This window comes from Rhinoderma darwinii, chromosome 1 (genome assembly GCF_050947455.1).
Source record: "Rhinoderma darwinii isolate aRhiDar2 chromosome 1, aRhiDar2.hap1, whole genome shotgun sequence".
NCBI lineage: Eukaryota > Metazoa > Chordata > Amphibia > Anura > Rhinodermatidae > Rhinoderma > Rhinoderma darwinii.
The window spans coordinates 208,848,624-208,992,802 of NC_134687.1; the positions used below are offsets into that span (position 1 = coordinate 208,848,624).

A 144,179-nucleotide genomic window follows, 5' to 3' on the forward strand; every position below is an offset into this window, starting at 1 on the left:
TGCAGAGCTCCTGTGTATAAGGCTGGGTTCACACGACCTATTTTCAGACGTAAACGAGGCGTATTATGCCTCGTTTTACGTCTGAAAATAGGGCTACAATACGTCGGCAAACATCTGCCCATTCATTTGAATGGGTTTGCCGACGTACTGTGCAGACGACCTGTAATTTACGCGTCGTCGTTTGACAGCTGTCAAACGACGACGCGTAAAAATACAGCCTCGTCAAAAGAAGTGCAGGACACTTCTTTCAGACCTAATTTGAGCCGTACTTCATTGAACTCAATGAAGCACAGCTCAAAATTTACGGCCGTCAGAGAAGCCTCGCAAAATTCGAGGAGGAGGAATTACGGCTGAAACGAGGCAGCTGTTTTCTCCTGAAAACAGTCTGTCATTTCAGCCATAAAAGCCTCTCATCGTGTGCACATACCCTTACTGGCATCTACCACTATATGGTGGTAATATTGTTCTTTGTATAGTGGTTTTTATTCAGTAAGGGTACATTCACATGGCTTATTTTCGGCCGTTTGTCGGGCCGTAAACAGACGGAAATTACACCTCCAAACGTCTGCCCGTTGATTTCAATGGGAAAAACGGCGTTCTGTTCCGACGGGGCGTTTTTTTAGGCGGCTGTTTTGAAAATGTCTGAAAATCCAGAGCTGTTTTCCTTTGAAAACAGCTCCGTATTTTCAGTAGTTTTTGATTTTGCATGTGCACATACCCTTACAGTATGGGGGGTATTGTTCATTCACTATGTGGTTGTGGTGTTGCGCTATTATTCAGTAACAGTATGGGGGGTACTATTCAGTCACTGTGGGTATAGTGTGGCGGTATTATTTGGACCTTATATTGTGTTATTATTAGTAATCTTTATCTTATAATAGTAAGTTATGTTCAGTAACAGTATGTAGGTAATATTTAATCTGGTATAGTGGTATGATATAATAACTGTATATAGATAATGTTTTTTGTGTGAGAGGGGGGACATATGCTTTGGGTCTTGCAACACTCCTGGTCGCGTTAGAAATCAGCAATGCAGTTCTCTGCACACTGCCTTCTGAATTGACTGCATTATTGATACAGTAAGGGTGTGTTTACATCAGCGTTTGGTTTCAGATTAATGGGTTCCGTCAGACCTTTTAGTCGGAGGAGCCCATCAACGGAAAGGCAAACGGTAACCATGGCGTCCGTTTGCATTACTATTGATTTCAATAGTAATGCTTCCGTTGCAAATGCTTTCCGTTTGTCTCTTTTCCGTTAGGTTTCAGGTTTTTTTTTACGGAATCAATTACGCAGTAAACGGCGCTATTGTTTCCACAAAAAGAAAAAAACCTCTTACGGAACGGAGACAATCGCAAACCATTTGCAATGGAAACATTACCATTCAAACCTGTGGTAATGCAATCAGAAAGCTATGGTTGGTTTGCGTTCATGGGTTGTCCTGACTGAAGCCGACGCAGATGTGAACGGGCCCTAATTCCGCATTTGGTTATCAACTTTTAACTTTGCCTAGGGCCGCACTTTCTAAAACCAGCCCTGAGCTCCATATCGAGATACAGGATTTGTCAGGGAGGGCAGTTAATCAGCTATAACGTGCATGCTTGGACACTATAGAGACATCACTGTGATAATATTCAATGCACAGGCGAATGGTTCGTCACAAAGAGACATGAAACTACGCATGCACGGCAAGGGAACCAGAAGCCTTTGGAAGGACGTAACTAATAGTTACCACTGCTGAGGATTTCATAGATCATTGGACAGAGGTAACTATAGATTTAGCAAATATTTGTTTTACATAATGTAGATATGTTTGTTAGCAAAAAAATGTAATCCTAGTAAACTACCTTTAAGGGCTATGTAAACCTTTGCACCCAATTTGTATGTTTTAGGTGATTTGACACACTTAAATTGATACGTAAAAATTCTCTTTAGTTTTTCTAATGCAGTGTCTATGTATCTTTTATACAGATCAGATGGTTCTGCTGAAAGTACTTCTAATGAAAAATTATTATGCACTGTATGGACAAAAGTAATGTTACACCTACAGGAGCTTTTATGACATCCTATAGACATTAATATGGAGTTGTTAACCCCCGTGTAGCTAAACCGTTTTTGTTTTTTTTCTACAAGACTTGGAGTGTGTCTCTGGAAATTGCCCATTCATAGAGCAGTTGTGAGGTCAGACTCTGATTGGGAGCCAGGCCCTCTCATCCAAAATCTGTTCTAATTCATCCTAAAGGCCTCATGCACATAGTATAAAACACATGTTAACCTATGGGCTAATGCACACGACTGTGGTTTGCCCAGAGCGCAAAAAGATAGGACATGTAACTATACGGTTCTGATTTGTGATCCGGGCTCATTGAAATCAATGTGTGCACGGTCCGTGAAATGCAGACCCCCCCCCCCCCCCCCCCATGCCCGTCTGTGTGCTGTAATCACGGACCGTGCACACAGCTCCAGCTGTGTGCATGAGGCCAAAGGTGTTTGATGGGGGTTAAGATCAGGGCTCTGTGCGGGCCAGTCAAGTTCTTCTACACCAAACTCACCCAACCATTCCTTTATGGACCTTTCTTTGTGCACTTAGGCACAGTCATGCTGGAACAGAAAAAGCTATTCCACAAAGTTGGGAGCATAGAATTGTGCAAAATGTCTTGGTATGCTGAAGCATTAATATTTTCCTTCACTGGAACGAAGGGGCCCAGGTAAACCCCTGGAAAACAACACCATGGCATCCCTCCTCCACCAAACTTTACAGTTGGCACAATGCAATTCGGCAGGTAACGTTCTCCTGGTATTCACCAAACCCAGACTCGTCCATCAGAGTGCCAGATAGAAACGGGTGATTTGTCACCACATTTCCACTGCGGCAGAGCCCAGTGGTGGCATGCTTTCCATTGCGCCATACGCTTGGCATTCTGATTGGTGATGTAAGGCTTGCATGCAGCTGCATGGTGCCTTGTTTCAGTAGTGGAATCCTATTACAGTACCACGCTCAAATTCAGTGAGCTCTATAGAACAACCCATTCTATCACGCTTGTAAAGGCAGACTGCATGACTAGGTGCTGGATTTTATACACCTGTGGCACTGGAACTATAAAAACACCTGATTTCAATGATTAACCCCTTCATGCACCTGGATGTAACTGCACATCCTGGTGTGGGGGTAGAAGTATGAAGCGGGTGTCCGCTGTGTATTACAGCAGACACCCAGGACTAATGGCCAGGAAGAGCGATCCCACTGTTCCTGGCTGTTTAACCCCTTAAATACTGTAGTTAATTGCAGCACCTAAGGAATTTGAAAAAGGAGGCAGCCCCCTCCAACAACCATCTGATGCAATCACAGGGTGCTGATGGTTGTCATGACAGCCTAGGTGCCAGATCGCTCCGATCCCAGCAGTTTAACCACTTAGATGCCGCGGTCAATAGCGACCGCAGCATCTAAGCCATTAGTAAGAGGGGGGGAGGCGATGAGCAATCGCAGGGTGCTGATGGTGGTAATGGCAGCTTCTTTGTCTGCCTCTGTTAAGTGCTGCCTCTGGCAGGGCTGAACAGAAACCTGTAAAAATGACAATATGCTGCAACACCTTAGTATTGCAGCAGTGATCTGATGAGTGCTGGTTCAAATCCTCAAAGCTGTCTTAAAAATAAAAAAAAAAAGAATCAGTTGAACAAAAAAAAGCCTTCCCCTATTTTTCCTCGACAGTAGTGTAAATAAAAAAACACTGCATTCCTAAAAGTTACATTTATTACAATATAAACATTTAACTCGCACAATGAACGCCATAAATATATAAAACACCAGAATCGCTTTTTTGGACAACTGTCAGGCTGGGTTCACACAACCTATTTTCAGACGTAAACGAGGCGTATTATGCCTAGTTTTACGTATGAAAATAGGGCTACAATACGTCGGCAAACATCTGCCCATTCATTTGAATGGATTTGCCGACGTACTGTGCAGATGACCTGTCATTTACGCGTCGTCGTTTGACAGCTGTCAAACGACGACGCGTAAAATGACTGCCTCGGCAAAGAAGTGCAGGACACTTCTTTGCAACGTAATTTGAGCCGTTCTTCATTGAAGTCAATGAAGAGCAGCTCAAGATTTACGAGCGTCAAAGACGCCTCGCATTATGCGAGGAGGAGCTTTTACGTCTGAAACGACGCAGCTGTTTTCTCCTGGAAACAGTCTGTCTTTTCAGACGTAAAAGCCTCTCATCGTGTGCACATACCCTTAAAGTGATCAAAAAGTTGTATGTACCAAAAAAATGGAACCATCAAAAACTCGTCCTGCAAAAAAATAGCCCTCATACCGCTCAGTTGACAAAAAAGAAAAGCTATGGCTCTCAGTATGAGGTGACAACTTTTTTTAAACAAAAATCTTTCCTTGTAAAAGTAGTAAAACAAAAAATATTTATATAATAAATTTGGCTTTGCCGTAATCATATTGAGTCACAGACTAGACCAGGGGTCTCAAGCATGCGGCCCGCGGGACACAGAGCCGCTAGTATCTGCTCTGCTCCGAGACTCTGGAATTCCCTGACATCGCTGTCCACATATGAACAGCGATGTCCGGGTCTTCCCCAGAGCCGGAGTCCCGTGCAGAGCGCTAGTATCGGCCCTGCTCCGGGACTCTGTGGAATTCCCTGACATCGCTGTCCATGTTTGGACACACGATGTCTGGGGCTTCCCCGGAGTCCCGGGCAGAGCGCTAGTATAGGCTCTACTCTGGGACTCTTGGGAAGCCTCTGACATTGCTGTCCATACATCGACAATGATGTCAGGATCTTCCCCAGAGCAGGAGTCCCAGTGATGTCAGGAGCACAGCTGGAGTCCCAGGAAGAGCCTACTAGCGCTCTGCCCGGGACTCCAGCTCTAGGGTTGGGTTGCCCCTGACATCTCTGTCCATATATGGACAGTGATGTCAGGAGCAGAGCTGGAATCCCAGGCAGAGTGCCAGAAGCAGCTCTGCTCCGGGTCTCCAGCTCTGCGCAAGCCCCTGACATCACTGTGGCAGCATCTACAAGGGGTGTGTGGCAGTATCTGCAGAGGACACTGTGGCATTATCTAGGGGTGTGTTGCATTATCCACTGAGGGCACTGCCCAATCTTGACATGTGCTAACTGAGCCGCCGGACTGCATTTAGCTACACTTAAACTGGAAAGCTGGATTGTTGAAATAAGCACTGGAGAGATCTAAAATTTTAAAGCTAGCGGTATTATAGTAATGTAGTATTATTATTATATTAATATAGTGTTATAGTAGTTCAAATAACTAATTGATTAACAATAATTTAGTATTGTATTTAATTTGAAAGTAATGCGGCCCGTCAACTTCCCATTTTTTCTATATGCGGCCCACTTACCCGGCCGAGTTTGAGACCCCTGGACTAGACCTAAGTTGTTATTTTACCATGCTGTCAAAGCTGTAAAATCGAAATCCAGAAAAAACAAGTCAGTTTTGTTTTTTTTTCCATTCCACCCCACAATTTCAGGATTCCTATTACGTTATATGGTACTTTAAATATTGCCAATAGAAACTACAACTCATCCTGCAAAAAATAAGCCCTCGCCACTACACATACAAAATAAATAAAGTTATGGCTCTAGGAAGGTAGGGAATGAGAGAACAAAAAAAATGTCTTAGGGCCCGTTCACAGCGTTGGCTTTCCGTTACGGGGTTCCGTCGGGTGAACCCCACAACGGAAAGTCAAACTGAAACCACAGCTTCTGTTTCCATTGATATCAATGGTGACGGAAACATTGCTAATGGTTTCCGTTCGCCACCATTCCGGCAGGTTTCCGTTTTAATGACTGAATCCATAGCACCCCCCCAGAATAAAGTGAATGTCATAGTGCACAGTGAGCGCGGTAAAGAAAGTAAAAAAAACAAACAGCAATTCTACTGTTATTAGTCACCACGCCTCATAAAAAATAAAATACGGAACAAAAACTAATCAAAAAGTTGCATGCTCCCCATGAAAACTACAATTCCTCAAGGTGTCTAGTTTCCAAAATGGAGTCTCTTTTAAGGGGTTTCCCCTGTACTGGTACCGCAGACGCTCTGCAAATGCGACATGGTACCCAGAAACTAATCCAGCAAAATTGGCATGCTAAATAGCGCTCCTGCCTTTCTGAGCTCTGCAGTTTGCTCAACCAGTGGTTTATGACCACTTTATAGGGGTATTGCCGTAATCGGGAGAAATTGCTTTACAAATGTTGGTGCTTTTTCTCCTTTATTCCTTGTAAAAATTTGTACCTTTCATCGGAAAAATGTGATTCTTAATTGCACAGCCTAATTTCACAAAATGCAGCAAAAACCTGTAGGGTCTAATATGCTCACTATACCCCTCGATAAGTTACTTGAGTTTGCCAAATATGGTCTCTTTTGGGGAGTTGTCACTGGTCTGGTACCACAAAACCTCTTCAAAACTGACATGGTGCCTAAAATATATTCAAATAAAAGAGGCCTCAAAATCCTCTAGGTGCTCCTTTGCTTCAGAGGCCGGTGTTTCAGTTAATCACCACAGTAGGGCCACATGTGGGATATTTTGAAACTACAGAATCTGGCTAATAAATATTGAGTTGCGTTTCTCAGGTAAAACCTGTTTCAGGCCTCATTTACACGAGCGTAATATACGCGCGTGCTTTTCACGCGTGTCGTACGCACCTATATTACTCTATGGGGCAGTTTAGACGATGCGTGAATTTTGCGCAGCGTGAGTGCGTTGCGTAAAACTCACGACATGTTCTATAATCGTGCGTTTTTCACGCAACACGCACCCATTGAAGTCAATGGGTGCGTGAAAGCAACGCATGGCACACGGACGCTACTGCGTTGCATGCGCGAAAATCACGCAAGAGCTGTCAAAAGGATGAATGTAAACAGAAAAGCACCATGTGCTTTTCTGTTTACAAACATCCAAACGGAGTGTCAAATTAGAGATGAGCGCACCGAACTTAACCGGGTTCGGCCGAACTCGTTTTGACCGAACCCGGCAAAAAATGTTCGGGTACGCGACGTCAGGAGACAGTCACTGCCCACGGTGCTGAAAGACTTAAACTGTTTCAGCACCATGGACAGTGACTTTCGATCACAATATACATATACGTGTAAAAAAAAAACAGAAGTTCGGACTTACCGATAAGTCCCGGCTCCTTCCTCCAGTCCGACCTCCCGGGATGACAATTCAGGCCAAGTGACAGCTGCAGCCAATCACAGGCCAAGCACAGCCTGCAGCCAATCACAGGCTGCAGCGGTCTCATGGACTGCCGTGTCATCCTGGGAGGTGGGGCCGGATGACGAGAGCGACGCGTCACCAAGGCAACGGCCGGGAGACCGGACTGGAGGAAGCAGGCAGTTCATGGTAAGTTTGAACGTCTTTTTTTATTCACAGGTTGGTGTATATTGTGATCGGAACTCACAGTCGAGGGTGCTGAAAGAGTTACTGCCGATCAGTTAGCTCTTTCAGCACCTTGGACAGTGACGGGCGTCGACTAGCCTCATCTCTATGATGGCGGCTGCGCAAAAATCACGCAGCCGCACATCATACACGGATGACACACGGAGCTGTCAAATGCCTTTTGCGCGCGCAAAACGCAGCGTTTTTTGCGCGCGCAAAACGCACACGCTCGTGTAAATCAGGCCTTACAGAGAATAAAGTATTTTCTGACAAAAAAAGGAATTTGTAAATTTCACCTCTTTACTTTAAATTCCTGTGAAATGCTTAAATGAACAGTGTCATGATTTTTTTTATTTGTTTTTATTTAATAAAATATATTAACTTTTTATTTAATTTTTCACAAAGTTTTTTTTATTGACACTTTTACTGTACTGGGGCCTGCCGTGTTTTATTTAATCTTTGTATGTGTCTGTTAACGACACATACACAGATGGAATACGGCAGCACAGTGCATAGGACACAATGAACGTGAGCTGTTCATTGCTTCTGCTATCTGGCTCTGTACTGCGCAGACACAGTTCAGTCACACAGCAGAGCAGCTGGTTTGTAGGGAGATAGCAGGCACCATTATGAAGACCAGCTGCAGTGTGTGTCTGTGTCACACAGACCTCCCCTCTCGTGACCCCTGTAAAAGTCCCGAAATACGGCTGAAAAATCGGAAGCAGGACGTCTACAAACATCTGCCCAATGGTTTCAATGGGAAATACTGCGTTCTGTTCCGACGAGGCGTTTGTTTTTTACATGGCCATTTTCCAAAAATGGCTCGTAAAAAGATGCCCACCAAAAAGAAGTGCATATCACTTCTTGGGACGGTTTGAGCGGTTTTTCATTGACTCTATAGAAAAACAGCTCCAAAAACAGCCATCAAAAACACGAGTTTGATTAAAAAATGGCTGAAAAGCAGGAGCTTTTTTTCCCTTTTAGTAAGTGTGTGTCCTACAGCCTCTGCCAGCTGCATTTCAATTATCACACCCAAAATGGCAGCCAGACACTGCTTAGCAATTTGAAGACACCTTTTTGTGGCTTGGGGGGGGGGGGGGTGAGATTCCCTCCCACATTTACGGCAGCTGTGAGTCAAAGTATTAAAAATTACATAATTTGACATGTTTTCCTATGTTGGCCACCAAAGGGAGCACTTCCCAGAATTACAGCAAGGTGAATAAGGCAACGCAACCTGACTCACAGCTGCTGTAAATGTGGGAGGGAATCTCACCCCATCCCTATTTTTGGCTACAAGCCAGGAAAAGGGGTCTTCAAATTGCTAAGCATTGTCCGGCTGCCATTTTGGGAGTGATTGTACAAATGGCTGCTGGCAGAAGCTGTAGCACAAACCAAAAGGCTAAGGCTATGTTCACACACTTACTAAAAAATAAAAAAAAAAGCTAAAAAGACTTCTGAAAATCAGGAGCCGTTTTCCTTTGAAAACAGCTCTGTATTTTCAATCAGACTTGCGTTTTTTCACGGCTGTTTTTGGAGCTATTTTTCTATAGTCAATGAAAAACTGCTCCAAAAATGTCCCATGAACTACTTTTTCGCAGGTGTCTTTTTTACGTGTCGTTTTTTTGAAAAAAATAAGAGTCGGAACAGAACGCTTTTCATTTATATAATTGGTAAAGTGCGCTGTTGGTACATAAAACGTGCTTTTTTTACACATGCAGTTTTAAAAACCGCATTGTGTAAATAAAGACGTGTCGAGTCAATTCCTTTGCACGTAAAACGTGGCAAATGTTCCCATCGTCAATGGGAGTCCTAATTATGCGCCAAAATGCGTCAAAACACGCGAAAAAAAGCATCAAACGCTTGATTAAACTTCCCATTTACATCCATGGGAAAGAGTAGTTTTTTTTTTAAAAACGCTTGCGTAAAAAAGAACAGTGGGGTGGGGTTGTGGCAAAGTTGCACGTTTGTGTGTGGTACGCTCGCCACTGGTTCTTCAAAACAGCTGATAAGCGGCTATGAAGGATCAGTGGTCCCCGTGCATACTCCGCTGCACAAAAATAGGACACAGCTCTGCAACACCTCCGCCCGCGCACTGCGCTGCACCAATACACGCAAAGCTCCGCTCGCGCATACTGCTTCGGGAGACGTTCATTGTGTCCTATGCACGGTGCTGCCGTATTCAATCTGTGTGCGTCTCGTTAAGAGCTATACACAAAATAAAACATGACAGCCCCCAGTACAGTAAGAAAGCGTTAAAAATAAAATGTGTGAAAAAGTCAATATATTTTATTACATAAAAACACAAAAAAAAATCATGACACTGTCCCTTTAAAGGGGTTTTCCCATGACATATCCACAGGAAGTCAGATAGATGGTTGAACAGCAGCACACGTCTCCCAAATTTCAATCATTCTTTTATTGGTCAAATGTCCAGTAAAAAAATGGCAACGATTTGAACCATGACAAGTGGAGGGTCTTTCGCAAAGACGCTCCACTTGTCACAGGTCGAAACTTTGCCATTTTTTACTAGATGTTTGACCAATAAAAGAATATTGCTTTTTCTGAGGATTACATTACGTCAGACTGGGTTTGTCTGATTTTACAGCATGAAACCGCTCCTGATGTTGGGATTTGTGCTGCTTCAAATACTTTATTTTTTGGATTATATCCTGTGGATATGTTAAATGTCTCTCGTGGGAAAACTCCTTTAATGCCCAAACTAGGCCGTATCATTAAGGGGTTAACATTTAAGAATAACCTTAGCTAGCAGGTTTATATAAATTTCAGAGGCAAAGTATACGTAGTATTAGCATACAATGTTGGCAGTTGCTTATTGGCAAAAGCTACACTACATGAACATACCTCTTAACCCTTTTAGGACAAAGGGTCTGTTCACATCAGCGTTGGCTTTCCGTTCCGGGGTTCCGTCGTGTTAACCCCGCAACGGAAAGTCAAACTGAAATCACAGCTGTGTAGTGCAGTGTATTAGATCGGTCAGCTACTCACTGACAGCAGTCATATTGGGTCCTGACTCAGGACCCACTAGGCTTACTTAGATGGCATAGCCAGAGACCATTGCATATGCCATAGCAACGATGGGTTCCCGCGAGGTCAATTGTGGTTTAACCTAGGAAGCCAGTTAACGCAGCCTCTGAGTGGTTAATCGGCAGCGACCGCTGCGATCGGTCCCTGCACACTGAGCGGTGATAGCAGGTATCACAGCTCAAACACGCTTTGTTAAATCAGGTCAGTACTATTATGAAGCTGAGTACGAACGATGCGCTCAGCCCGACGTAATAGTTCTTAGCGGGAAGGGGTTAAGGTACCTTTAAACGTGGTGAACGCTTGTTCCTGATAATTGTCCTGTGTAAACAGGAGGATTAGCTTATAAACAAGAATTTCTTGCAGCATAAACTATAAAATCTGCCAATAAGCATTTTAGTGGTCAGTGGCAAGTCTCCCTGTGTACACGGAGATGTGCTGCCAACATGATCGAACTGTATGAGTAACTAACGCTTGTCACCATACATAGCTCTTGTGAAACAAGCACTGCCCAACAGGCCAGTCTTGCCATGGTGGACCGTGGCTGTCTTTGCTACACAGTTGGTGGAGTTTGGCTGTTCCTAACCCATTTTTAAGCCTCCTACACAGTGGCTTCTGTTAGTTAATGATTTTCATATGCAGGTTGAAACAATCACCTGTTTGGTATAATTGAGTAATCACACACTAGACTATAATCTCACAAAAGCCATGACTTTGCATGAATTCTTCTAGGTACACTTGCAGAGTGGCAAAGGCAGTCACACCAAATATTGGTTTGATATTGTCCAGACACCTTCCCGTTTATTTACAGGATGATATTGGGGCCGTAGATGTGTACCGCAAAAGATAAGACATGTCCTATCTCTTGCTTTTTACAGCTGCGCTCCCATACTTTGTATGAGCACGGGCCCAAAATGCGGGTGGTTGTCCACGCCTACAATCACAGCCTGTGATGCATGGGGCCCAACATAAGACTGTCACAAATTTGCCCCGTGTGGCTCTATGCTAGGTGGAACTTTAAGGCTGGGTTCACACGAGCATGTTACGTCCGTAAAGGACGGAACGTATTTCGGCCTCAAGTCCTGGACCGAACACACTGCAGGGAGCCAGGCTCCTATCATCATAGTTATGTACGATGCTGAGTCCCTGCCTCTCCGTGGAACTGCTGTCCCGTACTGAAAACATGATTACAGTACGGGACAGTTGTCCTGCAGCAAGGCAGGGACTCCTAGCATCGTACATAACTATGATGCTAGGAGCCCGGCTCCCTACAGTGTGTTCGGTCTGGGATTTGCTTATGCAACTTTCCTGTGAAATTTTTCTGAGGGGGGTGAGACATGAGCTGCACTCAGAGCAGCATAACCAATTTTCACCACTAATTCCACATGCACAGGATATGTGCAGACTTCACACATCCAAATCTAACCGGGATCAGCTGCCATCTAAGTGTGGCTTATACCAGTGATTTTGGGGGTAACCTTTTACATGGTTAACATCCTTAACACCTTAATGATCAGGCCATTTTGCACATTAATGACCAAGGATTTTTTGTTTTTTTTCCTGGTCGCATTCCAAGAGTCGTAACTTTTTTTTTTCTATTCCGTCGACAGCTGTTTAAGGGCTTGTTTTTTGCAAGACGAGTTGTATTTTGTAATTGTACCATTTAGAAGCTTATAATATATAGATTAACTTAACTTTATTTTAGGAGAGAATTGAAAATCAGCAGCTATTCCAGCATTAATTTTCACGTTCTAAATTTACACCGTTTACTATGCAGCGTAAACATGTTAACTTTATTCTTTGGGTCGGCACGATTAAGGGGATACCAAATATGTGAAGGTTTGCGTTTTCCTATGTTTGCTCAATAAAAAGCCTCTTAGGAAAAAAAAACAACTTGTTTTTGCATCGCCACACTCCAAGAGCCGTAACTTTATTTTTCTCTCAATGCGGACGTATGTGGGCTTGATTTTTGCAGGCCAATGTGTCATTTTAGTACTATTTTGGGGTAAATAGGACTTCTAGATTAACTTATTTAATTTTTTTTATGGGGGAATCGGAGAAAAGAATTGCCGTTTTTTTTGGACGCCTTTCATCCGGCGGTTTAATTAATGTGTTCATTTTATTGTTCAAGTTGTTATGCTCGTGGGGATAACATATATGTGTGTTATTTGTTTTGACACTAAATAAAACCACTTTTTGGGCAAAAAAATAAATAAAAAAGTTGTTAACTTATACTGCTTTATATTTTTTTTTTTTGTCCCACCAGGGGACTTCACTATGCGATCTTCTGATCGCATATATAATGCTTTGGTATACTTAGTGTCAAAGATATTTTAATATCTTTTTTTAAAGTGTGAACCTAAAATTGCTCAACATGACAGACAGTTGTAACTCTGAAACAGCCTACATAGGAAGATGAGTATTCTATTCTTAGGCTGGGTTCACACTACCTATTTTCAGGCATAAACGAGGCGTATTATGTCTCGATTTACGCCTGAAAATAGGGCTACAATACGTTGGCAAACATCTGCCCATTCATTGAATGGGTTTGCCGACGTATTGTGCCGACAACCTGTAATTTACATGTCGTCGTTTGACAGCTGTCAAACGACGACGCGTAAGTTGACTGCCTCGGCAAAGACGTGCAGGCACTTCTTTGCAACGTAATTTGAGCCGTTCATTGAAGTCAATGAAGAGCAGCTCAAGATTTACGAGCATCAAAGACGCCTCGCATAATGCGAGATTTTACGTCTGAAACGAGGCAGCTGTTTTCTCCTGAAAACAGTCGGTCTTTTCAGACGTAAAAGCCTCTCATCGTGTGCACATACCCTAAGACTTCTGCTATATGACCTTGTAATCAGCTGATACCAAGGCTGACATGACAAAACCTAATGACACTTGCAATCCATTTTGCTAAATATATATACTAAGATAAGCTTGGAACTCTGTATTTTACCATATGTGGTATGTATATGATTAAGTATGAGGGGTTACCACCTACTCATTTTCTTATAAATAAAGATGGATCGCCCCCTGGGGGCAGAGATCGTTTGAACACCGACGCTGCGTGTCATGGTCTCTCCGGCCGGCCTCTCAGATCCACCATTGAGAGCGCATTCATTAATTTGGAACTCAGACAAATGCAGATAATATCCAACGTTAATTCTGCAGCGACATTAGTATACCAAAGCATTATTGCCTAAACAGTGTAAAACTGGTAAAACCGGCATGGCCTAACAAGCATTTGCTGAAGACAGACCTTGGGGGCCTTTGTTAGGCCCCCGGCTGCCATGGAAACCCGACGGCAACCCGCAATTTTACGGGGGTGCCGATGGGGTGAAAGAGGGAGCTCACTGTCAAACACAGATGTCACTGTTGACATCGGCATTTAATGGGTTAAACTGCCGACATCGGAGCTAGCTACGATTCCGGCAGTTGCAGCAGGAGCCAGCTAGCAGCTGCTATATCCGTCCATCGGCGTTGAGGTTAAAGCCATGTAAAGTGTCATTTGGAAAAGGAGTGACCATTATACAGTATAGTCTTTAACCGCTTAAGGACAGCCAATTTTGGCCTTGAGGACAGAACAATTTTTTTTTTAGATTTCCCTCTTTGCATCCCGACACTTAACTTTTATTTTTTGTATGACGTAGTTGTATGAGACTGTTTTTTGCGAGACAAGTTGTACTTTATGTATGTGTAACAAAAAAATGGTACCTACATAATCATTTAATTTCTATCAATTATTTCGGGGGAAAAAAAAAAAAAAAAAGCAGTTCTGCATCAGTTTTAATATGTTTTTTTATGCCCTAACAGGAAATAAGTTCAGACAGCCCTGGGGTCCTTCAATGGACCCTGGGCTGTCTGGCCATAAGAGTTGTGGGCTTTGATCGCATCAGTTATCTTCTGTGACGCGATCAAAGTGCAGTCCCCCCCTCCTTGAACATCGCAATCAGCTTTCATCGCAGCGTTCAAAGGGTTAACGGCGGAAAGAGGTTTCTCTCCTCTCCGCTGTCAGAGCGGGGCCGTGGCTGTGTATTACAGCCGTTGCCCCGCTCTCGATCACGCGCACAGACGGCTGTCACACAGGACGAGAATGCTCGCCCTAGCGCGAAGTACCCGCCGCTCAGGAGGAGCATTCTCGTCCTGTCGGCAACCAGTTAAGCTGGATTAGTTTGTAAAAGATGAATAGCATAATATGTAAAAGTGAAGAAAATGCAGTTCATTTTTATAAATTAGAATTTTAATGTTATATTATTTCTATTAGCATTTAACTTGTACAAGATAAACATGCAAAGAAAATTCATGTCCGACATCAGTCCGTGAAATTGACAAACGCTGGCATCAGTGTTTCCTTTTAAGATCAATCTGGGAAAAAAAAAGAAATAAGTTATTAACCACTGTACTAAAGATGTTAGAAAGGTTTAAAGCTGCTAAATTATGAATTCTAGGAGGACAGATTCTAAACTAAGGACTTTTTCCACCATCTTCTGGCATGTCAGAGGACCGCATCCCACACTGGCATGAAGACAGACAATGGAGTCAGAGACTTTAACCCAAAGGGGAACAGTGCTATGTCAGACTCAGGCAAAAAGCTCAGTTTTACTTGCTCACTTAATGCAGATTTATAAAAGCAAAAAAAAACAAAAAAAAAAACAGTTGGATTTGTGCAGATAAGGATTTCGGAGCCTAATGGTTTCCAACTTAAGTCTAGTGGGCACTTTACAGTGTAGTACTGATGGAGCGTAATATACTCAGATTGGCCAGAGCGCATACATATACTTTAAACATTTGTAGGGGGATGCTTGAGTATTTAAATTACCTGTGATTCTGTGAGATAGTCAATGCTTCTTTTTCACCCTATGAAACAGAACAAATTTAAGAGTATATTAAAACTGAAAAGGCTTAAACAAAATAAAATAAAATAATAATTTGTCCTCATATGTGAAAAATAAATAATCATGTACATCATAATGTGAACAGCAGTAAAAGGGTTTAATCACTGGACAAAGGTAAAGAGCAATGCGTATAATAATGTTCTCCATGTAAAGCTGCACAATATTCCATCGTGGTTTTATTAAAGATCAGGAAATAATTTAGTTATTTTATTACCTTTATGGACCAGGATTTTTCCAGTGATTTCTGCTTCTACATCCCTAGGATTGACCACCACACATAGAAGCCTAAAACACAAAGGCAACAATTTAGAGCTCAACTTACATATATGAAAGAGAACATTCACAGAATATCATGTTGCAAACCTATCCATTATGTTAGGATACTATGCAAAAGTTTCATGTGCAGTTGAAAATATCATCCACCACCATTAGTGTGGAAAGCTTTCACTTTCCTTCCAGAAACCGTGCAACTTGTATCCTTTGGCTGTGTTGTGTATTGCAGAAAATCCCCGTCAAGTGAATGGGCCTGAACGGCAATACCACTGCCAATGGACAGGCACGGTGCCACTTGAGAAAAAAAAAAGCAAGACTAACAAACAAAGACCAGACTGGGAAGGAAGCAACAGCAGAAGTGGATTAAAAAGGAATGCCGCTTATATAATTTTATGCCATTTCCCCCAATGTCCTGTTTGCATACATTACTGACTTTCCTAAAGGGTTGTCTAGGATCAAAAACAAAAGTAGTCATTTTAGCTCCTAAAGTGACCTGTCAATAGGCAACTCTTTCAAATACCCAAAACAAAAAAAAAGTTACAGGTTGGTCAGCCGAGTGAAGTGACTAAAGCCTGGCCTTATAGGCTAGTATATAGGACTATAAATATATAGAACTGTTTGGGTCCTTTCACGCATTGAATAATTAATTTTCCCACGAGGCCAATTTCTACTGAGCAACACTGGTGAAATAAAATTGAAAGAACTGCACACCCAAAAACAGCTGCAAGTCATGTTAAAACATTTTTGCAGACTGCTAAACAGTCACAAAAAACTGCCATGTCACATGTGAAAGCGCCCTTAGGCTATGTTCACACAGGGTATTTTGCAGGAAGAATATCTGCCTCAAAATTCCGTTTGGAAGTTTGAGCCAGATATTCCTCTCCCTGCGCGCCGATTTTCAGAGTTTTTCGCCCGCGGCCATTGAGCGCCGCAGGCATAAAACAGCGCGAGATACGCTTTCTCTGCCTCCCATTGAAGTCAATGGGAGGTCAGAGGCGGAAACACCCGAAGATAGGGCATGTCGCTTCTTTTTCCCGCGAGGCTGTTTCACTGCTCGCGGGAAAAAGACGCCGACGCCTCCCATTGAAATCAATGGGAGGCGCTTTCGGGCCGTTATTGCAGAGTTTTGCGACGCGGTTTCCGCATAAAAAACTTGGCAAAATACCCCGTGTGAACATAGCCTAAGGCTATGTTCACACTGTTTTTTGTAGGCGGAATTTCTGCCTCAAATTCCGTTTGCGCGCAGACAGATCAAAATCTGCCTCAAACTTCCAGATTTTTGCTGCGTTTTTTGCCTGCTGCCATTGATCACCGTGGGCATAAAACGCCGCAAAATACGCTTTCTCTGCCTCCCATTGATGTCAATGGGAGGTCAGAGGCGTAAACGCCCGAAGATAGGGCATTATCTCTTTTCCGCAAGGCGGTTTTACCGCTCGCGGGAGAAAACCGCCCCCGCCTCCCATTAATTAATGGGAGGCATTTTAGGGCTGTTTGACGTTTTGCGGCACGGTTTCCACATTAAAAACTCTGTGAACATAGTCGGAACAGAATGACGTTTTCCCATTGAAATCAATGGGCAGATGTTTGGAGGCATTCTGCGTCCGATTTTTCGTAAGTTTACGGCCTGAAAATCGGTGGTGTGAACATACCCTTAAAGAAGGTAGTCTCAGCAGTTTTGACCCCCTCAAGCAGCTGCTGACAGTGCTATATACAGGACGTGAAGAGCAGCGTTACTGAAGAATCTAAGCTTGGTCTCTGGTGCCACAATCGCATGTGCCACGAAGGTGGCCCCTGCATGTTAAATGTTCAGGGATATCTTCACTGAATGCTGCCAGACCGTCCCTTGAGACAGCTCTAGCATCCAATCAGGAGACTGCTGAGTTAGTATTTGCGATTGCAGCGCAGGAACATTTAAACGTAAATTTCACGATGCTGCAACTCTCATGACTGATCATGGGCCAGCCTAGCTTGCGGCACCAGCAGCAAACGGATTTCGCATTAACTGCTCTCACCGTCCCAGTAAGGGGTAAAAACTGCTGACAGCTTCCCTTTAACCTGTTAACGCTGAAGGACTGATATATCCGTCCTCTGCAGCTGCTAGTTTGCGCAGGACGGCGGATATATCCATCCTGTGATCGCGTGGGTACTGCCAGTGTACCCACGCGATCAGCGGCAAGAGAACGGCTGTTATACACAGCCTGGCTCCTGCCGGAATCGAAGCACGCTCCGATTCCGGCATTTTAACCCATTGAATGCCGCTGTCAATAGCGACCGACATCTAATGCGTTTGACAGAGGGCGGGAGCTCCCTCTGTCACCCCTGCAAAGAAATTGCGAGGCACCGTCGGGTTTCCATGGCAGCCTAACAAAGGCCCCAAGGTCTGCCTTCAGCAAATGATGGAGGCATGGCCTAATAGATTACCTGTCAGATTTACACTGACAGGCAATAATGCTTTGGTATACCAAAGCATTATATCAGCGGTCAGCAGATCGCATGGTGAACGCCTAGTAGGAAAAAAATTAAATGAAAAAATATTACAGTAAAAATAAAACCACTTTTGTATCCTGATACATAGACGTTGTAACAGCGCAGAAACCAGAATCGGTCAGGTCAGCAGGACTGACTGGTTCAGTGACAGTGGGTCCTGTGTTTGACATGCAGGATCCAGCTGTTACCGATCACATCCAAGTTATGAACATAGATGTTTAAAATATAAATAAATAAAAGCCCAGTTGGGCTGTTACAAAAAATGTTGCATAAATGTTAACATGATCGTAACGGTCACCAATAAAATAAAAATAAATAAAAAGTTATCTACAACAGCAGTTATTAGTTTAGGTAGGAGATAGGAAAGTATGAAACTGAGCCTCTTTAAAGGGATTGTGTCGCTAGAAATTGTTATTTTTTTTCCAGTTAACAATCAGTATTTAACCCCTTAGTGACCAGCCCATTTTAGGCCTTAATGACCAAGCTATTTTATTCGTTTTTCTATAGTCGCATTCAAAGAGCTATAACTTTTTTATTTTTTCGTCTACATAGCTGTATGAGGACTTGTTTTTTGCGGGATTAGTTGTGCTTTTTAATGGCACCATTTTTGGGTACATATAATTTTTATATTAACTTTTATTAACCTTTTTGGGGGGGATTATAAAAAAAACCTGAAATTCCACCATTGTTCTATGCGTTTTTAAATTGACGCCGTTCACTGTGCGACGTAATTAACATGTGACCTTTATTCTATGGGTCGGTACGATTACGGCGATACCACATATGTGGAGGTTTTTATGTTTTACGACTTTTGCACAATAAAAACACTTTTGAACTAAAATTATTTGTTTTTGCATCGTCGCTTTCCAAGAGCCGTAATTTTTTTATTTTTCCATCAATGTAGTGATTTTTTGGGCTTGTTTTCTGCGGGACAAGACGTAGTTTTGAATGGTACTGTTTTGGGGTACATGGGACTTATTGATTCATTTTTATTATGACTTTTTTTGGGGGGCAATGGAAAAAAATTGCAATTTCGCCATAGTTTTTGGCGTTTTTTTTTTACGGTGTTCACTTTGCGGTTTAAATTACATATTAACTTTATTAATGGAGTCATTACGGTCGCGGCGATACCACATATGTGTACTTTTTTTTATTTTTTACACTTACTAAATAAAACCACTTTTTATGGAAAAAAATGGTTTTATTTATTTTTTTACTGTACTTTTTATTAATAATCTTTATTTCACTTTGATGACTGATTTTATTAGTCCCACTAGGGGACTTTACTGTGCGATATTCCGATCGCTGCTATAATGCTCTGGTATACTTCGTATACCAGAGCATTATTGCCTGTCAGTGTAAATCTGACAGGCAATCTGTTAGGACGTGCCTCCGGCGCGTCCTAACAGGCATATGTCCAGGGCAGACCTGGGGGCTTTTATCAGTCCCCCGGCTGCCATGACACCCCATCGGAGACCCGCGATTTCATTCGCGGGCCGCCGATGGGTGACGGAGGGAGCGCACTCCCTCTGTAAACAAAGTTAAATGCCGCGGTCGCTATTGACGGCGGCATTTAACGGGTTAAACGGCCGCGATCGAAGTAAACTTCGATCGCGGGCGTTGGAGCAGGAGCTCAGCTGTCATCAGACAGCAGAGCCCCGGCTCCTGCCTGCACGGGAGACCCGTGCAGGACTTAGACTAGGCTGACGTGAAAAGGCGTCAGCCTAGCCTAAAGCCCAGTAGTGAATCACGTTAAAACACGTATTAGTGGTCACTAAGGGGTTAAGTGATTACACATTGTTTTAATTTTTTCACAAGTCAGGAATTATAACTTAGATTCTAATTTATAACATTTCCATGTGCTGGCCACTAGAGGGAGCAGTTCCCAAAATTGCAGCATGGTTACTGTGGTAAAGCAACCTCATTGATCCTCTAGTGTCCTCACACAATCCCCCCTCCCTTCTGGCTGGTGCCAGGAGAAGGAAGGGTTTGAATGTCTTCAAACCTCCTACACTGTGTGCTGCCATTTTCTGAGCGACTGCAGTGTAGGAGGATTAGATACAGAGCTCAGCAGACATCACACGAACATAATACACACATCACATACACGAACATAAAATTACCTGCTCCTGTCGCCACCTCCGCTGGTTTACGCTCCCCTTTCTTGCGCCTTCGCTTCGTTGAACATATGGCCGAAAGTCATCTTACTGTCTCGGGCAGCGACTTCCGGTCCACATGAAAATGGCGCCGGATTTCACTCGACGAACGAGCTTCGTTTTGGTCTGTGTGGGAGCGGCGCATCCACATATAATCACTATGGTAACAAAAGAGCATCAAACATTATTTGAATACAGATTAAAAAGATGCACATATCATAGGATCAGGGGGACAAACTAAAAAAATTGGGGTATGTAAACAATGCGGCAGATTTACTAATACTAAGTTTTAAACAGTATAAACTTCGACAAGCCAGTCAGAAAATGTACCAAATTTATCAAAGTGGTGCATACTGGATGATAAATTTGGCACTTCACTTCCTTATACTACCTATTAGTTCGGTGCACGCTTCTGAGAATGTAACGGCTCCCGTTCGCATTCGCTATGGGGCTGTATGTGCCGTATAGCATCTCTGTATGTGTCGTTAATTGACACATACAGAGATTTTAAAAAATGGCAGCCCCCATAAAGTAAAAGTATTCATAGAGTAAAAAACAATAATTAAATAAGGTGTCATATTAAAAGCAATATAATGAAGAAATATGAACAGATTTCTTCATTGTCTGAACCAGATCTGCAGTTTATAACCTGCTCCTCGTTTCATGTCCCTCCCAGTAATAAAGGTTGGATGTGAGTTCTGTGTCCAGGATGCTGCTGTCTTCACTGGCTCATGTATCAGCACAGCTTCATTCCGATACTGCTTTCCCCTTCTACAGCCCATGAAAGGACCTCTTCTCACCTGTGCTGACACGGCTTTCCCCCCTCCCCCGGCAGTCTGATTTGGGAGATCTTCTCTAGACAGATACAGCCGGTGTGATTCACCCCCTCGTCCTGTGTGCTTCTCTCCCCAGCTACACTTTGACACAGTACAGCTTGTGTGATTTTTTAAGGGAATCACTGGATGTAGGCTTCAAATAACTGAACTAGTCATCCTCAGCCAGTCAAATGCTAATCACAGTAAAATCATGATGTGAACAGCAGTAAAAAGGCTTCATCACTGGATGCTGGTTAACGTGAAATCTGTGCGTATTTGGACGTCACTGGCAACACCACTTGGCATATTCTTGGAAATAAATCAGCAGACAATTTCTATACCTCATAACATGCAACATACTTACTCATTTTGGTCCCATGCAAGGTGCCATAACCAATCACGGAGGCTTCCATAATTCACAGACCTTCTCACGTAACATCAAAGGATGCTTTTTCATATCTGGCATCCACCGGAAAAAAAACAAAAAAAAAACAAACACATTACTCTAATCTCTTGACATTTTTAAGATCAGTTTTTCACCAGATCACATCCTCATAATTAAAGAGATCTAATCACAGCAGTCATGATGTGAACAGCAGAAAGAGTTTAATCACTGGATGTGGAGGGATCTACAAGTGCCAACGGTACAGAGGCCGATTCCCATAGTATTACACTAGCAAAAAGGCCGGAGGCTACATGTCGAGTCAGATAATAAATAGTCACATCAGCAATGTTAGGGCCGTTTCACAGCCATTATTATACAAGCGCTCCTTGACCGTGTGCGGTCCGTTGAAAGAATGGACAGCACACGGACCCATGCAAATCAATGGGGCTATTCAGTCACGTGATTTACCACGCAGCGTCTGCCTGTTGCGTGAAACTCACTGCATGTCCTATATTGATCCGTTTTTGCAGACCCTCCCAGCGTAAACCCCAAGGACCAGATAATAGGGGGGGACTAGTCGGCAGCGCACCGCCAACATGCTGCAGATGTATGGGGAACAGAGACAAGCGGTATTGTTAATCAGCACTAGTTTAAGACGGTAGACACAGGTGAATATCTTACAATTCTTAAGGCTGGGTTCTCGTTAGTCAATATGCATTTGTTTGCCGCAACAATCCGGTGCACGAAGTGTTTTGCCACAGGAAAGCAATGCATTTGCCCATAACACGTGAACTCCGCCTAATGGACCGACAAATCCATCTAAGACAAGAACACAACATACGGCATGGGAGCTCGCACTACATGCTGCAAAATAAAGCTCAACCGAAATCCGGCCAACCATAGTTGGAAAGTTCGCCTGACTCGCGATGGCAGAGGCCACTGTCTGGCAATCGTGATCGGTCAGTTTGGATTTTGTCCAGCCGTAGTCAGCAGAAAGGACAACGTTCGGCTGAGTTACAAAACATAGGTCACCCTGCAGCCCTGGGCTAAATGCGATTCTGAAATAAAATGGGTAATATTTACATTTCCCTAGCAAAAAAAAAAAAAAAAAGCCGTAAAACACAGTGCAGTAGAATACAGGCCTACGTTACCTCAAGCTCACGGATCACTAATCACCAACAAGAAGGCGAGTAGGCCATAAAGAGCGCTGACCTACAGAAACCACTCACCTCCTACTCCGAGAGCCAGGCTGAAATGGCCGGACCGTCCTCTGCCACGAGGTTATAACGTATAAACGTAAAAGGTCACGTGCGCAGCGGCGGCGCGCCAGGATCAACGTTTTACGGAAGTTGCTGCATCACTTCCGGTCTACACACGGCAGCCATGTTTGTTTCTGGCGCTAACATTGTTTATTTATATTTTATACCGCTAATAGTACTGAGGTTTATGTACCGTGAATTGATGGGCAGTGAGGGCTGCTCGATAGTGTGAACAATAGTAAATAAACAAGAGACGTGTAAGAGCGGGGCAGTTACCCTATGAATGGCTGCGCCTGCGTGTACATGGGCTGCTGTACGGTACTACCGTAGTCTTACTGGCGCTGTAGGCCTTTGTGGGCGGAGTTCTTGTTGCCACGTTGAGCTGGACGTGGAGGGGAGGCGCTGGGAACTGAAGAGCCGGGCAGGGAAGAGGCCGAAGGGACGTAAGCACTAGAACAGCCGGAGTGAGCCGTACTCACCTGTCGCCCCTTGAGAGGGTATTACCCGGGGACCCTCCTTCATACCCCGGTTTTATGACATTTCCTGTGCCAGCCTCTACCCTGTGAGCCGGCTTTATCAGAAGTCGTCGTAGTGCCTACGTGTGTAGAAGGCTAGTCCCCTTCCTTTCCTGTGGTGGAGACTGGTCTAGAGACAGGTGAGTGTGTGGGCATCAGCGCAGGTTACCTCAGTGCTCCGGATGTACCCGGCTGGCACTTTAGAGTAGAGGGGCAGTAGTGATTGCTGCTCTGGAGACGTGCAAATGTGTCAGCTGCTGGTGCTGGAAGATGTGCTCGCATGTGGGTTATGTTATGTAGGGCACAGCTCAGGAGTATGTGTAATAGCTATGAAATGTCACCAGGCTATACAGGTGGGTACATTGGTAGAGTACCCAGATGTTGTGGCGACCCCATCCCGTTCTATTAAAGTTACTCATGGATCTGCCACATCTGTACCTGAAGAAGTCTTTTTATATAAACCTTTCAATAAAGGTACAATTACACAAAGTGATCCAAAGCGCCAGAGTCGCGGATGTCGGAGATCATCGTATAAAGTGAAGAAGAGCAAAGATTGACCCTGTGATGGGAAACCGCCATGTGTGATCGGAACACTTTATTCTGCAGAACGTGTGTGTGTGACGGCGTACCTGGGATTACGTATATAACACCCAACATCTGTACATTTAAATCCAGCATTATCGGGGGGGCCAATAATGCGCTTTAGGCTAGGGCTACGTGGCGACTTTGGCCTCGCAAAGATCGCTGCATAATCGCAGTATTGCGTTGGTTGCATCACAGTTATAAAAAGTAAATGTGGCTGCGTTGCGAACCGCAAGTTACTGCAAAACTGTAGTTGCAAGAAATACATCAATGTGGATTTCTTGCGGCTGTCGTGTCGCGGCAACCTGCGGGTCGCAAAGCATCCGCTTTCGACTCTAGGATAATACATTGATCTTTGGCCGTGCGACCTGTGTTGTCGCTGTGTAGACCTAGTTTTAATTGTATATAGCCGTATATATCGCGTTGCCGTATATTTGTATTATTCGTAAGAATCGGATAATAACATTGAGGGGATTTTCTCACCAGAAAGAAGCCCTTTCCATATGCCCTATTAGAGTGTATGGATATTAGAGAAAATTCCCGGACCCCTCTATTAGCCAAAGCAGAGAGCCACTAACAAAGAGGCTCTGACACTGGCGGACCTGGGTTGCCCATGTATTACATGGTCGGGCGTTCATTAGGTCACTAACCGCTGCAGCCATCGATGAGACGATCCCTTTACCATGAGGGCCGTTGCTCACCAAGTCCCAGATTAGTTATCATCTCATTAATGCCCATCCTGAGAGTGTTTTCACAAATCTGTAATAGGCCCCAACACGGATACCCTCGCGGTTCTCCTGATTCAAACTTAGATTAGCGAAGTACCCTATGGTGATCTAAGGTGCTTGAGTAGAACCGCGGGGGGCTCGGTGTTTGCCACAACTTGAATGAAATATCTTAAACTTTTGGATTCATTTACATGGAACATTTTAGGCCGCACGGTAAAGAAACTCCCCAAAAATCGTGGCAATGCGGTTTTCGTCTGGGTGGTTTTTACAAGTGCACGGGCACGAAGAAGGATAAAACCATGTGCGTTTGTTACCTCTCGGCCAAAGACATCTCCATGCGCCCATACAAAGATACTGACATGGTGCTTAAGTGGATGCCAATAAAACATGAATGTTACAAGGCCGCCGTGTGCCACCTGGAATTCTATTGACCTTTGCATCAGGCTTTGGCCTAACTTGATTCTCCGAGCTTGTGAAACCCATGAAACCTCCATTACTAATCTGCAGTCAGACTGCGGAAAATTGATCCCACGCACGGTTCTATCCGTTTACTTTACATAGTTATTTTTTTTTCACTTTGTATGTATAGGTGTGCGATTTGCTGCAGGCATTTTAACATTGTCAGTTGTCCATTATAACAGTAATGCCTTATTCACACGAGCGTATGTCACGTCCATGATACGCGCGTTAAAACAACGGACGTCACACGGACCTATGCAATTCAATGGGGCCATTCAGACATTCAGTGTTTTTCACGCAGCGTGCGTTCGCTGCGTGAAACTCACTACCTGTCCTATACTTGTGCGTTTTTTGTGCATCACGCACCTATTGAAGTCAATGGGTGCGTGAAAATCACGGACAGCACACGAATGTCATCCATGTGCTGTCCGTGATTCACGCAACAATTGCTAAAGAAAACCACCTCCTTAAGTTTGTATTGCTGGCGTAAAAAACGCGTGACACACGGATGACAGACGCGCACCATACACGGATGCCACACGGAACTGCAACGCAGGAAAAACGCGTTGTTTACGCGCGCAAAACGGACACGTTCGTCTGAATAAGACTTAAGGCTACATTTACGGAACGTCTCCCATGATTGAAATGATGTTTTCTAGGCGGAAACCTCCTCAAGATAGGTCATGTCGCTTCTTTTTACCGCGAGGCGTTTTTTCAGCTCGTGGTAAAAAACCGCCTTCGTCTCCCATTGAAATGAATGGGAGGTATTTTCGGCCGTTTTTGACGAGTTTTGCGGAGCGGTTTCCGTCAAAAAACTCTGTGTGAACAGGGCCTTAGAGCACAGTTTCCAGTAAAAGGCAATTGTACGTTTAGATCCCTAAAACGTTTGTTTTTTTTACCCTTCTAGATTTTGTGTTCAAAGATTGGTACATTTTAACCCTTTCCCACCGCAGCAGCCATTATTTGGATTTTCGCTTTTGTTTTTCCTCCCCATCTTCCAAAAGCCATAACTTTTGTATTTTTCCATCAATATTGCCGTATGAGGGCTTGTTTTTTGCGGGACCAGTTGGAGATTGTACCATATAATGTAGTGGGAAACTGGAGAAAAAATATTTGTGGGGTGGAATAGTAAAAAAAACTGTGATTCCTCAATCGTTTGGGGGGTTTTGTTTTTACGGTGTTTACTGTGCGGTAAAAATGACACGTTAACTTTATTCTGGGGGTCAATACGATTACAGCGATACCAAATTTACATCGTTTTTTTTTATGTTTTACTACTTTTACAAGGAAAAAACTGATTGTTCAAAATAAAATCAGATCAGCCGATGATTGAGTAGAGAAGCTGATCACATCTTGTATGCAGCTAAAAGAAACGGCTGCTAGTCAGTAGCGCATCTCCCTGTGTAAGCGGAGATGTGCTGCCGACGTGATGCAAATGCACGGGGACGAGCGATCCGAGTAACGATTGTTCATCCCCATACTAAACGTGAGCGACGATCGACAAGCTGTAATGTCGACTCGGTTTACAAGTGCTATACACGGGCAATATCTGCCGGTCTAAAATCAATAGGCCGCCAACGACAAGCGGGCAATGTCTTGCTGAACGTGTTTACACTGGCCAGTGATTGCCATCTTTTACTCGATCTTTCAATGTTTTTTATGATCTTGGTGTTTTAATCCTGTGTAAAAGGTCACAGTTGAGAAAGGAGGACGTTGACTATTTTTTTCCCCGGTTAGGTGCGTTTACAAATATGCTTAATGCGTATCGCTGATAAGTTCTGCTCTAGCAGATCAGGTTCAAAGTGCAAATTTCAGTTTATTCTTTAGGGCATGTCCACGTGGATGAACTGGAAGCCTTTTACCTGCAATCCCTTTGTATTCTAAGAATGGTATCTAAGACACCTAAGGGTATATACACATGTTGTTTCTATTGCATTTTTTATTTTATTGCTTTTAATATAATATTAACATAAATTGTATTTATTTGTGTTCTCATTTTTTACTTTTTACTATATTCATACTTTTAGACCCCATGCACACGACCGCAAAAAACCTCCGTTTTTGCGGACCGCAATTGCGGTCCGCAAAAACGGAGCCATTCACTTTCATTGAACACTGACACCTTTCCGTAGCACTACGGAAGGGTGTCAGTGCCGTGGAAATGTTCCGGGAATTATGGAACATGTCCGTTCTTTCGCATTTTGCGGGCCGTGCTCCCATACTTTGTATGGGAGCACGGCCCGAAAATGCGGCTGTCAGTCAGCGGCCGGCCGTGCCCGCAATCGCGGGCCGTGATTGCGGGCACGGTCATGTGCATGGGGCCTTACTTCTCTATGGGGGCTGCCTTTTTTTTTTTAAATCTCTGTATGTGTGGATTAACGACACATACAGAGATGCTATACGGCACATACAACCCCATAGTGAATAGAGAATGCGAACGGGAGCCGTTCCATTCTCGGAAGCGTGCGCCGAACTAACAGGTAGTATAAGGAAGAGAAAAGTGCCAAATTCATCATCCAGTATGCACCACTTTGATAAATTTGGTACATTTTCTGACTGGCTTGTCTAAGTTTATACTGTTCAAAACTAAGAATTAGTAAATCTGCCACATTGTTTACATACCCCAATTTTTTAGTTTGTCCCCTGATCCTCTACTTATGACCCTCCGCGGGGGGAAGAGCTGTGTGGACCGATGGCTGACAGTGTGTCCATCACAAGTCTTAGTAAGCCTAATAATTTTGGATTGTTTCTATGTAGAATGAAGCTAAAAGAAGTTGACCGTACTGCCATGCAGGCCTGGAGCCCCTCTCACCAACATCCCATATACCTAGCAACAGGTGAGTACCTTTTAGTATTTTTTATTCACCAAAGATTGTTTTTCTGCCTGCGTTCTTATATGTACTTGTGTTTCTGTAGAATCTTCTAAGGAAGTTGTATTGCAACATTTCATTATTGTGCATAGAACATTTATTCATACGTCCGCTCCCCTTCTATGAGGAAGCACTTTTAGGGCACATTTGTTTTGCATCAGTTTAACTCATATAGTAATAAGTGGGACCTGTTGAAGGATCGCTGTCTTTAGAATTTGGTAAAATATGAATATGATATATTTTTAGATATGTGCATCTTTTTAATCTGTATTCAAATAATGTTTGATGCTCTTCTTTTGTAACCATCGTGCTTATATGTGGATGCTCAAGCATATTTGAGCCCTAAATACTAAGGCTGGGTTCACACGACCTATTTTCAGGCGTAAACGAGGCGTATTATGCCTAGTTTTACGCCTGAAAATAGGGCTACAATACGTCGGCAAACATCTGCCCATTCATTTGAATGGGTTTGCCGACGTACTGTGCAGACGACCTGTAATTTACGCGTCGTCGTTTGACAGCTGTCAAACGACGACGCGTAATTGACTGCCTCGGCAAAGAAGTGCAGGACACTTCTTTGCAACGTAATTTGAGCCGTCCTTCATTGAACTCAATGAAGAGCAGCTCAAGATTTACGAGCGTCGCAGACGCCTCGCAAAATGCGAGGAGGAGCATTTACGTGTGAAACGAGGCAGCTGTTTTCTCCTGAAAACAGTCTGTCTTTTCAGACGTAAAAGCCTCTCATCGTGTGCACATACCCTAAGTCTTTAGGACACCTGGGCGTCCTCAGCATTAAATTATTTTTTTTATTTGGACATATAAAGCTGACCTTCCCTTTAATATCGTAGCCGTGTCGTTTGTTTCCTCGCAGCTCAGTTGCTTCCATACATTATAAAACTTTTCATTATGAAAAGCAGTGTCATGTGATCTGTCTGACCACCAGCACAGAGCTTCTTTTTCTGTGTAGACCGGAAGTCGGTCTCCCCTATGTGGAGAACTTCCTGTGAACTACAGGATTACATCATCACCTATCAAATCCCTCCTGGCAGTTCTCACAGACCTCCCCTCCTTTTCGTCTGTTTGTTACCTCTTGCACAAAGTTCTGCTAAAGAGTATTTCTGCCCTATTTAGCCCCTTTACGACGAAGGACGGATATATCCGTCCTGTGCAGGAGTTAGTTCCCGCAATAGGACTGATATATCCGTCCTCTGATCGCGTGGGTACTGCCAGTGTACCCACGCGATCAGCGGCAGGAGCACAGCTGTTATACACAACTGCCAGAGTCGAAGCGCGCTCCGATTCCGGTAGTTTAACCCATTAACTGCCGCTGTCAATAGCGACATCTAATGTGTTTGACAGAGGGAGGGAGATCCCTCTGTCACCCTATCATCACCCCCGCAAAGAAATCGAGGGGCGCTGTCGGGTTTCCATGGCAGTCGGGGGCCTAACAAAGGCCCCCAGGTCTGCCTTCAGCAAATGCCTGTTAGGCCAAAAAAAAATACAAAATTTACAATCAAAATATAATAAAACTACTTTTTTTGCCCAAAAAGTGGTTTTATTTAGTAAGTGTCAAAACAAATAACACATACACATGTATGGTATTCGCTGCGATCGTAACGACTTGAACAATAAAATGAACACATTAATTTAAACCGCCGGCAAAAAACAACGGCAAAATTCTCTTTTCTCCCATTCCCCCCATAAAAAATGTAATAAAAGTTTAATCTACAAGTCATATGTACCCCAAAATAGTACTAATGAAAACGACACCTGAGGCCGCAAAAATCAAGCCCACATATGGCCACATTGACGGAAAAATAAAAAAGTTACGGCTCTTGGAATGCGGCGATGCAAAAACAAGTAATTTTTTTCTAAAAGGGTTTTTATTGTGCAAACGTAGGAAAACATATAAAACCTTTACATATTTGGTATCCCCTTAATTGTGCCGACCCATAGAATAAAGTGAACATGTTATTTACACTGCATAGTAAACGGCGTCAATTTATAACATGAAAATCAATGCTGGAATAGCTGCTTATTTTCAATTCTCTCCTAAAATATAGTTAATAAAAGTTAATTGATATATTATAAGCATCAAAAAATTGTGCAATTTACAAAATACAACTCGTCCTGCAAATAACAAGCCCTTATACGGCTATGTCGACTGATTAAAAAAAAAAAAGTTCAGACTCTTGGAATGCGACCGTGAAAAAACAAAAAATAATCCTTGGTTATTAACGTGCAAAATGTCCTGGTCATTAAGGGGTTAAGGAAGCAGGAGTGCAGTGATATAATAGGTGACTCCATACAATGATTGGCAGCAGAGTTATAAACCCCACTGACTCACACTAACTGTCTATACGATCTGTGAGTGCTGTGTGAGAGTCCACTATATTTCTATGAGATGCTGCTCTCCCCTGCTTCCTGCTTGTAGGAGCTAAGAGGGAGAAACTTCTCAATCATAAGCAGGAGGTAGAGTAGCATAAAGCTACATTTCATATAATCCACTGGACACTGCACACAGCACTAACAGATATAAGAGAAAAGCAGTGTGTGTGTCAGTTTTATAACTCATTATCCTAGGCTTCTGCGTCCTACTTGTGATAGGTTTCTCCCTGTCAGCTATTACAAGCAGCAGAAAGCAGTGTGAAACTGCATCTCATAGGATACATTGGAGACTGCAGTGTGAAGCTGCATCTCCTAGAATACACTGGAGACTCTGAGTGTGAGTTAGGGGAGCTTTTTTTTTTACTAAAGGACAATAGTTCTATTTAACTAAGCTCGATCACTTGCTGCACTTCGGTAGTGTGATAAGACTGTGCCCCTCTGCTCCTGAAGAGCCAGAGGGATAATGGGAAATATAGGCTGCAGAGCTACACATGAGATTGTTAGGGATGCCACATCAGAGGGGAAGAAGGATTTGAGATGGTGGACGTCACATAAAGATCAGCTAAAACAGGTATACACAAAACATGCACAAGAGCCTATATATTCTGTAATAATAGCCTATTCTGCACTATATAGGCATACCAGAGTTCTTCTTTAACCTCAATTGCAATTTTGTAGTGCAGCTGCAAACAGACCATTTAGGCAACAATTCTGATCTGAACTACTAAGCATCTCACTGATGGAGAAATATGTAGCATTGTATATTTACAACCAATTATTTTATTTTCCTGGCTCTCAATTTTGAATATGTCCAGATGGCATTGCAAGTCGTCAAATGGTCTTCATAGGCGTGATATTGATCTGCAGTGAGTGTCGTTTCAGTGTGGACCCCTCTCCGGAAAGGATAGATGTGCTGAAAGTCTATGTATATTTTTCAATCATATTTTAAGCAGTCTAATGCCATATTGTAGCACTTTCTATTTTCTTGAATGAGGCTGCATTTAGATTGTTGTAATATAGGTTCTTGCAGGAGCCATACATGTAGTGAATGGGACAGTGCTGTAATACCTTGCACAGCCTCTTTGAAAGTAATGGTGTGTGCAAGTACGAACAGGTATGTAACCCAAGGTAATCATTGAAGAGGATGCAGCGCTCATACGATCAGTGGGGGTGACAAGAGTCAGACCCCCACCTATTCAATATTGATGCCCTATCCTAAGGATAGGTCATCAATGTTTAAAATTCTGGATAACCCTTTTAAAGGGGTTTTGCCATCTCATGAAGTAATGGCGTTTCACTAACATATGCCGTCAACTCCTGGGGCCCAACCGATCCTGAGATTGAAGGTGCTGCAATGCAACAGGTTTCCCTGCAGAGCAGCGCTCCCGGGCACTGGCTATGCAGGGAACTACAGCACAGCCCCGTTTACCTGCAGTGAGGGGATTGCAGCGCTAAACTACTGCTGTAGCTTCTTTATTCTCCGGATTGCTGGAGTTCTGGCAGTTGGACCCTCACCGATCATAAAGTGATGGCATATAATACTGATATGGCATCGTTTTATGAGATGGCAAAACCCTTTACATTGTTTTTTTTTACCGTTTTTACATTTTTCGGGTGGAAAAGCTCACAAAAACAAAAATAGAGTATGCTGTGCTCTGAAAATAAAACAAATGTGCTATGCCCTGAACACTGCCTGGTTATCAACCACAAGTGTGAACAGGAAATGTAAAAGTCTCGTTTCTAACTATGTAACACCTGCCCACAGTTGTTAAATGCCACATAGCAAAGCTTCCCTTATAAATACACTGTATTCCCTGTGGTGCCACATCTGCCAGCCTGTGAATATCTCTTTTGTGATCTTCGCTAATAACGAAATTTACTTCTTTTTTTCCTATATTTCTAGGTACCTCTGCCCAACAGCTAGATGCCACGTTCAGTACGAATGCTTCCTTAGAGATCTTTGAACTGGATTTGGATGATCCATCACTGGATATGAAGTCATGCGCTTCCTTTGCATCCTCTCATCGGTATTCAGATTGACTTTTCTATGAGTACATTTGTTACTATGTCTCTCCGGCCATAGTTACGTTATCTATAGCTGTCTATTGTTCGTTTTGTGCAACTGCCATCAGGTCTTGACTATATTTTGTTTCACGATAAAGTGCAATATGCAGTATAGACATGTTATCCTGGAGAAAGCAATTTCTCTGAAGGATTTTGCTCCGTCCTGGACAGGCAGCCACTGAAGGGTAGTGTATGCCTGGCATCATTCATATCTGAAATAATTGCCCCACCAAGTCAAAAAGTCTGATGGCTTGAATGGATGTTATCTCTACTAAATATATGCAGAAAGGAGTGAGCAAAATTACCTATTGGGATGGCAACAACCATTGATTTTCAATATCTTGATGATTTTTCTGATGTTAACTCTTTGGCTGCCAGGCGTTTTCGGAACAATTTCCACACTTTTGAAATACACAAATGAATCCCGAATTATAAAATTAAAAAAAATTATATTATCCCCTAATATAATTTATGAAAGTAGACCCTTCACATTTTGTTGAAGTGACACTCGACACATTACACTCATGGACGTCCTTCATCCAATTAAAGTTTAACGCTTTGTAATAAAATGTATGAAAATTCATGTTTGTAGCTTAAAGCATAGCCTGAGATGCACAACACGTCCTATAAAGAAAAGTTCAAGATGTGCAGCATTCATACATGCAACTTATGCCAACTTCACATATCTTCTCAAAACTGATAAGACCAAAAATCTCTGCCATCCAGATTTTAGTAAATAAATGGGCTGATTAGGCGCAGCGGGTGAATGGATGTGCAACTGGGTGAAAAAAAACAACCCTATATGGGCACATATCCTCCCTGATTGGTAAGGGGGTTATAACATGAAGAAGTAGAGCCCCTATATCACTCCCCTGATGCCACCGGAATTGGGTACATGGGGATACATGAAGGCCAAGTTCAAACGGTACGGATTTGCCGTGGGCAAATTTGCTGTGGATTTTTTTAGAAAATCTGTAATGGAAACTCTGTTTCTGCCTTGGATTAACCGCACGCAGATAATTCAATAGGGCTGATCCGCAACACACTTATTATTCCGCACAGTTATTTTCTTGAACATGTGAATGGGGTATCAAATATTATATTCACATGCATTGTCGGCAGACAGTTAATGGATTCTTTCAGGATAGAGGTGGGGAATCCGCACCTGAATCCTGACAGAATCCTAGATGTCTGAATATGGCCGAACACCCTTCCACCCCTTTCATTACACGTACACTGAACCAGGCAGTGAAACTTTTCATCGTGCTCCAGACTTCTATCGATTATGGTTCTCGGAATATTGCACCTAGAGCTTTTATCCGGGTTTCATTTGAAATCTGCCTCTACCCTGTATATCGTATGTATGTATGTAGTGGTTGAGAGCGCACGAGATCCAGTAGGTGCACGAATAGGGTCCCAACCCAATTACGTAGTAAAGAAATATTCGGCACACAAGGTGATGATTTTAGCAAATCTTTCGATTTTATTTGATCAAAATTGATGCCAGAGGTTTAGTGCGACGTTTCGGTCGTATATTGGACCTTCATAGTTCAAACTCCTGACGTATTACATAGGTCGTAAAAGGGTTAATATGTGTAACTATTAATTTTTGCTATTCGTTAGCCACCTATAGCCGTATTTTGATATAATTGTGTATTTCTCCCTTTTTCAGGTACCATAAGCTTATTTGGGGGCCAAATATAATAGACTCGGAAAGCAGCGTTTCGGGTGTTTTAATTGCTGGAGGAGAGAATGGAAATGTATTTCTGTATGACCCAGCTAAGATTATGGCTGGTGACAGTAACGTGTTGATCGCTCAGCAGGATAAACATACCGGACCAGTTAGAGCTTTGGATGTGAACCCATTCCAGGTAAGGTCTTATAACTACATGTACTGTAATCTGTCTCTAATAAGCATCATTTGTACTGGTGAGCTAACACTCCTTGTTTATGGGTATTAAGTGACACACCTAAAAATTAATAGAGTGTGTGTGTGTGTGTGTGTGTGTGTGTGTGTGTGTGTGTGTATATATATATATATATATATATATATATATATATACACACACATATACGTATTTGATCTTTATCAGTAAGGTAATCATATGTGTTTTTCTCCCATTTTATAGACAAACCTTTTTGCATCTGGTGCCAATGAATCTGAAATTTACATTTGGGATTGTAATCATCTGGCTGTCCCCATGACACCTGGAGCTAAATCGCAGGTAAGATACAGCGTTTACCCTATGTTCATTTATATCCATATCTGTGCTTAATGTTTTATTTGTTTAAAGTAATTCTAAGCCTAGAAATGAATGATAAAACTAAACGGCAAATAAACTTGCCAACACAGTGTGTAAGGCCTCATGCACACGGCCGTATTTTTGTCCACCCGTAAATACAGGCGTAAATACGGGTCCTTTGTCACACGTATTCGACCCGTATTGCACCAGTATTTACGGGCACGTTTTCGCTGCAAAATTACACTGCACTAATCGGCAGCCCCTTCTCTCTATCAGTGCAGGATAGAGAGAAGGGGCAGCCCTTTCCATAATAAAAGTAAAAGAAATTCATACTTACCCAGCCGTTGTCTTGGTGACGCGTCCCTCTCTTGACATCCAGTCCGACCTCCCTGGATGACGCGGCAGTCCATGTGACCGCTGCAGCCAGTGATTGGCTGCAGCGGTCACATGGGCTGTAACGTCCTCCCAGGAGGCCGGACTGGAGGAAGAAACGGAGTTCTGGGTAAGTATGAACGTCTTTTTTCTTTTTTTTACAGCTTTATCTATATTGTGATCGGTAGCCACTGTCCAGGGTGCTGAAACCGTTACTGCCGATCGTTTAACTCTTTCAGCACCCTGGACAGTGACTATTTACTGACGTCGCCTAGCAACGCTCCCGTCATTACGGGTGCACACACGTAGTCACCCGTAATTACGGGAGCCCCATAGACTTCTATGGGCTGCCCGTGCCGTAATTACGGCCTGAAATAGGACATGTTCTATATTTTTCAACGGCACGGGCACCTTCCCGTAAGCATACGGGGAGGTACCCGTGGCCAATAGAAGTCTATGGGCCCGTAATTACGGGAATTTTTACGGTCGTGTGCATGGGGCCTTAGTCTGCAGATTTTTCTGCAGGTTCCCGGATTAGTCTTGTAGAAATATTGCTGTGGGGGAGGTCACCTAATGCAGCCAGGTCCCTTACACCCCTCTGACACCGAAGCCGTCAGGTCCGCGAGACTCACGTATTCAGTGAATAGCACTAGATACAGCTGCTCTGTATAGAGAATACAGAGCAGCTTTAGATAAAAAAGTAAAGTATTTTTAAAGATGTATTCCGGAACTAAAAAATTACATTTATTTAAATAAAACAATGAAAATGATATAACTTTACAATGTACTTACGTTTCATCAGATGGCTGTAGCGTCGTATATCCTCCTCCGTCACCGCCCCCTTAGTAAAGCAAAATCTGCACTTCCTGTGCAGACCCGTCCATTTAGTCTTCTGCCTTGCTTCCGGTTTCCGGCTTTCACACTGTACGGTTACGTCACAAATGACGTAACCGTACCACGTGCTTCTTTATCTCAGAGCATGCGTGGTTAACACACACCACCGCGCATGCTCTGTGAAATTATAACCCCTTATAAATTACCGACGGAACACGAAGTTGCGGGAATAACGGCCGTTTCGGCCGTCTTCCCGACAGGTGCAGGAGCTGTGACAGCTGCTGTCTCGTACAGCAGCTGCCGCAGCTCCTACAGCGGGGACCGATCGCTGTGTCCCCGCTGTCTAACCCCTTAAAAGCCGCGTTCAATAGAGATCGCGGCTTTTTAGGGGTTAAGTTACCATCGCCGGCCGGCGATGGTTACTATGGCAACCGGACACCAAACAATGGCGTCCGGCTATGCCATCGACGGAAGCCTAATGGGTCCTGACAAAGTCAGGACCCACTATGCTTGCTGTCAGTGAATAGCTGACAGTTCTAATACACTGCACTACGCATGTAGTGCAGAGTATTAGAATAGCGATCAGGGCCTCCTGCCCTCAAGTCCTCTTGTGGGACAAAGTAATAAAGTAAAAAAAAGATGTGTAAAAATAAGAAAATAAAAGTTAAAAAAAATCCCCTTTTTTTCCCTTATCAGTCCTTTTTTATTAATAAAAATATATAAATAAATAAACTATACATAATTGGTATCGCCGCGTCCGTAACGGCCTGAACTACAAAATTATTTTGTTATTTATCCCGCGCGGTGAACGCCGTAAAAGAAAATAATAATAAACCGTACCATGAATCACAATTGTTTGGTCACTTCACCTCCCAAAAAATGTATTAAAAATAGATCAAAAAGTCGCATGTACCTAAAAATGGTCCTGATCGAAACTACAGTTCGTTACGCAAAAAATAAGTCCTCGCACGGATTTATTGATGGAAAAATAATAAAGTTCTGGCTCTTAGAATAAGGCAACACAAAAAGTGAATGATATTTTACAAAACGTATTTTATTGTGCAAACGCCATAAGACATAAAAGAACTATAAACATATGGTGTCACCCTAAGGCCGAGTTTACACGAGCGTGTGCATTTTGTGCAAGCAAAAAGCGCGGCGTTTTGCGTGTGCAAAAGGCACTTAACAGCTCTGTGTGTCAGCCCTTTATGATGCGCGGCTGCGTGGTTTTCGTGCAGCCGCCATCATTATGACACTCTGTTTGGATGTTTGTAAACAGAACAGAACGTGGTGCTTTTCTGTTTTCATTCATCCTTTACAGTGCTGTTGCGCGAATCACGCGCGTCCCACGGAATTGCTTCCGTGCGACATGCGTGGTTTTCACACACCCATTGACTTCAATGGGTGCGTGATGTGCGAACAGCGCACAAATATAGGACGTCGTGCGTTTCACGCAGCGGACATACGCTGCGTGAAAATCACGCCCACCTGGCTGCACGGCCCCATAGACTAACATAGGTCCCTGCGACGCGCGTTGCACGGATGTATAACACGCTCGTGTAAATGAGCCCTAATCGTATCGCCCCGCAGAATAAAGTGAATATGTCATTTATAGCGCACGGTGACGCTGTAACAAAAATAGAATAAAAAACAATAGTAGAATTGCTGTTTTTTAGTCACCACGCCACTTAAAAATAGAATAAAAACTGATCAAAAAGCCGCATGCACCCAATGAAAACTACAATGAATTCCTCAAGGGGTCTAGTTTCCAAAATGGGGGCACCTTTTGGGGGTTTCCACTGTTTTGGTACCAGAAGACCTCTTCAAACCGTTTAACCCCTTAATGACCGGGCCATTTTGCACGTTAATGACCAAGGATTATTTTTGTTTTTTTCACGGTCACATTCCAAGAGTCGTAACTTTTTTTTTATTCCATCGACATAGCCGTATAAGGGCTTGTTTTTTGCGGGACGAGTTTTATTTTGTAATTCCACCATTTTTAGATGCTTTTAATATATTGATTAACTTTTATTAACTTTATTTTAGGAGAGAATTGAAAATAAGCAGCTATTCCAGCAATGATTTTCACGTTATAAATTTACGCCGTTTACTATGTAGCGTAAATAACATGTTAACTTTATTCTATGGCTCGGCACGATTACGGGGATACCAAATATGTAAAGGTTTTATATGTTTTCCTACGTTTGCACAATAAAAAGCCTTTTAGAAAAAAATTACTTGTTTTTGCATCGCCGCATTCCAAGAGCCGTAACGGTTTTATTTTTCCGTCTATGTGGCCGTACGTGGGCTTGATTTTTGCGGGACAATGTGTAGTTTTCATTAGTACTATTTTGGGGTACATAGGACTTAGATTAATTTTTATTTAATTTTTTATGGTGGGAATGGGAGAAAAGAGCGAATTTTGCCGTTGTTTTTTTGGACGCCGTTCATCCAGCAGTTTAATTAATGTGTTAATTTTATTGGTCAAGTGGTTACGATCGCGGGGATACCATATATGTGTATGTGTGATTTGTTTTGACACTTTTACTTTAAAAAAACCACTTTTTGGGCAAAAAAAGTAGTTTTATTTGATTTTCACTGTAATTTTTTTTTTGTTTTTTCACCAACTTATTTAACGGATTGACATTTTTTTTTTAGTCTCACAATGGGACTTCACTATGCGATGTGCCGATCGCATATATAATGCTTTGGTATACTTCGTATACCAAAGCATTATTGCCTGTCAGTATAAAACAGAGGGAGCTCCCTCCCTCTGTCAAACACATTAGATGCCGCTGTCACTATTGACAGCGGCATTTAATGGGTTAAACTGCCGGAATCGGAGCGCGCTTCGATTCCCGCAGTTGCAGCAGGAGCCAGGCTGTGTATAACAGCCGTGCTCCTGCCGCTGATCGTGTGGGTACACTGGTAGTACCCGCGCCATCACAGGACGGATATATCCCTCCTCCTGCGCGAACTAGCAGCTGCAGAGGACTGATATATCCGCCCTTCGGCGTTAAGAGGTTAAAAACGCAGATATCCAGTGATTTCAGCTTGTGCTATCAGTAATAGAATGAGAGCACCAAAATGAAGACTGAGATTGCAGAAGTTAGTAGAGCTGGGTGTAGTAGGCGGAGCAAGTGCACTGCTGCATGCACATTGCATGCTGGGACTAGAGCAGTGCATGCAGGGAGGAGAAACACAGGAAGAGAAGAGGAATGAACTTACTGAGCAAAACAAACCTCTCAAGGTAAACAATAGGGAGTTATGTTACTAAAACCATTTATTATCAGGAAAAAGATAGTCAGAGTGCACTAATATATTAATAGAGGAACATTGCATTGATTTAAAAAAAAAAAAAAAAGGATTGGAAAACCCCTTTAATGAAAAGTATTTCCAAAGTTACACGAAACACACTGATACACCTTTTTATTTAAAAAATAAATAAATAAATGTCTGCCTTTTCAAAGTTTACATAGCATTTAACCCCTTCCCTCTTTAGCCACTTTTGACCTTCCTGACAGAGCCTCATTTTTCAAATCTGACGTGTCACTTTATGTGGTAATAACTCCGGAATGCTTTCACCTATCCAAGCGATTCTGAGATTGTTTTCTCGTGACACATTGGACTTTATGTTACTGGCAAAATTTGCTCGATATGTTCAGTATTTAATTGTGAAAAACACCAAAAATTAGCGAAAAATTGCAAAAATTAGCATTTTTCTCAATTTAAATGTATCTGCTTGTAAGACAGGCAGTTATACCACACAAAATTGTTGCTAATTAACATCCCCCATATGTCTACTTTAGATTGGCATCGTTTTTTGAACATCCTTTTATTTTTCTATGACCTCACAAGGCTTAGAACTTTAGCAGCAATTTCTCACATTTTCAAGAAAATTTCAAAAGGCTATTTTTACAGGGGCCAGTTCAGTTGTGAAGTGGTTTTGAGGGCCTTATATATTAGAAACCCCAAAAAAGTCACCCCATTTTAAAAACTTCACCCCTCAAAGTATTCAAAACAGCATTTAGAAAATGTCTTAACCCTTTACACATTTCACAGGAATTAAAGCAAAGTAGAGGTGAAATTTACAAATTTCATATTTTTCTGCAGAAATACATTTTTAATACAATTTTTTTTTATAACACAGAAGTTTTTACCAGAGAAATGCAACTCAATATTCGTTGCCCAGTTTCTGCAGTTTTAGGAAATATCCCACATGTGGCCGTAGCATGCTACTGGAATGAAGCACCGGCCTCAGAAGCAAAGGAGCACCTGGTGGATTTTGGGGCCTTATTTTTGTTAGAATATATTTTAGGCACCATGTCAGGTTTGAAGGGCTCTTGCGGTGCCAAAACAGTCAAAATCCCCCAAAAGTGACCCCATCTGGGAAACTAGACACCTCAAGGAAATTATCTAGGGGTACAGTGAGCATTTTGACCGCACAGGTTTTTTACAGAAATTATTGGAAGTAGGCCGTGAAAATTAAAATCAACATTTCTTCAAAGAAAATGTAGGTTTAGCGATTTTTTTTCTCATTTCCACAAGGACTAAAGGAGAAAAAGCACCGCAAAATTTGTAAAGCAATTTCTCCCGAGTAAAACAATACCTCACATGTGGTAATAAACGGTTGTTTGGAGACACGGCGTGGCTGAGAAGGGAAAGAGCACTATTTGGCTTTTGGAGTTCACATTTAGCAGGAATGGTTTGCGGAGGCTATGTCACATTTACAAAGCCCCTGAGGTGACAAAACAGTGGAAACCCCAAACAAGTGACCCCATTTTGGAAACTATACCCCTTGAGGAAATTATCTAGGGGTATAGTGAGCATTTTGACCCCACAGGTTTTTTGCAGAAATTTTTGCAAGTAGGCTGTGAAAATGAAAATCTACATTTTTTCAAATAAAATGTAGGATTAGCTAATTTTTTTTCATTTCCACAAGGACTAAAGGAGAAAAATCACCATAAAATTTGTAAAGAAATTTCTCCCGAGTAAAACAGTACCCCACATGTGGTAATAAACGGCTGTTTGGACACACGGCGAGGCTGAGAAGGGAAAGAGCGCCATTTGGCTTTTGGAACTCAAATTTAGCAGGAATGGTTTGCGGAGGCCATATCACATTTACAAAGCCCCTGAGGGGATAAAACAGTGGAAACCCCCAACAAGTGACCCCATTTTGGAAACAACACCCATTGAGGAAATTATCTAGGGGTATAGTGAGCGATTTGACACCACAGTTTTTTTGCAGAAATTATTGGAAGTAGGCCCTGAAAATAATAATCTACATTTTTTCAAAGAAAATGTAGGTTTAGCTAATTTTTTCTCATTTCCAGAAGGACTGAAGGAGAAAAAGCACCACAAAATTTGTAAAGCAATTTCTCCCGAGTAAAACAATACCCCACATGTGGTAATAAACGGCTGTTTGGACACACGGCAGGGCTTAGAAGGGAAACAGCACTATTTGACTTTTTGAGATCACATTTAGAAGGAATGGTTTGCAGAGGCCATGTCACATTTGCAAAGCCCCTGAGGGGACAAAACAATGAAAACGCCCAAAAAGGGACTCCATTTAGGAAACTACACCTCTTGAGGAATGCATCTAGGGGTGTAGTGAGCATTTTGACCCCACAGATGTTTCATAGAATTTATTAGAATTAGGCAGTGAAAATAAAAACAGTCCTTTTTCTTCAATAAGACGTAGCTTTAGCGCAAATTTTTTCATTTTCTCAACAAATAAAGGAAAAAAAGAACCCAACATTTGTAAAGCTATTTCTCCCGAGTACGGCAATACCCCATATGTGGTCATAAACTGCTGTTTGGGCAAACCGCAGGGCTCAGATGGGAAGGACCGCCATTTGGAGTGCAGATGTTGCTGGATTGGTTTCTGGGCACCTGTGGGCCCAAAACAGTGGAAACCCCCCAGAAGTGACACCATTTTGGAAACTACACCCCTCAATGCATTTACCAAGGGGTGTAGTAAGCATTTTAACCCTGCAGGTGTTTTGTAGAAATTAGTGTGCGCTCAATGTTGCAGAGTGAAAATGGGATTTTTTTCCATAGATATGCCAATATGTGGTGCCCGGCTTGTGCCACCATAACAAGACAGCTCTCTAATTATTATGCGGTGTTTCCCGGTTTTAGAAACACCCTACATGTGACCCTAATCTTTTGTCTGGACATATGACAGGGCTCAGAAGTGAAGAGTACCATGCGGAGTGGAGGCCTAATTTGGCGATTTACAAAGTATTGGTTCACAACTGCAGAGGCTCAGATGTGAAATAATAAAAAGAAACCCCTGATAAGTGACCCCCACTATGGAACTGCACCCCTCAAGGCATTAATTAAGGGGTGTAGTGAGCATTTTCACCCCACAGGTCTTTTCCATAAATGAATGCGCTGCGGATGGTGCAAATTAAAAATTTATATTTTTCCCTAGATATGCCATTCAGTGGCAAATATGTCATGCCCAGCTTATGACGCTGGAGACACACACCCCAAAAATTGTTAAAAGGCTTCTCCCGGGTATGATGATGCCATATATGTTGAAGGAAACTGCTGTTTGGGCACGCTGTAGGGTTCAGGGCCGAGGGAGCACCATTTGGCTTTTGGAGAGCGGATTTTGCTTGGTACTATATTTGTTTGAGTATTGCTGGTGTTTTATAATGTGGGGGTACATGTAAGCGGGGCGGAGTATATAAGGGGCATAGTCAGGTGGTATAAAAAAATAAAAATAATCCATAGATGTGTGTTACGCTGTGAAGCAATCCTTTCTGCACAGGCCGGTGTCGCACTGATAAATGGTGTCATTTCTTATCCCCCTTTTGGTCCACACTCCGCGCCTTTGTAGTTTGGGGAATTTTGCTGGGAAAGTATTATCCTGGTATAATACGGGCACCGTCGCTTCCAGCGGATATGTTTGGGCCCTCCCCTTCCTGGTTCCCTAATTTTAGGTCCTTGATAAATCGCCTCTTGAAACAGAAGAAATGTTCCCCTCGGGCACAACTGCATATTTTTTTATTTCCTGACTTATTGGAGCCATAACTAATTTTATTTTTCATAGACGTAGCGGTATGAGGGCTGGTTTGTTGCGGGACGAGCTGTAGTTATTATTGGTACCATTTTGGGGTACATGCAACTTTTTGATCACCTTTTATCCTATTTTTTGGGATGCCAGGTAAACAAAAAAACGCAATTCTGGCACAGCTTTTTTTGTTTTTTTTTTATACAGCGTTCACCACGCATTATAAACTACATGTTAACTTTATTCTGCGGGTCAGTACGATTCCGGCGATACCTAATTTATAGAACTTTTTTATGTTTTACAACTTTTTGCACAATAAAATTACTTTTGTAAAAAGAATGTATTTTTTCTGTCGCCAAGTTGTGAGAACCATAACTTTTTAATTTTTTTGTCGACGGAGCTGTATGAGGGCTTGTTTTTTGCGGGACGAGCTATAGTTTTTATAGGTACCATTTTTGGATACGTGCGACTTTTTGATCACTTTTTATTGTAATATTTGTAGGGCAAAGTGACCAAAAAACAGAAACTCTGGTAACGTTTTTTACGGGTTTTTTTTACGCTGTTCACCGCGTGCAATAAATAATATAATATTTTGATACCTCAGGTCGTTACGGTCGTGGCGATACCAAATACATATGGTTTATTATTATTTTTCAATAATAAAGGACTTGATAAGAGTAAAAGGGGGATTGTGTGTTATTTGATTACTTGAAACTTTTATTGTTTTCAAACTTTTATTTTTTTGCACTTTTTTTTACACTTTTTTTATACTTTTTTTACACTTTTTCTCAAGTCCCACTAGGGGACTTGAAGGTCTGACGGTCAGATTTTTATTTTTCTAATACATTGCACTACCTATGTAGTGCAATGTATTAGATCTGTCAGTCATTCACTGACAGCAAGCCGTTTATGCTTTGCCTCCCGGCGGGGCCTAAATCGGCTTCCGTAATGGCAGAGCAGGAGACCATTGTGTCTCCTGTTGCCATAACAGCAGTCGCCAGTCCCGATTGCCTGTCAGGGCTGGCGATCTGCTTGTAACCGCTACGATGCAGCAATCGCTTTCGATTGCTGCATCGAAGGGGTTAATGGCAGGGATCGGAGCTAGCTCTGGTTCCTGCCGTTACAGGTGGATGTCAGCTGTACAGTACAGCTGACCTCCACCGCTGATGACGCCGGATCAGCTCCTGACCCGGCGCCATCTTGCCGGCAGCTACGGAAGCCGATCAGGCTCCGCCGCCGGGCGGATCTTGACCGGCTTCGGTGCTAGGCAGACCGGGAGGCCAGTATTAGGCCTCCGGTTGCCATTGCAGCCACCGGAACCCCGGCAATTTCATTGCTGGGGCTCCGATGAGCTGCAAACACCTTAAGTGCAGCGATCGCGTTTGAGCGCTGCACTTAAGGGGTTAATGGCGGGGATCGAAGCTCATTTCGGTCCCCGCCGTTACAGTCGGATGTCAGCTGTAAGATACAGCTGAGATCCGACGATGATGGCACCGACTCAGCTTCTGAGCCGGTGCCAAACGTTTGACGTACATGTACAGCATTTTGCGGGAAGTCAATGCTTTCCATGACGTACATGTACGTCAAATGTCGGGAAGGGGTTAAAGGGTAACTGCACTTTTAAAAAACGTTTCACATGTCAGAGTGACATGTCAGAAGTTTGATCGATGGAGGTCCGAGTACTGAGACCCCCATCGATCGCTAAAACGAACTGGCAGAAGCCTGGCCACTGGCATAGCTGCTCTTCTCATGAAAGATTGGTTAGCGTGAACCGTGCCGCAAAGCAAACAACTTTCATAAGACCTTAGAAGACGTGTTCTAGAGATGCATGAGGATGGAAAAGGCTACAGAACCATTGCTAAAGACCTGGTGGACAACAATCCACAGTTAGTCAAATCGTCTACAAATGTAGAGAATTCAGGACTGTTGCTACTCTCCCTAGGAGTGGACGTCCTCTTCAGATCACTAGAGAGGACCCATGGGTAGCATCAAAGACCTACTGAAGTCTCTGCAAACTGCAAAAACCTCTGTTCATGTGTCCACTGAACAAAAAGGGTGATCATGAAAAGACATAACAAAGGAAGGAAACTGTTCTGTGGACAGATGAGACAAAAATGTAACTTTTTTGCACAAATGCACATTGCTATATTTGGAGGGGGGAAAAACAAACTGTAGAACAACACCAAAACCTCATACTAACTCATGGTTTGGGGCTGCTTTAGGGCCCGGATGCCATGCAATCATTGAGTGAACAATGTATTTAAAGGCGTATCAACACATTTTACAGGATAATGTAAGGGTAGCGGTCCATGACCTCAAGCTAAAGAGACATTGACTGATGCAACGAGAAAATGACCCAAAGCACACAAGTAAATGAACAAGAATGGTTCAAAAAGAAAGATTTGTGATTTGAAATGGCCAAGTCAGATTCTTGACGTTTTTAAAGGGGTAGTCCCATGACCGCCTTTTATCGTGAACTCTCCCAAAGTGCTAGACATGGTCACAGGAAGGGCTTAAAGAGGCTCTGTCACCAGATTATAAGTGCCCTATATTGTACATGATGTGATCAGCGCTGTAATGCAGATTACAGCAGTGTTTTTTTTATTTAGAGTTATGACCTATATTAGCTTTATGCTAATGAGTTTCTCAATGGACAACTGGGCGTGTTTTACTTTTTGGCCAAGTGGGCGTTGTGGAGAGAAGTGTATGACGCTGACCAATCAGTAACCAATCGGCATCATACACTTCTCCCCATTCATTTTCATAGCGATATAGCTAAATCGCTATGTGCAGCCACATAAACACACAGTAACATTACTGCAGTGTCCTGACAATGAATATACATTACCTCCAGCCAGGATGTGATGTGTATTCAGAATCCTGGCACTTCGCTAGTACAATCCCGACACTACAGCACAGCAAGCGTAATCTCGTTTGAAATGACAGTTTACAGCGTAATCTATATTCATTGTCAGGACACTGCAGTAAAGTTATGGTGTGTTTATGTGGCTGCACATAGCGATATAGCTATGTCGCTATGTGCTGTGTAAATGAATGGAGAGAAGTGTATGACCTAATTGGACAGTGTCATACACTCCTCTGTACAATGCCCACTTGGCCAAAAAGTAAAACACGCCCAGTTGTCCATTCAGAAACTCATTAGGATAAAGCTAATATAGGTCATAAAGCCATCAAAAATGATAGTTTTTCTAAATAAAAAATACCGCTGTTATCTACATTCCAGCGCCGATCACATCATGTACAATATAGGCCACTTATAATGTGGTGACAGAGCCTCTTTAAGAATGTGTATCATTGTGTAACTTTTTTATTTTTTTTTAATATTTAATATTCCCTCGCGGTGCCGCGCCAAGTGGTACACTTTGTATGAGGGATGCAGTGGAGACACACGTGATGGCACTTTAGAGGCTATTTACTACAAGCTCCATAATGCCTTTTGTGTGCCTCTTTTTGAGGAGTCAGCTGGGGAAGGCCAAACGCTCCATGCAGTCTCCTTTACCCTTTGCTGCTGATTCAATTGAACATACATCCGCCCCAGACAATACTGCGATAGCAAAGTGCAGTATGTAGGTTCCTCCAGGTGACCCTCCAAAGATGAAAAGTATTGGTTTTAGGTAAGCAATAATTTTAGGAACACTTTCATTCATGGGACAACTCCTTTAACCCTATCAAGATTCTGTGGCATGAGCTGTAGAGGGCTGTGCACGCATGGCATCCCAGAAACCTTGATGAACTGAAACACATTATGCTTTAGAATAATTGAAGGAATTTTGAGGCAGATATTTTCTGCCTGCAAAATACTCCATGTAAACAGGGAGGAAAAACAAAACCTGGACCACATATCCACTTTATATACATTGATCTTTAGCTGCTAAGCAAAATTTACAAACATGAGTTTTTTTTGTTAACCCCTTAAGGACATGGACTAGTTGGCACGTTCAGGATGCAGCCCCATTTTTAAAATCTGACGTGTCACTTTATGTGGTTATAACTCTGGAATGCTTATACCTATCCAAGCGATTCTGAGATTGTTTTCTCGTGATACATTATACTTTAAGTTAGTGGTAAAATTTTGTCGATACGTTCAGTATTTTATTGTGAAAAACACCAAAAGTTGGCGAAAAACGGCAAAATTAGCATTTTTCTAAGTTTAATTGTATCTGCTTGTAAGACAGATAGTAATACCACACAAAATAAATGCTAATTAATATTTCCCATATGTCTACTTTATGTTTGCATCATTTTTTGAACATCCGTTTATTTTTCTAGGACGTTACAAAGCTTAGAACTTTAGCAGAAATTTCTCACATTTTCAAGGAAATTTCAAAAGGCTACTTTTACAGGGACGAGTTCAGTTGTGAAGTGGTTTTGAGGTGCCCATACAATGCAAATCCCCATAAATCGCCCCATTCTAAAAACGGAACCCCTCAAAGTATTCAAAACAGCATTTAGAAAGTTTATTAACCCTTTAGGCGTTTCACAAGAATTACAGCAAAATAGGGATGAAATTTACAAATGTAATTTTTTTATTTTTTTTGCAGAAATTCATTTTTAATCCTTTTCTTTTTGTAACACAGAAGGTTTTACCAGAAAAACGCAACTCAATATTTATTGCGCACATGTGGCCCTAGTGTGCTAATTCACTGAAAAAAAAAACCTCAGACGCAAAGGAGCACCTAGAGGATTTTGGGGCCTTCTTTTTATTCAAATATATTTTAGACACCATGTCAGGTTTGAAGACGTCTTGTGATACCAAAACAGTGCAAACACCCCCAAAAAGACACCATTTGGCAAACTACACCCCTCAAGGAATTTATCAAGGGGTATAGTGAGCATTTTGACTCCACAGTTTTTTTTCTGAATTTAGTGGAATGAAGCCGTGAAAATGAAAATAATTTTTTTTTCCAATAAAACGTAGAATTGTTCAATTTTTACAAGGCATAAAGGAGGAAAAACTCCCCAACATTTGAAAATCCATTTCTCCCGATTACGGCAATACCCCATATGTGGTGATAAACTGCTGTTTGGACACACGGCAGGGGTCAAAAGGGAAGGATCACCATTTTGAGCTCAAATTTAGCTGGAATGGTTTTCGGGTGACATGTCACGTTTGTAAGGTATTTTGGTCCCGCAGGCCGTTGGAAAAGTGACCCCTTTTGGGAGACTACACCCCTTAAGGAATCTATCTAGGGGTATAGTAAGCATTTAGACCCCACTGGTCTTTTGCAGAATTTATTGGAATTCGGCTGTAAAAATGAATATCAACATTTTTTTCCCACTAAAAAGTTAAATATTTTTATTTCCTCCGGGATAAAAGGAGAAAAGGCACCCCAACATTTGTAATGCAATTTCTCGAGAGTACGGAAATACCCCACATGTGGTCATAAACTGCTGTTTGGACAAACGACAGGGCTCGGAAAGGCAGGAGCTCTATTTGGCATTCAGATTTTGCTGGATTGGTATTTGGGCGCCCTGTCGCATTTTCAAAACCCTAAGGTACCAGAGTACAGTGGAAGCCACCAAGAAGTGACCCCATTTTAGAAACTACACCCCTCAAGGCATTTAACATTTGCCTGGACATATGACAGAGCTCAGAAGTGAAGAGCAACATGCGCATTTGAGGTCTATTTTTGGTGATTTTCACAGCATTGGCCCACAATTGCAGGGCTCGGAAGTCAAATAGTAAAACAAACCCCCAATTAGTGACCACCATATTGGAAACGACACCATTTGAGGCATTTTAAGGGGTGCAGTGAGCATTTTGCCCCACAGGTGTTTTTCCATTAATAATTAATGCGCAGCGGATGGTGCAAAGTGAAAATTGCAATTTCCCGCCGATATGCCATTTTAGTGCACAATATGTTGTGCCCTGTTTGTGCCACAGAAGACACACTCCTCGTAAACTGCTAAGCTGGTTCTCCCGGGTATGGCGATGCCATATATGTGGAAGTAAACTGCTGTTTGGGCACGCTGTAGGGTTCAGAAGGGAGGGAGTGCCATTTGGGTTTTGGAGTGCAGGTTTTGCTTGGTAGTAGTTTTCTTTGGCGTTTTGCTGGTATTTCAGTTTATAATGTGGGGGCATATGTAATCTGTGCGGGGTACATCAGGGCATAATAAGAGGGAATAATAATGCGGTAAATAAATAATATTTCAGAGATATTTGGCCAGTGTCGCACTGATAAATGTTGCCCGATCTTATCCGCTTTTGGACTCTCTGCACATATTTTGTCGCCATATTCTGAGAGCCAGAACTTTTTTATTTTCCAGTCAAAAAAGCTGTTGAAGGGCTTGTTTATTGCGAGACGAGTTGTAGTTTTTATTGGTACTATTTTGGAGTACATTGGACTATGATTTCTTCTTTTTTTTTTTTTTTTGAGGTGTTCACCGTCTGGGAAAAATAACATTACCGTTTATAGATTGGGTTGTTACGGACGCGGTGATGCCAAATATGTGTAGTCCTTATTTTTATTTTTTTTTCCCCCCTATAATAAAATACCTATTATAGAGGAAAAGCAGTGTTTTGTTTTTATTAACTTGAAACTTTTCTTTTTACACTTCTATTCAACTTTTTTTTTTGTCCCATTAGGGGACTTGAGGGTCTGTATCTCTGATCTTTACTCTAATGCATTGCACTACCCACGTAGTGCAATGCATTAAAGCTGTCAGTCATTCACTGACAGCAAGCCCATTAGGTGCCGTCTGTGGGCGGGGCCTAATAGGCTATCGAACGTGGCAGACCAGGAGGCCATTATTATTAGGCCTCCGGTTGCCATAGCAACGATTGGCATTGTCACGATCACATCGTGTCGATACCGATCCCTACAAACCACTAAGATGCCGCGATCGCTTTTGATCGCAGCATCTAAGGGGTAAATGCAGGGATCGGAGCTAGCTCCATTCCCTGCCGTTACAGCACGGTGTCCGCTGTAACATACGGCTGATGTCGCAGGCTCATCTTCTGAGCCTGCGCCATCTTTTTACTGCGGCCGGACGCCTTTTAGGCCCCGCCTCTGGGCGGGACCTAGCAGGTTTCCGTACTTGGCAGACAGAAGGCCATTGTTAGGACCGGAACAGTCATCGGAACCCCACAATTTCATTGCAGGGTTCTGATCTGCTTGTAAACACCATAGATGCAGCGCTCGCTTTTGAGCTCTGCATCTAAGGGGTTAATCGGCCGGATCGGAGGCTAGCTCTGGTCCTGGCCTTGAAGCAGTGATAGCGTTAAGCTATCACTGCTTTAAAACTGTCTGCAGACACCGTACCCTATGACGTAATAGTACGTCAGTTCGCGTTAACAGTCCACCGCCCGTGACGTAATAGTACGTTAAGGGGTTAATATTTTGATCAAACTGTATAGGCATTCTTGGCGGCACTGCAGAGGTTATTTTCTCTATTTAGTATTCCTTTAAATATTACCTTTAGCATTTCACACAATTCGTTTTAGTTTGCTTTTTTCTACTGTTTCTCTGTTTAGACCCATTATGAATTTCTATGTTGGCATGTTTTATTAATGCCTATGATATTACATTTTCAGCCTCTGGAAGACATCAGCTGTATTGCATGGAACAGACAAGTTCAACACATTCTGGCTTCGACTAGCCCCAGTGGACGAGCCACCGTGTGGGACCTTAGGAAAAATGAACCAATTCTTAAAGTCAGCGACCACAGCAACAGGGTATAGTGAATACATAACTTCCGTGTCACCTCTCTTTAAACATGGATGTATTATTAAATATAAATGTTTATTTTAACCCTATCTCTGGGCAGATGCATTGTTCTGGTATGGCTTGGCATCCTGATGTTGCTACACAAATGGTCCTGTCTTCAGAGGATGATCGCTTACCTGTAATACAAATGTGGGATCTTAGATTTGCCTCTTCACCATTACGCGTGATGGAAAACCATACAAGGTATGTAACCATAGGTACTCAACCTAAATGTAAAATTTATACTGGACAATCTAAAGAAAACACTGTGGGGCCTCATTTATCAATACCGTCTATTCGTAAAACTGGCATTGTTGCCCATAACCAATTATAGCTCAGCTTCCATTTCCTTAAACAGCTTCTAGAAAAAAAACAAATCTGCTCTGTGATGGGTTGCTACGGGCAACACAGCTAGATTTTCTGTTTTGATAATTGAGATTCTGTGCATGATCTGTGCTTACAGTGGTTGTCACATTCATAAACAGCATTAAGACCGACTGAGTTCTCCTAACCCACCCAGGCTAGAAATTTTAAAGGGAACCTGTCATCCATATTATGCGGTCTTCACGGAGGACAGCTTAATGATTTCAGTGGTCTGTCACTTATGTCCTAATGTGAATCCTTTTATGAGAAATTACATTGAGCCCAGGCAGCGGCACCAGAGATGAGACCGGCTTATTCACGAGTTGCCGCTAGCTCTTCCCACTCACCGCTAATCGACAGATTTCTCCCATGCACAGTAATAGGAAGACATCTGTCAATCAGCAGAAAGTGGGCAGAACTAGTGGCAGCTCATGTATACAGCGGACTCCTCTCTGGCGACGCTGCCTGGGCCCTGCATGTCACTTCTCATAAAAAGATTTACATTCGGACATAAGTGATAGACTGCTGAAATCAGCGTTTCTGTCACTATATTATGCTGCCCTCAGTGAGGACCGTAACATAGGGATGACAGGTTCCCTTTAAATTGCTATGTAAACTGTATCTTTTGGCTCTTATACAGTTGAGTCTTTCACAGTAATACACAGAGGTTACACAAACAATTATTTATTGGAGCATGAGCTTATACCCAAGATGTGGGGACATTTTTTAAGACTAGCGATTCATATGCCAGTTTTAATATAAAAAGTGCTGGAGTAAGATGCGCCTCATTTATTAAATAAATCTCTGTTCGTACACCAGAAATGGAAATCTACGTCCGCTGTGAGCTATACTGTATGGCAGTCCCTGCCTTGCCCACTTAAAGGAGGCATGCAGAACAGCAAAAAGTCACAAATTATGGTGCAAATATGGCATGCGCCTTAATTTTTAACTTGACGCCACAAAACTGGCATAATGCCGTTAATACATTTCCCCTGAAGTCTGTAGATATAGGAATCGATTCACATCTCACATCCATAGGTGCTGTAGGCAAGTTGTACACAATCCTTTACAGCCACATTCAGTTGGTAATAGGGTTTGTATGATCTTTCAGTATCCATGGAGGCAATATCACATTAAGCATCGCCATTACACACTGCTTCTTAGGCCTCATGCACACGACCGTGTTCGGTCCGTGATATACGGTCCGCATGTCGGCTGCATGTCCCGGACCGAACACAGTGCAGGGAGTCGGGCTCCTAGCATCACACTTATCTATGACGATAGGGGTCACTGCCTGTCCGCGGAACTACTGTCCCGTACTGTAATCATGTTTTAGTGTGTGACAGTAGTTACGTGGATAGGCAGTGACACCTAGCGTCATAGATAAGTATGATGCTAGGAGCCCGGCTCCCTGTACTTTGTACGGTCCGGGACAAGCGGCCGACATGCGGACCGTATATCACGGACCGAACACGGTCGTGTGCATGAGGCCTTACTCGGGTATTTCGTTCAGCAGCACAAGATTTCTGACTATCTGATGCTCTTGCTGCGCATCCTGTTACTGGAGGGACATGTACTCTCTGCCCACACCTAGCCAGCACGTCCTTCACTTTGTCTCTACTCGCACCAACTGACATCCTTTTTCAGTTGGGAAGCTTTATCCAATCCGATAACAGGCTTCACCAACATGGAGGCTGCCCACACAGAAAGTACTGACAGGAGACACTGGCTAAGGCCCCATGCGCACGACCGTAAAAATCGTCTGTAATTGCGGTCCACAATTAAGGACCCATTCACGTCTATTGACCACCGAAACCTTCCCGTATATTCGCGGGAAGGTGTCCGGGCCGCAGAAGTGTACCGCAAAAGATAGGACATGTCCGTTCTTTGCTTTTCACGGATTGTGCTCCCATACTTTATATGGGAGCACGACCCGCAAATGCGGGTGGCTGTCGGCGGTCAGCTGTCCCCTGCAATAGCGGGCCGTTATTACAGGCACGGCCGCGTGCATGGGGCCTAACAAGTTAACAAGGCACACAAAGTAAAAGGAGGATTACATCCATTAACCCGTATTCATCCTCCTTACACGTGCCTCTATACAAAGCATCATAGTTCTTCATTTCGGCACCATGATAAATGCTTTAGGGTATTTAAACCCATTTTGTCCCCCGATTTTGGTAATCGATTTATTATTACTTTTCTGTGAGTATATTTTTAGTTATTTTTACTCAAGTATATTCTTTTAATATTAGGGGCATCGTGGCTATTGCTTGGAGTATGGCAGACCCAGAACTGCTACTGAGCTGTGGTAAAGACTCGAAAATACTCTGCTCAAATCCAAACACCGGAGAAGTAAGTTACTATATTTTTAACATTTTAACCTTATTAATAATGTAGCTTTTTGCCTTAAATGTTGGAGATTATATATGTCTATGGTAGGTTGTTTACACTTTTTTTTTTAGATTCTTTAATGATGCAATAGAGTATTCATTATAATAATCTTTTATCTGTATTTTTGTTCAATAAAAGAGCATAAGGTCTCACTTAAGTTGTCAGTGGTGATGGGTATGACAGTAAGTGTGCATCTAAAATCCTTAGAGCCCCTTAAAAGAGTGGTCCAGTTCCAAAAACCCATTTCCATACAGTATTTTTTTTTTTCCGTGGAAATCTGAGTTAGACGAGGGGCATACACTGTTCAGGATCCTTATCTCTTGGCAAGAGTAGAGAGTGGTTACAAATAGGGGTGCACGATGCTTGGTAACATCGATGCTGTGCACCCTGAAACTGTTCAAAACCATGAATTCATGTATTTTGATACTAAGCTGTATCTTCAGCGCTGCCACTCATTAGTGCAGCGCTAGCGACATCACTTCATGCTGTTTTGGTGCCCGCGCGATCAGGAGCAGGGCAATGTCTGTAATACACATCCTCGCTCTAATGGCGGAGATCAGAGAAACCGCTGTTATCCCCTTGAATGCTGCGATCAAAGTTGACCGAGGCATTCAAAGGGTAAATAAGAAGGAGGGACCCTCCTTTGACGCATCACAGGGAATCGCGATTGAGGGACACACCTTATATGGATAGACAGCCCAGGGTCCATTGAAGGATACTAGGAAGTCTGACCATATTTCCTGTTGTTAGCGCATACTTAGGTATGCCTTAACAACTAGTACACAGGCTAATGTACTGGCATATAGCATATGCCACTACATTAGAGTTAAAAAAAAAAAATCGAAAAGTTAAATTAATGAAAAAAAAAGTAATGTTAAATAAAAAAAAATCTGTAAAATAAAATACACAAATGCACATTTATTAATAATAGAGGTATTTCTATTTTTGCAGATGACCCCCAAGCTATGTAGTAATGTTCAGTTTATGGAAGATGTTCGTAAATTTCAAGCTGATTTGAACACACTTAAGGGTATGTGCACACGGCTTATTTTCGGCCCGTAAACCGCCGAAAAACGTCCAAAAGAAAAATCTGAAGCAGAACGCCTCCAAACATCTATCCATTGATGTTAATGGGAAAAACGGCGTTCTGTTTCGATGGGCCGTTTTTTTCAAAACGGCCACGTTAATTAACGCCTGCGAAAAAGAAGTGCATGTCACTTCTTGAGCCGTTTTTCATTGACTCTATAGAAAAATAGCTCCAAAAACGGGCGTGAAAAACGCGAGTTTGAATAAAAAAACGGCTGAAAATCAGGCGCTGTTTTACCTTTAAAACGGCTCCGTATTTTCAGACGTTTTCTAGTAAGCGTGTGAACATACTCAAGTGTTTGGGCGTCCACTTGGCAAATGAGGTTTAACCCCTTAGTGACCACCAATACGCCTTTTTACGTCGGTCTCTAATGGGCTTTAGGCTAGGCTGACGCCTTTTCACATCAGCCTAGTCTAAGTCCTGCACGGGTCTCCCGTGCAGGCAGGAGCCGGGGCTCTGCTGTCTGATGACAGCTGAGCTCCTGCTCCAACGCCCGCGATCGAAGTTTTTTTTTTAAAATCAAACCAATTTTTATTGATAATACAACATACATTATACATCTCATGTACATTAACTTGCGTCCAACAGTCAATACATTTTCAGTTTTGTACATCATATACAGTTATATGTAACATAACTCCCCCTTCCCCGAGATCGAAGTTTACTTCGATCACGGCCGTTTAACCCGTTAAATGCCGCCGTCAATAGCGACCGCGGCATTTAACTTTGTTTACAGAGGGAGTGCGCTCCCTCTGTCACCCATCGGCGGCCCACGAATGAAATCGCGGGTCTCCGATGGGGTGTCATGGCAGCCGGGGGCTTGATAAAAGCCCCCAGGTCTGCCCTGGACATATTCCTGTTAGGACGCGCCGGAGGCACGTCCTAACAGATTGCCTGTCAGATTTACACTGACCGGCAATAATGCTCTGGTATACGAAGTATACCAGAGCATTATAGCAGCGATCGGAACATCGCACAGTAAAGTCCCCTAGTGGGACTAATAAAATCAGTAATCAAAGTGAAATAAAGATTATTAATAAAAAGTACAGTAAAAAAATAAATCCATTTTTTTCCATAAAAAGTGGTTTTATTTAGTAAAAGTGTAAAAAAAAAAAAAAAAAGTACACATATGTGGTATCGCCGTGACCGTAATGACTCCATTAATAAAGTTAATATGTAATTTAAACCGCAAAGTGAACACCGTAAAAAAAAAACGCAAAAAACCATGGCGAAATTGCAATTTTTTTCCATTGCCCCCCAAAAAAGTCATAATAAAAATGAATCAATAAGTCCCATGCACCCCAAAACAGTACCATTCAAAACTACGTCTTGTCCCGCAGAAAACAAGCCCAAAAAATCACTACATTGATGGAAAAATAAAAAAATTACGGCTCTTGGAAAGCGACGATGCAAAAACAAATAATTTTAGTTCAAAAGTGTTTTTATTGTGCGAAAGTCGTAAAACATAGAAAAACCTCTACATATGTGGTATCGCCGTAATCGTACCGGCCCATAGAATAAAGGTAACATGTTATTTACGTCGCATAGTGAACGGCGTCAATTTAAAAATGCATAGAACAATGGCGGAATTTCAGTTTTTTTTTTATAATCCCCCCCAAAAAGGTTAATAAAAGTTAATATAAAAATTATATGTACCCAAAAATGGTGCCATTAAAAAGCACAACTAATCCCGCAAAAAACAAGTCCTCATACAGCTATGTAGACGAAAAAATAAAAAAGTTATAGCTCTTTGAATGCGACTATAGAAAAACGAATAAAATAGCTTGGTCATTAGGGCCTAAAATGGGCTGGTCACTAAGGGGTTAATCTAGACAAATGTAAAGTTATGCATCTGGGTAGCAACAATCTGCATGCATGATATGTCCTAGGGGGAGCTACACTGGGGGAGTCACTTGTTGAGAAGGATCTGGGTGTACTTGTAAATCATAAACTAAATAACAGCATGCAGTGTCAATCAGCTGCTTCAAAGGCCAGCAAAATATTGTCGTGTATTAAAAGAGGCATGGACTCGCGGGACAGGGATGTAATATTACCACTTTACAAAGCATTAGTGAGGCCTCATCTAGAATATGCAGTTCAGTTCTGGGCTCCAGTTCATAGAAAGGATGCCCTGGAGTTGGAAAAAATACAAAGAAGAGCAACGAAGCTAATAAGTGGCATGGAGAATCTAAGTTATGAGGAAAGATTAAAAGAATTAAACCTATTTAGCCTTGAAAAAAGACGACTAAGGGGGGACATGATTAATTCATATAAATATATTAAAGACACATACAAAAAATATGGTGAAATCCTGTTCCATGTAAAACCCCCTCAAAAAACAAGGGGGCACTCCCTCCGTCTGGAGAAAAAAAGGTTCAAGCTGCAGAGGCGACAAGGCTTCTATACAGTGAGAACTGTGAATTTATGGAATAGCCTACCGCAGGAGCAGGTCAGAGCAGGGACGGTAGATGGCTTTAAAAAAGGGTTAGATAATTTCCTAGAACCAAAAAAATATTAGCTCCTATGTGTAGAAATGTTTCCTTCCCTTTTCCCGTCCCTTGGTTGAACTTGATGGACGTGTCTTTGTTTCAACCGCACTAACTCTGTAACATTTTTTACAATAAACAAACATTATTAAAATAAGTCCCAATACATAAAATAATATAGCAATATTTGGTATAATTGTGACTGTAATAAACTGCACAACAAATTCTAGTGTAATTTATGATGATCGGTGGATGCTGTAAAAAAAAATGAAGAAAAACAGTTATTTTTTCTGCATTTTTGCCAAAATAATAATTTTATAAATGTAACGCTTATAATAAGTTTATGGAGAACAACAGGCACTACAGCGGCCAGTCTTTGGTGAATGGTACTGGCAGAACTACATTTCCAACTCTCCTTGGGGCAGTAAGCTGGAGCCAAGCAACTGCCACTGAGAAAAATAACTGACATTTTAGATGTGTAACGGGTTTTTGGGAGAGGAGAGACGGCCATCTACAGCAAGACTGGAAAGATTGACATCTAAGAGAGAAAGGAGAAGGACTGAGGGAAGAAATGATTCACCAACACTAGTGGGTCTCATGAGAGGAGTCTCATCTCAGGGTGGTCATCAGAAGAGGGTCCTTCCATTTTGTCTTCTTGTAAACTAACACTTAAAGAGAACTTTTTACCTTGTCTCACTATAAAAATATGTCCTACCTTTCTCCGTTATTTAGATATTGGTGCCGTTATATTTAGTGCCTGATATGTAAGTAACCCCCTGAGCTGTCAATGGGGCGTGTAATTGGCAAGGGGGCATGTAACATCGCTGTGACACTTTCCAATCCGCTACGGACAGTATCATAGCAAGAGCTGGAGAGAGGAGATCGTGTGCGCGCGCAGCTCCGCCGCCACCACCACTGAGCAGAAGAGGAGACGAAGAATGTGAATTCTTCTGTTCCATGGTGGTGGGAGTATCTTTGGCAGCGGCATCGGAGCTGTGGGCGGGTGCGTGCGCATACTCTCACTCTTCAGCTCTCGGCAGACCAGGTCAAGACTGATCTCTTGCGAGAGATCACACGGTCTTGTTCAGCTTGTCTGCCGAGAGCTGAAGAGAGCGTACGCTCGCATGCTCGCACAGCTCCGAGCTGCGCGTGTGCGTGCACCCTCTCCAGCTCTTGCTGTGACACCGTCCGTAGCTGATTGGACCGTGTCACAGCGATGTTACGCGCCCCCTTGCCAATTACACGCCCCATTGACAGTTCAGGGGGTTATTTAAATATCGGGAGCCAAATATAACGGCACCGATATCTAAATAACTGAGGAGGATAGGACATTTTTTTTAAAGTGCCCCAGTGTTTGTTAAACCCTGCCCATTACATGCTGCGCTCAGCTGCACATGTATGGGCAGGTGAAAGGTTCTATTTAACCGCTACTGCACATAGTTACATAGTTGGAGGCCTGAACCAAGCTTGATTTCCAGGTCAACAGAAGAGTGAGTAATCTACTGTGTCACCCCTGATGGTTGTGATACTCCTGGACGTGATAAATAAAGACTCCCAGCTTTGTAACTACTGGAATCAATCTATTTCTCAAGCAAGAGTTACTACTTCACCTAATGTTCAAATTATAAATCCTTCCCTTGTTATTAAGTGCACCTACGATTTCTAAAGCTTGTCAACATCCGCGGCAACGGCGCCCCAAAATATTGAGAAACAAACTGTAGCATGATATATTGTTTATTGCATATATTTAGAGTGTGCCCATGCATATAAGTAGATTGGTAGAAAGTGTGCGGTGGCTGTGTATTAGAGAATAACCCGAGTCATCCTATAGAGTTTATTATATTAATGTGGTCACACTATTAATATTTTATAAGATTGTTACCATTATTCCTTTCCGGATGTGCTAGGTGGTTGTATCCAACTGTCAGGGGGAGAGAATTGTATACTACCATATTTGTGTTAATGCTATATTCCCTTACCTTTGTTTGGTTACTCACAACCAAGTTGTTACTTTACTTAATCCAAAATCTAAATATGAAATAGTTTCCTGGTTCCACGTTACCTTTCTCTGTTAGTATATAACTTCATAGTGTATCAAGTGTGTATCAAGCTTGGCGGGGGTTTCCTGCGTCAACCACTGACAAGAGACAAGCCCTTCTGTATACCTCACAAAGAGCTACATTAAACCCCTATTGCGTAAAAGACTTAATTAAGGGGTGTTACATAGAAATTAAATGAGAATGTAAATGTACCAAAAAACGACACCTTCATAAACAACAACTCATCCCGCAAAAAACAAAGTCTCATACAGCTACGTCGACCAAAAAATTACGAACGCCAAGATACAAAGAGGAATTTTTTTTCCGTCGTCCAGTATCGTTTTGGTATCGAGAATCGCAACACTATACGATGTATCAGCATTGAAGTCCAAATTCTGGTATCCTGACAACCCTAGTTACAAAGAGTGTCTCTTGCTTTGGATGTTCTGTCTTGCACTACACAGCCACCCATTTATGTGAATTGGCACTGTAATGCTAAATTTCCCCTGTGGTGTCACTGCAGGGAAATGAAACGAAACGCCTACTGGCAGGTTTCCCCACAGATTACAGATGGTCACTGGGGGTCCCAACATTTGTGATATGCTTTTTGTCAAGGTACCCTTTTAACAAGTATGGATTGTCCAAAGCAGTGAGCCCCTTTAACATCATGAACGTATTATTGTCTTCCTAGCCTGTTGACACCTTTGCAACAGGACAGGAGCAGGGAAGAATAGAATTCTCTATCAGTTTGTACTCTGATCCACTAGCATTGGTAGGGCACCAGTGAGATTACTTAATCTAAAGCAACACTATAACTATTAAATGGCATCTGGACTATAAATATAATCCTTGTGGGTACAACATCTGTGAGATACAACCACCGGGCTTCCGATACTCTTACCTGGGGCTGTTTAAACCACACTGAGCAGAAGGCCCTTTTGAGTCTGTTTTGCCAATTCAGAATTGAGAAAATGGGTGAAAACTGTGGATGTATCCATACGTCATGAAACAGCCCTTCATACTCCCAATGGGCTCGTTTAGCTGTAGCTCTCCCCTGTGTATAGTCATTAGTTTGTGAATGAAGTTACTGACCAGCCAAGAGGATTTAGAAGCGCTTCTTTGCATTCAGTGTGGAAGATCAATAGCCTCCTTGATCAGAGTGTCGGCAGGCTTTTTTGGTGGATTCTAATGCACTTAAGCAGGAATTCACCTGGTGAAAAAAGTTACCCTAAAAACGAGGCTGGTGAAACTGGTGTCAGATACCCATTCAACTTTTACCAGGACAATGTATGTAAAGTTACCAATTCCTTCCTGAAATGATTATCCGTCCAACTAATCATCCTGACTTGAGCCAGATGGCTTTTTACATATATATGTAGTTACATTTCTCTATAGAAGTGAATCGTTGATGTTCTTGGTTGAAAAGCAACAAATTAAGTGGACGATACATTTTGATAATATTCCTCTCCTGACATGTCTATCTTAGTAAATAATTGTATTCCCCATTAAATGACAATTGTGATACATTTTCTCAGAACTTTTCATTGTGCCTTTCCTGTGTTATATCACTTAGAAATGTATGAATTAATTAACAACTGGTAATACCCGGTTATCAATTTATTCATAAATTTCTAGGAGGAATAAAAGAGGAATGGTACAATGCAGAGTGCTAAGAAAAGATGCTCCAGAATTTTCATTTTATGGGTAATACAATTATTTACTAAAACAGTAATGTCAGGAGAGATGACTGGTCCCCTTTAAAAAGGACCTGTCACCTCTCCTAACATGTCTATTATAGTAACGACTTGTATTCCCCATAAAATAACAATTCTGGAACAATCCTAGAAATGTATGAATAAGGCTGGGTTCACACGACCATGTTACGTCCGTAATGCACGGAACGTATTTCGGCCGGAAGACCTGGACTGAACACAGTGCAGGGAGCCGGGCTCCTAGCATCATAGTTATGTACGATGCTACGAGTCCCTGCCTCGCTGCAGGACAACTGTCCCGTACTGTAATCATGTTTTCAGTACGGGACAGCAGTTCCACGCAGAGGCAGGGACTCCTAGCATCGTACATCACTATGATGCTAGAAGCCCGGCTCCCTGCACTGTGTTCGGTCCGGGTCTTCCGGCCGAAATACGTTCCGTACATTACGGACGTAACATGGTCGTGTGAACCCAGCCTAAAATTGACGACTGGGTGTTACCATTCCACTTGTCAAAGAGATGTGTCCCTACATAATCTCACTGTCAACACTGATTGGTCATTGTCAGTCTGTGTAGGGAAACACCCCCAACTAGTTACACCCAGTTGTCAATTTATTCATACATTTCAAGGAGGAATAACCGAGGGAACTGCACGATATAAAGTTCTAGAAAAGATGCTCTAGAATTGTTGTTTCATGGGGAACACAATTATTTACTCAAATAGACATGTCAGGAGGGGTGACATGTTCTCTTTAATAAATAGGACAGGGAAGTTAGGCTTTGGGAACAATAATACATTTACTGATTTGTCTTGTGTAGACTTGGGCCTTTGTAATGAATAACCTTGTTTTCTTTTCATGTTCTTAGATTTTATATGAGCTGCCAACAAACACACAGTGGTGTTTTGATATCCAGTGGTGTCCGCGTAATCCAGCAGTTCTTTCTGCAGCTTCATTTGATGGACGTATCAGTGTTTATTCCATCATGGGTGGAGGCAATGACAATCTTAATCAAAAGCAAGTGGATAAGGTAAATTGCACCCAGTTCAGTTTTCTAAATAGCAAGGTGCAGATGATACATTTCCTATGTTTTAGCCTTTTACCTAGTTCTAATCTACATTAACATTATATTTGACCCAAGTCTGCATCGCATGACAATGTTACATTTATAAATCAATTTTCCTGCTTTGGGAATATTTTTTTTCTTAAAGGTTTCAGGTCTCTACATGTGAATGTAATGCATTTGGTTATGGGTTATTTCCTGTGCAGCTTTCTTCATCTTTTGGGAACTTGGACCCATTTGGCACTGGACAACCTCTTCCTCCTCTGCAGCTTCCTCAGCAGACCACACAACAGAGCAGTGTTCAGCCTTTGAAAAAACCACCAAAGTGGTTGCGACGACCTGTTGGAGCCTCATTTTCTGTAAGTGATTGCCAGTGGCAACAAATATCGTAGATGTTGGAAGACACTTTAAATATTACAGTCCTGTGCTTTGCATCATTTTCCTCCTTAGTAGGGTTTAGTGCTGCTATATGAGATTCTCTCCTTCAATGTTATATTCTGTTTGATTCTATTTGAAATCGGAGTCGGTCTCCTCTTCGTTCTTTTTGCATTGTGATAAAGAGATTTAATTGCGAAATGTCTGAAAATTCCGGTAATTGTCTATACACCTATTGTCAAAAGCTGAGGTTTTCTGAACAGTTAAAGGAAACCTGTCGCCAGCATTTTACCTATTGAAATCTACTCACCCCTCGCTGGCCACTGCTGTCAAAAGTTCATTACCGTTATCCCCTCTCCTAAACTCCTCCAACCGTAAATATCGGTCTACAAACATTTTGCACCTTTTAGGGTAATAATCCAGCAGTCTCGTCTGTTGTTCTTATGTCCGCCCACCGCCGAGAACTGACCCACCATGAATGCTGTCAATCAAAAGTAAGCTGTCGCTCAAAAGTAAGGAGGCGGGGTTAACTCGGGAAGACTTGAGGAATGAAGATTGGACTCTTTTCGAGCGAAGATTGGACTCTTTTCGAGCAAAGATTGGACTCTTTTCGAGCAAAGATTGGACTCTTTTCGAGCAAAGATTGGACTCTCCGAGCGAAGATTGGACTCTTTTCGAGCGAAGATTGGACTCTTTTCGAGCGAAGATTGGACTCTTTTCGAGCGAAGATTGGACTCTTTTCGAGCGAAGATTGGACTCTTTTCGAGCGAAGATTGGACTCTTTTCGAGCGAAGATTGGACTCTTTTCGAGCGAAGATTGGACTCTTTTCGAGCGAAGATTGGACTCTTTTCGAGCGAAGATTGGACTCTTTTCGAGCGAAGATTGGACTCTTTTCGAGCGAAGATTGGACTCTTTTCGAGCGAAGATTGGACTCTTTTCGAGCGAAGATTGGACTCTTTTCGAGCGAAGATTGGACTCTTTTCGAGCGAAGATTGGACTCTTTTCGAGCGAAGATTGGACTCTTTTCGAGCGAAGATTGGACTCTTTTCGAGCGAAGATTGGACTCTTTTCGAGCGAAGATTGGACTCTTTTCGAGCGAAGATTGGACTCTTTTCGAGCGAAGATTGGACTCTTTTCGAGCGAAGATTGGACTCTTTTCGAGCGAAGATTGGACTCTTTTCGAGCGAAGATTGGACTCTTTTCGAGCGAAGATTGGACTCTTTTCGAGCGAAGATTGGACTCTTTTCGAGCGAAGATTGGACTCTTTTCTGCTCATTGGCATATGGTGCAGGAACACTGAAAAACTGAATACTAAAGCTACAGAGTCGACTTGGAAGATAATTATAGGTTACATAGAAATATATTTTTCACCCACTTCCACCAGGTATTGCTGGTTTAATAGGTGAAATGCTGGTGACAGGTTCCCTTTAGGGTTGCAAGGTTTCCTGAACTTGCTAGTTAGCATTTATGTTATTTTGTTTATCTATCTGTTTCTTTGAAATTCCCATTTATGTCATGGAGACTTGTCAGAGCTTCTCATCAATCAGTTAGGGGTCCATGAGCCAGGATTCTCATTGATGACTAGAGCGAAAGGACACGCGTCTCTGAATATTGACAGCACTTTTATTAAAGTCTATGGTAACTCTATCAACCAAGCCTTGGTTATATCAGTGGGGATTAAGCTCCTGTACCTCCAGCAACAAAAACTGATATATGTTAAGCAGGTGAACTGTAGTATATTGTAAAGGTCTCTTTGTTTGTTGGTTTTTTTTAGTTTGGAGGGAAGTTGGTCACATTTGGGTCTGAGAAGACTCAACCAACCCAACAGCATCCACAAGCTGAACATTTCCACGTGTATGTCAGTCAAGTGGTCACCGAGGAGGAGTTCCTGAACCGCTCTAATAAACTGCAGGATGTGGTCAGCACATGTGCATTTCTTGAATACTGCCAGAAAAAAATTGATGATGCAAAGAATGACTTTGAGAAAAATGTGTGGTCATTTCTAAAGGTTAGTTTATTACCTGTTTTGCACTTGCTCTTATTTCATGGTCTCCATGCTGAATTAATATATTTTTGAAACGACACTATTTACTATGATGATGTAATTTTTTAGTTGACCTTCTGGAATAGACTATGAGCTCATTGAATCCCTAGTGTGTGCTGGAGAACATTTGTAGGGAGCTGCCCTGGAAATGTTTGGGAAATATGATGAATCATTATGTAAAGCTAGATGTTTTTTTTTATTTCTTACTTAAACTTCCTATTATTATTCTTAGGTTAATTTTGAAGAAGATTCTCGGGGCAAGTATCTAGAGCTTCTAGGATTCCGAAAGGAAGATCTTGGAGCAAAGGTAACAATCTATCTAGGGGTCCTATTACACGGCTGTGTAAACAAGCGCCATTCAACAAGGCAGCTCGTTGATCGGTGCTCGTTTGTTCTTTTCTCAAGGAGCTGTGATTTCTTATGTATAGGGGCGAGCGCTCGTTACTCCGAGCGCTCGCCCCTATACATTTTCATAATGTTGGCAGCACATCTCCCTGATTACACAGGAAGATGTGCTGCCGACAACAATAACTTTTATTGTTGCATAAAAGATCAGATCTATTTCTCCTCTTGCCTGTATTGTGCCACAAGTTTGCATGCTGTTTTTATTTCTCGGCGGCAAGTAACTGGATTACTGAATTATGGTTATGTTCACATGGCGGGTTTTCTTCCTGAAAAATCTAACGTGAGTTTGCAATAGTATCCACGGCAGAAATTTGAGTCTGACCTTCGGATTTCTGCCGCGGATTTGCAGTTTGATCTGCCATGGATCCACGTTTGAATTAGTTCCATTAAATAAGGCTAAACCACGTGGCAACCCGCACAGAATCCACTTCAAGACAAGTTACATAATTTTTTCTTTTTTTTTTCGCTGGGAAATTTCCGTTGTCTGAATGACACGGATTTCGGCACAGAATCCATGGAAAACTTCTGCCTAATTCTATATTTACTACAGTATCTCTCCCTGTTTAAAGGCAACATAGACCTTTAAGTCATTCTGCAACTGCCTTCCACTTTTTCTGCAGGTTTATGAGCCTTTTCTTTTGTGGCACTTTTTTCAATGGACTGTAATAGTGGGGACCATATCTAAACTATACATGCCACGAGGTGGTTTTTTGACCCATTTGTAGGTACAAGTAAAATTGAAATACTTAATGTTTCTTTTTCTGTTCCAGATTGCATCTGTTTTAAGCCATAAAGATAGAACGGATCAGGTAAGTTGATATAAAATGTGTGTGTCTGTGTGCACAGAAGAAATATTTTAATAAAAAATTTATTCTACATGAAACTTTTGCTGTGATTTATCACAGTTTGCATGTTAGAAACCTCATCTACATCTGTCAGCCAGTGAATAAATAAAACCACTATAGAACAACTACTGAAATAGTGTGCTTTAATTTTCTAACCATCAAAATGACAGCAATTGTTTTTCCCATGTAAATTCTGTGTAAAGTTTAGGGCTCATTCAGACTAGCGTAATACTCGTCTGTGTGCTGTCTGTTGAAATAACTGACCGCACACGGACCCATTAATTTCAATGGGGCTATTTAGACATGCGTGTTTTTTCACGCAGCGTGTGGCCGTTGCGTGAAACTCACTGCATGTCCTATATTGGTGCGTTTTTGCGCACTTTGTCACCCATTGAAATCTATGGGTGCGTGAAAAACACGGAAAGTACACGGACAACATCCGTGTGCTGTCTGTGTTTCACGCATCAGTTTCAAAGAAATACAGAGAAATAACAGTTACATAGGCTAAAAAAGACACCGGTCCATCAAGTTCAATTAATAATAATTTAAAAAAAAAGTGCTTGCACGGTCGTGGAAAATGCATGCCACACACAAAGCACACTGATGGCACAAGGATATGAACAGCTGGAAATACTCTGCATTTTTTACGCACGCAAATCAGACATGTTCGTGTGAATTTAGCCTTACTGTAATCTACTGCTCTATTGTCAAGCAAAATCAGTTTTTACTTACATAGCAGAGAGGACGGACTAAAGGAAGTGGGGCTTTGTCTCTTCACTACCTGCCTATACAAGTCTATGGAGAAGGAAGGGGGTAAGCAGGAGTAGGTAGCAGAGCGAGAAAGACACCGACATGCTGCCCATATAAGTCTATGGAGGGGGGAGGAGAGAGAAACACAGACAGCTGCCCATAGAAGTCTAAGGGGAAAAGAAAACAGGAGACTGGAGCAGAGAGAGGAGACACAGGCTGCCTCTTAGAGTAATATGTCGCCCCAGTGCTGGATTCTCAGCTACACTGCTCATTGCTGTATAATGTCCTCCATGTTGCTTCATCTTCTAGATAAGTAGATATATATATTTATATATATTATGTGATAGATAGAAGAGCAGGATTCTCCTCTACTCTGTGTGTAGTATATAGTAGACCTAATAGCGGTTAGGCTCCACCCACTAGCTCAGAGACAGCTGAGAATTAGAGAAAGAGCCTGCAGAGGTAAAATCTCCTAAATAATGCAGATTATAAGTCCTATAGTGTCCAGAAATAGTGTTATTCCTCATGTACACACATATGACTGCTATTGTGGACAGCTTATTCTGAAAAGTTAGGTACACTTTAACGTATTAGCCAGGAGCTTTTTCCGGAGTATACGTCAAGCGTAAACCAAAAATGTGATGTGAATGGGGCATATGCTATTGCTTGGTAAGTAAGTAGAATGCCTTTAAGCTGTGTCCCTGCAGAATTTACTTTGTCCCTTAGCTTTGGACATTATCTGCATTTGTCTATGAGTTCCAAATTAATTAATGCTGTCTCACTGGTGGATCTGAGATCTGACACGCAGTGTCGGTGCTCAAAACAGTCTCTGCCCCTGCGAGGGGCAAATGCATCTTTATTTGTAAGAAATAGCCAAAAGAAATACAATGTCATCAAGTCTTGTCACGTTGCCTTTGTATGGCTGGGTTCACACGAGCATGTTACGGAAGGCAAGGACGGAACGTATTTCGGCCGCAAGTCCCGGACCGAACACACTGCAGGGAGCCGGGCTCCTAGCATCATAGTTATGTACGACGCTAGGAGTCCCTGCCTTTGCGTGGAACTACTGTCCCGTACTGAAAACATGATTACAGTACGGGACAGTTGTCCTGCAGCACTTTTAGGTTCACACATATAAAGATATTAAAATATTTTTGACAGCTATTATAAATGAAAATAGATACTGACTGAAATATAATATTCGGGCTGATCACTGATAAACATTAAGGAAAATGCTTCCATAATCCACATGGTTGCAGTCATTTAAAAAGTTTGTTGTTGTCATTCTGCTTCTTTAACCCCTTAGTGACCACCAATACGCCTTTTCACGGCAGCCCACTCTAAGTCCTGCACGGGTGTCCCGTGCAGGCTGGAGCCGGGGCTCGGCTGTCTGATGACAGCCGGGCTCCTGCTCCAACGGCCGCGATCAAAGTTTTTTTTGTTATTTTTAAACTCTTGTTTATTGAGAACTGTTGCATAAAACCAGCCAGACATTCTTGACTGTAGAATAAATCACATGGATATACAACGTATACATACATAGTCATATAATCAAAGTACTTTAAATTACATTCCACCTTGCAAATGAGATATAGGAACATAAAAACATCAGTGCTTGTAATTGTGTACAAGGAGGCATTATTCACTGTGCAATAGTAAATATACGTGATTTTTCCCTTGAGTAATATATATGTTTCACTGGATAAATACCAGTGGGAATTTTTTGGTTAGAACCCAACCTTTAATGTGAGATTTATTTCACTTTTTAGCAATTTAAGATAGTGATACAATTGTATCTATAAAGTTTGTTCACTAGTGCTTGCGCACTTTACATTGACATATGTAATAAATTCGGATAGGACAAGGATGCGTAATGAGATTTAAATGGGTAATACCATCACACTAGTATTTATATTTTATTTTAGACTTTTCCTGGTTTTTATTTATTTTTATATATTTTTTAAAATTATTATATTTAAATATTTTAGTTCCAAGTTGGGACCGGTACCCCCCCCCCCTGTCACAAAGTGTGTACCAGGAACTGATGCAACAACTGCAGCTGCTGCTGTGAGTTCCTTTATGAATCTCTTGTATTTCAGCTACTGTTGCTATAGATATCTCTGTGCAGATTAAAGGATAGGTTCTAACCAAATATCCCATATATGAGAGAACGTATTAACGTATTACAACCACGATTCTCATAGATAATCTTTTCAAAGGGTATCACAGAGTTTACTAAGCCTTTCCGTTGACTAATGGATGGGAATCGATCATTCATCCAATGTTGTACTATAGTTTTCCTTGCTAAAAATAAAGTTTCTCTCAAAAAAATTCTAGTGTGGCGTCTCCATGTCTCTTCATCTAATATAACAAACAAACAAACAAACCTTAGGACATAAAGGGACATTTTCATGCAACATGGAAGATCATGGGGATATTATGTCAAGCCAAAAGTCCCAGATGAAGTGACATGCCCATATCATGTGCCAAAAATCTGCTTCTGGAGCATGACCACGTAAACATTCTGTAGAGGGCAATCTTCCCATCTTAAATATCCTAAGGGGGGTTAAATATGCCTCGTGTATTATACATAACTATCATTTTATTGTTTGCGGAAGGAGAAACATGGATGTGGGATTTTAAAATATCCCTCCAGTCATCTGGTTGAATGTCAGGGATCCATTGGTTTCATCTACTCTCCACCATAAGCGGTGATGAATTTACCATTATCATATCATAACCCAATTGTTTGTGTAAGGGCAAGGGTGTAATAGAGGTACTTAAAGTAGTCACTTCGAGGGAACCAAGCTAACACTACCAATGACATGGGCCAAATGATGTTCCGAATTGGGAAGAACCTCTCCAGGCATCCGCGACTTCATGGCCCTCAGCTGGCAGCAACTTGGGCCTTTTGGAGCTTGAATAACCCAAGCTTGGGTCTAGAGCTACCCCATATAAATGGAGATAATAAGGAGTTAAGCGTTTTAAAAAAATGTTTTACAACAACTGGGCTGCGTTGGAGTTCATAAAGAAATTTGGGCAATAGAATCATTTTAATCAAGTTTATACGGCCAGATACGGAAAGCGGCAAGTTACTCCAGACATTAAATTTGGAGAGTGTGTAGCCCAGTAGTGGTAAAATGTTAAGGGAAAGGTCTAAATCTGAAAGTTTGGTTATAAAAATGACCAAATATTTGAAATTGTCTACTAGAGGTAATGGGGACAGCTCAGACAGTTCAGGGGTTGGTACTTTAGATAAGGACATTAAGGAGGATTTCCCCCAATTAATAGAAAGACCAGAATATCGTCCAAATTGTTCAATAATATTTATAACTGAAGTGTATCACGTACATTGTCCATGAAGAGCACCATATCATCCGCATATAGGCCAATGGTGTCTGTGCGATCTGCTATAGTTATACCTGTAATAAGTGGAGAGGAACGGATCCTCAGAGCCAAGGCCTCGATCGGTAAACTAAAAAGAGCTGGTGACGGGGCATCCCTGACGCGTACCTCTCTGGAGAGTAAATGATGGAGACAACATATTATTCACTAAAACATTAGCTCGAGGTGAAGCATATATTATTTGAATCCATTTTCTAAACGTAGGGCCAAAACCAAATTTCTCAAGGCAAGCAAAGAGAAAAGGCCATTCAACTGAATCAAAAGCCTTTGTCGCATCTAAAGATGCCAAAGCCCAGTTATTGTCTTGCAACGTGCTACACTGAACTATAGTCTGTACTCTCCTAATACTTCTAGAAGTACTTTTACCTGGCATGAACCCAGTTTGGTCAGGGTGTATCAAGTCGAGGATGACACTATTTAGTCTCATAGCAAGAATTTTGGTCAATATCTTATAGTCCACATTCACCAAAGATTTGGGACGGTAAGAACCGCAGTCCATAGGATCCTTATCGGGTTTAAGCAAAACCACTACGGAAAATGGGACAACGCTGATGGCCTGTCCGCTACTAAGTATGGGCCATCAATTTTAAAGTCCTGAAAAAATCCTTTAACCCCCTTCGCGCACCACGTAGTAATAGCACGTCCTGGTGCGGGGGGTGATGTATAGAGCGGGCTCACTCTGCGGGTATCAGCTGTGTATTACAGCTGACACCTGGGACGAACGGCCAGGAACAGCCTAATGAAGGCTCCCAGCTTTGCCTTCACTCTGCCTCTGTTAAACCGTGCAGGGCTTAACCCTCTCCCGTCGCTAAACTAGCTATTTACGTCAGGAGAGGGTTATTTAAATAATGGCACTCGCTCAGAAGCAGAGACCCAGCGGCAATGTTTGTGACCATAGACATCTCTGTTCGCAAACATTTAACCCCTCAGATGCCGTGGTCAGATGGTGGAGGAGTTTTCTTACTTTCACTTTCAGTATTGGGCTGGTCAGTGGCTCCCGAGCAGCGAGATCGCTGGAGCGGGTCGTTACAATTGCGAAGATACCAAATTTATATAGTTTTCTTATGTTTTCCTACTTTTACACAGTAAAAACACTTTTTTTTATTTTTTGTAATCGTTTTATAGTTGACGATCATTACGGATGCAGCGATACCAAATATGTGTAACCCTTTTTTCCTTTTCATAATAAAGCGTTTTGTAAGGGGAAAAAAGGTGGGTTTTTTATTTTTATTTTTTACTTGGGACTTTCATTTATTTATTATAAACTTTATTCAAATTTTGTGGTGGTCCCGCTTTTGCAGTGAGGATGGCCAGGGTCTCGAGAGCAAGCCTGCTAGCGCAAGCGTGTTAGTTCCCTGCCCGGCCCTATAGGTCTATAGATGACTTCAGGGTATGCAAAGTAGCAGCCCTGGTGCCGTTCATTAGTGCTGCGCACCTTCTACATTGCCGATGCTGCTATAAGGATTGTATTTAGCGGCATCAGGAGCATGATGTCACCTGATGATGTCCAGGCCCCTCCTGAGCCCGTTCCAACACTCATTTGGGGGGGCGGGGTTTACCATGGCTTAAGATATTGGCATAAATTCTAGTTCAAGTCTACGCTTGCTCATAGCAAGTGTAGATTTCATGTTTTGGCGCCTGGACAGGCAAAGAAGTGCCAAATTTATTGAGAGGCGTGCGTCTCTTAACACATTTGTCACATTTTACTCTTGTACAGTTCAGTTTGAGACGCCAGTCTTAATAAATTCCCCCGATGGTGTGTTGCCAATATAAGGCTATGACATCAGAAACTCCTTTCCAGTTACTTGTACTCAGACAATGGTCACATTTGTAGAATAGAGAGAGCTTGAGTAAGTTAAACTGTTTCCTATATTGGACAATAAGTAATGGGCTGCATTGTAAGCTTCTAACCTATAAAAAAAAACTAAAAGAATTCCAGCTGATAAGCTTAAAGGCAGTTTACACCAAACAACCAATCGGCGGTTTGAATTTTTTTTCTGAGAATCTGATAGACATTTTCCATCAGTACAATCATCTGGGAAGAGTTTCCTCACGCCTGGCGGACTGTGTCATTGTTTCCTAGTGATCGCTATCAAGAGAGCCGCGTGCTAGACAGGCTAAAGTAACGTAAATGTGACTGTGCTGATCACTATACGGTCTTATAGTGGGCAATATATCATTGTGATCCTTCGGAAAGGAACAGAGCTAATGATCATTGCATTGATAGATATGGAATCTAGCAATGAATTATTTTTCGGGTGTCTAACTGCGAAGATCTGTACACTTGCTAGTCTCTGCGTTCTTCACTGCCCATCACTTTGTTTGCTTTTCTATAAATGAGAAATCAAATCCATTTTTTTAACCAGAGCAAGATTTAGTTCATGGTGGAAACCTTTTTTTTCGGAAAAAAACTCTTGTTCTCTACCTTTTTTAAATGGGCTTTGCGGTTATTTGTTAAAAAAGTTTATCATTGTGTAATGAACAATGAACGGCTATGCATCTTTTTGAAGCACTTTTTTTACATCCAGAGGCTGAAAATCTGAACAAACCTAAAACTCTTTTTGCTGAAAACATCCTATGTAGACAATCCTCTGTGAGCTAAATACATCATTCTGTCACCTGACTTGTTACAATATATCGGTGTTCTTAACATGTTTCAGCCTTAAAGGGAATGTGTCGCTAGAAATTATTATTATTTTTTTTTTTTTCAGTTAAACAGTATTTGAGTGATTACACATTGTTTTTAAATTTTTTTAATTTTTTCACAAGCCAGGAAATATTATAAATTAGATTCGAATTTATAACATTTCCATGTGCTGGTCACTAAAGGGAGCAGTTCCCAGAATTGCAGCCTGGTCACTGTGGTAAAGCAACCTAATTGATTGATGCTGCAAATTTGGGGTGGACACACTCTTTCTAGTGTCCTCACACAATCCCCCCTCCCTTATTCTGGCTAGTGCCAGGAGAAGGAGGGGTTTGAATCTTCAAACCTCCTACACTGTGTGCCGCCATTTTCTGAGCGAATGCACAGTGTAGGAGGGTTAGATACAGGGCTCAGCAGACCGTATCACACAAACATAAATTACCTGCTCCTGCCGCCACTGGTCTACGCTCCTATTCCTTGCGCCTTCACTTCCTTGAACATGCGGCCGGAAGTCGTCATCTTACTGTCCGGCAGCGGCTTATGGTCCACATGAAAATGGCGCCGGATTTCGCTCTACGAACGAGCTTTGTTTTGGTCTGTGTGGGAGCGACGCATGCGCCATTCCCACACAGACGGCGTACGTTTCAGAGAATGGAACGGCTCCCTCATTCTTTATGGGGATGTATGTGCCGTATTCCGTCTCTGTGTCGTTAATCGACACATACAGAGATTAAAAAATAAATGGCAGCCCCCATAGAGAAGTAAAAGTAAGAACACAGTAAAAAGTTTAAAGTCACGACACTAATAAATACAATTTTTGTTTTATATTTTATTAAAAGCAATATAATAAAAAAATAAATAAAATTCATGACACCTTCCCTTTAAATCCAGTCTGTTTAGCTCACAGAAGATTGCCTAGACTGGACGCAATTATAGAAAACGCTTGGCTTTGGGTCTGTTGCATACGATTACTTTACACGTCAATTAAAGGGGCTGTCCAGGATTAGAAAAACATGGCTGCTTTCTATAAGAATCATCGCCACACCTATCCATAGGTTGTCTGGTATTGCAACTCAGCTCAATTGAAGTGAATGGGGCTGGGCTGAAATACCACATACAACCTATGGACAGGAGTAATGCTGTTTTTTGATTGAAGCAGCCATGATTTTCTAATCCTGGACAACCCCTTTAAGATTTATGCTCATAGACCTTGGAAGCCTGCATGTTTTTATGATCATTTGAAGCGCCATGAACTTTGTCTTCTCCACGTTGATTTCTATCTAAACGGCTTTTTTTCTGGTCTTTAATTCTTCTGTACTTTGTTTTGCATTTCTTACTGTATTTACATAAAAGACTGTCAAAGAAACTGACCAGGCTCTATCGAATGATGAGGAAGAAAATGATCCGTCAGAGGAGCTGATCTTGGGGGAGGTACTTTTTACCTTCTATAATGCTACTGTGCTCTGTCCTGTGGTCTCCACCTCCGTATTGTCGCAGCTGCCCTGCTTGCAAGATGCTTACTAACAATCAAAAACCTGAAAAGTGGATTTCTAGGATTGCGTGTTTCAAATTGTTTCTGCTAATAATTTTAAAGCAATTTTGTTTGTGTAAGTGCTTTGCTCTTTAGTTGCTGAGAATATCATCCAGGAGTGTGCTGCGATACCTCCATGTGAACAGTGTTTAGTATGGGCAATGAATTCGGTGTTTTTCTTACTGTTGTTTTTTTTGTTTTTTAAGAATATAAACGCAGATAGAGGAGAAGGTGGCGACGCCGTCCCGTCAGGTGAAACGTTTAATATATCAGTGAGCGGAGGTAAATTTATTACCACCACAGTGCATGTTGTGACAGTGATTTTGTTCCTTTGTGACAGTGGACAGCTTAATGTGTAAATTCATGTCATCAGAGGGACCGCGTATGAATCGCAGACTAACACACATTTCTAAATGTGTGTGCCTAAGGCTACATTCACACAAACGTGGCCAACCTCGGAGGTGGAAAACTGCAGATTTTCACGTCGAAGGTGCACTTGTGCGAGATGCGTTATCACGCATCCCTCCATAGACTAGAGTCTATGGAGGGATGCGTGAAGCGCAAAAAAATAGGACATGTCCTATTTTTTCACGGACCCTTCACACGCTCCGTTGAAACAAAGGTCATGTGAACGGCCCCATTGAAATACATGAGTCGGTGTGACGGACGTTGTTTTAACGGCCATCACACAGACGACATACACGCTCGTCTGAATAAGCCGTAGAGTATGAACACGGGTAATGCAAAGCCTTTGCTTTCTCACTTCCTTGGAAGAATGTACAGATACTTGAAATGACAAATTCGTTCTTTGCCCAGTAATTGCCCAACCAATATCAGTTACTGCAATGAGAATGCTCTGTTTCCTTTGGCAGTTTATATCTTCATCTGTATAAGTAAATTATTAGTAGTTCATTACACCATCAATGTCTACACTTAAACTAATAAATCTTGGTGTCCTTTTGTAAACATTTTCTCTGCTGGTTATATCTAGCCGGGGTTGTATTTATTTATTCAGATGCCTGGCACAGACTGGGCAATGAAGTGCATTCTAAGTGCACTTGGTAGCATGAATTGATTTAAAGAGGCTCTGTTACCAGATTTTGCAACCCCTATCTGCTATTGCAGCAGATAGGCGCTGCAATGTAGATAAGAGTAACGTTTTTATTTTTAAAAAACGAGCATTTTTGGCCAAGATATGACCATTTTTGTATTTATGTAAATGAGGCTTGCAAAAGTCCAAGTGGGCGTGTTTAAAGTAAAAGTCCAACTGGTCGTGTATTGTGTTCGTTACATCAGGGCGTGTTTACTTCTTTTACTAGCTGCGCGTTGTGTATAGAAGTATCATCCACTTCTCTTCAGAACGCCCAGCTTCTGGCAGTGCAGACACAGCCGTGTTCTCGAGAGATCACGCTGTGACGTCACTCACTTCCTGCCCCAGGTCCTGCATCGTGTCGGCCACATCGGCACCAGAGGCTACATTTGATTCTGCAGCAGCATCAGCGTTTGCAGGTAAGTCGATGTAGCTACTTACCTGCAAACGCTGATGCTGCTGCAGAATCAACTGGTTCCAATGTGGCCGACACGATGCAGGACCTGGGGCAGGAAGTGATGTCACAGCGTGATCTCTCGAGAACACGCTGTGTGTCTGCACTGCCAGAAGCTGGGTGTTAACGAACAGAAGTGGATGATGCTGATTCGTCCGCATCATACACTCCCATTCCCAACGCCCAGCTAGTAAAAGAGGTAAAAACGCCCCGATGTACGCACATAATACACGCCCAGTTGGACTTTTACTGTAAACACGCCCAGTTGTACTTTTGCAAGCCTCATTTGCATAAATACAAAAATGGTCATAACTTGGCCAAAAATGCTTGTTTTTTAAAAATAAAAACGTTACTGTAATCTACATTGCAGCGCCTATCTGCTGCAATAGCAGATAGGGGTTGCAAAATCTGGTGACAGAGCCTCTTTAAGCAGGTTGGAAGAAAACTGGAACTATGAGCCTGACATGACAACATCTGAGTGGACGTCTTCAGCCCCATAAATTTGTAGACCGCCCAGTCATTGCATGACCTTTTACAGCTATCACTGTATGGAAGTTCGGGGCTGAGGTCAAGTTTTATGATGTATTGTCTTTAATCAGGTTGACATTTTCTAAGTAAAGTATTTGAAAGCTTTTTAATATTGCATCACTGCCTAACCTTACTGGTATATTTACTTTGTGTTGATAGATGTTGATGGACTTATCACCCAAGCTTTGCTGACGGGTAACTTTGAAAGTGCAGTCGATCTTTGTTTACATGATAATCGTATGGCTGATGCAATCATTCTGGCCATTGCTGGAGGATCTGATTTATTGGTCAAGACGCAAAAAAAATACTTCGCTAAATCTCAAAGCAAAATAACAAGGGTATGTTTTTTTTTTTTCTACTTTTTTTTTATATATAATTTTTCTGGTGTGTGTCTTTACGCATTGCTGAAAAAAGTGCTCGGCCATGCAGTTGAGGTATAAATGTTGTTCATAACTCGGACAGAAGGGAAGAAAACAAGTGTGTAAGTTGGGTTGTGCATCAGGGATCCCGTCTAGGGAGGTCTGGTGGATTTGCTGTGCTATTGAGGGTTCTGCCAGGAAGTCTTGGACCTGGCATCTCCTGCTCCTGATCCATTCCCTAAAAAAAACGTACCAGATATTTAGCACCTTAACCCGTTAGTGACCATCAATACGCCTTTTCACGGTGGCCACTAACGGGCTTTATTCTGATGCATACGCCTTTTCACGGACAGGCAGTAATACACTGCAATGCAGAAGTATTGCAGTGTATTATAAAAGTGATCGGACTATCGCATAGTGAAGTCCCCTAGTGGGACTAGTAAAAAAGTTTCATAAAGATATTAATAAATAAATAAGTCTGCCTATAGTAGAGGTCTGCCTCTGGCATGACCTAGCAGATGCCTGTCCGTTGTAAAAGGACAGGCAGTAATACACTGCAAAACAGAAGTATTGCAGCGTATTATAAAAGTGATTGGACGATCGCATAGTGAAGTCCCCTAGTAGGACAAGTAAAAAAGTTTTAAAAAAAAAGTTTAATAAATAAAGAAGTGAAAAAAAATTAAAAACCAACTTTTTCCCCTTACAAAATGCTTTTATTATGAAGAAAAAAAGTTACACATATTTGGTATCGCTGCGTCCGTAACGACACCAACTATAAAGCTATTATGTTATTTAACCCGCTCGGTGAACGCTGTAAAAAATAAAATATAAAACAATGCCATCATTGCTGTTTTCTGTTCATCCATCCTTCAAACAAATTTGATAAAAAGTGATCAAAAAGTCACATCTACTCCAAAATGGTACCGATAGAAACTACAAGTCGTCCCACAACAAAAAGCCCTCATACAACCGCATCGGCCGAAATATAAAAACGTTATGGCTCTTCAAATATGGAGACACAAAAGCACATAATTTTGAAAAAACTGTGTTTTTACTGTGTAAAAGTAGTAAAACATAAGAAAACTATATAAACTTGGTATCATCGCAATCGTAACAACCCGCTGAATAAAGTTATGTTATTTATACCACACGGTAAACGGCGTAAATTAAAGACGCATAAAAAGAGTTGCGAAATTGCTGTTTTTTTTTCCCCCCAAAAGAAGTTAACAAAAGTTAATCAATAAATTATATGTACCCCAAAATAATTCTATTAAAAATACCAATTGTTCCGCAAAAAACAGGACCTTATACAGCCATGTCGACACAAAAATCAAAAAGTTATAGCTCTTGGAATGTGACGATGGGAAAACATAAAAAATAGCTTGGTCATTAAGGTTTAAAATAGTGCAACATGTAGAGGTAGTAATGGTTGGCACTACCTGTAGCTTGCAGCATCACAGATTCCTGTGCTTGTGCTTACTGGGACTTGTGGTTCGACAGCCTTTATGTAGCGGTGTTCAGTGCGTATGAAAGCAAGACTTTAGGAAATGTCAACATGTAGAAAAATAGACAGCACGGCACTCACCACTTGCAAAAAAGGTTTCTTTTTATTCTATGTTGAGGCAGGCAACACGGGATTAGAAGACAATATAGCCTACGACCGTTTCACGTCCTCCAGATGCTTTATCAAGGCATCTCACTCTTCAGCTCTCGTCAGACGAGCACAAGACTGATCTCTCGCAAGAGATCACAGTCTTGTCCTTGTCTGCCGAGAGCTGAAGAGGGAGAGCAGGCGCGCTCTCCTCTCTCCATCTCTTGCACTGTCCGCATCAGTGACACGCCCCCTTGCCATTGCAGGCCCCCTTGCCAGTTTGGCAGCCAAGTACAAGACTGATCTCCCGCGAGAGATCAGTCTTGTCCTGTCTGCCGTCAGCTGAAGAGTGAGAGCGTGCGCATGCACACGCTCTCCTCTCCAGATCTTGCTGTAACACTGTCCGTTGCTGATTGGACAGTGTCACAGCGATAGTAACATGCCCCCTTGCCATTACACACCCCCATTGACAGTTCAGGGGGTTATTTAAATATCGGTCGTCAAATATAACGGGACCGATATCGAAATAACGGAGATGGGTAGAAAAAAAATGTAAAGTGCCCCAGGGGTTGTGCAGCCCTGCCCATTACATGCTGCACGTGTATGGACAGGTGAAAGGTTCTATTTAATAAAGTGATAAGTGAAGTTGTGCAAATAACAAATATGTCCTCTACCTTTTCAGCCAATCAGATTGCAGTATTTTGCTAACAATATACTCTTTTAACATGACAAGATGCTCTTGCAAGTTTTTGATTCTGTCGCTGCCTTTGTTTAGATACTGATTGGATACAATGTGTTTTTATTTAGCTAATCACAGCTGTCGTTACCAAGAACTGGAGCGATATTGTTGAATCATGTGATCTTAAGAATTGGAGAGAAGCCCTAGCTGCAGTGCTGACCTATGCAAGGCCGGAAGAATTTGCTTCTCTATGCGGTATGAATATGTTTTTTTTTTTGTTTTATGGGTAATTTTTTCAAATAGAAAAACAAGTTCTTGTGTCTTCCATAGCATAGCAAGAAGCCAAATTATTTGTTTTATCTTGCTTAGAGCACAGCAGAAATTGTATATCCAGACTCTCTATATTTTGACAACACCACGGTTTTACTTTTAGGCGGGATTCACACGAACGGGTTGTTCCCGAGCCCGAGTGCCGGCCGGTAAAATCGGCCATTCTGCCAGGCCGGCTTGCATAAAGTTTTGCATCCGTGCCGGGCCGGGCAGATCCGGACAGTGACATCAGCGGCAGAAGTACGTGACTTTGCTGTGTCCATATATTGACAGTGTAGTCATGCACTTCTCCTGTAGCGGCATCCCCGGCCATAGAGTCGGGGATTCCGCTGCAGAAGTGCGTGACTTCGCTGTGTCCATATATGGACAGTGTAGTCACTCACTTCTCCTGTAGCGGAATCCCCGGCCATAGAGTCGGGGATTCCGCTGCAGAAGTGAGTGACTTCGCTGTGTCCATATCTGGACAGTGTAGTCACGCACTTCTCCTGTAGCGGAATCCCCAATCCCCTGCCGGGGATTGGGGATTCCGACTCCTACAGCGAGCAATAAAAGACCCTCCTCCTCACATGCACTCTGCACTGTGAGGAGGAGGAGAGAGAGTGCGCGAGCGACGGTAGACCCGGCCATCACTCGGGACACATTCCGGTGATGGCCGGGTATTACCCGGCCCCATAGACTTCTATGGGAGCCGGGCGGCCGGGCACCCGGCTGAAAATAGAGCATGTCCTAAATCGGTCGTGTGAATAGCCCCATTAGGGGTCTATTATTCCTAATGCAGCCGGGTGCCGGCCGATTTATGAACGGCCGGCTCCCGGCCGGGAAACCCTGTCGTGTGAGTCCCGCCTTACACAATATTTGAGAATATAACATATAACAGCTTAACGTAGATGAGTTTATATATTTTTTGCACTTTTTATAAAATATAGGTTATGTGCGATAACAGTATAGGAATTACCTTAGAGATTATATTATTTGGACTATGAGTGTATTCCACGTGGCAAAATAAGCACATGGGTGCAGCAATATTTGGCTGAATAAGCTAATATATAGATATGGTTATTTTTTTATGGCTAGCTGAAGAAAATGCTGTTGACCATGATCTAAACCCTCTTATTACAGATCTTTTGGGCTCCAGACTTGAAAAGGAGGGTGATCAGTCTCTTCAGGCACAAGCCTCTCTATGCTACATCTGTGCTGGAAATGTAGAAAAACTGGTGGCCTGCGGGACCAAAGCTCAGGATGGAGTCAGCCCACTCTCTCTTCAGGTGAATGTTTTCAACTCTTTATCCACAAATTTCTTAGGATTATGCTCTCCACTCTTTAAAACCCTTCGTCCTAGTTGTTAAAAGCGTTTGAACAATGCTGACAATGTCCATTTTTCACATCAGAAAGCTATGCTTTGTGGTCACGATTAAGTTAGATAGTTTTTGCTCTTGTCTAGTTAGGATTACAGTAGCTACAAGTCACCCAGTGCAATTTCAAGAGAACATATTCAGACCTCATTCACACAGGGTTTTTGTTTTGGCATTTTAAGCTGCATGAAAAATATGTATACAAAAACTCGTGTCTTTTTTAAATTTTTACTGGTTATTTTTGAGGTCCTGTTGAAAAACCCTGTGGATAAAAAAAAAAAAAAAAGCCAGAAGCACGCACCATAATCTTAGAGCATGCTCCCTTTTATATAAAAACCAAAATGCTTTTTATGTAGGCTTTCTCATATTTTACCATAGACTTTAAGCTAACATCTGGCCACAGCGGATTTGCCCCCAAAAACGTGCTGAAATATGCCACCTAAAACGCTGTGTAAAACAAGTCTAAAGAGTCATTTTAATCGCCATCAGGGCAAAACACGAGAAGTTACATTTATACAAAATATGTTGCCATCTAAAAGTTCATTGTTTAGTGCTGCAGTGTTGTGAAGTTAACCCTCTGGCAACTTTAATAGGGTTTTCCGGGATTAGGTAAGATTGATGGCCTATTTTTAGGATTGGCATTAACCCCTTAAGGACGCAGCCTAGTTTGGGCCTTAAGGCTCAGAGCCCATTTTTCAAATCTGACATATTTCACTTTATGTGGTAATAACGTCGGAATGCTTAAACCTATCCAAGCGATTCTGAGATTGTTTTCTCGTGACACTTTGGGCTTCATGTTCGTGGTAAAATTTGGTCGATATATTCAGTCTTTATTTGTGAAAAATTGCAAAATTTAGAGAAAATTTACAAAAAATAGCATTTTTCAGAATTTAAATGCATCTGCTTGAAAAACAGACGGTTATACCACCCAAAATAGTTACTAGTTCACATTTCCCATATGTCTACTTTTGATTGGCATCGTTTTTTGAACATTCTTTTATTTTTCTTGGACGTTACAAGGCTTAGAACATAAACAGCAATTTCTCATATTCTTAAGAAAATTTCAAAAGCCTTTTTTTGAAGGTGCCAGTTCAGTTCTGAAGTGGATTTGAGGGGACTATGTGTTAGAAACCCCCATAAAACACCCCATTTTAAAAACTAGACCCCTCAAAGTATTCAAAACAGCATATAGAAAGTTTTTTAACCCTTCAGGCATTTCACAGGAATTAAAGCAAAGTGGAAATTAAATTTGCAAATTTCATTTTTTCTGCTGAATTTCAATTTTATTCAATTTTTTTTTAGTAACAGAGAAGGTTTTACCAGAGAAACACTACTAAATATGTATTGTCCAGATTCTGCAGTTTTTAGAAATGTCCCACATGTGGCCCTACTGCGCTCGTGGACTAAAACACAAGCCCTAGAAGCAAAGAAGCACCTAGTGCATTTTGAGGCCTCTTTTTTATTAGAATATATTTTAGGCAGCATGCCAGGTTTGAAGAGGCGTTGAGGTATCAAAACAATGGAAACCCACCAGAAGTGACCCCATTTTGGAAATTACACCCCTCAAGGAATTCATTTATGGTTTTTGTTATCATTTTGACCGCACAGTTTTTTCACAGCACCTATTTGAATTGGGCTGTGAAATGAAAAAAATGATATTTTTTCCAATAAAATGTCATTTTTGATCAAATTTTCTTATTTTCACAGGGAACAACATACCCCATTTTGTTGCCCAATTTGTCCTTAGTGCGGCAATACCCCATTTGTGGTGATAAACTGCCGTTTGGGCCCATGGGAGGGCTCAGAAGGAAAGGAGCGCTATGTGTTTGTTGGAGTCCAGATTTTGCTGGATTGGTTTTCGGGTGCCATGTCGCATTTGCAGAGCCCCAGAGGTATCAAAGCAATGGAAACCCACCAGAAGTGACCCCATTTTGGAAACTACACCCCTCAAGGAATTCATTTATGGTTTTTGTTATCATTTTGACCGCACAGTTTTTTCACAGCACCTATTTGAATTGGGCTGTGAAATGAAAAAAATGATATTTTTTCCAATAAGATGTCATTTTTGATCAAAATTTCTTATTTTCACAAGGAACAACATACCCCATTTTGTTGCCCAATTTGTCCTTAGTGCGGCAATACCCCATTTGTGGTGATAAACTGCCCTTTGGGCCCATGGGAGGGCTCAGAAGGAAAGGACCACCATTTGGCCTACTGGAGCTTTTCTGGTGCTAAGTCATGTGTGCAGAAGCCCCTGAGGTACCAGTACAGTTGAAACCCCCGAGAAGTGACCCCATTTTAAAAACTACACCCCTTAAGACATTCATCTAGAGGTGTAGTGAGCATTTTGACCCCACAGGTACTGTGTAAAAGATAATGCGCAGCAGATGGTGCAGTGTGAGATTTGCAATTTTATATATGTATATGCCATTTCAGTGTCCAATATAGTGTGCCCAGCATGCGCCACCGGAGATATACACCCCTTAAATTGTAATGTGGGTTCTCCTGGGTACGACAATACCCTACATGTGGCTGTTATCAGCTGCCTGGGCATACGGCAGGGCTCAGAAGGGAAAGATGAGGGGGGTAAGCTGTGCGGAGTGCATCAGGGTAAATTGAAAATCAAGGGATGTATGATACATTTTAAAACAATCTTTTATACAGAGCCCTGGTTTTTCGGGACACGTGTCACATTGGTATATTGTGTTCTTCCTTATCCCCCTCTTATAGCAGACTCTGCACCTCTTTTGACTCTTTCCCTTTCCACCGGTTTGGGGACCTTCTCCTGGAAAGTGTTGCCCTGGTACGATGCGCCCCCCCCTTCCTGGTCCCTAAAGATTAGATCTTGAAATTCCAGGAAAGTTCCCCTCTGGCCTGCACATCGACGTAGCACATACGCATTGTACAAAGCCATCTGTATGATGTGCCCGGCCAGCTTCTTATACCTCACCGCATGGCGCTGTAGGGCTTCAGGACTTGATTTGACAAGTCCATCCCTCCCATGTACCTATTGTAGTCCAGGATGCAGTCTGGTTTGGGGGTGGCCTTTCCTTCATATATCCTAAATCTGTAGGTATACCCTGATGCACTCTCGCAGCTTATACATCTTCACGCCATACCTTGCCCTCTTACCTGGCAGGTACTGGCGGAATTGAACCCTCCCTTTAAAATGTACCAGGGACTCATCAATAGAAATACACTTCTCGGGGGTGTATGCTTGGGAAAACCGGGCACTGGAACGGTCTAATAGGGGTCTCCGTTTATACAAACGGTCAAAACTGGGGTCATCTCGGAGTGGGCACGGCTCATTATCAGTATAATGTAAGAAGCGAAGTATTGCCTCATTTATTTTTTTAGGTTCCAGTTCATTTCTGAAGTTGCTTTGAGGGGCCCATATATTAGAAACCCCTATCAAACACCCCATTTTAGAAACTAGACCCCTCAAAGTATTCACAACAGCATTTAGAAAGTTTATGAACCCTTTAGGTGTTTCACAGAAATTTAGAGCAAAGTAGAGGTGAAATTTACATTTTTTTTTTGTCAGAAAATCCTCTTTATACCATTTTTTTTATAACACAAAAGGATTTATCAGAGAAACGCAACTCAATACTTATTGCCCAGATTCTGCAGTTTAGAGAAATATCCCACATGTGGCCCTCGGGCGGTAATGGACTGAAGCACCGGCCTCCGAAGCAAAGGAGCACCTAGCGGATTTTGAGCCCTCTTTTTTATTAGGCACCATGTCCGGTTTGAAGAGGTCTTGTGGTGCCAAAACAGTGGAAACCCCCCAAAAGTGACCCCAATTTGGAAACTAGATCCCTTGAGGAATCCATTGTAGTTTTCATGGGGTGCATGCGGCTTTTTGATCAGTTTTTATTCCATTTTTAGGTGGCGTGGTGACTAATAAACAGCAATTCTACTATTGTTTTTGTATACTTTTTTTTTTACAGCGTTCACCGTGCGCTATAAATGACACATTCACTTTATTCTGCGGGGCGATACGATCACGGCGATACCAGATGTTTATAGTTTTTTTTTATGTCTTATGGCGTTTGCACAATAAAATACGTTTTGTAAACAATCATTCACTTTTTGTGTTACCTTATTCTAAGAGCCATAACGTTTTTATTTTTCAATCAATAAAGCCGTGCGAGGACTTATTTTTTGCGTAACGAACTGTATTTTCCATCAGTACCATTTTTAGGTACATGCGACTTTTTGATCTCTTTTTATTCCATTTTTTGGGAGGTGAAGTGACCAAACAATTGTGATTGTGGTACGGTTTATTAATATTTTTTTTTACGGCGTTCACCGTGCGGGATAAATAACAAAATAATTTTGTAGTTCAGGCCGTTACGGACGCGGCGATACCAATTATGTATAGTTTATTTGTTTGTTTATATATTTTTATTAATAATAAATGACTGATAAGGGAAAAAGTGGGACTTTTACTTTTATTACTTTTAAAACTTTTATTTTATTATTTTTACACATCTTTTTTTAACTTTTTTTTTACTTTATTACTTTGTCCCACTAGGGGACATGAGGGCAGGAGGCCCTGATCGCTATTCTAATACACTGCACTACATGCGTAGTGCAGTGTATTAGAACTGTCAGCTACTCACTGACAGCAAGCATAGTGGGTCCTGACGTTGTCAGGACCCACTAGGCTTCCGTCTATGGCATAGCCGGACGCCATTGTTTGGTGTCCGGTTGCCATAGTCACCATCGCCGGCCGCTATCGCGTAGCAGGCCGGCGATGGCAGCTTAACCCCTAAAAAGCCGCGATCTCTATAGAACGCGGCTTTTAAGGGGTTAATCAGCGGGGACACAGCGATCGGTCCCCGCTGTAGGAGCTGTGACAGCTGCTGAACAAGACAGCAGCGTCACAGCTCCTGTATGTGTCGGGAGGACGGCCGAAACGGCCGTTACTCCCGAGACGTACTATTACGGCATGGAGCGCGAACGATACAGCTGCCATGACGTAATAGTACGTCAAGGAGCGGGAAGGGGTTAACGTGTGATTGGAGAGGGTCAGAGCCCCGATACCTCCACAATCGGCTAAGAAAAGGGAACACTGTGCCGCTCTTGTACATCTACCTTATATTGCTGCTCAACACTATTTACGTAAGTGAGGCTGGGTTACTGTACCAGACACGTAATCATGGATGAGAGAGCTGCTGTGATCAGTAATTCAGTAAAGGGTTCACAGGTCCCTTCTACCCCCTGATCCACCAATCGTACATTGATGGGCTATCCTCTTATATCTTTATATTAACTATAGTGAGCTGTGTGGACGTGTGGACGTTGGAAGCTAGCTTATGACATGCATAAATATTGAACAGATCTCTTTTTTTTTTAACCTTTTTCTTTTGTATATAATGAATTTGTTTAGGATCTTATAGAAAAAGTGGTTATTCTTCGTAAAGCCGTGCAAGTCACGCAATCCGTGAACACACAAGATGTTGGCGTGCTCCTGGCAGATAAGATGAGTCAGTATGCCATCTTGCTGGCAGCTCAGGGAAGTCTTGCAGCTGCTATGGCATTTTTGCCCGACAACACCAACCAGGTGAGTGGAACTGGACTATCAATAAGCCCTATTAAAACACAACTAAAACACTACTCCGTTAATGGAGTGCAAGCTTTAAACCCCTTTTTCTGCCATAGAATTCATAATCTATCCTCTTTTCAGACTTGTTCATATGTTTATTATCTACTGCATATGCAGTAAGACTGTCAGAGTACCCAATCACTGTGCCCACAAGCCCACCTATTAACTGGTTGCCAACACAGGACGAGAATGCTCGTCCTGAGCGGCGGGTACTTGGCACATTAGGACGAGCATTCTCGTCCTGTGTGACAGCCGTCTGTGCGCGCGATCGAGAGCGGGGCAACGGCTGTAATACTCAGCCACGGCCCCGCTCTGACATCGGAGAGAAGAGAAACATCTTCTCTCCGCCGTTAACCCTTTGAATGGCGTGATTAAAGCTGATCGCGGCATTCATGGAGAGGGGACTGCACTTTGATCGCGTCACAGAAAATAACCGTGACGCAATCAAAGCCCATAACTTGTATGGCCAGACAGCCCAGGGTCCATTGCAGGACCCCAGGGCTGTCTGACAATATTTCCTGTCGTTAGGGCATACTGAGGTATGTCCTAACAACTGCCTGTGTACGATCAGTAACAGGCTAATGTACTGGCATATAGATCTATGCCAGTACATTGCAGTTACAAAATAAAAATGATAAAACCCTTTATGGGATTAAAAAAAAAGTTAAATGAATGTAAAAAGAATTAATGATAAATAAAAATACACAAACACAGATATTTTTTTTATAATAAATAAACTTTTTAAAATATAAGTCTCAAAACATGAAATAATATAGACATATTTGGTATCGCCACGACCGTAACAACCTGTACAACAAATTTATAACATTATTTATGATGATCGGTGTATGGTGTAAAAAAAAATATATAGAAATTAAAGGATAATGTATTTGCACCAAAAAATGGTACATAAAGTACAACTCGTCCCGCAAAAAACAGTCTCATACAACATCGTACAAAAAATAAGAGTTATGAGCGTCGGGAAGCAAAGAGGGAAATATAAAAAAAATTGTTCTGTCCTCAAGGCCAAAATTAGCCGTGTCCTTAAGGGGTTAAAGGGGTTTTCCCACGAGGAACATTTATGACATATCCACAGGATAGTTCATAAATGTCAGATAGATGCGGGTCCCACCTCTAGGACCTGCAACTATCTCTAGAACGGGGCCCAAAACCCCGTTCTAGCTTTGTCTGATCTCATGGACTCCCGGCCATGAGATCTCATGGTTTTATGGTCGCGAGTTACGTAAACAGCGTAACTCGCTGAGCTACGCTGTTTCCGTAACGCCCATAATAGTGAATAGCCGTTACAGAAGCAGCGTAGCATGCGAGCTACGCTGTTGTTTAACTACTATTCAGTTCTATGGGACATACGGAAAGAGCGTAGCTCAGCCACGACCATATAACCTTTTTCATGGTTGGAATCCACTTCATTCAGCCGCAGCACAGAGCGTCTGAACGGGGTTTAGGGGGCCCTGTTCTAGAGAGGTGCGGGTCCTACAGGTGGGTCCCGCATCTATCTGACATTTATGACATATCCACAAGATATGCTATTAATGTCTATCATGGGAAAACCCTTTAATGACCAGAATTAATCTTCGCTAGCATTGCCTAGTTTTATACTGCATAAAATATGAATCCGTACAAGTAGGAGAATTTTTATTTCGTACTAGAGTTGCAGATAAATGACAAGCTTTTACTAAGGAGATGGAGATATGAATTATGAAAATCCACCTATCCAAATCTCTCACACACACAAGACTAGTCAATAAGTGGCATGCTGCGTAAGCGGGTCTGCCACTCTTGTAGTACTCTTTCTACTTTGCCTTCCTAACTATTAAGTAGAAACTGAGATAAATGACTCCAGCTAAGTAACTAGCATGTGAATCGGGCGGGGTGACGTGCTGTTTCATTTTTGTTGTTTTTACAGCATTTTTTTTAAATTATTTTCAATAATGCGTTTTTTTTTGCTTCTTTTTGTTTTTAAATTTCACTATTGTATTTTAATAATATGGCGCTAAAGTTCTACATCAGCACCCAAATAACAGAAGTCCTGCATCTAGCAATCTGGTATACATTATATAAGTTCTGTTTGTTTCCCTCTGCCAGCTGAACATTGTGCAGTTGCGGGAGAGATTGTCACGAGCACAAGGAGAAAGCGGCTTGGCTTCCACTAGCACTATACAACCTCGTGCAACTCCCGTGGTGCCACAGCACATGCCCACACACATGAAACCCACACCAGATAACCAGTACTACCCACAGGTAATAATGATGAATACATATGTTTCTCCAGTACTGTATGACCTTTTAAAGGGGTGTTATGTAAATGCTGCTTAATCATTGGGTAACTTTCTGATATACTTTGTGTTTTAATTCCTCTGCTTGCCGTCAGTGAATGAATACATGCAAATACGGAAAACTTGTCCTTCTCACAGCTTCGTTTGCTACATATATATTTACATAAGGCATTACTCTCTGAGCGAAATACAGCACAAATCTTCCTCCTGTCCTCTAGTTTGCTACAGTTTTGGTAAAGTGAAAAAAGTTTACCAAAAGTTTTGCTCACCTCATATCCTTCATTTTAAATTGCGTTTTTCCAATGCGTTTTGTAAAGCAATGTAGACATAAAAAATCCAGAAAGCTGTGGGTGCTCGTAAATCCTCCTGAACTTGATCCTGTGTCGACAGCAGGTTGTAGAAACAAAAATAGTGTGTAGAAAAGGCAGATCCAGCACTCAAATATAAAAAATTCGATTTTTATTGGGTCATTTAAAAAAAAATTGTGTTAAAACAATAATCCCGGGACCACGCTTACGCGTTTCAGACCACTGGGGTCCTTAATCATAGCTGTGATGCTATGATTAAGGACCCCAGGGGTCTGAAACGCGTAAGCGTGGTCCCGGGATTATTGTTTTATCCCCAAAAAAATTTAAATGACCCAATAAAAATCGAATTTTTTATATTTGAGTGCTGGATCTGCCTTTTCTACACACAGTTTTGGTAAAATGCAGCATGGAGTTCAGGATATTTAGCTACAGAGAACTGCCTGGACTGGATACAGTTGTAGATGGGGTAGATGTGTCAAAACTGGTGCAAAGGAAAACTTGACAAGTTAGCCTTGGCAACCAATCAAATTCCACTTCTCATTTTTCAATGGCCCTTTGAAAAATAAAAGCAGCCGTCTAATTGGTTGCCATGGGTAACTATGCCACATTTTTCTTTTGCACCCGTTTTCATACATCTCCCACAATTGTTCATTGACGGCTAACCAGAGAGCTTTTAAAATGATGAACTGAAAAAGTATATTACAAAGTTGCAGAAGTGATATAGTAGTAGTATAGCGTCCACCCATATGGTTTTGTTTGAGTAGTATTATATTGTTTTTTACTTCTAATATGTTTCTGGTTTTTTTTGTCATTGAATGTTTTTATTCCCAAGAATGGTGACCGTATTTGAGCCTGGTGCATTTTATTTTACAGGCCTCCTTTTATGCAATATGATAATACAGAAAATTGTATGAAGTCTTCTTTGGCGGCTATTATGTTGGGACTTGTCTCATTTCCCATTCAGACGCCTATCTTTCATACCGTACTTTTACGTGTACAACCGCTGTATTATGGCAGCCCTCGCTTACACATACCTTTTTATATTTCATCTAAAGTTTATCGAAATCCTACCAGACAGTGTTTATTTGTTTGCCCTTATCTCTGTAGGACCGAAAAGAAAATGCCCACCCTTTAACCAAGGCACAGTTTAGTTCTTCTCTCTTAGTTTTTCCAGTGATTTTTATTTCTTTGTTTACTTCAGGCTAGAATTGCCCCTACTGTCACTTCCTGGAGTAACAAAAACCCTACTGCCCTTACCAGCTTTGCAGCTGCTGCCTCCTCTTCCTTTGACCCGCAGGTATAGCATTGCAATACATGGAAGGTTTGCCTCTTCTTTTTCTTTGCCGTTTCATTGGGCATGCTCTGATCTGGCACAGTACTTCACATTGTGCAGCACTTGATATCCGAAAACGATTAATTTATTGATCTGAATATGGTACAGCTAGCTGGTAGTCGTCATATATATTTGTTTAGCACACTGCTATTGGTTTAATGTAGATACTTATTCCTTATTCACACGAACGTTTAGATCGTCCGTATGACAGCGACATTAAAATGAATGGACCGATTGAACGGCCTGTGAAAAAAATAGGACATGTCCTAGCTTTGCCCGTTTTCACGGATCCCTCATAGGCTCAAGTCTATGAGGGATCCGTGAAAACTGGTCCCGCACGTATGCAAATCGGCTGTAAAAAACTGCTATTTTTCACGTCCGATTTGACACCCGTTTGTGTGAATAAGCCCTTAGAGTGGAAATTGTGGCATATAAGTCCTGCTAAAATGTATTCATAAGAATCTACGATTAGTAGATCTAGTAACATGTAAACTGATTTGTCTTTTACGTTTTACAGAGAGAAAACGCCCCACCACCAGGCTTCAACATCCCTAGCAACTTGTATCCATCTTCTCCAGGACCTCCTGCACCGGATTCTAATGCCAACCCCTATAATATGAGTGCTCGGCAAATGTACCCACAACGTATGTATCGGTATACATTACAGTGTCGTTTCTGTCTTGTTGGATTTGCACTCTGAAAAGACAAAGTTAAATGTGTATGCAGATAGGGGTGGGCATGTATACGTGATATTTTATTTACAGATTTGTGTATACTTTCCTCCTGCAACCATATAAAGTGTTTTCTATACACACAGACCATTTTTGCATACCAACAGAGCTATTGGGTGAACACAGAAACTGTTTAGTATAGAGGTTTGTTAGCGAGTGTACATAGTGTGCCACCTAGTGTCTGCTTTTTTTGTTTGTTTTTAGACTTTTTATCACTACGTACCTAAAATATCTTTCATTATTTATTTTTTACTCCTATTTTGTTGGTTTTTTTGCAAATTTGTTTCACATTTAAACACTTTATGTAAATTATATCTATATTGACATAAACAGTTTAGAATTATTACATAGCTTATCTTTAACTAGACCAGAGTTGCTCTTTTTTGGCCTGAGCTCTACTGAGACTTTTTGTAGCACAACTGATTTATTTTAACTATCGAGCTACCGCTATGGAATTCAGCGGTCAATCTATAGCTAAAATCAAACCGTTGCACTACAAAAAGTCTCAGTATAGTCCGGAGCTGCATTCACAATTCTGCTGTTTTCTATTGGAAACACCAGGCATATTTGTTCATCAAACACATCCCTGTCCCATCTCTGGACTATAATACAGGCTATAACTCGGTCTATATGTAAACTGTACAATGATGTTTCATGGTGGACTTAAGCTTTAATTATTCATTTTAAAGTTGTCCGAATTTTAAATGCAATTTATATTTGCATGTTATTGCTTGTTCAAAATGTGCAGACTAATACTGTTACTAATTTGTTATTTGTTCCTCCCTTTTTTTTCGGTATAGCCTATTTACCTTCTCAACAGTATTATGGTTCTGAGGGACCAGCTGTGTATCAACCTCAACCATCAGCCTCCATCCCTTCTGCCTCTCTCTACCATAGCTCTTCTTATGCCTCGTCTTCCCACTCTGCTCCTCAACCTCACTATCCTGTGCAACCTCAGCAGCCTCCAGTGTCAACATCGTCTTCTTCTCCTTCTTTTCCTCCTCCTGGACCGCCCTTCCAGCATGTCAGGCCAGGAGCGCCAGCAACCTCTGCTCCTTATGCAATACCTCCACCTGGATCTACAGGTACTTTTCCTGCTGCCAGTGAGCTGCCTGCATCCCAGAGAACAGGTCTGAGCATGAAAGGGGGTGGTGGGAGCCTGGGATCCTTAAAGTGTAGCTAAACGTTTGACAAACTTCTGACATGTCATAGTGAAGTTTGGATTGGTGGGGGTCCGAGCACGGAGACCCCCACCAATCATTAGAACGAAGCAGCTGAAGTGCTCGTGTGAGCGCTCAGCCGCTTCGTGTCTGTTCGACTTTTTCTGAAAATAAATGTATCGGTCTACGGACTCAATAGAAAGTCTGTGAGCCCGTACTCCGATACATCAGCTTTCCGGAACAAGCCGAACAGACACGAAGCAGCTTAGCGCTCATACGAACTGCTTCGTTCTAGCGATTGGTGGGGGTCTCAGTGCTCGGACCCCATCAATCCAAGACCAATCAGAAGTTTGTCAAACGTTTAGCTACACTTGAACTTTTTGGTTCTTTTAACTGGGAGAATAAAACATTAATGCACGTGTCTGTCTTGCTTACAGGTTTATGCTGTATTCATTTTTTATTTGTAATATTACAGTAATGTGTTTACTTATGTAGAATATATATAGTGCCTAAGTTCTCATTGTTTTCCTTTCTTTTGCATTTTTCTGATTTGTATTGTTAGTCTCCTATACTTACTGTAAGGCCTCATGAACGTATTTTTGTCCTCCCGTAAATACTGGCGTAAATACGGGTCCTTGGTCACACGTATTCAACCCGTATTGCACCAGTATTTACGGACCCGTGTCCTGCTCTGTTCTAAAAAATTTGAAATTGTTAAAAACAAGACAGCGTGTTCAAATTGGTACTTAAAGAGGCTCTGTCACCAGATTTTGCAGCCCCTATCTGCTATTGCAGCAGATAGGCGCTGCAATGTAGATTACAGTAACGTTTTTATTTTTTAAAAACGAGCATTTTTGGCCAAGTTATGACCATTTTTGTAGTTATGCAAATGAGGCTTGCAAAAGTCCAAGTGGGTGTGTTTAAAAGTAAAAGTCCAACTGGGCGTGTATTATGTGCGTACATCGGGGCGTTTTTACTACTTTTACTAGCTGGGCGTTCTGATGAGAAGTATCATCCACTTCTCTTCAGAATGCCCAGCTTCTGGCAGTGCAGATCTGTGACGTCACTCACAGGTCCTGCATCGTGTCGGCCACATCGGCACCAGAGGCTTCAGTTGATTCTGCAGCAGCATCGGCGTTAGCAGGTAAGTCAATGTAGCTACTTACCTGCAAACGCCGATGCTGCTGCAGAATCATCTGTAGCCTCTGGTGCCGATGTGTCCTCGCTCGTCTGACACGATGCAGGACCTGTGAGTGACGACACATCGTGATCTCTCGAGAACACGGCTGTGTCTGCACTGCCAGAAGCTGGGCGTTCTGAAGAGAAGTGGATGATACTTCTCATCAGAACGCCCAGCTAGTAAAAGTAGTAAAAACGCCCCGATGTACGCACATAATACACGCCCACTTGGACTTTTACTTTTAAACACGCCCAGTTGTACTTTTGCAAGTCTCATTTGCATAACTACAAAAATGGTCATAACTTGGCCAAAAATGCTCGTTTTTTAAAAATAAAAACGTTACTGTAATCTACATTGCAGCGCCTATCTGCTGCAATAGCAGATAGGGGCTGCAAAATCTGGTGACAGAGCCTCTTTAATAGCATGTCTGATGAAATAGATGCAAGTGAATGACAAAATTAGTGCTCTGTCAAGATTAAAATTCTATTTAATATGAATGAGATCTGCTAATGTACCAGTGTGAACAAACCCCTAATAAAGCTAAACGTAGATGGGTGAATTAGCATAAGGCTTCGTTCACAACTGCGTCGGAGGCTCCATTAGGGTATGTTCACACTGAGTTTTTTGATGCGGAAACTGCACCGCAAAACTCTCCAGAAACCAGCCGAAAATGCCTCCCATTGATTTCAATGGGAGGCGGAGGCGGTTTTCTCGCGTGAGCGGTAAAACCGGCTCGCGGGAGAAAGAAGGGACATGCCCTATCTTCGCGCGATTACGCCTCTGACCCCCCATTGACATCAATGGGAGGCAGAGAAAGCGTATTTCGCGGCGTTTTATGCCCGCGGCACTCTGGCCGCGGGCGGAAAACGCAGCGAAAATCGGCGTGTAGGCAGAGGAAAATCTGCCTCAAACGGAATTTTGTGGCAGATTTTCCGCCTGCAAAAAACTCAGTGTGAACCCGGCCTTAGGGGCCTCCATCGCAGTTCCGTCAGGGATTACTGGAGACCATAGCGCAGCATGCTGCGCTAGTGTGTCCGGTTAAATCACGGACACTCCGACGGAAAGCCAACAGAACCTATTAATGTCAAAGGGTTCCGTCGGCAACCAGCGGTGTCCATTGTGCAAGGGAACCGTTTATTCCGTTATTCCCTTGTTCTGCTCTGACGGAGCAGAACAAGGGTATAGCACAACGCAGCTGTGAACACAGCCTTACTTTGGCTGACTTTGCAGGATGCAGCAACTTTGCACTGGCCAAGCTATTCTGGAATTACTGTCAAGTGAAGGCGCAGAGTGCAGCCATGGCCGGACATGGTCTTGTTGAAAAATGTATGACTGTACTGTGCAGAAACCTCCATTGTTACATAATAAGTGATCTTTGCATCTTATCTGCAGAATATTCCACTATTCAAGATATGACAACTTACCCGCAAGGTGAACAGCGTGCTGCAGCACCAGTGCAATAACATAATCAAATAGCCGAAATTTGTTACAATTTACATTCTTTTAAATTTGATATTGTGCTTTATCTTGTCATTATTTTAACATTTACGATTAACAATATATAGAGAATCAATCAAATGGGGGGAAAAAATAATCTATGGGGGAGATTTATCAAATATTATTCAAAGGCAAAGTGGAATAGTTGCCCATGCGCCAGTTTTGATAAATGTCCCCCTATAAGTTTTACTGATCATTGAAAAGACTTTAAATGCTATGTGCCTACCATGTTTGTTTTGCTCCAATGAATCTAAAAGAAAAAAAAAATGATGAAGCAACTTTACAAGTAGCCTTAATTTAGCATACCCTACCGTTATGTGTATACAACTTCTATGCAGATTTATGTGTTTCCATGGTTACATACTACAAAAAACCCTATGTAGTCTGCTTCTACAGTGCTGTAGTCATTAAGAAGAGGGGCAGATGAAACCATGGAAATATGGATAGGAGCGCTATACAAACTTAAGGAAATTTTTTGATCAAGATTATTTGCAAAATTGTTTTTTTATGTCTTTTGCTTCATATTTTAGAGCATCACATGAGTAAATGAATTGAATCATGAACAAAACAAAATCTCTCCTATCGATTTTTTTTCTCTGTGTACTCTTGTTTTTGTTTTGCCAGATGAATGATAAGCATTGTCATTGAGAGATGTCATTAGTGGGGGGGGGGGGGGTTCATGAGCCGTGACCACCACTAATCTCTAGAATGAAGGCGCCACACTGATATTACGACATCTTTGCCACTATGTCTTTACTTGGAAATTTTTACATCATGTCCAATTAAGGATCATAATGAGACAACCGTTGACATAAGTTTGGTTACGGTCCCTTGATTTTAGTGGGAGAGATTTCGACATAACTAATGCCTCATGCACACGACCGTGTGTGCCGGCCGAGTCCCGTCAGTGAGCCATAGAAAGATGGGACATGCCCTATCTTTCCTCTGATCGGAAAAGTCAGTTTTCACTGACCCGATTCACCCGCTAAAGTGAATGGGTCCGTGACAAGTATCAGGTGCCACTCGGATCGGATGCTGTGAAATACGGCCTCAGTGGCACTCGGTCGTGTGCAAATCTCTAGGTTATGACCATAGGCGATTAGTGGGTTCATGGTTCACAAACCTCAGAGGTGATATTTTTTGAGATGTTAATGACAGAAAATGTGTAAGGCTTCTTTCACACTAGCGTTCGTATACGTATACCTCTCTTCCGTCAGAGGAAGAGAGGATCGGAAGATTAAACGGAAGGCAACGGTTCCATTAGAATTACCATTGATTACAATGGTAATTCTTTTGTTTCGGTTGCTTTCCGTTTGTCTCCATTTGCTACGTTTCCATTTTTTTTTTTTTGAATGGAAACAAAAGTGCAGTCTGAAGAACTTTTTGTTTCCGGTCAAAAAAAACGGAAACCTAGCGAACGGAGACAAACGGAAAGCAACTGATACAAAAGAATTATCATTGAAATCAATGGTAATTCTAAAGGAACCGTTGCTTTCCGTTTAATCTTTCGATCCTCTCTTCCTCTGACGGAAGAGAGGTAAACGTATACCTTGCGGTAGTTGAAAGAAGCTTAAGGGTGAACCTTTTCATTTACGTCCGTATATAATCTGCAGGCTTAAAAGTCACTTTTACATTTAAATACCAACAGTATAAACTCCTGGAAAGAGCGAAGTAGCGAGACTTTACTGGAGATAACATTCATGCACTCCGAATTGCAATCGCTTAATACTTTGTTTTAATGTGTAGCTACAGTATTAAAGCAATAGTTCTTTAATATACTCTGAAGGAATGCACTGGAGCTTCTCACAACCACTGACCTCAGAGCTGAAGGATTTCAAATCTCCTCTACAGCTTTTTCCCCAAGAGCTACTGTCATTCTTCGGGGAGGTGCCCACAAGGTGTCTCCAATGGCAGTCGGGGGCCTAATAAAGGCCCCCAAGTCTGCCTGTAGTGAATGCCTGCTAGTTCATGCCAGACAAGACACGCAGTAATACATTGCAATACAAAAGTATTGCCGTGTATGATAAATGCCATCGGAGGAGCGCATATTAAAGTCCCCTAGTGGAACTAGTAAAAAAGTAAAACATTTTTTTAGTAAAGTTAATAAAAAAAAAATAAAAACCCACTTTTTCCCCAAGAGCTACTGTCATTCTTCAGGGAAGGTGCCCACAAGGTGGAAAAATCTGCTGCAAAACCTGCATGTGTTGCATGCAAATTTTTCTGCAGATTTCACTACCCCTACATTAAAAGGGGTGAAATCCATGGTAAAAAAAAATTGACATTTTGCAGATTTTGGAAAATCTGCACCGCAGTTCACTTTCTGTGCGGAAAATTCTGCAGCATGTAGATGAGAAATCCACATGGCTGCTAATGTAATCCGCTGCAGATTTTACATGCGCAAATCGGTATGGAAAATCTGCAGCGTTACCTCTACGTGTGCACTTACCCTTAGGGTGAATTCACCTGCGGCAGATTTCTTGCAGAAATTTCTGCAACTTAATACTCCATTCCATACATGTGACTGGGGTCATTTCTGTAGGATGTGCATGTTCTGCAAGTCGCATTCAGATGAATAGGACAGTTGCAGAAATTTCGGCAGCAAATCTGGCAGATGTAAATTTGATGATAAACCCCCCCCCCCCCCCAAAAAAAATTGCCCTCATTAACAGTTCAGAGCTAAAATCTACATAAAAAAATTGAGTGACTTTCCTTTAATTATCCCGGTTTTGAGCTATTCACACCCAAATTGAAAGTCCATTTTCTGCTGGTTCCTCCCACAATGCACCGCTCTCTTGTAACAGGAATCCAGGTAAATTCGGAATTTAGCTTTCTATCTGAAAAGAGCACAAAACATCATATTCTGAAAAAGGAGGGGGAGGGGCAGCACAAGCGATTTGAAATGCTTCAACATTGAGGTCAATGGTTTCGCATTAAAACCGCTCTTACTCGGTTAGACGTGTATTGTGGAAATTATTTAAATATAAGCCGTTCCTAATAACCGGTGACAAGTGCAGTTCTAAAGTTATGCTGTCAAATTTCTAAACACTACAATAGTCTGGAACGGTCAAGAAATAGTTTCCTGAATATTCTAGATGTCAGATTAATAGTGTCTGCTTTATAGTGACAAAAACCGATTTATGTCGATTTTTCTTTTGTCCCGCTGTGTCGGCTTCTCAAGCCCAGGACCAGCAATAGAACTTGAAAACCTTGTTTTTCGTCCAACACTGGAAACCTTGGGCATTTGTGCCATTCTGTTTCCTTTTAATACAATTTTTCTAACCATAATCGGTGCCCAAATGTTCTATATTAGGCAGCCTCTTGTCCGTTGTATTAGCTGACCAAATAATTCTGTTTCAGGGCCTCAGAATGGATGGAATGACCCCCCTCCGCTCAGTGGAACTTCAAAGAAAAAGGTTTGTGACTGAAAACAATCCCTCTGTCTTGCCCTTTGCATGTAGAACACCTTGAATTCATCGTAGGATACGGAGAATGAGAATGCTAAATGTTTTACTTATGTTTTTTTGTTTTTTTTGTAGGTTATAGATAACCGCATGCCTTTACCACCAATCACAGCTCCTGTAATGAACCCTGTATCAGACCCACGGTCCCAACAGCAACAAGTGCCATTGCCTGTAGCGCCCGCCACATCAGTACCATATCAACCATCTCACATGCCAATTCCAGCACCAGGGGTACACCTTGATTCCTCAAAGCCTAGTACAGAAGGTGCTCCAGGCGCACCAATTGGCAACACCATGCAGGTTATTTCAACATTTCACTTCTCTTACAGCCTTTGGAGAAATAGAGCCACAGAACTATATTCACTGTCAAAGCTCTTCTTTCCTATATCGCTAGTAAATCATTTAACTTTGATATTTCTTCCATTGTCCTAGTTTTTAAGTTTTAGCTGGAACATTCCCTGTGTTGCCCCTAACATAGATGCAAGTATTGTACAGTGAATGCTGTGAGTCCTATGGATGGGTCCTCCGACAAAGTAATATATTCCTAGAAGAATTACCAGAAAATTGAATTAGCATGTGTATATAAATACGTTGTTTAATGAGAATATTGTATTTTTTTTTTTGTCCTTTCATTTAAAATGTTTCTCTGCGTTTTTAAGGCTATACACAGTTTGCCTGCTGAGAAGATCACAAAGAATCCAATCCCAGAGGAGCACCTAATCCTGAAGACCACTTTTGAGGCCCTAATCCAAAGATGCTTATTATCAGCCATCGACCCTGTGAGTTTTATGGACTTAGATTCATGATTTACTGACTACAGTTGCAGGTGAATTTCCTTTACACCTTGCATAATCCATTTAAGACACCGGGACGTACCGATGCGTCCTGGCTAAAAACTGTCTCCCTGTCAAAGGACATGGTGACAGAAATGTGCCATCAACTGTTTGTGGCGATCAACTGTCATAATAAGATGGCAGGGGGCCAATCACAGCGGTCCCCGGCCGTCGATCACTGTGATTGGTCAGTCACAGCAGACTGACCAATCACAGCTCCTTGAGAATGTGTATGTGATGGAGCTGGCTCAGAAGCTGAGCCAGCGCCATCACCGCCGGGTATTAGCTGTCTGACACCCCACTGTAACGGCCAGGACCGAAGCTAGGCTCCGATCCGGCCGATTAACCCCTTAATGACCGCCTTTTCACGGCGCTGCATCAGAATAAATGAACAGAGCAGGGAGACGTTAAATCTCCCTGCTCTCAGCTGCCAGAGGTAGCTGGGGGCATCCCTGCTCGAACGGGTGAGATCGATATCAGTATCGATCTCACCTGTTTAACCCCTCAGATGCGGTGCCCAATAGCGTACACCGCATCTGAGTGGTTTTGGAGAGAGGGAGCTCCCTCTCATCCCACCGGCACCCGGCGATAAGATCGCCGAGTGTCTGTGTCTCCGATGGCACCCGGGTGCCTAATAAAGGCCCCTAGGTCTGTCTGTAGTGAATGCCTGCTATGTGAATGCTTGCCTAGCAGATGCCTGTCCGTATTAAACGGACAGGCAGTAATACACTGCAATAAAAAAAACACATTAAAAACACACTTTTCCCCCTTACAAAATGCTTTACTATTAAAAAAAAAAGCAAAAAAGTTACATATATTTGGTATCGCCGCGTCCGTAACGACCCCGACTATAAAGCTTTTACATTATTTAACCCGCACGGTGAACGCCGTAAAAAATAAAATAAAAAACAATGGAAAAATTGCTGTTTTCTGTGAATCCTGACTTGAAAAAAATTTGATAAAAAGTGATCAAAAAGTCGTATCTACTCCAAAATGGTGCTACTAAAAAATACAACTTGTCTCGCAAAAAACGAGACCTTATGCAGCTATGTCGACACAAAAATAAAAAAAGTTATAGCTCTTCGAATAGTGACGATGGAAAAACTATAAAAATTGCTTGGTCATTAGGGCCCAGAATGCAAGCGGGGGAAGGGGTTAATATTACAGACGAATAACCGCTGTAGTAATGCAGGGCTTTTCTATTTTCTAGCATCATTGAAATTCCATTATTTCTTCTAACCAAACAGATTAAGTTGTGACCTATATTTTTATATCGTATTTCCTAATTTTCCTTACGTCAGACGGGTTCCCATTAGAGGGAAATAAAGAAAACAGAATTTTTGGGGATGGGTGGGAGAGTAACGATTTTCAAAGCTAATAGAATGCAATTGAGATTGACATATTTGTCTAATTCTAATGTAAATATTTTATCTTTTCTTTCATTCAGCAAACCAAAAGGAAATTGGATGATGCAAATAAGAGGCTAGAGTCCCTGTATGACAAGCTAAGAGAGCAGACAGTGAGTTTTCTGTGTTTTACAATATGGCTCTGTACCGCTGTATCATTTATTCTGTATAAGTCATCTAATGGAAAGTCTTAAAAGGGTATTCCCAGCTCAGACATTTATGGCATATCCATAGGATATCCACACAATTAGACTACTAGATACTACTTTAACATATATTGACAATATTTTTTAAGTCCTACATGTACACAGAAAAACCTTATGCAGGGGACCACACACAGAGTCCCGTTCAGCCTCGTTCTACAGAGCCACTGGAACTCTGTGTGTCGCCGTACCATGGAGGTGGCGTGAGGCCCCATGCACCCGTTTGGCAGCCATACATGGCTCTATACTAATCGGAGCAGTAATGCTGCCGTTTTCGTAATGAATTTCTCTGTTCAGCAAGTGAGCCGTTTCCAATCGCCACATACATTCTCTAATCCATATATCGGGTTCATTGTGCACTTTCATGATAAAACTTTATCACCAAGCCTTTACCGCCTTAGAAATGCATGGATATTAGAATTTTATCACTATGGTTCGTGGGCAAACCTCTTTAAAATAAACTATTTAAGCAAGATTAAGTATTTTAAAACAGAATTTGTTGCAGTATCTTTCTTCTATGCTGAGAAGGTGAAAGACTGAGGCTGCACTCCTGCCAGGCTCCGATTACATTTCATGTTCAGATTTCTGTTGGCCACCGTGTTCTCATAAGGACCTTATGTGGATCCAAATTACATATAACTGGCACAATTTAAGCCAGCTGTCACAAGGCCCGTGGAAGATTCTGTCACGGGGCCAGCAGAGGGTGGTGTGAACCTACGTTGTCAACAAGGGATTTGACGTGGGGCTAAACCAGGGAGCAGAGTCTAAGAGAAACCCCGGTATTCAGCCTATACAGGGATCTGGACTTCGCTGCTGGGGGACCCCAGGTCACTTTTCCAGAGAAGTCTCCCTTGGTGACGGGCAACATAACATGTGTAATGCCAGTAAGCGTGGTCTGGTATAGCAAAATGTCAAGGCAGGCGGCAAGGTTCAGATCAGGTCACGTAGCAAGAGGTCATGGCAGGTGGCAGAGGTTCGTCACGGGTCACTTAGCAAGAGGACAGGCAGCAGGCAAGGATGGTCTACGGCAGAACGGCAGCAGCATGGGAAGGCCGCCAGACATGGACCTCAGAAAACAGGAGCGAAGCCGGGAGCAGGTGATTAAAGCGAGGTGGCGGTGGCTGGGAGGGGCGAACATTACACCAGCTATGGTGACACTGTGCCTGATAAAAATCAGAATAGGAAATATCATCAGAAATTCTCCATTGAAGTTTGTGCACTTTCATGATCAATGAACCGGACATATGGATTAGAGAATGTATGTGGTGTTTGGAAACTGCTCACATGCTGAACAGAGCAACTCCTCTCCAAAATGACTTTCATGTATGTTACTTGTCTTGTCCTTATTATTGAGAATTTCCAAAAGCTCCCATAAGTCTATGTTTACATAAGAGGAATTTACAGTAACTCCGCATTGAAAATCCACGCCATACTTTTGACGTGGATTTCAATTAAGATAATGACAAAGGTGAAATCTGTGGCAAAATCCACCACCTTTTGATAATCCGCAGCGAACTCCAAAACCCCTGCTGATCTTTTTCTGTTATTTGTGAATAAAAACCGTGTGCCCTTGCATTGCACTTAGCGATCAATGATCAATGTCAAATCTTCTCAAATTCTGCTGCAAACCCACCACATGTGAACATGCCCTAATAAGCCAGCTCTCGAAAAGTACTGATTCTACTTGCAGATCCAGCTGGTGGGGAGTCTTGAGAGCAATGCTCCTTGGGGAAAAGTATGAAAAATTGCTCTCCCCCCTTTGGTAGAAAGCGTTTTTTTGACTACCCTGTAAGGCAATGTTTGACCTTTTATAAAGGTCGGACATTGACTTACAGGGTAGTCGCCTACAGGTGGCACTAGAGAGACCGTTCTATTCTGAAGGAGCAGCTAAATGACATTAATTATCTGGCAAACAGCTGGAAATGTGAAATTCTCACCATGGCTTTTAACCTAATACATGTGCCATATAATAATGAGCCTATATTAGCCAATTACTATTACACAATTGACTAATATAAGACCACATGTGATTCTCATGTTTTCTATAGCCGGGGTTCATGTCCAATTCTGTTCTAACCATCTCTGGTCTTTTCTAGCTATCTCCTGCAATAATTTCAGGTTTGCACAACATTGCCAGAAGTATTGAGTCTCGAAACTATATGGAAGGACTCAACATCCATACTCACATAGTGAGCACCAGTAACTTCAGTGAAACGTCTGCCTTCATGCCTGTACTGAAAGTCGTGCTTACCCAGGCCAATAAACTTGGAGTGTGAACTCTTTTCTCAGAGACTTCCTTCACCATTTCTTGAAGAAGAAACCGAGGCTTCTGCACCTTGTATTAGATGACGGACCAAGGACTAGCATGTTTTTAACATTTCCAGAACACAAAACCACCTGTGACTCCTGAAGTTAATTTCATCTTTCTTTTTTAATCTAAGGAGTCGTTTGTTTTTTTTACATCGTCCCTTACACATTATTGTATTCCATGGATTATTCACAGCTCATGTCAGTCAGTCCGAGTTTCCAGAATCTTACTATCGAATATTTGACCAAGGATTTTTTTTTTAAATTTAATGGTTCACATTATAGAAAGATTTGGTTGCCAAATTTTATCATCTAAAATAAAATGTGATCCAAATTAAAAAACATGGTTAGCACGTGTGTTGTTTTTTCGTATCCCATTTTAAATTGGACAAACCTCAGCAGTCTTTTAGGGAATAGAATTTCCATTGACTTGACTTGCATATCTAATGGTTATGACAGGATAATGCATCAACAAAACATAAATGCTCCATATAAAAGCAGCTTTATACCTCACGCACAAGGCCATATTACGGTTTTATGTTGTACAGATCTAGAATAGGGCACCCATAGAGGTGCATGGCGACTTTTATTGTACCTAAATATTTCTTCTATGTTATATGCAGCCTTTCTACTGTTAAATTCCATAAGCTTTCCTTCTAGGGTAAAACATCTGTGATATGGAGCACCATACGCCAGCACAAGGAGTTCATGCATCTCCGAAGTACAGAGCCACAGGGGAATCTGTGTGCCGCTGCTTCCTGCGTACAGCTGTGTATATACATGTGCTCCATTTGTGCAGTATAATGCAAGTAAATGTGATTTCATGAAGCCCCATTCACATCCTGCAGAAAAAAATATGCAGATTTGAAGGCATGCTGTGATCTTAATGTCCAGCTTTTGTGAATTTCCCTGGGTTTTGTCTTCACATTGTCTTCTGGATGCCCTAATTCAGCTGTGAAGGTTAAACCCCTGACCTTTCCAAAACACAGGTTAAATAGTTGCATATTTAATTAAAGGGGTTCTCTGCTTTGTACAATTTCTACTTATTAGACGGGTCCCTTGACAATAAGTGGATAAGAAAGAGTTCCCCTACTGGGACCCCCAGCTTTTAGCTGTTATCTCTGGGTACACCTTTGAAATATTTTTTTTGTTTTTCTTTTACTAAAAATGTGTATCAGTGTGATTAGTGCAACTTTCAAAGTACTTTTTATTAAAAATAATTTTCACTTTTTGAGATACAGCTGCTTTTGTATCCTGTATACAGAGCAGCTGTATTGTGCGCTAAGACCTGAATCCAATAAGTCAGCGGGACTGACGTGTGCAGAGACAGCAGGTCACGCAGGATCCAGCCGTAATCTATCACATGTAACTGATGAACTTAGATGTGATCGCTAGCAGCTCGATCCTGCGTGTCTCCCGCTGACACTGAACGCGGTAGTCCTGCTGACCTGATGGATACAGCTTTCAGCATTAGATACAGCTGCTCTGTATACAGAATACAAAGCAGCTGTATCTCAAAAAGTAAAAACTTTTAATAAAAAGTATTTTGAAAGTTGCACCAATCACACTGATAGACATTTTAAGACCATTAAGTCCCTGGAGTGCCTGCCATCCCAAATAGCAGCCCAGACCGACGTCCATTAGAATCCCTTCTTTAGGAAACGCACTCCCCTTCTGGTTGTAGTTCACACATGAAAGGCCTAGACGCGCTAGGAACACGTCCTACTCCTCATTGCGTTCTTCTCAGTACTAGTACTGGAGAAGCTGCTTCCCTGCTGGATCAGTCTGTCTTCTCTGTGGAATCCTCTGACTCAGACCTTCTTCAGACGAGTGTGTCCGTTTTGCATCTCCAAAAAAATGGAGCATATTTCATGCATTTCAGTTCCATGTGGCATCAGTGTTCCTGTTTTTTTTTTTTGTTTTTTTTTCAACTGGTGCATGAAACACGGACAGCACGCAGATGTTGTTCGTGTGCACCGATAGACTTCAATTGGTAGCATGGTCCACAAAAACTGACTAAAATATTATATGAAGTGAGTTTCACATGACGGACACGCTGCATGAAAAATCACGCATGTGTGAATAGCCCTATTGATGTGCATTGGTCCGTGTGCTGTCCGTTATTTCAACGGACAGCGCACAGACTTGAAATACAATTGTCTGAATAAGGCTTTAGATTCAGTCAGAACAAAACACAAAATTAGTGGCAGCTGTGCATTACCTGATCTATGCAGTAAGGCCTTATTTACACAAACGTATTTCACGTCCGTGATACGCGCGTCAATATCACGCACGTCGCACGGACCCATGCAAGTCAATGGGGCCATTCAGACATTGTGTTTTACACGAAGCGTGTGTCCGCTGCGTGAAAGTTACTGCATGTCCTATACTTGTGCGTTTTTCACGCATCACTCACCCATTTAAGTCAATGGGTGTATGAAAATCACGGACGCACATCCGCGTGCTGTGCGTGATTCACGCAACAGATGCTAAAGAAATTATGAAAAGTAGAAAAACACCTTCGGTTTATTTTGCTGACGTGATACGCGTGACATATTGATGACATACGCGCGTAAAAAATGCAGACACACCATACACTGATGTCACACGGAACTGCAACGCAGGAAGAACGCGCGCAAAACTGACACATTCGTGTGAATTAGGCCTTAGGGACACCTTGCGCATTAAAGATGACTCCAGGGCCGGCCTTAGATTGGATGGCTCCCTGTGCGGGAATCTATTGCTGCCCTCCGCAAATGAAAAATGAACCACGTATATAGACACGCACATACTGGAACATATATATATACTGTACATACATAAAGTCATATATTTAGACATACAGGGAAATATACATACACACACACACATATTCTGGAATATATACATAGATAAATAAATAGACACAAATACATAAAAGGCACATATATACACAGTACAGATAATGTAGATGTTATCTGCAGTCCTATACAACACCACAGATAACACCGTGATAACTCAGTGAGTACAGATAATGTAGTAGTGTTACCTGCAGTCCTATGTAACACCACCGATAACAGAGTGATAACTTCCTGAGTACAGATAATGTAGTAGATGATACCTGCAGTCCTGTGTAACAATACAGATAACACACACACACACACACACACACACACACACACACACACACACACACACACACACACACACACACACACACACACACACACGTGTGTGTGGTGCTCATAGGTGTGTATATGTATATATACTAGTGCTTCTCAATGAATTAGAATATCATCAAAAAGTTAATTTATTTCAGTAATTCAATTCAAAAAGTGAAACTCCTCCTATTATATAGATTCATTACACACAGAGTGATCTATTTCCAGCATTTTTCTTTTAATGTTGATGATTATGGTAACTGTTAAGGAAAACACAAAATTTAGTGTCTCCGAAAATTAGAATATTATATATTAGCCCAATTTCAAAAATTATTTTTAACACCGAAATGTTGGCCTACTGAAAAGTATGTACAGTATATGCCCTCAATACTTGGTCGGGGTGCCTTTTGCATGAATTACTGCATCAATGCGGCGTGGCATGGAGGCGATCAGCCTGTGGCACTGCTGAGGTGTTATCAATGCGGCGTGGCATGGAGGTGATCAGCCTGTGGCACTGCTGAGGTGTTATCAATGCGGCATGGCATGGAGGCGATCAGCCTGTGGCACTGCTGAGGGGTTATGAAAGCCCCGGTTGCTTTGATAGCGGCCTCCAGCTCGTCTGCATTGTTGGGTCTGGCGTCTCATCTTCCTCTTGACAATACTCCATAGATTCTCTATGTGGTTTAGGTCAGGCGAGTTTGCTGGCCAATCAAGCGCAGTGATACTGTGGTTATTAAACTTTTGGCAGTGTGGGCAGGTGCCAAGTCCTGCTGGAAAATGAAATCAGCATCTCCATAAAGCTTGTCAGCAGAGGGAAGCATGAAGTGCTCGAAAATTTCCTGCTAGACGGCTGCGTTGACTGGACTTGATATAACACAGTGGACCAACACCAGCAGATGACATGGCTCCCCAAACCATCACTGACTTTGGTAACTTCACACTGGACCGCAAGCAACTTGGATTGATGCCTCTCCACTCTTCTTCCAGACTCTGGGGCCGAGATTTCCAAATGAAATGCAAAATTTACTTTTATCTGAAAACAGGACTTTGGACACTGAGCAGCAGTGTTGGTCCACTGTGTTATATCAAGTCCAGAGTCAAGGCAGATGTCTACCAGGAAATTTTCGAGCACTTCATGCTTCCCTCTGCTGACAAGCTTTATGGAGATGCTGATTTCATTTTCCAGCAGGACTTGGCACCTGCCCACACTGCCAAAAGTATCAATACCTGGCGTAATAACCACAGTATTACTGTGCTTGATTGGCCAGCAAACTCGCCTGACCTAAACCCCATAGAGAATCTATGGGGTATTGTCAAGAGGTAGATGAGACACCCGACCCAACAATGCAGACGAGCTGAAGGCCGCTATCAAAGTAACCTGAGCTTCCATAACACCTCAGCAGTGCCATAGGCTGATCGCCACCATGCCACGCCACATTGATAACACCTCAGCAGTGCCACAGACTGATCACCTCCATGCCACGCCGCATTGATAACACCTCAGCAGTGCCACAGGCTGATCGCCTCCATGACACGCCGCATTGATGTAGTAATTCATGCAAAAGGAGTCCCGACCAATATTGAGGGCATATACTGTACAGACTTTTCAGTAGGCCAACATTTCGGTATTAAAAATCATTTTTGAAATTGGGCTTATATAATATTCTAATTTTCTGAGAGACAATTTTGGGTGTTCATTAACTTTTAGCCATAATCATCAACATTAAAAAAAAAAAATGCTGGAAATAGATCATTCTGCGTGTAATGAATCTATAGAATATATGAGTCTCACTTTGTGAATTGAAGTATTGAAATAAATACAATTTTTGATAATCTAATTCATTGAGAAGGACTAGTGTGTGTGTGTATGTGTATATATATATATATATATATATATATATATATATATATATATATATACATACACACACACACACACACACACACACACACACACACACACACTACCGTTCAAAAGTTCAGGGTCACTTAGAAATTTCCTTATTTTTGAAAGGAAAGCACAGTTTTTTTTCAATGAAGATAGCATTAAATTAATCAGAAGTACACTCTATACATTGTTAATGTGCTAAATGACTATTCTAGCTGCAAACGTCTGGTTTTTAATGCAATATCTACATATAGAGGCCCATTTCCAGCAACCATCACTCCAGTGTTCTAATGGTACATTGTGTTTGCTAACTGTGTTAGAAGGCTAATAGATGATTAGAAAACACTTGAAAACCCTTGTGCAATTATGTTAGCACCGCTGTAAACAGTTTTGCTGTTTAGAGGAGCTATAAAACTGACCTTCCTTTGAGCTAGTTGAGAATCTGGAGCATTACATTTGTGGGTTAGATTAAACTCTCAAAATGGCTAGAAAAAGAGAGCTTTCATGTGAAACTAGACTGTCTATTCTTGTTCTTAGAAATGAAGGCTATTCCATGCGAGAAATTGCCAAGAAACTGAAGATTTCCTACAACGGTGTGTACTACTCCCTTCAGAGGACAGCACAAACAGGCTCTAACCAGAGTAGAAAGAGAAGTGGGAGGTCCCGCTGCACAACTGAGCAACAAGACAAGTACATTAGAGTCTCTAGTTTGAGAAATAGACGCCTCACAGGTCCTCAACTGGCAGCTTCATTAAATAGTACCCGCAAAACTCCAGTGTCCGTCTATAGTGAAGAGGCGACTCCGAGATGCTGGCCTTCAGGGCAGAGTGGCAAAGAAAAAGCCATATCTGAGACTGGCTAATAAAAGGAAAAGATTAATATGGGCAAAAGCACACAGACATTGGACAGAGGAAGATTGGAAAAAAGTGTTATGGACAGACGAATCGAAGTTTGAGGTGTTTGGATCACACAGAAGAACATTTGTGAGACGCAGAACAACTGAAAAGATGCTGGAAGAGTGCCTGACGCCATCTGTCAAGCATGGTGGAGGTAATGTGATGGTCTGGGGTTGCTTTGGTGATGGTAAAGTGGGAGATTTGTACAAGGTAAAAGGGATTTTGAATAAGGGAGGCTATCACTCCATTTTGCAACGCCATGCCATACCCTGTGGACAGCGCTTGATTGGAGCCAATTTCATCCTGCAACAGGACAATGACCCAAAGCACACCTCCAAATTATGCAAGAACTATTTAGGGAAGAAGCAGGCAGCTGGTATTCTATCTGTAATGGAGTGGCCAGCGCAGTCACCAAATCTCAACCCCATAGAGCTGTTGTGGGAGCAGCTTGACCGTATGGTACGCAAGAAGTGCCCATCAAGCCAATCCAACTTGTGGGAGGGGCTTCTGGAAGCATGGGGTGAAATTTCTCCCGATTACCTCAGCAAAGTAACAGCTAGAATGCCAAAGGTCTGCAATGCTGTAATTGCTGCAAATGGAGCATTCTTTGACGAAAGCAAAGTTTGAAGGAGAAAATTATTATTTCAAATAAAAATCATTATTTCTAACCTTGTCAATGTCTTGACTATATTTTCTAGTAATTTTGCAACTCATTTGATAAATATAAGTGTGAGTTTTCATGGAAAACACAAAATTGTCTGGGTGACCCCAAACTTTTGAACGGTAGTGTGTGTACATATATATATATATATATATGTATATTTTATATAATGTGTGTATGTGCAGACACATATCATACACACTTACACTGAGACATATAGACATACAGGCACACATATACTGGAACATACACATACAAGCAGACTTCTATACACAGACACATATTCACACACAGAGACTTATATACACACACAGATAGGCACTTACCTCCTCCCTTTCTGACCGGCTTCTTAAAGGGGCGGACTGTGGACAGAGCTGCTGCCTCTGCTTCCTCCGTGTGTGTAACGAGGAGCAGAGGACATAGTGCTCAAAAGGCCTGCACAGTTGCGCAACCTACATGCTGGGAGGGTACAGCGCCCTGTGCACTCACACAGGTCACACACACCAATAAGGCTGTCCCTTTGTGACGAGGGTGAGGTCTCCTTCTAAAGCGAGCCTCTTGTTTTTCCAAACCACAGTGAGTTCGAGGACATCCTCTATAAGGAATAAAATCACCCGGACAGGCACTTAACAGTCTCCAAGTGGACGGATGTGCTGTTCCCATTTCCAGAGGATTTGATAAACAAATGGTCAATCTCCCCATCAGTGCATCCGCCTCTGTTGGGGCTTTCCAAGAGCACTATTCACCTGCTGTCTGATGCAATCCCCTCATGGAGAGTGAGACATTGAATTCCCTTTCCAGATCCGTCTTTTTTTGTGGCAGCCGCGTTTACCCTTCCACCGGCCTTTGCGTCATCCTGGGTTAGCAAAGCTTGCTCCATTTGGGCCAATCAGCTTTATCAGGGTATCTATGAGGGCGCATCTCAGGAAGACTTAACTGATTTAGCCTCTCATCCTTTTCATGTCTCCTAGATCTTGAGTCAGGCTTTTTCTCTACCAAAGTAACTTCTATCTCCACCGCTATGCACCACTTGGTTTGGCTTTTAAATCTTGGGCAGCAGATCCTGCTTCATTAAAGGCCCTAAATGGCCTTCCCTTTCCTTGAGGTAGACTTTTTGGGACGTGCCTGGATGAGATCATCTGTGAAGCCACTGACAGAAAAAGTTCCCTCCTCCCTCAGTCATCCTTTAGTTTCGCAACAGCCTTTTCAACGTTCTCTGAGATTCCATTCATTTTGCAACTTTTACCCTGGACATCCATCCTCCGGGCATGGTCGCCCTAGGCTCTAGAAACCTTCCACCTCCAAAACATCTGCCTGAAGGTGTCTTCCAACTCCAGCCTTTCCCTCTGGTGGGGGAACCTTTTTCTTTTCAGACAATATGGCTTGCCGACATGGACGATGCCAGGGTTTGAAAGGTAGCATTAAAATAATACAAAATCAAATTTTTAGACCCTCCCCCAGGTCAGTTCTCCCAATTGACCCCACCTCAGATCACGCTTCCACTTTTTTCAAGCTCTTTACTGTAATGGCGGAAGGAGGTGAAGGGAACAAGTGAGCCCTAATCTACCCACCGCCCTGTCCCTGCCTACTTGCAACGACCCGCCCTAGGCGACAGGGTACAACTGGGCGGCGGTCCCTACGCTGTCTAAGTGCAAGGGGGTACAAACAGGGAACACGCAAGGGAATACAGTAGCCCACGGAACGCCGCGAGGAAACGGAGCGGGAAGAGCCAGTCAGGATCAGGAAGTAGTGGAGTATACAAACGGGAGCACGGAGCAGAAGCAAGCCAGGGGCAGAGCAACGCAGGATAAACGGAACTGAAGCAAGGCAGAAGCACGGCAGAAGCAGGCTGGAGCAAGGCAGCAGTGGGGCCAGGAATCCAAGAGAATAACAAGCAAGGAGGAAGAGAAAACGGCAGGTATAAATGGACAGGGGGCGGAGTTAACTCTGACTGACCAGGCCGCGATAGGCTCTCCCACTCCTGAGCCTGCCACCCTGATTGGTGGGAGCAGGTGTCAGTCTCAGAGGTCTGGCCTCAGGTGTCGACTGATTAATCCTGGGAGTATACCCAGACATAGTGCCTGGCAGATCCTTTACAGTACTCCCCCCTTTATGAGGGGCCACCGGACCCTTACTAAGAGGACCCGGTTTAGTGGGGAAGAGAAGGTGGAACCTCCTGATCAATACCCCAGCGTGAACATCTCGAGCAGGAACCCAAGTCCTCTCCTCCGGCCCGTATCCTCTCCAATGGACCAGGTACTGGAGGGAGCCCTGGATCATCCTACTGTCCACAATCTTGGCCACCTCGAATTCCACCCCCTCAGGGGTGAGAACGGGAACAGGAGGTTTCCTCGAGGGGGACCAGGACGGGGAGCAGCGTTTCAGGAGGGAGGCATGGAAGACGTCGTGTATACGAAAGGATGGGGGCAGCTCCAGACGGAAGGATACAGGGTTGAGGACTTCAATGACCTTATAAGGTCCAATAAATCGGGGAGCAAACTTCCTGGACGGGACCTTAAGGCGCAAGTTCCTCGACGACAACCACACAAGATCCCCGACGACAAACCGGGGGTTAGCAGAACGTCTACAATCAGCCTGAATCTTTTGTACGCTCTGGGACGCCTCTAGGTTCTTCTGAACCTGGGCCTAGACTGTGCACAGTTCCCGATGAACGTCCTCTACCTCGGGATTATTGGAACCACCAGGGGAAACGGAGGAGAACCTAGGATTAAACCCGAAATTACAGAAAAACGGGGAGACCCCTGACGAGTTACTGACCCGGTTATTCAGGGAAAATTCGGCGAGGGGAAGGAATGAGACCCAATCAAATTGACAGTCAGAAATGAAACACCTTAAATATTGTTCCAGGGATTGGTTAGTCCTTTCCGTTTGGCCATTAGTTTCGGGATGGAAGGCGGAGGAGAAGGACAGATCAATCTCCAATTTTTTACAAAAAGCTCTCCAAAATAAGGAAACAAATTGTACCCCTCTGTCCGAAACGATATTGACTGGGGCCCCATGGAGACGCAAAATGTGTTTCACAAACAAAGAAGCTAACGTCTTGGCGTTAGGTAGTTTCTTAAGGGGCACAAAATGGCACATCTTGCTGAAGCGGTCTACTACCACCCACACCACCGACTTGCCCTGAGATGGAGGCAAATCGGTGATAAAATCCATGGAGATATGGGTCTAAGGTCTCTGGGGAATGGGCAAGGAACGTAGTAAGCCCGCAGGTCGGGACCTAGGGGTCTTGGACCTAGCACAGACCTCACAAGTGGCGACGTAAGCCCTAACGTCTTTAGGCAACCCAGGCCACCAATAGTTTCTGGTAATGAGGAGTTTGGTACCCAAGATGCCAGGATGACCAGATAGAGCGGAGTCATGGTTTTCCCTGAGCACCCTTAGCCGGTATTGCAGGGGGACAAACAGTTTGTCCCCAGGGAGGTTCCCGGGAGCTGAACCTTGATCAGCCGCGATGTCAGAGGCTAAGTCAGAATCAGTGGCAGAAACAATTATACCAGGGGGTAAAATACAAGCAGGATCCTTCTCAGAAGGAGGATTAGCCATGAAACTACGTGACAGTGCATCAGCCTTAATATTTTTGGACCCAGCCCTATAGGTAACCAAGAAATTAAATCTGGTAAAGAATAGTGCCCAACGAGCTTGTCTAGGATTAAGCCTCCGGGCAGATTCTAGGAAAACCAGATTCTTGTGGTCAGTAAGGACCGTTACCTGGTGTCTGGCCCCCTCCAAGAAGTGACGCCACTCTTCAAAAGCCCATTTAATGGCTAAAAGTTCGCGGTTGCCAATATCATAGTTACACTCCGTGGACGAAAACTTCCTAGAGAAGTAAGCACAGGGGCGGAGATGGGTGAGGGAGCTGGTACCCTGGGACAAGACGGCACCCACTCCCACCTCGGACGCGTCAACCTCCACAATAAATGGCTCCCTTTGGTTGGGCTGAACCAGCACGGGGGCCGAGATAAAGCACTTCTTGAGGGTCTCAAAAGCCTGGACGGCCTCAGGGGGCCAATGGAGGACATCAGCACCCTTGCGAGTGAGGTCCGTAAGAGGCTTAGCGACGACCGAGAAGTTGGCAATAAATCTCCTGTAATAGTTAGCGAATCCCAAAAAACACTGTAGCGCCTTCAGGGAGGCAGGTTGGACCCATTCCGCCACAGCCTGAACCTTGGCAGGGTCCATGCGGAATTCATGAGGAGTGAGGATTTGACCTAAAAATGGTATTTCCTGTACCCCAAACACACATTTTTCGGTCTTCGCAAACAGATTATTTTCCCGAAGGACCTGGAGGACCTTCCTGACATGCTCCACGTGCGAGGACCAGTCCTTGGAAAATACCAGTATGTCATCAAGGTACACTACAAGAAAATTACCCAGGTAATCTCTCAGGATTTCATTAATAAAATTCTGGAAGACGGCAGGGGCATTACACAACCCAAAGGGCATGACTAGGTATTCGAAATGACCTTCGGGCGTGTTGAACGCAGTTTTCCGCTCATCCCCCTCTTTGATGCGGATAAGGTTATACGCCCCCCGTAGATCGAACTTAGAGAACCATTGATTAAAAAGATCCGGAATCAAAGGCAGGGGATACTGGTTCCTTACTGTGACCTTATTCAAGTTCCGATAATCAATGCACGGCCTAAGACCACCATCCTTCTTCCCCACGAAGAAGAAGCCAGCACCTACAGGAGAAGTCGAGGGGCGAATGAAACCCTTGGCCAGGCATTCTTGGATATACTCCCTCATAGCTTTACGTTCGGGACATGAAAGATTAAATATCCTCCCCTTAGGAAGCTTGGCATCAGGCACCAAATCGATGGCGCAATCGTAATCTCTATGAGGGGGCAACACCTCGGAGGCCTCCTTAGAAAACACATCAGCGAAGTCCTGAACAAACTCAGGAAGCGTGTTTACCTCCTCCCGGGGAGAAATAGAGTTAACCGAAAGACATGACATCAGGCATTCACTACCCCATTTGGTGAGATCCCCAGTATTCCAATCAAACGTGGGATTATGCAGCTGCAACCAGGGGAGACCTAATACCAGATCGGACGATAATCCCTGCATCACCAGTACAGAGCACTGCTCCAAATGCATGGAGCCAACACGGAGTTCAAAAACAGGAGTATGCTGAGTAAAATAACCATTAGCAAGAGGAGTGGAGTCGATACCCACTACGGGGATAGGATAAGGTAAATCAATAAAAGGCATCTCTAGAGACATAGCAAATTCCACAGACATGATATTAGCAGATGAGCCCGAATCCACGAAGGCACTGCCAGTGGCAGACCGGCCAGCAAACGAGACCTGAAAGGGAAGCAAAATCTTATTGCGTTTAGTATTAACGGGAAATACCTGTGCGCCCAAGTGACCTCCCCGATGATCACTTAGGCGCGGAAGTTTTCCGGCTGCTTATTCTTGCGCCTGGGACAGGTGTTTAGTAGATGCTTGTCGTCCCCACAATAGAAGCAGAGACCATTCTTCCTGCGAAACTCTCTACGTTGTCGAGGGGACATGGAGGCCCCGAGTTGCATAGGTACCTCCGAGTCCTCCGTGGAAGAGCGAGGAGACGGGACCTCGGGGGGAATCGCAGGGCAGTCAGAGGGGAAAACATTGAAACGTTCAAGCTGACGTTCCCTGAGACGTCGGTCAAGTCGTACTGCTAGGGCCATAATCTGGTCTAGGGAGTCAGAAGAGGGGTAGCTAACCAGCAGATCCTTCAGGGCGTCAGATAATCCTAACCTAAACTGGCACTTTAGGGCCGGGTCGTTCCACCGGGAAGCTACGCACCACTTTCTAAAATCAGCACAGTATTCCTCAACAGGTCTCCTACCCTGACGTAAGGTCACCAGCTGACTCTCGGCTAAGGCAGTCCTGTCAGTCTCGTCGTAAATGAGACCGAGGGCAGAGAAAAACCGATCAACGGAGGAAAGTTCAGGGGCGTCAGGAGCCAAGGAGAAGGCCCACTCTTGGGGCCCTTCCTGGAGTCGGGATATAATGATACCCACCCGCTGGTTCTCGGAACCTGAGGAGTGAGGTCTTAGGCGGAAATAAAGTCTGCAACTCTCCCGGAAGGAGAGAAAAGTCTTACGGTCACCTGAGAACCGGTCAGGTAACTGGAGGTTGGGTTCTAAAGGTGAGGTGAGGGGTACTACAAAGGCAGCGTCAGACTGATTGACCCTCTGAGCCAGGGCCTGGACCTGTAGGGAGAGGCCCTGCATCTGCTGGGTTAGGGTCTCAAGGGGGTCCATTATAGCGTCAGCGTAGAAGAAATGGTAGACTAGGTAAGGGCTTGTTATTATGTAATGGCGGAAGGAGGTGAAGGGAACAAGTGAGCCCTAATCTACCCACCGCCCTGTCCCTGCCTACTTGCAACGACCCGCCCTAGGCGACGGGGTACAACTGGGCGGCGGTCCCTACGCTGTCTAAGTGCAAGGGGGTACAAACAGGGAACACGCAAGGGAATACAGTAGCCCACGGAACGCCGCGAGGAAACGGAGCGGGAAGAGCCAGTCAGGATCAGGAAGTAGTGGAGTATACAAACGGGAGCACGGAGCAGAAGCAAGCCAGGGGCAGAGCAACACAGGATAAACGGAACTGAAGCAAGGCAGAAGCACGGCAGAAGCAGGCTGGAGCAAGGCAGCAGTGGGGCCAGGAATCCAAGAGAATAACAAGCAAGGAGGAAGAGAAAACGGCAGGTATAAATGGACAGGGGGCGGAGTTAACTCTGACTGACCAGGCCGCGATAGGCTCTCCCACTCCTGAGCCTGCCACCCTGATTGGTGGGAGCAGGTGTCAGTCTCAGAGGTCTGGCCTCAGGTGTCGACTGATTAATCCTGGGAGTATACCCAGACATAGTGCCTGGCAGATCCTTTACATTTACGCTCTTCTCCTGAAAGAAGTTGTACCTGTTCCACAGTCTAAACTTTTCCAAGGTTTCTACTCTAACCTTTACACCGTACCCAAAACGGACAGATCAATTAGACCTATTTTGGATTTAAAGAAATCGAGTGGAGACAAAGCAGTTCAAAAGTTTGGATGGAGTCCCTGTGGTCAGAAATCACTTAGCTAGTGCAGGAAGAGTATCTTTTCACCATCGACATTCACAACGCCTACCTCCACATTTCCATCACCAGTGCCTACCTGGCGCAGTCACCCCTTATTTTGACAACCTCTTGGTGAAGGCCCCTTCCAGAGAGGACAATCTTTCCAGCCTCAGGATCAACTTGGACGCCTTACAGGGGTTTGGTTGGATCATCAACCCCGAGAAAATCATCCTTTATCCCAGCACGTGGGGTTCCTCGGGATGATATTTGATACCAGGATGGTCAGAGTTCTCCCTGTGGATTAGGTCAGAGCCATTCGGGCCAAGGTGGCTTTTCTTCGCCAGAAGGCTTTCTGCTCCATCCGTTTTTGCATTGCACACACACCCTCTCCAGCTGGGACAAATCTCAGTCTTCCCTAGACAAGTTGATTCTCCTGCCAACACGAGTTTGCAGGGAATTGCTTTAGTAGGAGATCTCTCTGTCCATTTTTCGGGGCTGGTTAGTCTTAAATCAAAATGAAAACACTCAGGATCACAAACAAGGCTCTACCTACAAAATTAAATATCACCTCACATGTAAATCGGACCATGTAATATATATTATTCAATGTCCTTGCAAATTATTGTATGTAGGTGAAACCTCTCTTGACTGTAGGAAGCGTATAAACAATCATAAGTCCACCATTCGTACCAAGAAAATTGACCTACCATTACCCAAACATTTTGTGGAAAATAACCATGGTGAGAATGACTTTAAGTTATATATTGTCGATCATGTACCGCGCCATAGACGAGGTGGAGATAGGATCTCCAAACTGAAAAGATTGGAGTTGGAATGGATTTTTAAATTAGACACCTTATCCCCTAGAGGTCTTAATATAGACTTCAAAATCTTTCCGAGTTTCTCTAGATAATCCAGTGGTACATTCTGATCTGAACATCTGCCCGTGCATTTATCATCTTCCCCTTGTTCCTCCCCCTCCTCTGTGCATTAGGAGAATAGGAAATAATTTGACTATATTTATATTATAATTATATTCTGTATGCTATTTACAATATTTAGGTCTGATATATATTATCAATGTCCTATAAACTACCTTATATATTTTTCTCCTTTTTCTTTTTATCTTAGATATTATTCTCAAGATTTTCCTCAAGGATCGGTTGAGGCTGTGTATCTGCACTATCCTTATACCTGAATATATGCATCTTATTTTTTGAAAAGTTTTCTCATATACATTAGTCATGTCTTCCGTCCACAGTATCTCTAAGACGATGTGTAAATCTCTGTATATTATGTGCTCTATATATACGCATATGCGCTTCTAAATAGATGAAGTATAGGGATTATTGGTCTGAGACATTTAATCTCAGTCTACAGAGATAGTATACATAGTTCACATCGTTTTATATTTGATTAATTTGATTTTATAGTGGATGGGATGTATGGGCAACATATGGAGTGATGTTGCCCTTTTTCAATATGGGTCCGACGATCCTTTATGGGCATTGCGCAGATGTGAATCTACGATATGTCTAATGACTTATAGTTGAGACAGACAGGATCCGACGTCATTCATGAGAAACATCTATGGGTGTATAGCCCTTTTTCAATATGGCGACTAGCGCCTCTGGTAGACAATGCGCATGCGTATAATGACGTATCATGCGATGACTCATACACACAGGTGCTAGGATTACGCAATGCTTAGTTTCCATGTAGTAAGGAAGTGTACAACGCTATCAGCCGATCCAATGAGGGTAAGATGTTTTTAACTTTATTTTATACACCTGTTTTCTTACACTATCACATGTCATTATACACATGTAGCCCATCTGATTGATTGGCCTTATTACAGTGAATGCACGATTTATACTATGTATATGTAATGTTTTTATTTATTTTTCTATTTATGTACTAGCACATTCACAGGGGATCCTATTGATATGAAAATTTTGTATACCTGTTGTAGCATTCTTGCACAAGTTTATTATATGTATGTAATTGGTTTGATGACCCTGTACTGCATATATATGCGTTTTGTATGTCACATTATTATGCTTGAGAAAGGCTCGTATTGAGCTGAAACGTTGCACCGTGGAATAAAAGGATCTTCACTTTGAAAATTTGGTAGTGCTGTCTCCATTTCTTCTTTATCAGGATCACAAACAGGTACTAACTGAAGAGAGAGGTTTTTGTTTTTTCCTACAACTCCTCAAGAATAACAACTGCTGTAATCTGTGGGGAAACTTGCAGTAAGTGTTTAAGTTGCATCCAGCGCCATCACAGGCAGGGCCGTCATCAGGGGGGTATTAGGGGTACTACTGTAGGGGTCCCGGCCAAACTTAATTGAAAGGGGGGCCTGGCAACTGCTGCGACTTGCCTTTGGTAGAAAAAAAACAGGCCCCTGCAATGGGGCCTGTTCTTTTCACCAAAGCAATGTCGTGAGCTGCGGGCCCCCCTCTCGTCAAACACCGCCGTGAGCTACGGTCCCCCCTCTCATCTAACACCGCGCTCGTTACCGCTCACGCGCGAACGACCGCTCACGCCGGAAAGCAACCCGCTCGTGCCCGCCGCCGAGAGGGATGCGGTGCGCACGCACCAAAAGTACAGCGACCAATCAACTGGGAAGAACAGCCACACAGGGACAGCGGCGCACAGTCTAATTACCTGCTGGCCCGCCTCCGCCTCCTCGTCCTCCTCCTCGTCCTCCTCCTCGGCCTCCTCGTCCAGCGCCTCCTCGTTCGACTCCGCCTCCTCCTTCTTCTCCTCCAGAGCGTAGCTGCGTAAGGAGAGGGAGAGGAGTCCAGTTCTTGCGCGGCGGCAGGAGTTCTTCGATACCCGCCATTTTCTGGAGCCTGGAGGTGAAGGACGACATCTGGACCGAAGACATCGCATGACGAGGACTGGAGTGGGAGCAGCTCTTCTGACACAGTGAGTAAAATGTCTCAAAGTGCTGTTTATGTATGGCCCTGTTCACACAGAGTATTTTGCAGGCCGAAAAAATCTGCCTCAAAATTCCTTAAAGAATTTTGAGGCAGATTTTGACCTGCCCACACTATCTTGCCGCGTTTTTTGCTGCGTTTTTTGCCCGCGGCGATTGAGGACAGCAGACAAAAAACGCAGCGAAAAATGCATTTTCTGCCTCCCATTGATTTCGATGGGAGGTCAGAGGTGGAACCGCGGCAAGAAAGGACGTGCTGCTTTTCCTTTTTTCTGCGACTGGCTCCCATTGATTTCAGATTAAATCAATGGGAGGCGGTTTTGGAAGTTTTTTGGTGCTGATTCTGACGCAGTGTTCGAGTCAATATCAAGGCCCAAAAACTCTGTGAACTGGGCCTTATTGTTAGGGCTTATTCAGACAAACGTGTAATACGTCCGTGCAACGCGCGTGATTTTCACGCGCCTCGCACGGACCTATGTTAGTCTATGGGGCCGTTCAGACTGTCAGTGATTTTCACGCAGCGTGTGTCCGCTGCGTAAAACTCACGACATGTCCAATATTTGTGCATTGTTCGCGCATCACGCACCCATTGAAGTCAATGGGTGCGTGAAAATCACTCCCAGCAGTTCCGCAGCAGTATAAACTATGAATGAAAACAGAAAAGCACCACGTGCTACAAACATCGTGTCATAATGATGGCGGCTGCGCGAAAATCACGCAGCCGCGCATCATACGCTGCTGACACACGGAGCTGTTATGGATCTTTTGCATGCGCAAAACGCCACGTTTTTTGCGCGCGCAAAAAGCACACGCTTGTGTAAATCCGGCCTTAGGGTAGGAACACACTAGGCATGAACACTGCGGATTTTATGCAACACATTTTATTGTGGAAAATCCGCAGCGTATTACAGTCGCAGCCGAGTGGATGAGATATGAACAAATCTCATCCACACGCTGCAAAAAAAATTGACCTGCAGTGTGGCTTTTGGCTTTTTAAGCCGCAGCATGTCAATTTATGCTGCAGAATCGCCGCTCGTCTGTTGCGGAAATGCTGCGGTTCTGCCGCAAAAATCACAAAAGAGAAAAAAAAAGGCACTTTTTTAAATTGATAAAAAAGTTTATACTTACCCCGGCCGTAGTCCTGGTGACGCGATCCTCTATTCTTAGCGCAGCTCGGCCTCCTGTCATGACGTTTCATCCCATGTGACCGCTGCAGCGGTCACATGGTCTACAGCGTCATCCCAGGAGGCGGGGCTATGTTCAGAAGAGAGAGATGCGTCACCTAAACTACGGCCGGGGCAAGTCTAAACTTTTTTTTCCCTGCAGGATTCCCGCAGCGGACACGCCTCACGAAACCTGCGCCACTATTTGGTGCAATTTTGCTGGCAGAATTGTCTGCGGCTACCAGGGCGGATAAGCTGTGTAGTTTTACTCAGCATATCCGCCTAGTGTGTTCCTTATGATGTCGCTCCTGGAGCTGCTGCCGGTCTCTAAATAGGCAGTTGGTCCAGTAGAATTTGGAATTATTTTTTTTGTGAACCAGCTTAAAAAAATACAAAACTTTTGTGTTGGGGCCTGTTCACATCACCGTTTGCTTCCGCTCCGGGGTTCCGTCTGAGGTTTCTGTCGGGTGAATCCCGCAACGGAAAGTGAAAGTGACAGCACAGCTTCCGTTTCAGTCACCATTGATCTCAATGGTGACGGAAACATCGCAAATGGTTTACGTTCGTCACCATTCCGGCTGGTTTTCGGACGGAATCAATAGCGCAGTCGACTGCGCTAATTGTGACGGAAGCTGTGCTGTCACTTTCACTTTCCGTTGCGGGGTTCACCCGACGGAAACCTCAGACGGAACCCCGGAACGGAAGCGAACGGTGATGTGAACAGGCCCTAACACAAAAGTTTTTTATTTTTTTAAGCTGGTTCACAAAAAAATAATAATTCCAAATTCTACTGGACCAGCTGCCTATTTAGAGACAGGCAGGAGCTCCAGGAGCGACATCATAAGGGTAGGAACACACTAGGCGGATATGCTGAGAAAAACTACACAGCTTATCCGCCCCGGTAGCCGCAGGGAATTCTGCCAGCAAAACCGCACCAAATAGTGGCGCAGGTTTCGTAAGGCATGTCCGCTGCGGAAATCCTGCAGGGAAAAAAAAGTTTAGCCGTAGTCCTGGTGACGCATCTCTCTCTTCTGAACGTAGCCCCGCCTCCTGGGATGACGCTGTAGACCATATGACCGCTGCAGCGGTCACATGGGATGAAACGTCATGACAGGAGGCCGAGCTGCGCTAAGACTAGAGGATCGCGTCGCCTAAACTACGGCCGGGGCAAGTCTAAACTTTTTTATCAATTTAAAAAAGTGCCTTTTTATTTTTTCTCATGTGTGATTTTTGCGGCAGAACCGCAGCATTTCCACAACAGACGAGCGGCGATTCCACAGAATAAATTGACTCGCTGCGGCTTAAAAAGCCACACTGCAGGTCCATTTTTTTTGCAGCGTGTGGATGAGATTTGTTCATACCTCATCCACTCGGCTGCGACTGTAATACGCTGCGGATTTTCCACAATAAAATGTGTTGCATAAAATCTGCAGTGTTCATGCCTAGTGTGTTCCTACCCTAAGGCCGGATTCACACGAGCGTGTGCTTTTTGCGCGCGCAAAAAATGTGGCGTTTTGCGCATGCAAAAGGTCCATAACAGCTCCGTGTGGCAGCAGCGTATGATGCGCGGCTGCGTGATTTTCGCGCAGCCGCCATCATTATGACACTCTGTTTGTATGTTTGTAGCACGTGGTGCTTTTCTGTTTTCATTCATAGTTTATACGGCTGCGGAAGCGCTGGGCGTGACTTTCACGCACCCATTGACTTCAATGGGTGCGTGATGCTCGAACAATGCACAAATATTGGACATGTCGTGAGTTTTACGCAGCAGACACACGCTGCGTGAAAATCACGGACAGTCTGCACGGCCCCATAGAGTAACATAGGTCCGTGCGAGGCATGTGAAAATCACGCGCGTTGCACGGACGTATTACACGTTCGTCTGAATAAGCCCTAACAATAAGGCCCAGTTCACAGAGTTTTTGGGCCTTGATATTGACTCGGACACTGCGTCAGAATCAGCACCAAAAAACTTCCAAAACCGCCTCCCATTGATTTAATCTGAAATCAATGGGAGCCAGTCGCGGAAAAAATAAAAAGCAGCACGTCCTTTCTTGCCGCTGTTCCGCCTCTGACCTCCCATCGAAATCAATGGGTGGCAGAAAATGCATTTTTCCCTGCGTTTTTTGTCTGCTGTCCTCAATCGCAGCGGGCAAAAAACGCGGCAAGATAGTGTGGGCAGGTCAATATCTGCCTCAAAATTCGGTGCGCGGTTCCAGGCGGTCGCGGGTGCGCATGCGCGGGAGTTTGCTGGTGCGTGCGATCGGTCGCACGGGCGGCGGTGTTTGACGGCCCCCATGCTACCCAGGGCCGCCATCAGGGGGGGTATTATGGGTACTGATGTGAGAGGCCCGGCCAAACCTAATTGAAAGGGGGGCCCGCAGCTCACGACATTCTTTTGGTGAAAAAAACGGGCCCCATTGCAGGGGCCTGTTTTTTTTCTACCAAAGGCAAGTCGCGGCAGTTTGCCGGGCCCCCCTTTCAATTAGGTTTGGCCGGGCCTCTCATATCAGTACCCCTAATACCCCCCCTGATGGCGGCCCTGGGTACCATGATATAGTGCTGGACGGAGTACCGTTAACAGGCGGTGCCACGGTAGGGGGGCCCAGAAAATTTAGCTGTAGGGGGCCCTGAAATTCCTGATGGCGGCCCTGATCACAGGGTAAAATGAAAATTTGCTCACTAAATTAAAGAGTTGATGGGGGCGTGGCCTAGCGGTGAATGTGAGAGGACGTGTGTGACCGGAGCTCCCGCTGTACTCATCCTTTAAGGTCCATATATCCCGTAAAATTCGGGGAAAATAGCTTCCCCAGGGTCTTACCAGAGTCTGGAGGTGGAGGAGCACGAGTACCCGGCCATAATGACGCGCTCCAAGAAGCAGAAGTCGCCGCCAGCGAGTCCCGGTTCCCGCGTTCAAGATGGCGCCGAAGAGAAGGAAGGCCGCAATAGAGGCCTCCGGCAGGAAGTTGTGGAGAAGCTGGAGAGGTTCGCCCGCACGCCGAGAGCAGGGGGGGCGGCTGCACAGCAGCGAAGGTCGGCTGGAGATCAGGCAGCTGGAGGCTCATCATATGGATCCAGGTACTCTCCTTTGGCGGGGGACATGAGAAGTGAGGAGGAGGAGGAGGAGGAGATGAGTGGCGCCATGCAGGATCAGCCAGGTGCTGGAGGGAAAAGTGGAGTAAGGAAGGAGGAACCCTCCCTAAAGGACATTTTGGCAGCGGTGAAGCAGAATTCTATGGTCCTTAATACCTTAGCAAGCCAGATGGGTGGATTGAAGGAGGACATTTTGCTGCTCAGGAATGATTTGCAGAAAGTTGCGGAACGCACTACGGCCGTGGAAGGGAGAGTCTCAGACATGGAGGATGCGATTCCTCACATAAAGCAGGATGTACAGGCACACTCGCAGGCAGTGGCGACATTGTTGGCTAAGACAGACGATATGGAAAATCGGCTGAGACGGAATAATGTGCGCCTTGTGGGGGTTCCGGAAAGAGTGGAGGGAACGAATCCGGATGACTTCTTTGAAAAGTGGCTGATAGACACATTTGGTAGAGAGGAATTGACCCCTTTATTTGCGGTGGAGAGAGCGCACAGGGTGCCGACCAGACCTGGCCCTCCCGGAAGGCCGCCGAGACCGGTGCTGATAAAGATTCTACATTATAAAGATAGAGACAAGATCCTGAGGAAAGCTAGAGAGCGTCAAGACATCTCCTTTAATGGGGTGAAAGTGTCCTTCTTCCCGGACTTCTCCATGGAAGTGCAACGGAAAAGATCACAGTTTATGGATATAAAGAGACGTCTAAGGGCATTACAAGTGCAATATTCCATGATGTATCCTGCCCGTTTGAGAGTGGTGGCGCTGGGCACGACTTCTTTTTTTGAGACACCGAGAGAAGCGGTTAGATGGTTGGATAGCCATGAAAGTCAGCTGAGACCGGCAGAGGGTCGGAGTTGATCCGGAACAGACCGGCTGACAAAAGGAGGCTGGGGATGCGGGACTGAACCAGGTGTCGTAGGAAAAATTGCAAGATGTGGCATATGATTGGACTTGGAGTTGGTGGGCATGGTTGCGGGGACCGCGGCAGACCGGAAGAGGAGGAATGTGTTTATGGACATTGAGGGGTACAGATATGCTGAAGGGATGGTAGTTTATTTGCAAGAAAATGGCAGCGGGAGGGATGGTCAGTTAAGCGGGAAAAGCACATAACGAGTTATGGTATTGTTGAATGTACGGTGGGCGGAGTTGACCTGCCGATGCTTGTTATGGGTAATGGCAGACATGTTCTGTTGCCCCAACCCTTGGAAAGGGGTAGGTTTACGGGGGAAGTTGCAGGGGGGGGAGGGGAGGGAGGGGGAGAAGACCCAGCCGGTCGGATATGTAAAATTACGAGAAAAGGATAGGATGTGTTGGGATATGTTGAGGGATGATGGGATCACTTAATTGTTTGTCCTGGAATGTACGGGGCCTGCGGGAAGCCAGAAAAAGACAGGCGGTATTTGATTTTATTAGGAAACAGGAGTCGAGGGTGATAGGACTACAGGAGACGCATATGACTAGGGATTCAGTTTCCATGATGCATAGGGCCTGGGTAGGCCATAGTTTTCATTCTTACCATACTACATATTCAAGGGGGGTGAGTCTTCTCATACATAGGGCTGTGCCGTTTGTATGTCACGACTCCTTCCAGGATGGGGAGGGGCGGTATGTGGGGGTACATTGCACGATGTATCATTGGAATTGTGTGTTAGTAGTGTTGTATGTCCCCCCTCCGTTTTCTAGCGGATGAATCAAGAAAGTGGTGGAGGAACTGGCTAGGTACCCGGAGGTGCCGTTAATAGTGATGGGGGATTTTAACGCAGTATTGAATACCAATATGGACAAATTCGGCATGACAGGGGGAGGGGTAACAGCTTTTGGCCATCTTGTTGCTGAAATGGGTTGGCGGGACATATGGAGGGATAAACATCCAAATAGCTTTCAGTATTCTTGTGCGTCTTCCACATATCAGTCTTTATCCAGGATAGACTTAATCTTGTGCTCACCGGCAGCGATACCATTTGTAGCACAGATAGAATATTTGCAAAGAGCGTTGTCGGATCATTCTCCTTTGTTAATGAAGGTAGAGACGGAGGGGAGGACAGGGCGGGGGCAAGGGTGCTGGAAACTCAATGCCTTTTGGCTAAAGCTGATAGACAATAAACAAATTTTAGACCTCATAAAGGAATACTTTCAGTTCAACTCGGGAACGGTACCGCAAGAGATACTGTGGGACGCAATGAAGGCGTGGCTGAGAGGGGTGTTCATCCAGCACATTTCAGCAGTAAAAACACGGTCTAGACAACTAGGAGAAGCGCTGTTGGAAAGGGTAGCGGAGACAGAGAGGCTACATATAGCAGATAACACACCAGACACATTGAAGCATTGGGTGGAGGCGCAGCGGTTGTTAAAGCAACATCAGTTGGAAAGTATGAGAAAAAAAGAATGAGAAAAAAAGATGAGAAAAAAAGAGAGACCTCCAGCTCACCTTATTACTGATGTGGAAATAGAGATAGTCGTGCACGGATGTTCGTGTTGGCACACGGTAGACAGGACCAGAGAAAGGAAGTTTAGATCCGGCACAGACGATTCAAATAAAATGGAAAAAGTTTTTCCAAGTTTAATGGGCCAAGAACGTTTTGGCTAATAAAAACAGGGATGAAGAGCACAGCGTGCTATCCTGGTGGTGTAGGGAAAAATGGTTGATAATGATAAGTGAGAAGCCTACGCGTTTCAGACGCTTCAAGCGTCCTTAGTCATGGCTGAAGCTAACTGACTTGGAGAGATGTGTGTCTTATGTACTATGTTGCACAGGTGTGAGTAAGTGGCGCTAATTGGTATCTACATGTGTTCACTCATTATCCGTTTGTTTTACAGGATATGTATGTATATTTAATGGATTGTTATGAAAGATGGTCAAGTATAATACAAGCGTATTCAGAGTATCTATGTTTGAGTGTAGATCCAATAATACTTTATTCTGCCATGGTCATGTTCGTGAATTACTGAGTTCAGGCATTTCCGGTTTGGTGTGTCATTCTTTTTTTTTTTTTTTTTTTTTTTTTTTTTTTTCCCAAAATCCATAAATCCACAAGACCTCCACCTATGCGTCCCATTGTGTCTGGAATTGGTTCCATTCTAGAAAGGCTATCTGAATGGCTAGACACATTATTGCAGCCAATAGTCCAACATACTCCAGCATTCCTGAGAGACACAAGAGACGTTCTGCGATCATTTCAATATAAAGTATGGAAAAATGATTACACCTGGCTCACATGCGATGTAATATCGCTTTACACTTCGATCCCTCACCAAACTGCACACAATGCTCTAGAATTTTATCTGGCCACAAAGAGTGCATACACGAATAATTTTCAAATGTATATTCTTCAGGTGCTTAACTTCCTCATGACTCATAACTATTTTCTGTTTAATGGAGTGTTCTACCTACAACTCAAGGGGGTCTCCATGGGAGCCAAATTCTCCCCCTCCATAGCTAACATAGTTATGGCCTGGTGGGAGGAACACACAATTTTTTCCATTAATAACCCGTTTGGACACCATATTGAATGGTACAAGAGATACATTGACGACCTATTGATTATTTGGAAGGGAGATGCTAACTCAATCCCCACATTTTTGGAGTATCTCAATGACAACGTCCACAATCTCAGATTTACCCATAGTCATCATAAAACAGACATCATCTTTTTGGATTTGGAATTAAAAGGCATAGAAGGAAAAATTATTGAATCAAGCACACATCGGAAACCCACCTCGGCAAACACCATTTTGCACGCAAAAAGTAACCATGCCAAAAAAACTATAATGAACATCCCGATAGGAGAAATGTACCGAGCAAGAAGGAATTGTAGTTCTAATGAACAATTCAATATAGAACAGGAACAAATTTGCTCAAGGTTACAAAAACGAGGGTATCCGAAGTGGTCTCTGAAAAGAGCCACCAATATTACAACTAAAATTGCAAGAAATGATCTCCTAAATTACGACAAAGAGAATACGAAAGAGAATGAATCCAAACCACAGATACCCACATTGATATTACAACAAAGCAACCAATTCTGTGACATCAAAAAGATAATACACAGATATTTACCTGTATTGTTTGAAGACGATAGTCTACGCTCCATCCTCCAAGGTGGAGTTAGAATTGTAGCTCGCAAAGCTCCTTCTCTCGGTAACTCATTTTCTCCATCACTATTTTCATCCAATAATTCCAAATCCACATGGTTAGAAAATAAGGGTTTTTTCAGATGCGGGCAACACCCATGCAAAATGTGTACATATGCGTATCCAAGCAAGAATTTTTCAAATGCTGACAACACGTTGACATTTGCGGTACTAAATTACATCAACTGTAATACAAGTGCAGTCATCTACATGATAGAATGTACACAATGTAAAAAGAAGTATGTGGGCTGCACCAGTAGAAAATTGAAAATTCGAATATTGGAGCATCTAAGTTATATTCGTAACCCCAATATTGTAAATGTGTCAAACGCCGCTAAACATTTTATCCATCAACATAATAGGACAACCAATTTTTTCCAATGTCAAGCGATTGAAAAAGTCCATCTACCAAAAAGAGGGGGAGACTTACAATATAAAATATACCAACGTGAAGCCCACTGGATCTTCAAACTAAACACACGATTCCCTAATGGCCTTAACATAAGACACGATCTAAACTTCCACTATTAAAATACAAGTTGTGATTCAAACCGTATCAAAATATATACAGTTTTAATACGGAAAGCATACATTTACATTACAGAACTATACCACCAGTAACAAAGTTAACACATTAATTATGACTGCAAGATAAAACTCGTCCAATTACAGCATGATGTAAAAAACTTGTGATTGATTAAATCTATGACTCAAAGCCACAAATATTTACTCTGCACTAAGTAAAACTTAACAAGTCAACAAACTGAAAATAGGAAACTACAAACATAGAACAAACAAAGAATATATATTAAATTCAAAAAAATATACAAAAAAATTTTTTTCAAAAAATATTTTGTAGCGATTGACTTTAGTAATAAATAACTGAGAGGTAAGAGTCATCATGCTGCAATTAATGAGCCATAACCAGATATACTATACTGAGCATGTACATATCAAATGAATTAATTTTTCTTCCTCCATCAAAGCATGTACAATGTCCTAACGTTGTTGAGTGTACGTTATATGTTTAGTACACGACAACATCTTTTAATGTCATCTAGTTTAATACAAGTTTATTTGTTTTATTTCTGCCACTCCTATCTCTTTCTTTTTGTTTCCATCCATTTTTCATATATAGTTGTTTTTAATACAATTTTTTCCTCCATAACCGATACTCAGCAATTGACTACTAAGTACATAAACATTGAATGTCTTTCGTAGATGTTATCTACTTCAGAATACACGTTGTACGAGATTCTGGTCCGCACATTGGTCCACTCTTCATGTAAACACATATATTTAAAAACTAATATAAATAGGATTTACTAATCATCCTGGTACTATTATAATACAACTCGTTCTACATACCCAGTTAGTAACAAACAGGTTGTATACTTACGATCGATCCATGTTGTTCCTGTCAGGTTTCCAAAGCCGGAGTTAACACATCCGGTTCTGCGTTCCATTGTTACCATGTTCTATGGAACGCAAGCACAAAAAATAAAAAAGAATGACACACCAAACCGGAAATGCCTGAACTCAGTAATTCACGAACATGACCATGGCAGAATAAAGTATTATTGGATCTACACTCAAACATAGATACTCTGAATACGCTTGTATTATACTTGACCATCTTTCATAACAATCCATTAAATATACATACATATCCTGTAAAACAAACGGATAATGAGTGAACACATGTAGATACCAATTAGCGCCACTTACTCACACCTGTGCAACATAGTACATAAGACACACATCTCTCCAAGTCAGTTAGCTTCAGCCATGACTAAGGACGCTTGAAGCGTCTGAAACGCGTAGGCTTCTCACTTATCATTATCAACCATTTTTCCCTACACCACCAGGATAGCACGCTGTGCTCTTCATCCCTGTTTTTATTAGCCAAAACGTTCTTGGCCCATTAAACTTGGAAAAACTTTTTCCATTTTATTTGAATCGTCTGTGCCGGATCTAAACTTCCTTTCTCTGGTCCTGTCTACCGTGTGCCAACACGAACATCCGTGCACGACTATCTCTATTTCCACATCAGTAATAAGGTGAGCTGGAGGTCTCTCTTTTTTTCTCATACTTTTGTATTGCATTATTGGCTTGTACCTCACGTGCCCACCATTTTCTACGTATCACTCTAAGCAATTCTAGAACTTTGGATTCGCCTATATGTGGACCTGCAAAAAACGCACCCAAAAAACGCGTCCGAACTTAATGTGAATTGGTGTCAAAAGGAAAAAGAATTTGTGTTGATAATGTTGAAGATTGATTGTATACAAAAACCAACGTGATCAATTATACCCTGTTATTTCTTAAAGAATTTACGAACAATATAATACTTTACGATATTGAAACAAATACCAAGTGGTAAAAAGTTTTTCTTACGTATATTTGTTTTTATACTGCACTAGAACAAGTACTTTTGATGCTGAAAGATTCTTTATGCCATTACTACTCATATAATATAACATACGATATCTGGATTTTGAAAATTATAACAATTTTTTCACGATGACAAGTTACCCACAATTATCCAGGGCGCAGATGGCAGCCAAAGTGTTTGGTAATCATGAAGACCCAACCTTACACAACCAAGATTTGGAAAACCTATTTCGTGAAATGGAAAAACACATGATCCAACAAGCCAAAGTGTGGTGGGATTTGACCACACTTAGAACATATATTGAAAAAGACATGATTCCAAGAGGCCTGAGAATTAAAAAATTTCCTACATTCAACTATTCAGACACCTTTACCAAGGAATGGGACCAGATTCTAACTGAATGCTCAATTAAACTAATGAAAATTATAACTAAAGAAGAAGAAGCTAAACTAATAGAACTGGAAGTCACAATTTCTGAAATAAAAACAAAAATAGATGACCTTCCCAGCTCACCTGAAGTTGCATTTTTTGACACTAGAACGTCATCCTACATAGAAAAACTCGATCGGTCTCTGGCAGAGTCCAAGAAAATCAAATTTCTAAGAGACACAAAGGACTATCAAAATAACCAAGTGTACAATTGGAACAAAAAAGACCAAAACCGTTCTAGAATAAAACCAATCCTGAAAAAACAAAACTACCAAAAACCAAACAGATATAGGACTACATCAAGTAGAGTGAGTTTCAGCTCCACAGAGCCGGAATCTACTGAGGGATTCTCGGAAGATGAAAACCTTGGAGCTCGTCCCAAGTACCCACAAAGATCCGATAACAATCATTACATGCAATCAAAAAACGAGGAAGGAGGGGCGGCAAGAAACACAGGAAGGCTGGAAACAAACCAGAGTCGTCACCTCCGATCACGGAAATACCAACTTTAACACCCAATGTGGTCAATTTATCCTCATTAGTACTTACTTCGGCACAGAACGAAGTTCTATCACTAGGCTTGAATTTCGCACCAACCAATAAATTTGATATCTTTCACACGATACTAGATATCAATAAATTTATAAGAAATCTTACTGTAAAACGCCACTTTCTTATGTCCGAGTCTCAAGACATAAACACGGAGACAACACTAGACCTCATATCTAATAATGATGGGAACCTATCAGAGAATCATATCTCTATACTACCTGGTCCAACTACTGAGCAGAAAGATCTGAGCCTGAATATGGAGGCCTCTGGACTTATTCAAAAGGAAAACATGGATACAGTTATAACATTACCAAATAATACTCACCAATCGATTTTGGCTCTGTCCTTTCAGGAATTACAAACCATTTCGTGTTTGGATAGTCTTGGGAGAGACAATTACAACCAGGAGGATAACACTACTAATCAATTATCTAATTTCTCCATAACCAATAACCGCTTTTATCCAACCAAATCAAGAACTGATTCTATGGATACTTTCCAAAATCTATTAGAAAAAGAACTTCAAGCCTTATGGAATAGGACCAACCAAACCACACATAAATCAAATTTGTCCAAAAGACTCAAAGAGGCGAAAATATCTCTGGAAAACAATCAAGAAATTATAATAAAAATGGCAGATAAAGGCGGAGGAGTAGCGGTAATGGACAAATCTGATTATAAAACATCCATATTGGACCTTCTATCAGATAACCAAACGTACAAAAGGTTGGACAACAATCCAATAGAAATAATCCAAAAAAAACTGAAAGAGCTCCTAAATGAAGGCCTGAATAATGGGCATATCAGCCAAAAACAACTAAAATACATATACATAGAGCAGCCCATTATACCCATATTCCACGCCCTTCCCAAAATCCATAAATCCACAAGACCTCCACCTATGCGTCCCATTGTGTCTGGAATTGGTTCCATTCTAGAAAGGCTATCTGAATGGCTAGACACATTATTGCAGCCAATAGTCCAACATACTCCAGCATTCCTGAGAGACACAAGAGACGTTCTGCGATCATTTCAATATAAAGTATGGAAAAATGATTACACCTGGCTCACATGCGATGTAATATCGCTTTACACTTCGATCCCTCACCAAACTGCACACAATGCTCTAGAATTTTATCTGGCCACAAAGAGTGCATACACGAATAATTTTCAAATGTATATTCTTCAGGTGCTTAACTTCCTCATGACTCATAACTATTTTCTGTTTAATGGAGTGTTCTACCTACAACTCAAGGGGGTCTCCATGGGAGCCAAATTCTCCCCCTCCATAGCTAACATAGTTATGGCCTGGTGGGAGGAACACACAATTTTTTCCATTAATAACCCGTTTGGACACCATATTGAATGGTACAAGAGATACATTGACGACCTATTGATTATTTGGAAGGGAGATGCTAACTCAATCCCCACATTTTTGGAGTATCTCAATAACAACGTCCACAATCTCAGATTTACCCATAGTCATCATAAAACAGACATCATCTTTTTGGATTTGGAATTAAAAGGCATAGAAGGAAAAATTATTGAATCAAGCACACATCGGAAACCCACCTCGGCAAACACCATTTTGCACGCAAAAAGTAACCATGCCAAAAAAACTATAATGAACATCCCGATAGGAGAAATGTACCGAGCAAGAAGGAATTGTAGTTCTAATGAACAATTCAATATAGAACAGGAACAAATTTGCTCAAGGTTACAAAAACGAGGGTATCCGAAGTGGTCTCTGAAAAGAGCCACCAATATTACAACTAAAATTGCAAGAAATGATCTCCTAAATTACGACAAAGAGAATACGAAAGAGAATGAATCCAAACCACAGATACCCACATTGATATTACAACAAAGCAACCAATTCTGTGACATCAAAAAGATAATACACAGATATTTACCTGTATTGTTTGAAGACGATAGTCTACGCTCCATCCTCCAAGGTGGAGTTAGAATTGTAGCTCGCAAAGCTCCTTCTCTCGGTAACTCATTTTCTCCATCACTATTTTCATCCAATAATTCCAAATCCACATGGTTAGAAAATAAGGGTTTTTTCAGATGCGGGCAACACCCATGCAAAATGTGTACATATGCGTATCCAAGCAAGAATTTTTCAAATGCTGACAACACGTTGACATTTGCGGTACTAAATTACATCAACTGTAATACAAGTGCAGTCATCTACATGATAGAATGTACACAATGTAAAAAGAAGTATGTGGGCTGCACCAGTAGAAAATTGAAAATTCGAATATTGGAGCATCTAAGTTATATTCGTAACCCCAATATTGTAAATGTGTCAAACGCCGCTAAACATTTTATCCATCAACATAATAGGACAACCAATTTTTTCCAATGTCAAGCGATTGAAAAAGTCCATCTACCAAAAAGAGGGGGAGACTTACAATATAAAATATACCAACGTGAAGCCCACTGGATCTTCAAACTAAACACACGATTCCCTAATGGCCTTAACATAAGACACGATCTAAACTTCCACTATTAAAATACAAGTTGTGATTCAAACCGTATCAAAATATATACAGTTTTAATACGGAAAGCATACATTTACATTACAGAACTATACCACCAGTAACAAAGTTAACACATTAATTATGACTGCAAGATAAAACTCGTCCAATTACAGCATGATGTAAAAAACTTGTGATTGATTAAATCTATGACTCAAAGCCACAAATATTTACTCTGCACTAAGTAAAACTTAACAAGTCAACAAACTGAAAATAGGAAACTACAAACATAGAACAAACAAAGAATATATATTAAATTCAAAAAAATATACAAAAAAATTTTTTTCAAAAAATATTTTGTAGCGATTGACTTTAGTAATAAATAACTGAGAGGTAAGAGTCATCATGCTGCAATTAATGAGCCATAACCAGATATACTATACTGAGCATGTACATATCAAATGAATTAATTTTTCTTCCTCCATCAAAGCATGTACAATGTCCTAACGTTGTTGAGTGTACGTTATATGTTTAGTACACGACAACATCTTTTAATGTCATCTAGTTTAATACAAGTTTATTTGTTTTATTTCTGCCACTCCTATCTCTTTCTTTTTGTTTCCATCCATTTTTCATATATAGTTGTTTTTAATACAATTTTTTCCTCCATAACCGATACTCAGCAATTGACTACTAAGTACATAAACATTGAATGTCTTTCGTAGATGTTATCTACTTCAGAATACACGTTGTACGAGATTCTGGTCCGCACATTGGTCCACTCTTCATGTAAACACATATATTTAAAAACTAATATAAATAGGATTTACTAATCATCCTGGTACTATTATAATACAACTCGTTCTACATACCCAGTTAGTAACAAACAGGTTGTATACTTACGATCGATCCATGTTGTTCCTGTCAGGTTTCCAAAGCCGGAGTTAACACATCCGGTTCTGCGTTCCATTGTTACCATGTTCTATGGAACGCAAGCACAAAAAATAAAAAAGAATGACACACCAAACCGGAAATGCCTGAACTCAGTAATTCACGAACATGACCATGGCAGAATAAAGTATTATTGGATCTACACTCAAACATAGATACTCTGAATACGCTTGTATTATACTTGACCATCTTTCATAACAATCCATTAAATATACATACATATCCTGTAAAACAAACGGATAATGAGTGAACACATGTAGATACCAATTAGCGCCACTTACTCACACCTGTGCAACATAGTACATAAGACACACATCTCTCCAAGTCAGTTAGCTTCAGCCATGACTAAGGACGCTTGAAGCGTCTGAAACGCGTAGGCTTCTCACTTATCATTATCAACCATTTTTCCCTACACCACCAGGATAGCACGCTGTGCTCTTCATCCCTGTTTTTATTAGCCAAAACGTTCTTGGCCCATTAAACTTGGAAAAACTTTTTCCATTTTATTTGAATCGTCTGTGCCGGATCTAAACTTCCTTTCTCTGGTCCTGTCTACCGTGTGCCAACACGAACATCCGTGCACGACTATCTCTATTTCCACATCAGTAATAAGGTGAGCTGGAGGTCTCTCTTTTTTTCTCATACTTTTGTATTGCATTATTGGCTTGTACCTCACGTGCCCACCATTTTCTACGTATCACTCTAAGCAATTCTAGAACTTTGGATTCGCCTATATGTGGACCTGCAAAAAACGCACCCAAAAAACGCGTCCGAACTTAATGTGAATTGGTGTCAAAAGGAAAAAGAATTTGTGTTGATAATGTTGAAGATTGATTGTATACAAAAACCAACGTGATCAATTATACCCTGTTATTTCTTAAAGAATTTACGAACAATATAATACTTTACGATATTGAAACAAATACCAAGTGGTAAAAAGTTTTTCTTACGTATATTTGTTTTTATACTGCACTAGAACAAGTACTTTTGATGCTGAAAGATTCTTTATGCCATTACTACTCATATAATATAACATACGATATCTGGATTTTGAAAATTATAACAATTTTTTCACGATGACAAGTTACCCACAATTATCCAGGGCGCAGATGGCAGCCAAAGTGTTTGGTAATCATGAAGACCCAACCTTACACAACCAAGATTTGGAAAACCTATTTCGTGAAATGGAAAAACACATGATCCAACAAGCCAAAGTGTGGTGGGATTTGACCACACTTAGAACATATATTGAAAAAGACATGATTCCAAGAGGCCTGAGAATTAAAAAATTTCCTACATTCAACTATTCAGACACCTTTACCAAGGAATGGGACCAGATTCTAACTGAATGCTCAATTAAACTAATGAAAATTATAACTAAAGAAGAAGAAGCTAAACTAATAGAACTGGAAGTCACAATTTCTGAAATAAAAACAAAAATAGATGACCTTCCCAGCTCACCTGAAGTTGCATTTTTTGACACTAGAACGTCATCCTACATAGAAAAACTCGATCGGTCTCTGGCAGAGTCCAAGAAAATCAAATTTCTAAGAGACACAAAGGACTATCAAAATAACCAAGTGTACAATTGGAACAAAAAAGACCAAAACCGTTCTAGAATAAAACCAATCCTGAAAAAACAAAACTACCAAAAACCAAACAGATATAGGACTACATCAAGTAGAGTGAGTTTCAGCTCCACAGAGCCGGAATCTACTGAGGGATTCTCGGAAGATGAAAACCTTGGAGCTCGTCCCAAGTACCCACAAAGATCCGATAACAATCATTACATGCAATCAAAAAACGAGGAAGGAGGGGCGGCAAGAAACACAGGAAGGCTGGAAACAAACCAGAGTCGTCACCTCCGATCACGGAAATACCAACTTTAACACCCAATGTGGTCAATTTATCCTCATTAGTACTTACTTCGGCACAGAACGAAGTTCTATCACTAGGCTTGAATTTCGCACCAACCAATAAATTTGATATCTTTCACACGATACTAGATATCAATAAATTTATAAGAAATCTTACTGTAAAACGCCACTTTCTTATGTCCGAGTCTCAAGACATAAACACGGAGACAACACTAGACCTCATATCTAATAATGATGGGAACCTATCAGAGAATCATATCTCTATACTACCTGGTCCAACTACTGAGCAGAAAGATCTGAGCCTGAATATGGAGGCCTCTGGACTTATTCAAAAGGAAAACATGGATACAGTTATAACATTACCAAATAATACTCACCAATCGATTTTGGCTCTGTCCTTTCAGGAATTACAAACCATTTCGTGTTTGGATAGTCTTGGGAGAGACAATTACAACCAGGAGGATAACACTACTAATCAATTATCTAATTTCTCCATAACCAATAACCGCTTTTATCCAACCAAATCAAGAACTGATTCTATGGATACTTTCCAAAATCTATTAGAAAAAGAACTTCAAGCCTTATGGAATAGGACCAACCAAACCACACATAAATCAAATTTGTCCAAAAGACTCAAAGAGGCGAAAATATCTCTGGAAAACAATCAAGAAATTATAATAAAAATGGCAGATAAAGGCGGAGGAGTAGCGGTAATGGACAAATCTGATTATAAAACATCCATATTGGACCTTCTATCAGATAACCAAACGTACAAAAGGTTGGACAACAATCCAATAGAAATAATCCAAAAAAAACTGAAAGAGCTCCTAAATGAAGGCCTGAATAATGGGCATATCAGCCAAAAACAACTAAAATACATATACATAGAGCAGCCCATTATACCCATATTCCACGCCCTTCCCAAAATCCATAAATCCACAAGACCTCCACCTATGCGTCCCATTGTGTCTGGAATTGGTTCCATTCTAGAAAGGCTATCTGAATGGCTAGACACATTATTGCAGCCAATAGTCCAACATACTCCAGCATTCCTGAGAGACACAAGAGACGTTCTGCGATCATTTCAATATAAAGTATGGAAAAATGATTACACCTGGCTCACATGCGATGTAATATCGCTTTACACTTCGATCCCTCACCAAACTGCACACAATGCTCTAGAATTTTATCTGGCCACAAAGAGTGCATACACGAATAATTTTCAAATGTATATTCTTCAGGTGCTTAACTTCCTCATGACTCATAACTATTTTCTGTTTAATGGAGTGTTCTACCTACAACTCAAGGGGGTCTCCATGGGAGCCAAATTCTCCCCCTCCATAGCTAACATAGTTATGGCCTGGTGGGAGGAACACACAATTTTTTCCATTAATAACCCGTTTGGACACCATATTGAATGGTACAAGAGATACATTGACGACCTATTGATTATTTGGAAGGGAGATGCTAACTCAATCCCCACATTTTTGGAGTATCTCAATAACAACGTCCACAATCTCAGATTTACCCATAGTCATCATAAAACAGACATCATCTTTTTGGATTTGGAATTAAAAGGCATAGAAGGAAAAATTATTGAATCAAGCACACATCGGAAACCCACCTCGGCAAACACCATTTTGCACGCAAAAAGTAACCATGCCAAAAAAACTATAATGAACATCCCGATAGGAGAAATGTACCGAGCAAGAAGGAATTGTAGTTCTAATGAACAATTCAATATAGAACAGGAACAAATTTGCTCAAGGTTACAAAAACGAGGGTATCCGAAGTGGTCTCTGAAAAGAGCCACCAATATTACAACTAAAATTGCAAGAAATGATCTCCTAAATTACGACAAAGAGAATACGAAAGAGAATGAATCCAAACCACAGATACCCACATTGATATTACAACAAAGCAACCAATTCTGTGACATCAAAAAGATAATACACAGATATTTACCTGTATTGTTTGAAGACGATAGTCTACGCTCCATCCTCCAAGGTGGAGTTAGAATTGTAGCTCGCAAAGCTCCTTCTCTCGGTAACTCATTTTCTCCATCACTATTTTCATCCAATAATTCCAAATCCACATGGTTAGAAAATAAGGGTTTTTTCAGATGCGGGCAACACCCATGCAAAATGTGTACATATGCGTATCCAAGCAAGAATTTTTCAAATGCTGACAACACGTTGACATTTGCGGTACTAAATTACATCAACTGTAATACAAGTGCAGTCATCTACATGATAGAATGTACACAATGTAAAAAGAAGTATGTGGGCTGCACCAGTAGAAAATTGAAAATTCGAATATTGGAGCATCTAAGTTATATTCGTAACCCCAATATTGTAAATGTGTCAAACGCCGCTAAACATTTTATCCATCAACATAATAGGACAACCAATTTTTTCCAATGTCAAGCGATTGAAAAAGTCCATCTACCAAAAAGAGGGGGAGACTTACAATATAAAATATACCAACGTGAAGCCCACTGGATCTTCAAACTAAACACACGATTCCCTAATGGCCTTAACATAAGACACGATCTAAACTTCCACTATTAAAATACAAGTTGTGATTCAAACCGTATCAAAATATATACAGTTTTAATACGGAAAGCATACATTTACATTACAGAACTATACCACCAGTAACAAAGTTAACACATTAATTATGACTGCAAGATAAAACTCGTCCAATTACAGCATGATGTAAAAAACTTGTGATTGATTAAATCTATGACTCAAAGCCACAAATATTTACTCTGCACTAAGTAAAACTTAACAAGTCAACAAACTGAAAATAGGAAACTACAAACATAGAACAAACAAAGAATATATATTAAATTCAAAAAAATATACAAAAAAATTTTTTTCAAAAAATATTTTGTAGCGATTGACTTTAGTAATAAATAACTGAGAGGTAAGAGTCATCATGCTGCAATTAATGAGCCATAACCAGATATACTATACTGAGCATGTACATATCAAATGAATTAATTTTTCTTCCTCCATCAAAGCATGTACAATGTCCTAACGTTGTTGAGTGTACGTTATATGTTTAGTACACGACAACATCTTTTAATGTCATCTAGTTTAATACAAGTTTATTTGTTTTATTTCTGCCACTCCTATCTCTTTCTTTTTGTTTCCATCCATTTTTCATATATAGTTGTTTTTAATACAATTTTTTCCTCCATAACCGATACTCAGCAATTGACTACTAAGTACATAAACATTGAATGTCTTTCGTAGATGTTATCTACTTCAGAATACACGTTGTACGAGATTCTGGTCCGCACATTGGTCCACTCTTCATGTAAACACATATATTTAAAAACTAATATAAATAGGATTTACTAATCATCCTGGTACTATTATAATACAACTCGTTCTACATACCCAGTTAGTAACAAACAGGTTGTATACTTACGATCGATCCATGTTGTTCCTGTCAGGTTTCCAAAGCCGGAGTTAACACATCCGGTTCTGCGTTCCATTGTTACCATGTTCTATGGAACGCAAGCACAAAAAATAAAAAAGAATGACACACCAAACCGGAAATGCCTGAACTCAGTAATTCACGAACATGACCATGGCAGAATAAAGTATTATTGGATCTACACTCAAACATAGATACTCTGAATACGCTTGTATTATACTTGACCATCTTTCATAACAATCCATTAAATATACATACATATCCTGTAAAACAAACGGATAATGAGTGAACACATGTAGATACCAATTAGCGCCACTTACTCACACCTGTGCAACATAGTACATAAGACACACATCTCTCCAAGTCAGTTAGCTTCAGCCATGACTAAGGACGCTTGAAGCGTCTGAAACGCGTAGGCTTCTCACTTATCATTATCAACCATTTTTCCCTACACCACCAGGATAGCACGCTGTGCTCTTCATCCCTGTTTTTATTAGCCAAAACGTTCTTGGCCCATTAAACTTGGAAAAACTTTTTCCATTTTATTTGAATCGTCTGTGCCGGATCTAAACTTCCTTTCTCTGGTCCTGTCTACCGTGTGCCAACACGAACATCCGTGCACGACTATCTCTATTTCCACATCAGTAATAAGGTGAGCTGGAGGTCTCTCTTTTTTTCTCATACTTTTGTATTGCATTATTGGCTTGTACCTCACGTGCCCACCATTTTCTACGTATCACTCTAAGCAATTCTAGAACTTTGGATTCGCCTATATGTGGACCTGCAAAAAACGCACCCAAAAAACGCGTCCGAACTTAATGTGAATTGGTGTCAAAAGGAAAAAGAATTTGTGTTGATAATGTTGAAGATTGATTGTATACAAAAACCAACGTGATCAATTATACCCTGTTATTTCTTAAAGAATTTACGAACAATATAATACTTTACGATATTGAAACAAATACCAAGTGGTAAAAAGTTTTTCTTACGTATATTTGTTTTTATACTGCACTAGAACAAGTACTTTTGATGCTGAAAGATTCTTTATGCCATTACTACTCATATAATATAACATACGATATCTGGATTTTGAAAATTATAACAATTTTTTCACGATGACAAGTTACCCACAATTATCCAGGGCGCAGATGGCAGCCAAAGTGTTTGGTAATCATGAAGACCCAACCTTACACAACCAAGATTTGGAAAACCTATTTCGTGAAATGGAAAAACACATGATCCAACAAGCCAAAGTGTGGTGGGATTTGACCACACTTAGAACATATATTGAAAAAGACATGATTCCAAGAGGCCTGAGAATTAAAAAATTTCCTACATTCAACTATTCAGACACCTTTACCAAGGAATGGGACCAGATTCTAACTGAATGCTCAATTAAACTAATGAAAATTATAACTAAAGAAGAAGAAGCTAAACTAATAGAACTGGAAGTCACAATTTCTGAAATAAAAACAAAAATAGATGACCTTCCCAGCTCACCTGAAGTTGCATTTTTTGACACTAGAACGTCATCCTACATAGAAAAACTCGATCGGTCTCTGGCAGAGTCCAAGAAAATCAAATTTCTAAGAGACACAAAGGACTATCAAAATAACCAAGTGTACAATTGGAACAAAAAAGACCAAAACCGTTCTAGAATAAAACCAATCCTGAAAAAACAAAACTACCAAAAACCAAACAGATATAGGACTACATCAAGTAGAGTGAGTTTCAGCTCCACAGAGCCGGAATCTACTGAGGGATTCTCGGAAGATGAAAACCTTGGAGCTCGTCCCAAGTACCCACAAAGATCCGATAACAATCATTACATGCAATCAAAAAACGAGGAAGGAGGGGCGGCAAGAAACACAGGAAGGCTGGAAACAAACCAGAGTCGTCACCTCCGATCACGGAAATACCAACTTTAACACCCAATGTGGTCAATTTATCCTCATTAGTACTTACTTCGGCACAGAACGAAGTTCTATCACTAGGCTTGAATTTCGCACCAACCAATAAATTTGATATCTTTCACACGATACTAGATATCAATAAATTTATAAGAAATCTTACTGTAAAACGCCACTTTCTTATGTCCGAGTCTCAAGACATAAACACGGAGACAACACTAGACCTCATATCTAATAATGATGGGAACCTATCAGAGAATCATATCTCTATACTACCTGGTCCAACTACTGAGCAGAAAGATCTGAGCCTGAATATGGAGGCCTCTGGACTTATTCAAAAGGAAAACATGGATACAGTTATAACATTACCAAATAATACTCACCAATCGATTTTGGCTCTGTCCTTTCAGGAATTACAAACCATTTCGTGTTTGGATAGTCTTGGGAGAGACAATTACAACCAGGAGGATAACACTACTAATCAATTATCTAATTTCTCCATAACCAATAACCGCTTTTATCCAACCAAATCAAGAACTGATTCTATGGATACTTTCCAAAATCTATTAGAAAAAGAACTTCAAGCCTTATGGAATAGGACCAACCAAACCACACATAAATCAAATTTGTCCAAAAGACTCAAAGAGGCGAAAATATCTCTGGAAAACAATCAAGAAATTATAATAAAAATGGCAGATAAAGGCGGAGGAGTAGCGGTAATGGACAAATCTGATTATAAAACATCCATATTGGACCTTCTATCAGATAACCAAACGTACAAAAGGTTGGACAACAATCCAATAGAAATAATCCAAAAAAAACTGAAAGAGCTCCTAAATGAAGGCCTGAATAATGGGCATATCAGCCAAAAACAACTAAAATACATATACATAGAGCAGCCCATTATACCCATATTCCACGCCCTTCCCAAAATCCATAAATCCACAAGACCTCCACCTATGCGTCCCATTGTGTCTGGAATTGGTTCCATTCTAGAAAGGCTATCTGAATGGCTAGACACATTATTGCAGCCAATAGTCCAACATACTCCAGCATTCCTGAGAGACACAAGAGACGTTCTGCGATCATTTCAATATAAAGTATGGAAAAATGATTACACCTGGCTCACATGCGATGTAATATCGCTTTACACTTCGATCCCTCACCAAACTGCACACAATGCTCTAGAATTTTATCTGGCCACAAAGAGTGCATACACGAATAATTTTCAAATGTATATTCTTCAGGTGCTTAACTTCCTCATGACTCATAACTATTTTCTGTTTAATGGAGTGTTCTACCTACAACTCAAGGGGGTCTCCATGGGAGCCAAATTCTCCCCCTCCATAGCTAACATAGTTATGGCCTGGTGGGAGGAACACACAATTTTTTCCATTAATAACCCGTTTGGACACCATATTGAATGGTACAAGAGATACATTGACGACCTATTGATTATTTGGAAGGGAGATGCTAACTCAATCCCCACATTTTTGGAGTATCTCAATGACAACGTCCACAATCTCAGATTTACCCATAGTCATCATAAAACAGACATCATCTTTTTGGATTTGGAATTAAAAGGCATAGAAGGAAAAATTATTGAATCAAGCACACATCGGAAACCCACCTCGGCAAACACCATTTTGCACGCAAAAAGTAACCATGCCAAAAAAACTATAATGAACATCCCGATAGGAGAAATGTACCGAGCAAGAAGGAATTGTAGTTCTAATGAACAATTCAATATAGAACAGGAACAAATTTGCTCAAGGTTACAAAAACGAGGGTATCCGAAGTGGTCTCTGAAAAGAGCCACCAATATTACAACTAAAATTGCAAGAAATGATCTCCTAAATTACGACAAAGAGAATACGAAAGAGAATGAATCCAAACCACAGATACCCACATTGATATTACAACAAAGCAACCAATTCTGTGACATCAAAAAGATAATACACAGATATTTACCTGTATTGTTTGAAGACGATAGTCTACGCTCCATCCTCCAAGGTGGAGTTAGAATTGTAGCTCGCAAAGCTCCTTCTCTCGGTAACTCATTTTCTCCATCACTATTTTCATCCAATAATTCCAAATCCACATGGTTAGAAAATAAGGGTTTTTTCAGATGCGGGCAACACCCATGCAAAATGTGTACATATGCGTATCCAAGCAAGAATTTTTCAAATGCTGACAACACGTTGACATTTGCGGTACTAAATTACATCAACTGTAATACAAGTGCAGTCATCTACATGATAGAATGTACACAATGTAAAAAGAAGTATGTGGGCTGCACCAGTAGAAAATTGAAAATTCGAATATTGGAGCATCTAAGTTATATTCGTAACCCCAATATTGTAAATGTGTCAAACGCCGCTAAACATTTTATCCATCAACATAATAGGACAACCAATTTTTTCCAATGTCAAGCGATTGAAAAAGTCCATCTACCAAAAAGAGGGGGAGACTTACAATATAAAATATACCAACGTGAAGCCCACTGGATCTTCAAACTAAACACACGATTCCCTAATGGCCTTAACATAAGACACGATCTAAACTTCCACTATTAAAATACAAGTTGTGATTCAAACCGTATCAAAATATATACAGTTTTAATACGGAAAGCATACATTTACATTACAGAACTATACCACCAGTAACAAAGTTAACACATTAATTATGACTGCAAGATAAAACTCGTCCAATTACAGCATGATGTAAAAAACTTGTGATTGATTAAATCTATGACTCAAAGCCACAAATATTTAC

At 42.1% G+C, this 144,179-nt stretch overlaps 1 protein-coding gene and 1 long non-coding RNA gene across 8 annotated transcripts; one reads left to right on the plus strand and one right to left on the minus strand.

The window, feature by feature from the left end:
* Nucleotides 1-14,665: 14,665 nt before the first annotated feature.
* Nucleotides 14,666-22,739, minus strand: LOC142739732 (uncharacterized). 2 transcript variants are annotated; one of them, XR_012880614.1, is made up of 6 exons: nt 22,688-22,739; nt 21,438-21,532; nt 20,226-20,416; nt 15,557-15,627; nt 15,267-15,304; nt 14,666-14,812 (listed from the first exon to the last, which is right to left on the minus strand). It is a non-coding gene; the product is annotated as an uncharacterized LOC142739732 (long non-coding RNA). The 2 variants fall into 2 exon arrangements; XR_012880613.1 differs by lacking the exon at nt 22,688-22,739 and adding an exon at nt 22,610-22,630.
* Nucleotides 22,740-22,832: 93 nt separating this feature from the next.
* On the plus strand, nt 22,833-102,690 carry SEC31A (SEC31 homolog A, COPII component). Of its 6 annotated transcripts, XM_075861212.1 has the most exons (29): nt 22,833-23,372; nt 27,759-27,838; nt 32,163-32,286; nt 33,996-34,194; nt 34,453-34,548; nt 50,349-50,489; nt 50,582-50,724; nt 53,136-53,235; nt 61,466-61,627; nt 61,867-62,019; nt 63,811-64,044; nt 64,313-64,387; nt 65,256-65,294; nt 73,483-73,560; nt 73,867-73,942; nt 75,892-76,070; nt 78,490-78,616; nt 79,811-79,956; nt 85,439-85,612; nt 87,761-87,916; nt 89,461-89,556; nt 90,110-90,236; nt 91,124-91,408; nt 94,056-94,094; nt 97,518-97,573; nt 97,697-97,921; nt 98,281-98,400; nt 99,902-99,973; nt 102,160-102,690. In XM_075861212.1, exons 2-29 carry the CDS (start codon nt 27,760-27,762, stop codon nt 102,337-102,339), a joined length of 3,681 nt encoding a protein of 1,226 aa, XP_075717327.1. In that variant the 5' UTR covers nt 22,833-23,372; nt 27,759; the 3' UTR covers nt 102,340-102,690. The 6 variants fall into 6 exon arrangements, with proteins under 6 accessions (XP_075717327.1, XP_075717361.1, XP_075717335.1 ...); XM_075861246.1 differs by lacking the exon at nt 97,697-97,921; XM_075861220.1 differs by lacking the exon at nt 94,056-94,094.
* Nucleotides 102,691-144,179: the final 41,489 nt, after the last annotated feature.

What these genes read in the sequence shown, in the direction of transcription:
- SEC31A (XM_075861212.1), top strand. Translation starts at nt 27,760, where the DNA reads ATGAAGCTAAAAGAAGTTGACCGTACTGCCATGCAGGCCTGGAGCCCC. An exon ending in CACCTGGAGCTAAATCGCAG is followed by an intron (nt 34,549 to 50,348) that starts GTAAGATACAGC and finishes TTACATTTTCAG; the next exon opens with CCTCTGGAAGACATCAGCTG. An exon ending in ACAAGCTAAGAGAGCAGACA is followed by an intron (nt 99,974 to 102,159) that starts GTGAGTTTTCTG and finishes GGTCTTTTCTAG; the next exon opens with CTATCTCCTGCAATAATTTC.